At 39.7% G+C, this 128,241-nt stretch overlaps 4 protein-coding genes across 23 annotated transcripts in view; 2 read left to right on the forward strand and 2 right to left on the reverse strand.

The window, feature by feature from the left end:
* SLCO1C1 (solute carrier organic anion transporter family member 1C1) overlaps window positions 1-37,275 on the forward strand; it is a 53,030-nt gene extending 15,755 nt beyond the window's left edge. For 4 of the 9 annotated variants that reach the window (XM_042050240.1, XM_042050232.1, XM_042050233.1 and 1 more), the window contains 5 exons: window positions 96-261; window positions 697-878; window positions 4,458-4,522; window positions 5,715-5,832; window positions 6,868-7,950. In XM_042050240.1, coding sequence (XP_041906174.1) covers window positions 96-261; window positions 697-878; window positions 4,458-4,522; window positions 5,715-5,832; window positions 6,868-7,090 — 754 coding nt within the window. In that variant the 3' untranslated portion in view covers window positions 7,091-7,950. Of the gene's footprint in view, window positions 1-95; window positions 262-696; window positions 879-4,457; window positions 4,523-5,104; window positions 5,833-6,867; window positions 7,951-10,236; window positions 10,300-13,594; window positions 13,783-21,129; window positions 21,244-23,447; window positions 23,574-24,506; window positions 24,659-25,871; window positions 26,014-26,099; window positions 26,233-27,538; window positions 27,652-28,227; window positions 28,375-28,490; window positions 28,590-30,028; window positions 30,275-31,125; window positions 31,291-31,773; window positions 31,970-32,848; window positions 33,012-33,681; window positions 33,867-34,908; window positions 34,974-35,111; window positions 35,230-36,067 lie in introns of those variants that run through there. The other 5 variants (XM_042050234.1, XM_042050236.1, XM_042050235.1 and 2 more) reach the window with 5 other exon arrangements.
* A 7,940-nt stretch (window positions 37,276-45,215) lies between these two features.
* On the reverse strand, window positions 45,216-67,350 carry LOC121675136 (solute carrier organic anion transporter family member 1C1-like). 6 transcript variants are annotated; one of them, XM_042050245.1, is made up of 17 exons: window positions 66,812-67,350; window positions 65,008-65,097; window positions 64,367-64,471; window positions 62,668-62,813; window positions 61,305-61,446; window positions 61,076-61,208; window positions 60,085-60,215; window positions 59,722-59,868; window positions 57,333-57,431; window positions 56,105-56,341; window positions 54,810-54,974; window positions 53,292-53,487; window positions 50,671-50,836; window positions 49,708-49,889; window positions 48,249-48,313; window positions 46,935-47,052; window positions 45,216-46,133 (listed from the first exon to the last, which is right to left on the reverse strand). In XM_042050245.1, exons 4-17 carry the CDS (start codon window positions 62,776-62,778, stop codon window positions 45,911-45,913), a joined length of 2,115 nt encoding a protein of 704 aa, XP_041906179.1. In that variant the 5' UTR covers window positions 62,779-62,813; window positions 64,367-64,471; window positions 65,008-65,097; window positions 66,812-67,350; the 3' UTR covers window positions 45,216-45,910. The 6 variants fall into 6 exon arrangements, with proteins under 6 accessions (XP_041906179.1, XP_041906178.1, XP_041906181.1 ...); XM_042050244.1 differs by having other exon boundaries at window positions 65,008-65,196; XM_042050247.1 differs by lacking the exon at window positions 65,008-65,097.
* A 6,646-nt stretch (window positions 67,351-73,996) lies between these two features.
* LOC121675168 (solute carrier organic anion transporter family member 1A2-like) lies at window positions 73,997-121,619 on the reverse strand. 7 transcript variants are annotated; one of them, XM_042050312.1, is made up of 19 exons: window positions 121,513-121,619; window positions 121,262-121,345; window positions 108,250-108,315; window positions 106,920-107,002; window positions 105,600-105,645; window positions 91,724-91,822; window positions 90,482-90,623; window positions 88,988-89,120; window positions 88,166-88,272; window positions 86,276-86,422; window positions 85,872-85,970; window positions 85,215-85,448; window positions 83,011-83,175; window positions 81,840-82,035; window positions 80,841-81,006; window positions 80,074-80,258; window positions 79,456-79,520; window positions 78,214-78,331; window positions 73,997-77,344 (listed from the first exon to the last, which is right to left on the reverse strand). In XM_042050312.1, exons 5-19 carry the CDS (start codon window positions 105,621-105,623, stop codon window positions 77,185-77,187), a joined length of 2,040 nt encoding a protein of 679 aa, XP_041906246.1. In that variant the 5' UTR covers window positions 105,624-105,645; window positions 106,920-107,002; window positions 108,250-108,315; window positions 121,262-121,345; window positions 121,513-121,619; the 3' UTR covers window positions 73,997-77,184. The 7 variants fall into 7 exon arrangements, with proteins under 7 accessions (XP_041906246.1, XP_041906247.1, XP_041906250.1 ...); XM_042050313.1 differs by lacking the exon at window positions 106,920-107,002; XM_042050316.1 differs by lacking the exon at window positions 121,262-121,345 and having other exon boundaries at window positions 121,513-121,609.
* Window positions 107,582-112,345, forward strand: LOC121675169 (islet amyloid polypeptide). Its single transcript, XM_042050319.1, has 3 exons — window positions 107,582-107,667; window positions 107,803-107,937; window positions 110,573-112,345. The coding sequence occupies exons 1-3, from the start codon at window positions 107,588-107,590 to the stop codon at window positions 110,760-110,762; spliced, it is 405 nt and encodes a 134-aa protein (XP_041906253.1). The 5' UTR covers window positions 107,582-107,587; the 3' UTR covers window positions 110,763-112,345.
* Window positions 121,620-128,241: the final 6,622 nt, after the last annotated feature.

Consider the following 128,241-nt stretch of genomic DNA (forward strand, 5'->3'; position numbering starts at 1 on the left):
CCCAGTGCACCTGGAAGAGAGCATAACCCATGAGGTGATCATGATTTCCTCCACATCTTCTAGACAACACCTTTGCAATTTCTCTTTTTCCACAGAACTAAACCAATGACTGATTACGAGCAAGCCCTGTTTTCAGAGTGCAACTCAGGCTGCTCATGTTCCAAGAACGACTGGGACCCCATCTGTGGGGAAAACGGAGTTACCTATGTTTCCGCCTGTCTCGCTGGCTGCCAGGCATCCAACGGCAGTGGGAAAAACACCGTAAGACAATCTTTCGTTTCCATAAGAGATGCGATAATTCTTTCTGATACAACTGGGTCTGTCAGAGTAAGTGGATTAAAATTGAGCATGGCGCATCCTCTTGAGCCCTGAAATCCTCAGGGTTTTTTAGCAATCTGCCACACGCATTTAAAATTTTCTCGCTGTTGCCAGCAGAAATCACAAGCAGAGAATGTTGGAGGCTTTTCTTTTTTAGCTGTTGGCTACCAAGACTGTTGAAAAAAACTAATAACTACATTAATCAACAGTTGATACTTTATAATTTTGTCCTTCATTGAATAAGCCTTTTCCTTTTGTAAAACATTTCCCCCTTTGGATGTAAACTTTCAGCCACCCAGAAAAGCATGATAAGATATTCCTAAACATCTACTTCCCCGCCGTTTAGGTTATCATACACTTTTGCCCACTCTCTTCCAGGTATTTTTTAACTGCAGCTGCGTGGGAACCTTTGAATCTTCACAAAGCTCCTCAGCTGTGGTGGGACCATGTCAAAAAGGAAATGAGTGTCCCAGGATGTTTCTGTATTTTCTAGTAATATCAGTTATCACTTCATACACTTTGTCAGTAGGTGGCACACCCGGATACATACTGCTTCTAAGGTAAGCAATAATTTCTGCTAGCATTGCCAAATGTTTTCAAAGTGTTTTGACATGTGACTGGTACTCCCTCCCCTCCTGGTATTCCTAGTATTTTTCTCTTTGTTTTGAAGATTGGTTTAGCATGAGATTTTTTTTTTCCTGTTGTGATAAGCACAGATTTGTTGAATGCATGTCCCAGTGTATATTTAACTGCTGGAACTATTTATCTATCACTGACTGTAAGCTTTGAAGCTAATTTTAGAAAGTACAAAAGGTATTTAATACTACCAGTGCTTAATCTGGATTTTTGTCAGCTTCTTGCGATTTTTGGATTCCAAGTCCTGTTCTGCTCTGTTTTGGAAATCTTTCTTTCTCAGTTCCTTTTTCCAAATTATTTCCAGATGGGCACATTCTGCTTCTCAAACAAAACAACAGTAAATCCAGTCTAGCTAATCTTTAGTATTATAACTGTGTTTTCTTACCCCCAAATTCTCTTTGGTTTTGAATCAAATTTTCTGGACCAGGCCCTGTCTCATTGCTGGTATCTTTAAACCACATAGACAATGCCAGTGTTAGAACTGGCTGAACATAGACCATATGGAAAAACCTAAATAAAGAAATGTGACTTCAGCTACGATTCCATCACAATCCTTGAACCAGAATAAATATTCACGCAGAGACTTTCAGAAATGGTTGAGGTGAGGATCCTTCTCCACTGCCCTGCACAAACACTGCCAGTGAGGTGTATACAAGCTGCATAGCTTTCCTCACACACCTTGCAGGGTTACCACTGAGTGCTGGAAAACCACACAGCATCTCTCTCTCCCCAAGGGCTCACTCCAAGAACAATCGTACTGTAATCTATTTTAGACAATTTTTACTGAAGCTTCTGCACAGCTGAACTGTCCATGTGCCAAGATGAGGATGATTCATGAGTGGAGAGCTTGCAGAAAAGCCTTCAGGATTTACACCAGATCGCTCTCTGTGGTTGCTTCTGACATGCTGGATAAATATGGGCATAGAGCTATGCAGGGATGCAGTTCCCTTCCCCTTTCCCTCTACATGATATCTTGCTTCTATCCATAAGACATATGGTGGGAAATGTACAGATCTGGTACCACGCAGGGCCTCAAAATCATGGTAGCCATGCTCAACCTCCTGCTTTTCTTCTTGTCTCCACTGCATAAAAAGTTTGGGAGGAGATTTCATAGCTGAACACATACACGCTTAAATCACACAGAGTTGCCTTCCCTTCTCAGCCCTAAGAACTTGCTCTTAGGGTTCTTACTGCTTAATCGATTTAGTTAAAAAAGCTTAGAAAGGTTTTCAATTACGATACTAAACCACTTTGTTATATGAAATCAGCAAAACAGTTTTATTGGTTCTGCTCCAAAGCTTCTATTGCTGTTGAAAATCATTTTACTTTGAGAGACATTTAACTGAAGCTGAGAAGTTATGTGTTTTCCTGCTGGATTGAAGGCATCCACCTTTGATGTGCAACTAAATAAAACATGTTTCAGTAAGTTCAATCCTTTTTTTTTTTTTTTTCTGCACTGCAAATGACCTGTGGGCACAATTCCACTTTAAGCTCATGCTTACTTTTCTCTTTTTTGAAATCTTTCACTGACTTGACTTTCTCCAAAAATCTGGCTGAATTGGAAGTGTGCTTCTGTTACCAGAAGGAAAGTAAATTATCTTTGAATACAAGTAGTCCCAAGGTCAAATTGCAGACTTCATTATGTATTTTTTTCCAATTATGTGTTTTAAAAATCATTCAGTATTCAGTAATCTCTGTTAAGATTCCAGCACTTAAGCAAGCTGATGTTTTCAGATGAGCAGATATCGTTGCACCTGCCATGGAGCACAAATACAGCTACATCCCTAAAAGCCTGTAAGATGTAGTGACATTTACTTTGATGATTTGCGCACTGAAGTCATTGAAATATGCTTACAGCGGGTGACCAGGTCATTTGCTGAAATGCCATTTTGGTGGTATTAGTCTAATTACAGTAGCCAAGGAACTTGGGACAGCCCAGTTTTGGAGAAAAAAGCCCTGCAGTTCAGATAGCTGTTGTTCAAGCACCAGCTATTAATAGCAGGCGATTAGGCAGTGAAAAGGAAGTCTCAGATCTCCCTAAGAGGTCTGGCTATCACTCAGGATCACAAAGGACTCCTGTTTCCGTGCAAAGACAATACAAAGAATAAAACAATTTTTTTTCATCTGAAAGAGAATACTTTTTTGCAGGATATTAATCCTGTGAAACACATATTAAATATCCAGTTATTGGCTTTATTTTCCACTTTTTGCTTTCTATGCCCTCAGATGAGTTTAGGAGAACTCTAGGCTGAGGCATGCTTATGTAGCAAGTGTCTGGTAGGAGAGCAAGACTCTGTTCTTCCAACTTAAAATCATTTTACAGTCATGCCCTTGTAGATGGGAATGCTTGTATAAGCCACAATCAACAGATTGAATGATGATAATCCATGACTGGGGCATTAGAGAATAAAGTGTTGAAAACTATCACTGGTGGGGGACAATAGAGTTCATTCTGAAATGTCTTCATTATTTTTTAAAACATATTCCCAATTACATTAATTTCTGCAGAAGCAGAGGCCATCCTAGTTCAGAGCACACAGACTGTACCTCCAGAGTGCTATGTTCATCCATAGTGACAATTGAATTTCAGTCCATTTTATTTTTTCTGACTTATATTTAATGGAATGACTGTGACAAAAGTTTTATTAATTACCATATTGATATACATGTTACCCCACATACCAAAAATGTCCTTGTTTTGTCATGTGGCTGGTACTACTCACTTGCCAAAATCAAACATATACGCAGATTTGTGCTGGATTAGGGATTGTAATAGTCAGTCTGGTACATGCTGGGAGAAACAGCACATTTGAGTAGCTGGTGGGGGAGCAGGTGATTCCTGCTAATCTGAGAGGCTCCATACACACACACTGCTGATCACATGGATGGGAAAGGCAGCTGTTCTCCTGCCCACCACCTCCCCCTCCCTCAAGGAGCCAAGATGATGGTCTAAGGTGGGAGCAGGGCTCATCTGGAGCCAGAAGAACTGGATGTGTGTGTTGGACTCACCCTGCAATCTCAGAAGAGTCCAAATGCAAATGGTCTGCTCTGTCAGAGAATGGCTTGGAAGATTTACCTTTACAGGAGTTGTGATCCTGATCCTAGATAGAGTGCAATGAAAAGTGAGTGCCTAAATACCTTGTACTAGCCTGGGATTTGTCCTGAATTTAATGGAGTTTCTAACTGAATAAAACCATCCAATGGCTGCATGATTTCACTATCAATTTTCTTATCCTGTATTAGTAACACTTAAGTGCTGATATCATCTGAAAATCCACAACCACCTTAAAATGTGATGCTGAATATAGGTGTTCAGAATTCCTGGATGCCGTTCTGATTTTATCACCTTTTTTACATATTTCTGCAATTTGGTTAAGGTCTGTGACAATAAGGAGGAAAAAGTAACATTTCTTTCCTTTCTCTTGCTTTCTATTTGTGTTCTTATTATATACACCTGATGCTTTATTTCTATTTAACACCTTTTTTATTATTATTATTTTTAGATGCATTAAACCCCACTTGAAATCATTTGCACTTGGTATCTATACCCTGGCAATAAGAGTACTTGGTAAGTCTGTACTCCTGAGTCGGTTTTAATACACTCCTCACTAATCATTTCTCTTAGAATTAAGCTTTGATTGTTGGAAAGAACAATGTCTATCTGCAAATAAATATCATATGATTAAAAAAAAAGGTTGGAAAAAGGAAATTGCTTTGTACTTCATAAATCACATAACTATGTGTTAGGTATAGTTAAAATACACAAGGCCAATATTTATAGAGATGTGATCCTTTAGATGGAGCTAACATCAAAACTACATCTTGTCCCCTTACTCAGCAAAAAGCATAAAACAACAGCTATGGCTGAGAATTTGTGATTGCTTTTCAGGCATATATTCACTAGTTTCTAAGGGAATTAATCTGATTACAGGTGTGCCTGGGGGCGGGGTTCACTGCAGCCTTGTGCTACAACCACCTGAAATCAAGGGTAACATGAGATGCCAATGAACTGGAAATTCTAAAGTCCTCTAGGTCTTCATGGAAAAAAAAATAGCAAGAAGCAAGTCACCTATTTAAATGAGCTGAGTTGGATGAACTGGATGAAATTCCATCAAAACTAGCTTTTGGCTTCTTTCTTACACCTTTGCAGGCCAGAATTTTCTCTCCAGGCTTACTTTCTTCTCCAGCAACCCTGGGTGGCTTCCCAGGTGACACAGAGTCCAGGATGTTCCCATCAGCACATGAAAAAGGCTTTTCCTTTCCATCACCCCCAAGAACTGCAGCAGGTTTGCCCCTGCCACAGCAGGATCTCAAGATACTTGGAGGATTCCTGCAGCCCCACTGCAGGTTCCCAGCCCCACTGGGAACCCCCTTCTCATCCCCCACCCGACATACAGGACACTCCTACACCCAAGCTGAGCAGACTCCATGGCTCTCAAGAAAGGAGAAGTATCTCCTATTTTTTTTCCCCAGAGATGTCCCACAGGGTGAGGAAACCAAACCGTGGCCAGCACTCCAGCACTGACTTCCACAGGCTTTTTGATGTTTTGTCATGTTTTCCTGGCTTCCCACAGGGAGGAAAGGGTGGTGTGTGCCTGGGCAGCACAAGGCACGTCTTCTCAAACCAGCAAACAGGGAGGAAGTGTCATTGCTGAATAGAATATATTATTCAATGTTCTGCATGAACGTGCCTCTAGATCAGAACTGATCACCCTGGAAAGTAAATTTCTTACCTTTATTTATTTGTTAAATACACCCAGCGGGGATTCCAGCCCCAGTGTATTTCGGAGTAGCCATAGATACCACTTGCCTGAAATGGGGAAGCAAAAGATGTGGGGGAAGAGGAGCGTGCAGACTCTATGACTCCAGTGCACTCAGGTAACTGCTCTTCTCCATTCATTCTTTAACTTTTGTTCTTAAAGTAAATCTACACCTGGCACTGGTAGAAGAATTTCTATCAGAAAATTTGAGTGAAAGACTTGAAACTGAATGAAAGGCTCTGACTAACAATATTAACAATAATGCTCACCTTTCACCATTCTTTTTTGATTCAATCTCTTTTTTGGGGGAGGGGCAGATCATCTTGTTTCAGTATCAGCTGGTAATAATTGTCACTTAATAATTCACCAAAAAAAGTCGTGTTGAAACCTCAATTTTATGCTTAAAGCTTCCCTCACCTTTCAGGGTCTCTGCTGTCATTGTGTGTGTGTGTGTGTAAATAAGTTATTAAACCTCATTTTTCTCCATGTTGGAGCTGGATCAAAAAATGGAAGGCAAAGGTGCCACAAAACATGCTTGGCTTACCTAGAGGCTTAAGTGCAGAGTTGTCTTTATCAATCTATTGCTAGAAGACAGTAATTGGCTGAACTGCATTTGTGAAAGGCTTCACCAGAAATGAAGAATGGAATAACAATGGTAAGAGGAAAACGGGAGAACAGGTTGTACCTTCTCCTACCACAAGGAAAATAAACATGAGAGGAGGGTACATCTTGTTTTGAAAACTTGAAGGAAAGAGCAAAATCTCTTTTTACTAATAAAACATTATGACGTTATTGTTGCTGCTGTTGTTGCTGTCAATATGCCTGTAAAGCAAAAATGCCATCAAATGGTCTTGATACCACTGGTACTGTTTATGAGACAACCAAAAAATAGAGTAATTGCCCTAAAAATATTAGTGCTATTCTTACTGAAGCACATTGGGGTGGAGGTCAGTCAATGCCTGAGATGCTTTCTTGACCACAGACCACACTATACCTGACCTGGGTGAGCTGACAAACTCCCCTCTCCAGGGTCATCCCCTTGACTGAAGTGTCCTTAGGCAGCCTTACCCCATGAAAATATGAATGTGTCCTTGATGCCTTCTAGTCATGTGTTGCCTTTGACACAGGCTCTGATCAATCATTTCTCTCTCAGGTATGTGTACCTGGGGCTGACATTGGTGTTGGGCACGGTGTCCATTTTCTTCAGTGTTGCTGTCCTTTGGGTTCTCCGGAAAAGGTCTTCTCCACAAGATGAGACCCTCTCAGCCAACGGGGAGAGAGGCACCTGTAGAACAAAGAGCAGAAAAGATAATTTTGTCCATAGTGACCAGTTAATTCAGTCAACTTACTGGCCAGAAAAGGAGACCAGACTTTAGGAAAACTGAGATCTCCACCGTGATTTTACCCAGTGAGTGGTGTTCCAGGCAAAAATCCATCATCAGTGAAGCAGTATCTTAGTATCCACCATGAAAATGTTCACCTTCTTGCAATTTTCACTGTAAACCCCAAAAGCAAAGACCACCAATTTTTAGCATGTGAACAGCTCTAAAAACACTGCTCACCATTTTTTCTGCTGAGTGAGGGGATTTCCTATGGGAGGTGCAGTTTTTCCCTCACTGAGACACTGTTTTTGCAGCTGCCCCTCAGCTCCCTCCCTCCTCATGAAGCTGTAGGAGCTGCTGCTGCCCCTCGGTTTCCTCCCGGGTGTGAGGGGTAGTGAGGAGGCTGCCATGCAGCTCCCTCTGCCATGGGACCAGCCAAGAGGAACCAGGGCACAAAACCTGATCTGGCAACCTGGAAGGTGGAGGGATCTCGGGCATGTAGCCCGTCCTTGCAAACAGTGAGGCACAGGGCAGGAGGAAGGTGGTTTGCTGGAAGGACAAATCAGCCACAGGCTCTGGGCATCTCATGAATTCAATCCATAACACTTAGGACATCAAATGTTGTGGTTAGGAATCTGTTTTCCAGTAGCTTTGTCCAGTAGCACAACAATCAACAATAGAAGTTGTCATTACAGTCAAAGAGACCACAAGAGTATCATCCAAAGGAAACTGGAATGAAAATAGAGCTTTTTTAGATTTCCAGCAGTTTCTCGCTAGTACTCAGTGTACTAAATAATTCCATGCACTTTATGATGTAATAACAAAATGGTACAAGATACATATGATTAATATTTTAAAAAACTATGAAAAGACAGCTTGGGAAAAATAAAATTAATTAAAATTAATTAAAAGACCAGATGATTGGGGCTCTTCCTTTTAATTTATTTTATTTTCTAGCTGAAACGAAGACATTTTTGGACTTTGTTAATATTTGATATTAATTATATTTGGGGTGGGGAGTGCAAAGGAGAGCTGTTTAATATGAAAAAAAATCTCAAGAAACCTTGCACCGGAAAAGCCAGTGGCAGCACCACAAGGATATCCTTTAAAGAACTAGAATTTTTGAGCACATGATGAAAGGTAGGCTTCATCCTTCACCACAATATTGGCCAAACAAACCCATATCACATCATTTGGGTCCCAGCAGTGACTGCAGGTACCCTGCTGCCTCTCCTGTGGGGTGCATGAGGAGGGGCACATGCATAAGGGTGGGATTCATTGGGCTTTAGCAATGATCGGTGTTTACACTATGCCATTAGGGAACTACCTAATCCACTCAATAGCAACACCAAGAAGGGTGGTGCTTAGGCACCAAATATCTGCAGAAGGTAAGGCTTTGAACCCATTACTGGGGAAAATGCATTTGTCAGAGGAAGAACCAATGCCACCCAGATTTGCCACATGGGTGAGTGTTTAGACAGCAGCCTGTCTCCCTGGAATGTGGGATACCCAGCCTCCTGTCCCAGATCTTTGTCCTCCCAGGCAAGTGTCAGAGGCTATGGGCAGTGAGGTCCTGGACAGCTGTGGCTGTTCACTTGGCCTTCTATGAACAAGATATTGAACTAAACAAACATAATTAAAATAATCTGAAGGTTTATGAATACGGGACTAAGTCAAGAGTTGTGGTTGTGGTGAATCACAAATACGGGCATTCCTGTCTCAGGTCTCATTCATATTACATCACCATGAAAACAGCAAAAAATGTCAAACTGCACCAGCATCCAGGATCAAGAAAAATGCTTGGAGCTTTCCATAGCTTCCTGGGGAGGGCACTTCCCATAGAAATGAGCTGTCAGATCCAATGAGAGAAAGGAGGAACCCAGCTTAAGTACACACTGGGATAAAAAAGGAGAGATATCTGCATTTCACTCAGTGCTTGATGCTGTATGTGTGTCAAAGCAATGGGGGTGATTCCTACTTTGTGAATCAGTCCTGGCAGCAGTGAAGCTGTCACTGCGGCAGTTCTGCTCATGCCCGGCAGCAAGAGGGCCAGGAAAATTCATTGATTTCATCTGGGAGAGAGAAAATTTTCTTCTTGGCAGCTGGAAGAGTGCTGTGTTTTGGATTTAGTATGAGAATGGGGTCGATAACACACTGACGTTTTAGTTGTTGCGGAGTTGTGTTTACCCCAAGTCAAGGACTTTCCAGCTTTCCATACTCTGCCAGTGAGAAGCTGCACAAGAAGCTAGGAGGGAGCATGGCCAGGATAGCTGACCCAGACTAGCCAAAGGGATATTCCCTACCCTGGAATGCCATTTCTAGTATATAAACTGGAGGGAATTGGCCAGGAGGAACCAGTCATTGTTAAGGAACAGCCTGGATATCAGTCAGCAACTGTATTGTGCATCAAAAAGTTGTCTTTCTTGGGTTTTGTTTCTCTCTTTCTTTTTTTCCCTCCCTTTTCATTGCAATTATTATTATTCTATTATTATTCCATTTTATTTTATTCTAATTATTAAACAGTTCTTAATCCATAGGGTTTGCCTTTTTTTTTTTCCAATTCTTCTCCCCATCCCTCTGTGGGGGCAGGGTGAGCAAGCAGCTGCATGATATTTAATTGTTGGCTGAGGTTAAACCACAACAGACAAATAAAGAAATTAAGAGACATAGACATATCCTACTGTAGTTCAGAAAGAAACAGGGACAGAAAAAATCAGCTTCATCACTTATGTATGTTAACTTCATGGTTATATATGAAGCCTGTACTTAGTGATTAATTCTTTAAAATACAGGCTTTCCTTCCATAACCCATTTCCTTTACACATAGAATACTAGAAAGGAGTTGGTTTCAGTAAGTCTTATTTTCATTATGTTTTGAAAATGACCACTTTTCTCCTCTCATCCTTCAGCAGTGATAATACTGGAAGTTAGTGAGCAGATATAAGCCATTCCCACTTTGAACTATTTTCAAGTCTGCTACTTTATTTTAGTACTTTAAGATGTAACATGGATTCATGGATGAGTGTCTGACTAGAGATACATATTCTGGACTTGCTATAATATTTGAAAAAATGATGTTAGCACTAGGATATTTGGACCTGTCAGAATCTTCCTACCAGAATTCTTCATCTTAAACTATATCTGCAGTAGGTGCTGACTCATAAAGGTCAACAAATCTGGATCTTTTCTTTTCTTTTTAGAGTTAGGGATACTAAACCACAACCAAGAGACTGCAAAGAAGCAAACGCCTTTCACTGTCAAAGGTAAGATTGTTAAAAGAATTAGCTGAGGTGATTTCCCAACCTTTAATATCAGCCTTAGAGGCCAGAGTGGGACTCACACCCTTTGTTAGGAAGTCCCCATGGGCTGTATGCCATGTAAAAAGTGGGATATTACAGCAAGGTCCCCAGCTGTCACATGCAGGACGAGGGCAGGGTAACCAGGCTATGCCACATAATGGGATGTGCAATCACGCCTGCGGCACATGAGCCAAAGGCACATTTCCTCTTTTACCTCCCAGCAAAAAATGCAACTCTTAAATGACATTGCTTGTCTTAGTTATAGGCACATCATTTTTAATCATGCCTTATTCTAGCAAATAAAGGAGGCAAAAAGGCAAGGTCAGAAGACTGAGGGAACAATGCAATTTATCTATAGCTCATGCCATGCCAGCATCTGAGGGAATTGCTGAAAAACAGAGAGCAAAGGGTGTGGATGTCTCAAAAAGAATAAACAAGCTGAATAATTATAGATTGCCTCCTTGAAGTGCTCAAAATAATGAGTAAGACTGATGTATGAAACCACTATTGTAATATTTTGAAATAACAGCACAGTTGGTATAATCTGAGAGAAAACACTGACAGCAACACTCTGGCTGGTTTGACAGATGATGACACAACATCCAGCCTAATTCTGCATGACATTAAAAGAAAAACAAGTTACTAAAACTTACTTCTAGAAGCTATAAAGTGTATAGACTTGCAAGCAGCTAGGTCATATAGGTATTTTAAAAGCATTTGCAAATAAATAAACATTATTAATAATTTTTCATAATCTAGCCCAAAGGCTAGATATAGGTCTGACCCAGCCTGGTTGTCTTATTTTGTGCCCTGGACCATCACTAAACAAGTGCTGCATGAGGCACTTCTTCATTCAGTGCTAATCAACCTCTAGAAGACAAGAAGTCCATAATTGCTGTAAAAATGATGACAGCAATTTAAGTGTGGGTCTCTTTAATGGTGATTTAAAGTGCTCATTAAAAGGACCTTACTTAAGCAACATGTGGCTAATATCAGGAGGTTAGTTAACCAACAGCTCATCCCAGATTAATACAGTTCATTGAATTTTGAAAAGAGTAAATAAGGAAAGGATTTAGTGGAGAGCATGTGGAGCACATTCTCACAGCTGGATGGTGACCAGGCCAGGAAGCTCTCTCTCATGGCTGTTGAGCATAGTAAGTTTGAAGGGTTGTTGTTACGATCCAGTTTAAACCCAGAAAAGCAAAGCAAGCTAAGTCTCTGTGCATAAACTGGAAAAAAACTTAGAAGGTTCAAAATATCCCCAGAAAAAACGAGATTAAAACCAAATGAGGTTAGATGTTGTTGCCAAAAAATTGATGTATTTTATTTAATAGTAGAGATGCAAAGAGAAGGGAAGGGAAAAGAGAAAAAGAAATAGAAAAGGAAGTGTGCGTGGGGGGGTGGGGGAACAAGGAGAGGTGACAGGGGTTAGATGGAAGCATCTCACCCATCCAAGGGTCCCAGTGATGTCTCGTTGCTCCCCTCCATCTGGTCTGCTGGTGGTGAGGGTCCCCCGTCGCCGCCGTGGCCACGCCGCTATATGCTGCCACACTGCCACACGCCACGCGGCCACACGCCAGAGAGTGCAGAATCCCATGGGTTAATATACACTTTGGGCCAGGTGGGAACACCCACGTGCCTCCCTTGCAGAGGCTAGCTTGACACTGTCCCTTGCAACACTGAGGGTCTGTTGCATCATCTCTGGTGCTCTGGTGCAGGGTCTGGGGACCCCTTTGAGGGGGGCCCCTTTGATGAGCCATGTCACCCCCTTCTGCTGTGGATAAGCTTTCCCCTCCCTGGGTAAGGGCCCCACAGCTGGGCTCCTTTGCACAGTTGGAGGATGGGCAGTCACTGCACCTCTGACCAGAGGCTTTTCCAAGATACCCAGAGCCTCTCCTCCCTCCACCCCTTGGTGCAGGGGGTCTGTTCGAGACTGGCAGCTGATAGCCCTGAGGCTGTGGTCCTCATCTTGGACATGTTAAGCCTGTGCTCAGTGAATGTCCCCAGCCCTGAGTTGTTACTTTTTCCTATCTTCATCAGCAAGCCGTGTGAGGCCTCCATCAGGGCCCCATTCAGGGTGCGGTAGTCTTCTCTGCAGCTTTTGGAATACAGTTTTAAAAGTCCTTTAAGATAATGTTTAAGTCATAAACTATAATATTTCAGTCTCTGATAGTTGTACACAGTGGTATCCAGAACCCTTTTGTTGCTCCTGTGATGTTGGCACTTCTAAAGCAAAATGTGGAAAAACACAAACTTGTTTATATAAAAACCAACCTGTGATAATGTTATAAAGTCAGCAAAAATCTGTTTATTTAACTGTGCCAAGAGTTTTCCAGTGTCTGGAAATCAAACAGAACTATAATAGAAATAAGGTACTTTTTTTTTTTTCACTCTAACAACAGTCTTTGGGGTGTTTCCGACATCTGATAGATTTTTCTGTCAGGTGTAGTCTTTAAATCAAGACTCGCCCATTCCTGTCAAAGATCTGCTCTAGTGTAACGAGACAGATGAACAGTTTGTTGAAGGGGTATTTTATATAATGCCAGGTATTCACTTACATGAGCCATATTAATTATCTCAGTCATGTTACATCAGGTAATATCCCAGACCATGTGAAGGTGATGGGGGGCTTGCACTGGGCTTTCACCTGAAGTCTGCATAGTTTTTGTTGCTGTTGTTCTGTGATGCAGCACACATTTGGATTGGCTCCTACAAAGGTCTAAGCACTCTCACCTGCCAATGACTTACACTTCAATTCTGTGTCTGTAATAACAACTCCAATCCAAGCTGCTGATTAAGACTGAATGCAAAGAGAAACTGCACAAACAGCATTAATATCTACCCTTTGTATTTTAAGTAGAAAAAAAAAAAAGAAATATCATCAAAACAGCACATCATGGTCTACTTTTGCCCAGATAGATGCATGATGCAAATCAATGACAAAATTATGGAGCTCTTATGAAAGACAAATGCTCCACTGAGCAGTGGAAGGATAAATTCCCGGACATTGGCTAAGATGGAAACAACAGATCCGCCTCTCAGCATGCTTTTCTCTCTTGTTAGCTCTACAGCACCAAATTGAAACTAGACACTCTGGGACAGGAGCACCAAAGAAGCCTTTTCCATTATGATAAAGGCTTTTTTCACCCTCTCAGGATTCCTGTAGTATCCTGACATTTGCTTAGCTGTAGACTATCCCTTTTACTTAGTATGTTAACAAGGAGTTAAATTTTAAACTACATTTATTTTCTGTATCTAGGGATTAGTGTCTTGAGAATAAGGGCTCTAATCAAAGCTGCCTACTACAGTTGGCCTCTGCCTGGCCAGCAGCTCCCTGCTACTGCAGCCTGCCCCCTGCCAGTTGTGCCTTGGCAGCCTCTTCTTCTGGTGGGATCTGCTGCCACCCTCTGCCTGGAGGAGTCTGCAACCAGCTCCTGTGCTAAAGGTGACTTACTGTGGCTTACATTGTAAGGACTGCTTTTAATCTCAGCAGGAATCAGAAATTACTGATATCTCTATGTTCTTATTAAGGGGATTTTTACTATCATAATCCTTTTTTTTTTTTTTTTCCTGGAAGTGTAAGTAATATGGGGGGGAGAGTGGAAAAAGAATTACGTCTCTTTTTTTTAGGTGTGAGACCAAGTCTTCAATTTGACTTCACTAGTTTCCCATTCTGGTAGTTTCAATCAACAGTTCTTGGTTCAAGAAGTCAGCTTTGATTGTGAATGCTTCCACAGACAGTTTGGACAGCAGCAGTCTGAAGATAGAAAAATTCTTCTCAGCCATACTGAAAGCAAAGTACAAAAAATATTTTAATTCCTGGAAAGTTATAAATTAATGGTATATACAGGACTAGGAAAAAATAGGGAGAAACTGATGTGTATTCACTTGTCAGAATGATGAAAACAAAGAAATACTGTTTCCATTATATGAAAAAGAAAGTAGCGCGTTTTTGCACAGGTTCTACTACTCCCAAGTAAAAGAGCAAATTTGGCTCCATCCCTTTCCAGATGTTTAGGATTAAAAGGCCAAAAACCCACTTGGGTAGGTCTGCTAATACATCTGAAGACAATCTGAAAATGAAACCTTGGGAATGCAAAGCTTCACCATAAAACTTTGAAAACAACAGGGAATACTTATCTTGACATAGTCAGAGCCTAACAGTGGAGCTTGTGACACACCTTTGAAGTAGGATGAGGACACAGGTGGTTGTGTGTCTGCACCCTTGATGGAACACCAGCAACCACACAGATTAGCAGCATGGTGTGGTAGCCTGCAATAAAAAACAATGAACAGGGGCCAAGATGCTTGTCTTGTGACTAGAAAATGTCAGTTATGGTATAAGAAACCTGCTGGAAGAGGGTGTGTCTTGGGGTGACTTTATAATGTGTCTCTGAGAGGGGCGAGAGGAAAAAACCGAGCGAACCTTTTGAAACAGTTGTTCAAGGACACAGATACACACTCCTCTCCTGCTGCAGCAGCAAGAGTGGAGAAAGCACCCTTCTTGCTTTTTAGCCAGCTCCTGGCTCCTTTTCTCCAGAGGGAGATGGAGAGTTGAACTTTGTTTTCCTGGGACTTTGGTTTTTCCCTTCTTCTCTTCTGGACTGTTTCAACATCAGAACACATCGGGAGAATTTTTTGACCGAGGCCCTGGAGGTGGGCCCACATTGACCCAGCTCTGAGGAGGAGGAGAGAGACTACACCTACAGAAGGACTCTGAAATCTTCCCAGGTTTCTCTTCACAGCGAGAGGTTTTATTATTTAGCATTATTATCCTTTTCCTATGTGTTTGTTAAATAAATAGGTTTTATCTCTTTCACTTTCCTCCGAGGAAAAAATTTTTTTTTCCTGAACCTGGTGACGGAGGGATGGTTGTAACCTGCCTTCTATCAGAGGATATTTTCCTCCAAATTTGTCCAAACCAGCACAGATAATTAATGGTGCCCAACACATGGCTCAAAGGAAAGTGAAAAAACCTGTACTAATTACATTTTGAGTTGAATTTAATTACTTTGTGTTGGGGCAAAGTAGTCACCATGTTGGTTGAGTTTTCATAATGTCTCTCTGGCTTGATGTACTAGTGCCTTTCTGGTCCCCAGGCCTATTTGCCTATCCACAACTTGCTCCAATCTTGTCTCTGAAACGTAACTTTTGCTGAGCAGGGGCATGAATCCAGGTTTTCTCTTTTGCTGTGCTCAGTGAATGATTTATAAGAAGTTGACATAGGTACAGGAAGCTGTTCAAAGTCTGTATGATATGTGGTTTCTCTGTCCTAATCCTAGTCCTAGTTTCAGTAGCCTGTTTTGGGAATTTATTAGTAATTGTACCCAGTTTGTTGGAGGTGGAGGAGATGGGGTTTCCCAGCCTTTCATCTCCCTCCCCTTTAAATTTGATACATTATCTTTTGAGAATGTTCAGTTTCCCCTGGATGTTAAAGAGACCACCCTCCTGGTACTTTATCTAGTAAGCTTCCTCTATGTGGTTTGCAGCTTGTCTAGAATAAGAGCTCAGATTTCCAGGGTGACTGATGAGACACCTGACCCAGATGTGGAAAATCCTAAATGGTGTGGGGAATGGGAGGATATGGGCCAAACTCTGAAGAAATTCTCTGACCCAATAGCTTGGAATTTCCCCCCTGAACAAATTCAGAACCCAGCGGAGGTGGGGAAATATCTGAAAGAGAAATACAATGACAAGTCTAATGAGAAAAAGCTCATTGCAATATGTTGGGCCTTGGCATATGCCTATCACACACTGCTAGGTACTGTAGGGCAGCAGAGGTAGAGCAAAGGTAGAGGGGCAGGAAGATAAATCAGCAGACACCCCAGTCATTCAGGCTGCAGCCAAACCAGATGGAGAGCCTAAGCCATTGACAGTGGCTCCTGTCACAAGGAAAAAGCACACAACCAAAACTGATTGCCCAGTGAAAGATGATGATGATGCAGGGGAAGGAACCTCAAAGCCATCAACTGACTCAGGCACAGAAACCATTACTGAGTCCATGTCCATAAGGGACCTTCGTAGCCTAAGAAATGACTACACACAACGATCTGATTAATCCATAATAAGTTGGATGGTCCGTATTTGGGATGCTACAGGTGATGATGTAATGGTGGATGGTGCTGAAGCGAGGCATTTGGGATCCTGTCATGTAATCCAGCTATCAACCAAGCGATAATAAGGAGGGCTGAGTCTGACAGTCTCTGGACATGGGTCTTGAATGGCGCAAGGGATAGATATCCATGCAGAGATGATCTGTATATGCAGCAAACCCAGTGGAAGAGCATAGAACAAGGGATCCAGCACTTGAGAGAACTAGGGGCGGTAGAGGTTGTCTACGCTCTTGACCCAGGATTGAGGAGTCCAGACAGGGTCAGAGTTGACCCAGTGATGTGGCGAAAACTCATACGACTTGGGCCACAAGAATACGCTTCTGCTTTAGCAATGATGAAACTGGATGATGGTGGGAATGAGACTGTGCGGGATATGGTGACAAAGCTCCGAGCATATGCAGATGCCATGCATGGCCCAACACATGCAAGAATCGCATCTGTGGAAAAACATGTACAGAAATTGAAAGATAAAATGGAGAAGAATCACCAGGAACCTAAGAAGGAGATTAAAGAGGGCCTTCTCCAAATCTCAGCAGTACAGATCAGAGATTCTGCTACCAAACGCAGACGTTCCCCAGAGAAAGAGAGAAGGTACATCCCATTAAGTAAGCTGTGGTATTTCCTGTATGATAGGGGGGAAAACATGAGGAAGTGGGAGGCACAACCCACTCCTGCTCTGGCAGCATGAGTGCGTGAATTGAAGGAGCGCAAGTTTCAGAAAGGAAGTTCTATCAGAAAGGAAGTAGCTCCAGTTGCCTGTAGCCAAACTGCCAGAAATGATGGAAAAGACGGTAACATGTCTGATCCCCTTGAAGGAACCTCTAAGATGTATCCCCAGGGAAAGAAGCATAACCAGGATTAGAGGGACCCTGCCTCTAGCCAGGTAGAGGCCAGGGAAAACCGTGTTTTTTGGACTGTGTGGATTCGTTGGCCTGGTACCTCAGAACCACAAAAATATGATGCCTTGGTTGACACTGGTGCGCAGTGTACAATAATCCCATCGCAGCATGGGGGGTAGAATCTGTTTCTATTGCTATTCTATTTATATTGTTATTCTATTTGACCCTGGTGGAAGCTGAGGTGAGCCTGACTGGAACTGAGTGGAAGAAACATCTCATTGTGACTGGTCCAGAGGCCCCGTGCATTTTGGGCATAGACTTCCTCCAAAGTGGGTATTTCAGAGACCCAAAGGGACTCAAGTGGGTGTTTGGAATAGCTGCTGTGGAGACAGAGGGAATTAAGCAGTTGAACACTTTGCCTGGACTATCAGAGAACCCATCTGCAGTCGGCCTTCTGAAGGTGGAAGAACAAAGAGTACCAATTGCTACCTCGACAGTGCATCGCCGACAGTACCAGACAACTCGAGATGCTGTGATCCCCATCCACAAGATGATCCACAAGCTGGAGAGCCAAGGGGTGATCAGCAAGACCCACTCATCCTTCAACAGCCCCATCTGGCCTGTGCGCAAGTCTGAAGGGGAATGGAGATTGACTGTGGACTATCGTGCCTTGAATGAAGTGAATCCACCATTGAGCGCTGGAGTCCAAAGCAGTGAAGTGGTATGCCACTATTGACATTGCCAATGCATTTTTCTCCATTCCTCTGGCAGCAGAGTGCAGGCCTCAGTTTGCCTTCACGTGGAGGGGTGTGCAGTACACCTGGAATCAACTGCCCCAGTGGTGGAAGCACAATCCCACCATCTGCCATGGACTGATCCAGACTGCATTAGAAAAGGGTGAAGCTCCAGAACATCTGCAGTACATTGATGACATCATTGTGTGGGGGAACACCACAGCAGAAGTGTTTGAGAAAGGAGAGAAGATCATCCAGATTCTCCTGAAAGCTGGTTTCGCTATCAACAAGATCAAAGTCAAGGGACCTGCTCGAGAGATCCAGTCCCTGGGAATGAAATGGCAAGATGGACGGTGTCAGATTCCCACTGAGGTCATCAACAAGATCATTGCAGTGTCTCCACCAGCCAACAAGAAGGAGCTTTCCTAGGTCCCACACGCTTTTGGAGGATGCATATTCCTGAGTACAGCCAGATTGTGAGTCCTCTCTATCTGGTTACCCGCAAAAAGAACAATTTCCAGTGGGGTCCTGAACAGCAACAAGCCTTTGCCCAGATTAAGCAGGAGATCGCTCACGCCATAGCCCTTGGCCCAGTAAGGACAGGAGTCAAAGTGAAGAATGTGCTCTACTCTGCAGCCGGGAGCCATGGTCTGTGCTTTGGCAGAAGGTGCCTGGTGAGACTCGAGGCCAACCACTGGGATTTTGGAGCCGAAGCTACAGAGGGTCTGAAGCCAACTGCACCCCAACAGAGAAGGAAATCTTGGCAGCCTATGAAGGAGTCCAAGCTGCCTCAGAGGTAATTGGCACTGAGGCACAACTCCTCCTGGCACCCCGACTACCGGTGCTGGGGTGGATGTTCAAAGCAGCGGTTCCCTCTACCCACCACACCACCAATGCCACATGGAGCAAATGGATTGCTCTCATCACACAGCGCGCCCGTATCGGAAAATTGAATCGCCCTGGGATTTTGGAAATAATCACAAACTGGCCTGAAGGTGAAAACTTTGGTCTCGCTGATGAAGAAGAACAAGTGACATGCGCTGAAGAAGCTCCACTGTACAACCACTGCCACCAGAAGACACACGCTACGCTCTTTTCACTGACGGTTCTTGTCACATTGTAGGGATGAAACAAAAGTGGAAAGCAGCCATATGGAGCCTCACACGGCAGGTTGCAGAAGCTACTGAAGGAGAAGGTGGGCCCACGACCCAGCTCTGAAGAGGAGGAGAGAGACTACACCTACAGAAGGATTCTGAAATCTTCCCAGGTTTCTCTCCACAGCAAGAGGTTTTATTATTTAGCATTATTATCCTTTTCCTATGTGTTTGTTAAATAAATATTTTTTTATCTCTTTCACTTTCCTCCTGATGGCTTTTCTTGGTCTTAAAATCAAGAGTCAAACATGGTTAGAAGGAGAAAAGGGATTTTACCTTGGTGTTTATTTTGAGGATCCTTAGGTCCACACGTCCAGGTCAAATGCACTGAAATGCACCCCACAATGCACCCCCAAAAGATCTGATATAATATTATAGGTGTTACTAATTAGCATATCTATCAAAAATTCCCCAAAGAGAGGCTTCAATGAGCTCCCCTCCCCAAGGAACCTTCCCCTGGTTGATTCTATCTTAGTTTCTGGCGTGTGTTCTGGAGAGGACCTTGGGGTCTGGGGCACACTGATCCCTAAATACAAAGCTTCTAAAATGTTTAATCTCTCAGCTTGACAAACAAGTCTAAGAATGTAGACAGAAAGCAGTAAGAATACAGAAGTTGTAAAAAAGGTATAACAAGGGTATAAAAGAAAAGGCAAAAAATCTTCATGGCATCACTCCAAGGAAATTTTTTTTTCCCGAACCTGGTGGTGGGGGGGGTGGTTGTAACCTGCCTTCTATCAGAGGATATTTTCCTCCAAATTTGTCCAAACCAGCACAGGGTGGTCAAAGCTTTATGCCACAACAGGACTTGAAGGATCACTAATGCTGATTAAAAAGAGGCCCACATCTGTTATAGGACCACGAGTTTCCATCTCTTGCGTGTACTTGATGCTAAGTAATGCTCTGACTGTGAGGAATAGCTCTTTTAGAAAAATTGCAGTGATTGCAATGGTGGTTGTTTTTTCATTCAGGCTTAAATATAATGGATGCAGTCATCATGTAAAACCATGGATTTTCTCTGCAATGATGAATCACTCAGTCATGGAAAACTAAAACTTGTTCTGCACAAAAATTTACAACCAAAATGAATCAATAAAATAGCAGCAGAAATTTATGGAAGATTATAGACCAAGTTAAGATTGAAGCCATTATTGGACACAATGGACTGGTGATTTGGAAGAGCCAGCACAGATTTATCAAGGATAAATCAAGGTCTGACTAAGCTGGTTGATTTCTATGATGAAATGGCCAGTGATGTGATAAAAGTGGTGGCAGGGAAGGGGGCAAGAACTACCAGGAGTGGAGTATTGTGGTGTAACATCCGGGCAGACAGTATTCATACCTCACCTGCCTCAAGAATAACTTATCTTTTAAGTACAGTTACTCTCAGGAATCAGGCAGAATGCACAGCAGGGGCACAATCAAATAAATTATCTCTCAGGAAACCTGCTCTGGTTTCCTTGAACAAGGGTTGTAAATAGATAAAGGGCTGCTCCAAAGTACACATAGCCCTGCCTGTGCTGTTAATAGCACTAAACTATAAATCTGAACAGTATTCTAAGCATAAATGATTCTTGAACACCCGTTTTACTCCATATATCCAAGGTATTATATTTTCTCTTCGTGAAAGTCCTTGGCTGGCTCTAGCAGATCTGAGCTGAATGGACTTTAGCCATAGACTGTGAAAATGAAACTTCCTAACAAAATGCATTGGAAACAGGGATATTTCCAAAGCTGGGGCACCACATTTTTAAACATCAGGAAGGTGTGAACCATTATAATCTAGACAAGGTCAGGAAAAAAAAAAAGATGCTTCACAAGAATGTACAAAAGGAACACACTTGCACGTCTTCTTCCTAATTAACTTTTGACTGCTGTGGATAAACATGGATTTTGGGACCTTTAACAGAGGGCAGAACTGGGAGGAGACAAGATTAAAGCATTGGTTTGTGTTGGAAGTTAATGATTCTTCTACCAAGTACCAGCAGAGCTTTGCTTAAGGAGCGAATACTCTGACTTTTGAGCATTTATGTGATAGTATAACTGCTGTTGTTGTGGATGCAGAACCTAGGTAGGAGCCTCTTTAATATTCTTTTTGTTTGTCTTGACTTTAAAATGTTGCCATTAGTGTTTGCAGCTATTGAACACGACCTGTGTACTACCAGTTGCATTTGCTGTAGTCGGTAACACCAGTGACAGTCCTGGCGAAAGTGTCATTGCTTTAATGATGGCATTATGCACCGTATGTGACTCTGAACTGTAAGCATTGTATGTTGTGGACAATGCAAGCAGCATTGATGTCTGCACAGCTCTATGATACTCACTTTTCATATTAGGTGAACTTAAAAGGTCTTGTTGTGATTGTATTTAAAAATCAGTGAGACAATTGGATTAGCACTGCAGTTAGTGTAAATCATTACAGTTCCATAAATTACTGGAGGAAATGTGGCTCTTGATTTGCCATTTGCTCTTCTACTGGGTGATGTCACAGTCCCTGAGAGTGTAACTGTGGTGATAATCAGCCCAAAGACTTAGACTGTCTTTGCTGGATTCTTAAAGGTCCTCAAACATCACTATATTTTTCTTTTATAAGAGTCTACAAAACCGGTAGCAAACTGGTGTCTTGACCTTTGTAAACTAATTACCTGTTATTCATGCTGAAGTTTTTTAACTTATGTTCTTATTTATTATAATTTGCATATAATTAGGGGGTATAAAACAAAGCTGTTTTTTTTTTTTTATCCAGTAAGGAATAGATCTACTGAATAGGCCCAGAATTAGGCCATGGCCCCTATAAGATCATGTCCCCTGAAGCACTGAATAAATCTGCACCTGTCCTTTGCAAGGCTGGCTGTATTCACTCTGCAATTGAATTGCAAGTTGCTGAATGATTTCCCATGATGTTGTGGAAGCTGTCTGCTCCCAGCAACACAAATAATCCAAACTGATTATTAGTTAAGACCCTTGATTTTTCCACACCCAAAGTCATTCTCAGAAGAGACTGTATTGAGCATAAAATCAAGTGAATTTGTCAAATGTCCTAAAAAGTGAACTGAGTGTTAAATTTCATCTGTCTGTACCACTTAGAAGTTTTTAGTGGATTTTTTTTTCTTTTTGCTTGTTTTTTGGGAAGAGGTTTGTTTTCTTCCCCTAAGAATAAAGACAGGTTAATTTTTGTTTGGGTTGATTGACTACCTTAACAATACCAATACCTTACTTGCCTGATCTTGTCTTTCTGCAAATGCAACTTTCTCAGATCCCTATTACAGAAGAGTGGCTTGTGCAGGCAAAGAATGGTAGTTTTAGAGAACTCGTATTAGTGAAAGGGCACATTTGGTGCAGAAAGCTTCATACTTTTGCTTTCATACTTCACACTTTTAACCAGACCCTTGATTTATTAAACATGGAAGAAAATGCTAATTGAAAAAAACTAAAATAGCAACTTTATCAATACTTAAAGTTATCGGGCTCAGCAGCTACTGTATGTTGGCATCAATTGTGAATTGACCTTTCATCTTTTTTTTCTAATGCTCTTGTGGCCTGGAATTTCCCCAGCCCTCATCTCATCCATCTCCAGCTGGTATTGGTATAGGTCAGGGTCATCTGAGGGTGGGAGGAGACACTGCCAGCAGATTCTAAGTCATGCTGTACCTTTAAACCCTCAAAAAAAAAGCCACTTCTCCTGTCCTGTGACCTGAAATGATATTGCATATTATTGTAGCCATCAATGTATCATAATTACAAGGAGGTGTTTATATCTTCAGGTTACACAAAGACAGGTGAATTTCAGAGGACCAGATGCTCAAAAGTATTTGTGTACTAACTTTTCCTGAGCACCAGTAATTTTATTTCATAACATTTTTTGTTGGTAGCTGTGCACTCTTGGAGAAATCCTTTCTCTACTTCTTGTTCCTATCTATCTGAGTAGCCAAGGGGAAGGAGAAACTAATTTTTTTGGTCCTGATGCATGTGCTGACCCAGACTTACAGCACAGCCACAGAAGAGTTTGGGAAGTAGATATTAGCAGTGGGAAAGCAGATGGACCTTTTCCAGCATTGCAAAAGTTCATCCAACTTTTTTCAGCTGCATTCAAGCATATAAACCTCTCTTTGTGCGATTTGTTCCCCCTCTCTCTCTTTTTCACCCTTTTCTCAAATGAGGAGAGTATTGTGAAAGGTGAAACAAATCAGATCTTGTGAGCTGTGATTTCTGAGTTCTGACTTCAGGGCATTAATTTCAATTCTCTAATAGAATATGCAATACTCCTACTTGCAGATCTGAAGATTTGCAGATGAAGATTGCTTTTTTCAAGTGACCCATTTTTTTCCAAGGGGTTCTGCAGTGGCTTCTGGATCGTCCTTGAGAAATCTGTTCTGTTTGTAGTAGGAGTTGCACAAACAGGCAAGTGTTTTCATTCTTTAAATAAACTTTGCAAACAGATATCTAACTTCCTCAACAGCTTTTCCCTGAAGTGTATTTTTTAGCTGTTATCCATCACTCAGATACAGAGTTTTAAAAAGCTGAGGAAAAAAAAAGAAATATTGACCTATTCATTGCAATAAACCAAAACACAACTTAATAACAAAACAAGGCTTTCAGCACTAAAACATTATGATGTATCAAAGGATGTATCATTGTCTATGGCTACAGGAAGTTTCTGAGGGAACTGGAGCACTTCTGCTGAACTGCTGAGCTGCAGATCATTTCATGCATCTGGGCATATAGACAGCACTCTGCAAACAGAAAGAGATCAGGGATACCCTGCGTATTATTGCAAGAGGAAAAAAAACCATGTAATATTCTTACAGGAGGCCAGTTAGCTGAAATAATAAATTGTTTTGTCACTAAGAATTGTTTCCAACAAGCCAGTGAAAAGGAATAAATTGGATGGTACAGTGCTGCTACAGATTTTACCAAATTGACGACTGAATTCTAAGCCACATGGCCTGCAAATTTAGAGCTTCCTAGGACTCCCTGTACTTCAGCACTGATGCTTTGTTGACCCTTGTACTTTATTTTTGGACAGAGACTTTGTCTCTTACTCCTCCATCAAAACTGCCTTTTTAGCATTAAAAGACAGGACAAGGTAGAAAGGGGGGTGCTCATGTCTCTTAAAAAAAAAGGTGTCAAAACTAGACACTTCGGGATTTAAACAAATACACACTTTGAAACATACAAGTCGTTGAGTCAAATAATTTTCCATAGAAAGGTTCAGTTTCAACATCTCCGCATTTTCCTATAATTAGTTTCACCAGATTCATCAGAGAGGTCCTTAAGCAACTCTGTTTTGGCATATGTGCTTTTGTATTTATTACTGTTTTCTCTTGAGTTCAGATCACTCAGTAAAGAAATCAGTCATGACAGTGGAAACCAAACCCAGCAATGTCAGTGACTCAAATCAGGAAGCAGAACCTGACCAGCTTTTGGATGATGAAGGAAACAAAATTCCACCAGTCAAAAAGATTTCCTCTCCCACTGGATTGAAGGTTTGGTGCCATAGCAATATCACCATGAATTACCATTGTTATCTGTTAAGAAATGTTGTTCAAGATGTGACATGCCAAATTCCTTCACTCCTGCTCCCCCTATCTTTTGTGGAACTGGATACGCACTAGAGGTACAGGGGATGGTCAGATCTTATCTTTTTTCTAAAGAAAGTAAAAATTCATGATCTACCCTATTTACTCATAAGTTACTTCAAGTGGAAGACTTGAACGAGCCTCAATTAGGTGCCTACAATGCACTTGCCTGGAGGTTGCTGTCACCACCATTCTTGTAGGGTCAAAATAAGGCGAGGTGAACCATATTTCATCAAATGTTTTGTGGCTGACCTGAGGATTGCATTTTAAAACCCAAACTACCCCAGTAATTTTTGTTTGTGTTTTCATGCTTATCAGCAGTTTGTGATTGCAGCCAAACCCTCTGAGAGCACTGCTGGCATAAGGCACGAAGGGTGATTCTTGGATTTTTGCCAGTCAAGCTCAGGAAATATAGAACATGTCAGGAAAGACCCCACACTTGGAGATTTTTCTCTTCATTCCTAACAAAAAGAGAGTAAATATACCAATTTTCAAGCTTTTATTTCCCAGATTGGCTTCATTTCTTACAGTGGATAGTATTGCAATGTCTATACCTATATTTACTTTGTTTAGTTACCCAAGTTTCTGTTGTATTGGAACTCTTGCCCAGTGAGCAATAAGTCTATTTGGTTTTTAGACTATGTGGAAATAGCTGGATAATATTTAAACAAACTTAAACATTTTACCAAATAAATCTTTATTTGCAAAAGCCACAATGTGTGTTGGTGGAAGAAACAGTCAAACTACAAAGAGTATTAAGCTTTTCCTTGTGAGATATATGGTAAATAGGCAACATTTCAAAATATATCATATGACACGGAGATGAACTCAATCAGTCACTACCACATTCCTCATACTGATGTATCATAAAAACTTGCATAAAGCCTTTATTTTGATGCCATATGACTGAGCTAGAATCAGTTATGAATTGGCCTAAAATAAGGGACACGTGACCCAACCAAAAGGTAATTTGGGTTAAGATGTAACTTTGCCACTGCAATTTGAGTAACAAATATATGTAATGATGGTGATTGTTCCACACAGCTTTAAATATATTTGATCCCTCTGTGACCAGTTTTCCTGCCTCTACCTCCCATTTTCTGTCTGAATCTTTCTCCAGATATTTCTGGCTGCTCTGTCATTCAGCTACTTCAGTAAAGCTTTGTGTGGTACGATAATGAAAAGCTCCATCACTCAGATTGAACGAAGGTTTGACCTGACGTCATCTACTGCAGGTTTCATCGACGGGAGCTTTGAGATGGGTAATGGACATTCCCTAACATGCAGAAAACTGCTCAGAGAAACATGAGACAGCATCTGGCACTAATTCTGGTTCATTACCTTGCAGGTAACCTGCTGGTGATTGCATTCGTAAGCTACTTTGGAGCTAAGCTTCATAGGCCAAAAGTAATAGCTGTGGGATGCTTTACTATGGCTTTGGGATGCTTTTTGTCAGCAATGCCTCATTTCTTCATGGGATAGTAAGTACTAATCATGGTTAATTTGGGTAACCTAACATTGGAATTGCATTCTGCTTTCTGGTTTTTAAATGAAACTTGGTCTACATTTAGCCTTAGATTTCCAAAGGCCTGTAGAACCTCACTTCCATGTGCAATGAAGCACACGTGACACACACACACATTACTATTGTGATGGTGACTGTTCATTTAAGAAATACAGCTCTTCTGAAGTGAAAGTGCAACTCCTGGAAAAAATGGGACAATCACAATGCTTTAGTTTCCACTCAGGCTTGTTCAGAAAGGAGGCAAAGAAGGAAATTATGCTAGAGCCTGCAGATGGATCAGTGCTGGTAGAACTCATACTAGGTTTTTCCTGATCCAAATGCACATGCCTGGTTAAACTGATTTTCTGTATCTGGTTAATTTTTATTCATTTTCTGCAGGCTCAGAGAATTACTGCATTATACTTGTATGTGCTAATGTTTCTAGCCATAGCTTGGGCACAGGGATAGCTAATAGAGAAAGACATATTTCTGTTGATTTCTTAAATATATAGGAATATTTTTAGGTATACTAGTGCAAAAAGAAAACTGAGTAATGCTTTCTTTCATGTTAGTGGATCTTGCAGACTTTTCATCAGTTTTTCACTCTTTAAGACAGACCATGTATCATACTTGTCTATGCTAGGCAGCTCATGAACATGGGCCTGAAAATTTGTAGAACTGCTCTGCACTGTCTCTCCTGATGACTGCTCTTTGTTTCAACCTGAAAAATAAGCCTGCCTGGTCTGAGACAGGGCAGCTCCTTGAAGCAGAATGTGTGCTTTACCATGTTGTTCTGCCAAAGCTAATTGTACTTTGCCTCTCAGCAGCACTTGTTTCTGGGAAAGGGATCATGCTAAAGCAGCTGAACTGACCAAACGTATATCAAAGATGAAAAGGGGACCTTTGCTCAAACTCAAGACATTCTTCTTCTCCTTGGCTGTCAGGTCAACATGGGGAGTTTACTTGGACCTGGCCCTAAATTTAGACACCAAAAATTCAATCCCATCTGAAATACTTTCACAAGCCCTTTTGTATTTTCCAGCTTAAAATGTTATGCCTTCCAGACAGAGAATTCTAAGTCTTATTTGTTCTTCATTTTAGTATTTCAGTTTTCTAAAATGTTCTTAAATGATCTTGTTTGCTCCTTCAGTAGCACTTTGAATTGATATTTAATCAAAGATACGTTTCTCTTTAGGGAAACAGCAGCCAAATGGTTCCAGCCCTACCACACTGGTGTTTCCCCAGTGAGCACTGTTTCTAAACCTACTGTTGTGTGTTTCCAGCTACAAGTATGAGACATCACATACGGCTTCTTCAGCCAACTTAACCACCAGCATAAATCCCTGTTCCCTACATCAAGATGTGAATGACACTGTCCTGGAAGTTTCGCTATCAGGTAAGGAACTGTAAATGAAAGTACAAATACAGGAGCTTGTTTTATCCTTGGTTGCAAGGATTCAGTTACCCAGGACCTGGAGCTGGGGAGTGGAAGAAATAGGACATGAAACTGCACAGAGTTTAACAGAAATAAATGGAGATTCCTATTATTCTCCTTACAATATGGAATACAGCTGTTCTATGTGTTCCTTGTATGGGACACAGGTAGAGAATGAGCCAAGCTTTGCACCAGAAACCATCTCAAACTTCTCACATTAAAGATACATTAAATATGCCAGGTAATATATTTATGAAAATATCAATAAGTTATGTTTTTTAATGAGCATTTTTTCTGATGGGTGATACTTACCTGTATTTTTAGAAATCAAATGCAATGGAGGAAGAAGAAAGTGTTATTAAAAGATCACGAAAAGTTATAATGGGGTTGACAGCATTTCATTTATCTTCCATAAGGAAAATGTTCTTAATGCCTTGAATTCTAAGCTATAATAATTTAATGCGCTACATTTCCTGTGATGTTTCACTGTTTCCCATTCAAATGTTTTATTACAAAGGTGTTAACTCTCATCTGCAGGCTGTGAGAAGGAACCATCATCATATATGTGGATATATATCTTACTGGGAAACATGTTACGTGGGATTGGTGAGACACCAATAACACCACTGGGCATCTCTTATCTCGATGATTTTGCTAAAGAAGAGAATGTTCCTGTGTATGTAGGTAATCTCAACATGAAGTAAACTGAGAGAGTCATAGTATAACAGGTTGATCACCCTCTGCAGAAGACAACATCCAGCCATTAGAGGGTACTAGCATCTGCTTCATTGTATTTTCAGCATGTTTGCACACAATAGCCATGATGGGCCCAATGTTTGGTTTCCTGTTGGGATCTCTATGTGCGAAACTGTACGTGGATATTGGATTTGTGGATTTAGGTAAGCAAAAAGGAGGAACAGTGAAAGTAAGCTAATACTTGTTCATAAGAAGTTCATATAAACAGTTGCATATGTTCTCATTATATTAATTATATTCATATATTTTATATTTTAATTATATTTATTTAATTTTTTAAATTGTATAATTTATTAAAATTTTACTGAATTACTAAAAGCTTTTAGAGTGAAGACAGAATTAGACTGAGAGCATATTTTAGAACTGTCCTTTAAGATTAAAGGATTGTAATACACACTTAACTCTATTAGCACCAAGAACTCTCACAGAACCAAGATTTTTTTCTAAACTTGAATTTTAACAGAAAGATTCTGCTAGTGCAGTAGCTTTACAGTTTGGGGGAATTATCCACCCATTCCATTGAGTATTTTACGTTATTTACATTTCACATAGTTTTTGCAGCACATTATACACTTTTTCCCACCCCTTGCTTATTCAGATGAAGTGAAAACGTGTGTAAGTATTGACATCTGCACAATGCCAGAGGGGACACGGCAATCCCTGTAAGTGGTGGCTGTGGTCCTTCATCCTGTTCCCTTTCAGTAATCTTGTTTTTCTAGCAGGACAGAGAAGTTTTCAGATGTTCAGAATCCTGTAGTTACACAGGTGAACTATTTTGTCTTTGCCTTCTGTTAAGCCAGTGTTTGATTTTATTTAAGAGTAAAGACAGTGAGCCAATTCCAGTCATGCTAGGAAAAGTCTTGTGAAACATGCCAGAATTAACAATCATAAAAATACAACCAGCTGCTCTCATCTGCCTTGCAATCCATTTAAAGCCATGGCTAATTTCGCTGACACTACAGAGAATGTCCAGTTGCTTGTTAGTAACCTACACAATTCAGGAGAGCAGAGGATGGTCTCAGGAGAAAGGTATCAGCCTAAAAAGCACACCACACTTGAGGCCTGTCTGCCACCCCTTTGGTTTCCCACGTGTTGGGTAAGGACCTTGGTGTTGCCATGTCTGCCACAAAACATCAGTCAGTAAAAGGTGTAGAATGGCAGATAAAATAGCACTGGACAAACAGGAATGGCTTCAAACCCAAAGAGAGTAAGTTTAGATTAGATGTGAGGAAGAAATTCTTCCCTGTGAGGATGGTAGGTCACAGGAACCAGTTGTCCAGAGAAGATTTGGATGCCCCATCCCTGGAAGTGTTCAAGGACAGGTTGGATGGGTCTCAGACCAACCTGGTGTACTGGAAGGTGTTTTGGAACAAGATGAGCTTTAGGGTACCTTCCAATCCAAAACAATCTGTGATTCTATAACACCATTCAGGGTATGATTCCTGATGCTTTCACTGCATGGATCTTCCCTCATTATTGTTGGAAGTCAGACACTATAAAATGTAGCTGTCATAGCAGACAAAGGTTGGGAAGGTTCAGCTTCTTCACTGGGGTAACTTCTGCCTGTTTCCCTCATTTCTAGGGAGCATCACTATCACCCCACAGGATTCCCGCTGGGTGGGAGCATGGTGGCTTGGCTTTTTAATAGGTGGAGCAACCAGTTTCCTATCTGCTATTCCATTTTGCTTCCTGCCAAAGAGTCTGAAAAAGCCAGAGAAAGCCAGTAAGGACAAAACTTCACGTGGTCTCTTGGAAAACACAGGTTCCTCGAGGAATAAACTTTCTCCTGAAAAAACTAAGCCAAGGAAGTGGTCAGTAATGCTGAAAGGCAAGTGTTTCTCATGTTGAATAAATGTGAAAAGCAGTAGGCAAAACACACATAGGGAATGTAACAGTTCTGCAAAACATTTTGCCTCCCCTGCACTTCCATCTAAACCAGGCAGCTATCTCCAGGAAAGGAAAGATCCACCAAAAATTATTAGAAGTAAAAGGACTCTGAGGTTCTGCATGCATCACCTGCAATAAATCATCAACTGAGAGGCACCTACCTCTAAAATTTTGTGCTGGAAGAAATTTGAACAGTAGAAAAGTGTTTCTGTATTTGAATATAAAGGAAATAATAACGGCTCCTTTTGCAATATGGAAAGACAAATTATTCATCTGAGAGAGTTCATGGAAACTCTGAAGCATATTGGTACCTGATGAAAATACATCAGGCTTGAATAGCTCTGGTTGTGCAGTCCTTAGGCCACAAAAATGGTGGAAAGGTGATGGAAAGAGGTGACTTTGCTTCATTTGTCAAATTTTTTGTTTAGATCCCAGTGCAAGACACTGGATATCTCCACCAAGGCAGTTCTCACTTAGCCTTGAGCCTGTGATAATATTCATGCAAGCTGAACAAGTCTGTGCTGTGTGGAGCCCTTTAGTCTTCATGTACAATAGAGCACCCAGGCCTTAACCTATACTTCTGTCTTCTTTTAGGATTCTCTTCCTGTATCTCAACCTCTGGTGTTTTTCAAGAACCTGATTTTGCTTTCAGATACCCTCATGCAAATGAAGATCAGTACAACCTGCACTTGGACAGCTGAGAGCAGAACCTTGCCCTAAGTTTTGCGGGTTACTCACCAGTAATTATGCCATGCATCTTTCAATGCCCACTCATATGTCCCTTTCTTTCAGGTTTCTATACCTCCCTGAAAAAAGTATTGGGTAATCGAATGTACTTTACGTTTTTGTGTTGCTCACTGTTACAGTTCAGTGGTTTTATTGGTTTCTTCACTTACAAACCAAAGTATATGGAACAGCAGTATGGACAATCTACATCCAAATCCAACTTTCTAATAGGTGAGTTACACCGTGCAAGGACTGCTTGTGCTGTAAGGAGTGCATGAGGAAAGGTTCTCGTGTGTTTTATCTGGAGCTGAATTCCTTGCAGAACAGGTTGAAGTAAATGGTGGTGTGACCTGAACCTGAATTATAAAAAACACAGGTTGTGTGCTTATGGGACCATAAGAAATTTTAAAATTATATTAACATTACATTGCATTGATACTATATTTATAGCAAGGGCACCCCAAATATGCAATGAGTGCTGTGGGGAAGTTTTAGTTGCTGAAGCATCTAACAAGTTCCTTGCAATGGAAGTGGGTTTGGAGGGTTAGGCACTTCAAAAACAGCATATGCAACCCAGGGGTTGGACTGAACACAAACCTTCCTGAAGTCATAACAGACCATGAAGCTGCCAGGGACAAACTAAGGACAGACTTTGGCTCTTAAGACCATAACAATTCTTTAATTCTAACATTCCTCTTCTATAATCTCTTTCAGGAGTGACATCCTTACCTCCTGTGAGTCTTGGAATTTTCCTAGGAGGACTTATAATGAAAAAGTACAAAATGGGCATCATTAGTGCAACAAAGTTTTCATTTACCATGTCATTTTTGGCCTATGCCATCAGTTTATTGCACTTTTTTGTTGGCTGTGATAACTATGTGGTGGCAGGGATGACAGTGTCCTATGAAGGGTGAGTATAAAATAGAAAAGATTGTGGTTTTCTCCATAGTTCTCAAAAAATGTACTGTGACATCAAGGCTAAAAGAGAAACATGCTTTTGCAATACTTGAGAGAAAGTGAACACTGCCACATGTCATTGGGGTAGTTTTGTTGGTCAGCAGAGTGTCAGCGTGACAAAGCCCAATGCTGGTTAAAGATGAATTAGGAATTGCATCATTAGCAATGTAGGTTGTTTTGCTGGGGAAGGGTGGGGGTATTGCTGTGCAGTGTTTTCACTAAGAATGTAAATGGTGGACCAGGGAATATGCTTAGGGAGCACTGAGATGAAAAAATGGCAAGCTCATAAGCTTAACTTACCTAGAAAGGAGAAGATGAGGGAAGACATCCCTTTTTGCTCAATACACAAAGGAGGTCTGAAAGCAAAAGAGAATACTGCATTCTTCATATCCTCCATGAAAAGTTAGGCTAGGCTTTAACAGAGGAGTATTTTTTAACTACAGCGATCAGGAGATCTGGTTTCTGTCTCTGGTGCATTTTTACCCACAGATAAAGATATTGTTGATAGGACTGTGGTAACTGTTGCTAGCTCTAAGTTCAATTAATTGACCTCTCCCTCCTTTCTCTTTTCTGTCTACACCTGTCAGTAAAATCAGTAGAAATGCTTTTATTTGTTTTAAAATTCTCTATAATCTAGTAATCACTTTAATATCAGTGCAAGTAGGATGGAATCTCAAACAGACCAATAGAGATGTAGATACTCAGCTGTGAAAACATGGCCTGGGCATATGAAGTGGGTTTCAGGACAGCAACGCTGTCACAGAGAGGGGACTTTGCTGACTTCAACACTGAATTAAAAATTTCTTACACTTGTCTGAACTTAACTTCCAAGCAACCCCATTCCATACCACAAAAATTCCTTGTTTTCTGAGTGCAACTCTCACTGCAAATGTGCCTCCAATGTGTGGGATCCTGTGTGTGGAGCCAATGGAATCACCTATGTTTCGGCGTGTCTGGCTGGGTGCAAGACTTCCGAGGGACATGGAAAGAGCACAGTAAGACCCTGCTTTGGTTTCAGAGGTTTTCTACCAGCTTATTTTCCATGTAACATCAGGGACTAAGTAGGATAAAAAAACCAAAGTCAGTAAGGTATTTTTGATTTCTGGTTACAGAGAGCACAGAAAAGAGAGATGTCTCTGAGTTATTGCACATTAAGCAAAAAGTCCTACCTCCTTGTTGTAGATATTAACTTTAATCTTCTGTAGGTTGAAGACAAGAGGTAGAAACACACAAATCAGATAGGTTTCATGTTGCCTGAAGGTTGTCCATGCTTTGCCTTTCATAAAGCTCATTTTGGCTGCCATAAGGTTTTACCCAGCAGTAGAAGTACACTAAGATGGAGTAGAATCTTCCCTGATACTGATCATTAATGTTTAAGTATGAAAAATGGGTTAAGGAAAGGCAGCTTGTTTCCTCCATGTGAGACTCTGGGATGTCAGGATACTGCTTGTTTTTCTGGGTGAGTGATTTTTGCTTGCCATGGAATGCTGGAGGTAATGCCCATAGTCCCAGAGACAAAGCTCCAGTCATTGGGCTGTGCCATTTGCATGTTTCCTGATGCCAGGTGACCACTCCAGAACAGAAATGGTCTGGAGCTATCTCTTTACTCTGTTTTCTCTCCAACAGAATCCCCATTTCGTGAGACACCTGCTTTGTGTCTTCCAGGTCTTCCATAACTGCAGATGTCTTGAAATCAACAGTTCATGGACAGGAAACAATTCTGCCACCTTGGGGCAATGTCCAAAAAGTGATGATTGTTCAATGAAGTTCATTTATTACACAGTAATACAAGTCATAGGTGGCTTTTGTTATGCACTGGGAGCCACTCCTTCGTACATGATTATGTTCAGGTGAGTACAGCTGGCTGTGTACCAAAGGTGGAGGCTTTCTAGTGAGACTTTCAAAGTCATGTTTTTTTCTTCACATTAGGGAAAAAAGGACTTTCTTGCTCATCAGGAACTGTAGTGGTATGACAAGGAGTAATGGGTTCAAACTGAAAGAGAGAAAGTTTAGGTTAGAAGAAAGTCTTCCATGTGAGGGTGGTGAGGCCCCGGCACAGGTTGCCCAGAGAAGCTGTGGCTGTCCCGTCCCTGGAAGTGTTCAAGGCCAGCTTGGATGGGGCTCTGAGCAACCTGTTCTAGTGGAAGGTGTCCCTGCCCACAGCAGGATGGTTTTGGAGTAAGATGATCTTTAAGGTCCATTCCAAACCAAACCATTCTGTGGTTCTATGGTGGTGTAATCAGGTTTTCCAGAACATGTCCCTTTTTTCTGCTTGGATTTTTAAAGTGCCGTGCATTTGTCAGGATTTCTGGATGTGCAAGGAGATGGCAGAGGCTGGATATATAATGAATTCAAGATCAATGCCCATTTCTGATGCCTGGAGTGCAGTTCCCCACGAAACAGAGGAGCATATTGCCAGGAGGCTTTGTGCTGTCCAAGATGTGTCTTTGTACAGAGGAATTCTATTCAAGCACGCAAAGATGCTGCACTAACCCTGCTACCTGCAACTCTTTTGTCTTAGGGCAATAGGATATTTCCCATTAAGTATTCCATCAAGTGAGGGAAATGTATGCCTGAGTGTGAAGGCAGTTGGAGAGCTTGTTTCAATAAGGTCGGGATAGACTCTGATTATGACTTGAAAACTTCACTTCCTTAATTATGCTTAGTGAATGGACTTGCCAGGAGCTTTTCGATGGAAATCAGTAGATTAATTCACCTTTTTCATACCACTTAACACACTTCAGCAGATGAAGGAAGCACTCTTCTTCCAAATCTTGGCTTTCCATCAACAAGAGTATTAAGTTCAGGTTATTTAATAGCAGTTTAATAGGCATGTCTAAGCTCTAAAGAGGCCAACACTTCTTACTTATCCATCTTTTTCCTTTTTTTCAGATGTGTTCAGCCAGAGCTCAAAGCTCTCGCAGTTGGTCTATACACACTCATTATGAGAATGCTGGGTAAGAGAAATCATTGCAGAGTCCAATCCACCTAGAGCCGCTCTTGCAGCTCGTAATCACCACTAAGAAAATATAAAGCTGATTTCTAAGAAGATGTCTTTCCTGTGAAATCTTGTCACATTTTTGCTTGCCTCCCAGGTGGGATTCCAGCACCAGTTTATTTCGGTGCAGTGATCGACAAGACGTGCTTGAAATGGGGAAACACCAGCTGTGGGAAGCGAGGGGCTTGCAGGCTCTATGACTCCAATGCAAACAGGTGAAGCAAATTAGGGCACAAAACCCTCACTGTGGAAAGACATGCTTTGTTCTCTTACACTGTAGTGTGTGATCCACACAGAAACGCTGTGACTAACTCTGGGCTCAGCTTTAAGTCAGTCCAGAATTCCTGAAATTGAAAAATCTTAACATCAAATGTTAAGCTCTCAGTTTTTAGTCAGTTTCTATGTTGTGCAAAAGAAATTTAATATCCAGGACAGAGATGTCTGGAATGAGTTGTAATTTTTAATGTACTTAAAGCAAATTAAAAATACCTTGGACTTCAGGAGTTACCATAAACAGGAAAGTTACCCAAATTTACCTTATTTGCAGGTAGTTTGTTCACACTGATGAGAATGCTAACTTTGGGCATTGGCCACTTTTGAGAGAAAAGTCCATGCAAGAATATTGTACTGAGTAGCTGTAGGTGTTGGTGAAACCCAAACACTATCAGTCTCTTGGGGTAATGTTCCATAGATTTTTCTCAGTTTCACTCAAACGTCACCACTTCTGATGTGTTTTTTATTTTTACATACCTCAATATATTTCAAGCCCTAAAGAGCCTAAAGCCTTGAAGTGACCAAAAATCTTCCAAAAAGAAAGGGGGGGCCGGAGGGGGGGGGGGGGGAGGAGGAGAGAGATGATGGAATTTCACTTTGCAATTATCTTTCTGCAAGTAAAAATGTCCAGTTTGTGGTATCCTGCACAAAGAATGAGTTTTAATATCTTCCCCTAAGCTTTTTTTTTGTATATACTAGGACCTTAGCAGCCATTAAATTGATTTTCTTCAGTGTTTTTGAAAAATTCAATGGCCCAATCCTCTATGCTCTGTCCCACAGGTATGTCTTCCTTGGTTTAGCAGCAATTTTAAGAGGTCCTTCCTACTTGATTGGAATAATTTTTTATATATTGGTAAAGAAACACTTTCAAAATAAGAACTCCAGGCCTCTAGAGAATGGACAAGAAGATGCTGCTATGAATAAAGAAGACAATTGCAAGATCAAAGAACGTTTGCCAGGTTCTTCTGATGTGGAGAATGAATCCTCTATTTAGAAAGCAATTTAGACCAGTGGCATGTGAATCAGGTCAACTTCTTTCAGAAACACTATTCACAATGCTGTGAGTAACTAAATAATAAATAATAACACTGTAGAGAGAGTATAACTAATAGCAGAACTGCAAACAACAGCAATAAACACTAACAAACAAGTATGAAAGTGCCTTATGTGTACCTGATTACCAGTAACAGAATGAGTTCCACAAACTGAACCAAATTCTCAACAGACAAAGAAAAACCTCCCTTGGCAGTTCTGACAGAGCCAGTCTGCTGTTTTTAGTGGGGTCAGGTGCTGCCAGAACATCCACATGCCAAAGGCCCACAAAAAGTGATCCTGATCCTGTATGGAGATCCACGCAGTGGACTGACACAGGAGAGAGAAGCTCAAGGCTAAGAGCAGCTTTCTGATTCTATCAAATTCAATCAGAATTCACAGTAAGCCAAAGCATTTAGCCAAATACCTCATCTAATTGCATCATTGCAACTGGTTTTCATCTCAAAATTAGCAAAAGCTGTATTTTTGCAAGAAGAATTTTATCTTACCTGAGCTGAAAAGGTTATGCCTGCTTAAAAATACAGAAATTTTTTCATGAAAACAATTAAAAAAAAAAAAAAAGCCTTATAGTGGGGGAATTTTATTTAAAAATACTTTTTTTTCTAGTTAAGTGATTCTGAAACACAAGACTTACCCGTGGCTGTGTTGCGATGCCACGCAATGTCCGGCAGAGGGCACTCAAACGACGGCGTTTCCCCCAATGACTGCCGCAGCTATCGATTCGTTTTTCACACTCAGTTTTGGTTATTCCGGGACAAGTTCATCATCAGGCAGGAAAAACACTCATCCGTGTTTCCACACACCTTAAAATTCCCTCGGCGTGAGCCTTTAGCTCATATACTCAAAGCTGCTTTTGTTGGTTTTCTTTCACTGTACTCGCGTCACTTGGAGCTTGACAACTTGTTATTACTTTAAATAAAAAGATGAGCACTTGAGTAGCATTTCACAACAGGACGGCTGATACTTTAAAATAGATGCTCAGGGCTCAGTGGGATATGGTTAACAGGCATATTAGATAAAAAAAAAACCCCAACATACATTGAGCAAAATGCTGAATTGTTCTGAAGTAAATGTTGTCTGTTATGACAGTCACTTAGCAGTGATTGCAGGAGCTGAACGGAGAAGAATGGGACTTTTTTTTCCAAATGAAGTGATATTTGCTGAAGGCAGAGATTCTCCATCCATCAAACTAGAGAAGTTCTTTATTCTTCTTTAGCCTGGAGAAAATGAGGCTCAGGGGAACCTTGTGGCTCTCTACAACTCCCCGACAGGAGGGTGTAGCCAGGGGGGTCAGGCTCTTCTCCCAGTAACCAGCAAGAGGACAAGGGAAAATGGCCTCAAGCTGTGCCAGGGGAGGTTCAGGTTGGACACTAGGAATAATTTCTTCACAGAAATGGTCAGAATAGATGGCCCAGAGAAGTGGTGGAGTCACCACTCCTAAAAGAAGCACAGCAAAGGTGAGATGCTGTAAACTGCAAAATAAATTTACATTGTTCAGACCTTGCGCTATGGGTGAGAAAAAAACATAGGAAAAAAAAAAGTCTTCTCCTAACTTGCTACTTTCTGTGCCTAAAGCAGGCGAGGGAATTATTCTTGTCTTTTCTATTAGTGCACAGAAAAACAACTGTGTGGAATCTTTCCCACATTTCAAGGAGTGGCTGATGTCCAAAATCAATACAGAAACAATTTTTGAGCTAAGTATGCTTTGCTTAAGGTGTTTCCCTTTTTTTTAGTATCTCCTCTTCAAGACAAAGCTGGAACACATTAAAAAAAAAAAAAGAAGTGGTTTTCTAAGTCTTTCTAAGCAGTCCCATGAGCTTTACGTCTGAATCAATGCAAAACATGAGAAAGGCTCATTGTTTTTTTATGTGGTGCTACAACCCCATGGATGTTGCCACAGTTTTATTCTGGAGTATAATCTACAGGCAATAAAATACATCAGAGGCATATGACACAGAGACAAAAAAAAAATCTGTCAGTTTTGTTTTGGTGACAAGGCATCTACTGATGCAAATCCATCAGGTGTGAATAATTTGACTTTGTCCAAGCTGGGAGGTGAACTCATTAACTGTCATCTAAAGCAGTGTTAAATATTATAGCTATTCTTTTTTTAAATTTCAGAATTTATCAGACGGATTTTTTGGCAAAATGCTCATCTGCCAAGCTTTATATCCAGTGCAGCAGAACAACAGAACTGACTTTAGTTGCAAACAAATATATGCATTTTCCTCTCTAATAAAACTCTTGGAATTTAAAAGATAACATAAATTTAATGCATCAGTGTGAAATATGAAAACATAAGGGACAGCCTAGAGTTCTGTGCAAGCCCACCCTGAGTGCCCCGTGGGATGTCACAACCTGACCCTGTTGTGTTCAACTCACTTCAATTATAAGTGTCTTATATGCAGTGAGATCTCTCAAGTCTTTCAAAATGTCAAATTGTTTGCTGCATTCACCTGAAATCCTAGCAGTTATCAATTATTTTTAAAAGATACCTGCAATAATAGCACTAATTATTTTTCTTAGTGCTCCTTCTCATGCATGCTTTCTGGAATTCCTTACTTACACTAAGTACCTGCAAGTATTTACTTGCAAAAGCTCCTTGGTTTCCAATTATTCATACTATTCTTCCCCCCCCCCCGCCCTTCTTGAAAACAGATTTTGAAGGAGAATTCAATAGCTGACTCATTTCTGAATCATCATTAATTTCAGCCCACTAGTCTTTTTTTTTAATCCTCATTTTAATACACAGGATTTAAAGTTGTTTGTTGTTTTCCTTGACTTCAGGAATGCATCGAGTTGGTTAAAAAGAAGCATTATGGAGGGTAAGAAACGCTTTTGCCATCCAGGTCTCACAAATGCCCTGTTTGACAAATCCTCCAGGGATATAGGAAATTCAACAGCTAGTTTTTAAGGTCATCCAAGCATTAGAAGGTCTGGAAGATGTGTCATTGGGTCAGTTGTCATTATCTCTATATTGATGACACCACTGGAGAAGGGATGCACTTTGCAGTCAATTTGAACTTGGAAAAAATGTCAGTATTGGCATGCAAAGAAACAGCAGGCAGTGTATTGAACAAATACGCTCCTGCTGATCCTTAAAAGGTTTGAGAGGACTGAACATTTCAACAAACATAGAACTGCAGAACAAAACTGATGTAGCAGCAGGTACTTAAGGAAGGATGGATGGGCCAAACTCAGAATAAAAATGTGTCAAATTGATGTATTACCTAAATTGTTCTATCTCTGAGAACAGATGAATTGGTGAAAACAGTTACCTAAACTCAGTGCAGAGAGCACACATGGGCAGTCTCTGCAAGACATCAGCTCTTAGGTGTTACACTGAAAGCTGAATTAAGAGAGCAAAAAAAGGACATGGAAATACAAGGAGAAGAACTGATTACAGTAACGAGACTAAATTGGTCCAACATTTGGTATTAACAATGAAAATCTGCAGATAATCCAGCCCAGTTAATACAAAAAAAGGGGACCTCTGGATAGGGACTGCACGCAGGGCTAGGATTGTTTGTATTGATGCTGGAGTGAGTTCCTGCACTGTGCAGCTTAAAATCCTGTTAAGAAATTACTCCCCTACTTGTAATCACCTCTTTCTAAGTTGATGCAACTTACCCTCTGCAGTGAGAGCTCAATGATCAGCATGCACTAGTTTTGTTCCTTTCTGCTGCTCCTCAGTTTTTCTCTCTGAAGATGTCTTCTGGGATCTACAGAAAAAAATGGAAATCATGGTATTTCCACCAAACTCTCCATTTGTATCTTCAGCTCTTAGGTCAGTCTCTGTCAACATTATGGAGTCAGAGAACAGAGAAAAACAGACCTGGATATAACTATTATATATTACACATAAACATTTGAATGATCTGTCATGAGAAGAAGTGTTCTTTATCCGCCAAAACTTTGCTTGGAGCATCTGCTACCCTCAAGGTAGACATTTTTTGACACTGTTCAACACTGAAGTTGAACAGACTACCTGGGCATTTGAGATGTTCACATTCACTCCCTTACTCTGTTACAGTCTTACTTCTTCAGTCAAGAATGCAAGCTAGGTAAAATAACATTTTCCAAAGCACTTATAAAGCAGATTTGTAAGTCAAACTCCTAACTTAAAATTTGTCTTTCTGGTTTTCTTTATAATGGCATCCCAATCATTGCAGGTTCCAAAAAGGTTAACTCACATTCAATAATGAAACAGGACCGTGTCAGTGCTTTGAAAACTTCCATTTGTATGACTTAGATGACAGTAAACATACAAGAAAGTGAGTGCTTCAAGAAATACTTCCTACTTCAAAGAGATACAGCTTCAAAAATCAGGATGCTATATTATTTATTAACAGTTATTGAGATGTTCCCTCATTCTGGATGAGCTTTGCATGTCTGAAAAATGATATTATATATAGCTTATAAGTATTTTGGAAACATTATTTTATCTGAAGTTCCCACCCTTTCATTTCTTGACTCAGGAGTAATTTTTGCCTGGAGACAACAGTTCTGGAAGTTTAGCTTTAATTCATTTAGTCTCAAATGACAGTAGTTATGAACATGCCTTTGCCTTTCAGTTTCCAGCACAGGGCTTTGGCTTTCTGTCCCATCACTTTCCCAGAATCTGTAGCAGGTGCCTTTTTCAGCACTTTAACAGGTGGCAGCTGGATTCAGTAGTTTAAGCTCACTCAGGTGTGATCATACCTTTGGCTGCAATATGAATCTCCTCTTGTTTTGTATATTGTTCTATAACTTTATGATCTAGCCATTTTTCCAATCGAAACAAGGTCAGGTATTTGCAGGCTAAAGCAAATACGAGATTGGAACTGTCAGGGATTGTCAAACATTCATGATCTTAGAAGGGTTGAACCTGTTTGTGTGCTTGCTCTGAAATGACACTTAAAAAACCCCTGAAAATTAAAAGTTAAAATGTTTTTGAGGTGTCCTGATTTTTTTTTGGTAAAGAAATGCTTTATTCAGTGAGCCTGCTGGTAGATTTTTTCAGACTTCTGAATACTAATGATTTTAAACTCAAAATTGTGACCCAAATTACCTAAAGTAGGACACACAAAAATGAAATTCTTCCTCCAAACTTATTATCATATTTTTAATATGCAGATCCATACTTATAAGCATTGGTGGGAAACTTTTTCATAGTCTCCTACAGCAAATTCTTCTCTTCATTTGTAATTTTATTCATGTGCTGACGTGTTCCACTCTGCAAACCAGGTATCCTGATGAGCCATCCTCCAAATGATATAATATTGGATTTGGCCATTATAATCTTGTGTGATTCATACCTTCTACTGGCTGTGAAGAATAAAATTCTATGTAGAAATCTATCTACATGTTATGTTTAGAAGATGGTTTTCTGACCTGTGCACCTGCAGCTTTAAAAAAAAATGTTGAAGCAATCAATACAGAAAACCTGACAGGACCTCTGAGATATTTCAGATCATATTACTGTTACTAATATTACTACTATAACCTGTTATTAGTGCTGGAGTAATATTTCAGGTTTCATTGGTCTTGTCAGTTAAGCCAGGACTCAGCACAAAGTCTGTGATTATGTGACCTAGTGTAATACTAATTTTAGAGGTAATAATATGTGACATCAGTGTTCCATTGATAAGATGATATTAAAATAAAGACGCATTCAAATATGATTAAGTCATTTATGGGTTTTGCAGATAAGAGCACTCATTCATTTGTGCAGCAATATCTCCTACTGAGAAACATGAAACTCTTCTGATGATTTCCTACCTGGTGATCTTAGAGAAGAAAATGCTGCATTTTATATAAATGCCTTATAGTGCAACACAGATGAGGAGATGAATTATTTAGGTTTGACAGTCACTGACTCAGAATGTCTCTGGTTTAAGAGGCAGATCTGTTATAAGAATTTTAGCAATACTTCCTAGTGTTTTTTTTCCTGCAACCTGTAATTCTTTTTCTGACCAAATCTCAAGGATTCCATCAGAATATTGTGTTACCACCTGTATTTCTCTTGTAACAGTTACTGTATTGCCCCTCATTTAAGTTCATTCCACTGATACACAGAAATCTGATGACCTGTTGCTTCCTCATAATCACTCAAGACTTTCGCTAAAAGTGGTAATCACATTACAGCATGTTTAGATCACCTAGCTAAAAAACCAGCATTTCAGTCCCATTGGAAAACAATCCCCAACTTGAACTGTGAATTAGTTATGTTTATGGAGTTCAGAATAAACACATTAATTAATTAGAAAGTACCACTGGAGAAAAAAACCCCTTGTGATTCAGACCTATATTAACAGTTTCAGCTAGAAAAAACTTTGACCATATTTCAAACTAGAGGAAGGCAAAATGACAACATACTCCACAGTGAAAACTGGTAGACTAAATCTAATGTTACCTCTCTCCTATGTTATAAAAAAATTTTGAGTGCTTTACATTTAAGTTGACAGCCTGAGGTATTTTCTGTTTACTCTGCAACAAGTAGTACTTTATTCCTAACTTATTTTTGTGCCAGGATAGACAGGAGTTGTTGATAATGGGGACACAAAAGCAATAGGAGGGCTTGATTTTTATAGGGTACGTGATCCTAATGCACACAGAAAACTGTGGGTTTAGGGCTGCTGGGGCTTTTTTTTCTATTTCTTTGATAAACAACTAGAAAACATCATAAAAACAGGTAGTCATAGGTCATTATGTCTGCTCAATTGTATATCTAAACACAGAGAAATGCCAAGTAACTGGGCTGTCTTCTGTCTTCTGTAGTTATTCTGACAGAAGGACTTTGAAAATGCCATTAAAGAGCTTTTTGATATCCTCAAAGAAGAGTTGGGTAAATACAAGGCTTATGCCCTTAAACCTCCCCCACTCTGATGAAAACTCACTGTTTTTTCTATTTGTCCATTGATTTCAGTGGCGTTACCATGATTTATGGCCCAGAAAGCTGTCTATAGTGGTCCCTAAACTACACGGTCTGTAGTCGGTATTTGAAAGCATGCCATGCAAATTTGTTGCAAATTTGCCTTCAAAATAGCTTTCTTGGTTAACAATTTCTCTCATGAACTCAGAAGGCAACACGTTTTTCTTCCTTCCTGGAGGATTTTCCCAGTGATTGGGGTCAAAGACGTCACTGCTCTCACACAGGACAAGGATAACAGTTCTGATCCTAGAGTCAGTAATGTGATTTTGCAATCAAACCAGAGTCCCAGGAGCCCCTCTGCCTCTCAGTATGGTGAAGCCTTGCCTTTGGAGCACGAGGAATTAGAAGGGAGAATGTCTTTACTTCTCTATTGTGAGAAGCAAGGAGATGAAAAGCTTTAGGAAAATGCCACTTGGTTGACCACCTATTTAATTTTCTGTATATTCTGTACTAGTTGATTGTTGAAGTACAAGTTGTTCCCTTGAAGAAACTTCTACGTTCTGCTCACAGGAGAGTGCTTAGATTTGCACTCAAAAAACAGTACATGTTGGAAGCACAGGGAAATGAGAGCCTTGGAGTTGTCAGAATACTGAGCAAGAGGCTCATTTGATACTACCTGCAGCAGGGTTTGTGCTATTATCGATTTAGGACTGTTATGAAGAATGATGTTAATTCTTATTTGTTTGGAAAACCTCGCTTCACTAAGTTTCACCTGGGGTAAATATCTGGACATGCATCATCAGATCTGACCAGAATCTCATTTACACTCTGACATCAATTATCAACGCACCTTTGGTAAAACATTACCTCCTGGGAAAATCAAGATGCTCCAGTCACAAAAACCCTATAATGTAAAAAAACATTGTACAGAAATAAGTACCCAAACAACAGAAGTAAAAGGGTAATGATGTTAGTATGAGTAACCTGACTGACTCTATGCCTGGCACAGATCACGAGTGTTTCTAGAGCTGCCAAGGTATTTATTCAATGATAAAATACTGCTTGCAGAAGGAGAATGACACACCATGATTGTCTCTGTGTACAGTTCCTAAGGTTTCCGGAACTTGGATTTTTCTTTAATAATTTCCAGACCTAGATGCAATTTCAGTCTCTTCTAAGTGCTTTTCCTTTCATCTCTTATAATAGACACATCTTGCCCATATCTGCTGGCAGTTTACAATCAGAGCTGTGAATGTAAAAAACAATGTCTAAATGTGCTGGTCATTGTCTTTAAGCAATAAAATGCAAACAACTCCAGCCCCAAAGGCCAGGATATGAGGAACTTCCTTTCAGTGAGTATCAAACCAACCCTTTTCCCATCCCTGTTATTGCACTGACATGGGGCAGATGGTAGAAGAAAGGTCAGAAAATAATTTAATATGGAGAGTCCCTCTCTTTAGCCCTCTGATCTGCTACTTTCTCAGATAAAGTGTGGTAGATTTTCTCTATGTCTCTATTTTCTCTATTGTCTCTATTCCAAATCCTAAGGAGGTTTAAAATTAGGAAAGAAATTTTGTTTCCCAGTTTTAGGTTTCTGCACAGCACTGCAGGGAGAAGAGATACCCTCCAGAAAATAAAGCAAAATGCCTGTAGTGATGGAGACAAAATCTGCAGTGATCTTACTAAGTAGATTTGGTCCTTTGCAAACGTACATCCTGAGGGCTGTCAAAAAAATATCACACTAATAATATTTTTAGAGACTTCTTTCCTCTTTTAATAACTGTTGGGATCTTCCTCCAACAAAGCCTCTCCCTAGACAAGGCTGCCTGTGAAAAGCTGTGAATTTTCAAGTATTCAGTTATGTATTTCAAGGTTTACTGGAGGTCCCTTAAACAATGAAAGAAATTTATATATATATATATATATATATATATATATATATATATGGTACTAATACAGTGGTCCTTAGGATAAAAATGCCCTCCCTTCCCTCCACACAAACACAAAAAACCAAATCAAAGATACTTAAACACCTATCACTTTATTGCATCAGTTCAGAGTAATCTTTCTCAAACCCATTACTGAGATGTGCTGCAAAATTAACACACCACTTTCTTCATTTGCTTTCCACTTTGACTGTTTAACACTTTCAAGCCAAACCCCAGAGCTGTAGTGCAGTTTGAGTTCAGAGGGTGCTCTGAACAGCCCTGGGGGTCTCACCTGGCCATGGCACATGGGACTGAATCTGGAACAATGAACTCTGGCCATGAACCCCACAGCAAAGGCCATCAGAGAAGCCCAAGTGAAACTTGATTGGCCATGTAGAGCTGTAGGACTAAATACAGAGCAAGAGGACTCAAAATAAACTCAGTGAAAAATGTCAAAGCAGCTTGTTGTGGATTTCTTCTTCTTAATTTTTCAATCATAATCAAATTTATGACACTTGAAAAATTTTGGCTTGTCCTACGGTTGGTCTAGAAAGGGACTGAGAGCAAGAGGATGAGAGAATGCCCCAAAATTTTGAACACCTTTTCCCCTTATTGTTGTTTCAGATGAGAAAAGGAAGACAATTGGGTAAAGCAAATATAAAGCCAATGTTTCAAGGATATTTTTTGAACTCCCAAAATGTAAAATAGTTGTTGAAGTCAGTAATTAGACTCCTTTTGTGCTCAGAAAAACTGAAGCATAGGCAAAGTTACAAAAGACCTTGTTTCTTTTTACATATAAGTTTCCTCACTCTCCTCTGAGGTTCTTAAACCAGGAAGAATTTCTCTTTTGTTGGCAGTATCTAGTTCTTTGCTGGTTGATCTTTCTGCATTTTTAGTATCTGTCATCTCTTTGCCATCTGGTTTGAAGTGTTTCATAATTAAAACAGAGAGCACTATGTACAAGAGACAGCATCCTGCCCGTAGTCCTGCAATGAGGCCAAGATAGACATTCCTAGGGAAAAAAAGGGACAAAATACATTTATATTACTAAAACTTTTCAATTCTGTATGGAACCAAGTAAGACATGAACAGCGTTTTGACAAAACCATCTATTCTCAGCCAGGTATTGCTTCACATTTTAAAATAAGAAATAACAGGCAGAAAGCAAATGACCTCGTGATATTTAGCCCCAGACAAGCTCTAATCAGGTCTTAGACATACAGCAGAAATGTCTGGAGTGTGCTGCCATTCAGCAGACTCTATTTTAGGGCTGAAAAAAGAGGAGCTGCACCAGCTGGAGCTTTTTGCCTATTGTCCCTGTCCTTCCCCAGCTCCTCACTGGCACACTCAGTGCTCCTGGCCACAGTTCTCCAGTCATTTGAGTCCCCTCTCCAAGTGGATTTTGTGAGGTGTCATACAATAGGAAGCAAATAAATGAGGGATGAGGGATGAGGGATGAGGGATGAGGGATGAGGGATGAGGGATGAGGGATGAGGGAGAGAATCTGCAGAGCTACACGTACTCCACTGTTTTTCAGCATCCCACAAAGCCAAAGTGTCACAGTGCGCTTATTTTATTATTCAGTGCAGGCTACAACAAAAGAACTAATTCTGGTGACTTAAGGCAATGTCCTGCAATTTGAGATGTCAGATTGAATGAAAATTATTTGGCTTATTTACCTTTTAAGGTCTAGTCAAAGTAAGGAGCTGTGTGCTGTTAGTACCCTAATCAGTCTATAAATAATTGACATGAGGAAAGTCCACCTTGGTCCTTGCTGCCCAGATTCCCAAACCTTAATGAGGATGCAGCTTACCTGAATTCTTTTGTGTCATACACTCGGCAAGATCCAGATCCCCCACAGCTTTTTGTCCCCCATTTTAAGCAGGTCTCGTCTATCAAGGCACCAAAATAAATAGGGGCTGGCAGTCCTCCTGCAAAGAAATTCTCATTACATGATCTCAGGCATGGAGATTTCATCATTTAATGCCATGTAAAGAAATGAGGAAGTGAATCTCAAGGTTTTCGAATTCTGCCTGCATAAAATGGGACTAAACATCCAGCTCCAGCTTTGAGATTCCAAGATTTATGAAACTATTTAAGCAAGTACTTAAAGGGAGATGAAAAGATGGACAATTACAGCTTAATAATATCCAGCAAGGGAAATGTTAGCAATTCCCTTTGATGGTATTTTTATTAGAAGTTTAACTTCCGTTGTTTAAAGAAATAATATAACCAACATTTCTTTTGCAATCCCTGGTGTGGAATTACATGCCATGACATATTAATATTTATGTATAGTCATATATATATTCAGGTATTTCACAACAATTTGCCATGAAAAGGTGATTAGTGCAGTGCAAAGGGATGAAATTAAGCACTTGCTCCAAAGAAACCAGGTAATAAGTATTATTTATTTATTTATGTGATACAGAAAGAATTTCTTTTAGACAGACAATGATGTTTTAGTATCATCAGTAAGCTGTTTGAGTGAGAGTGTGCAATTTTGTGAAGTAAACTCTTTAAAAAGCAGAAGACTGATTCTCTGCAGTGTTCAGCTAAAACACAGAGACTGGAAAAGAGATCCAAATGACTATTTGGGTTTGTCTGCAAGGCAGAGATTTCAAAATCAGCAAACAAGGGAAGATGAGGCAAGGTTTGCTTGAGGCAGGGTAGACTGTGTGTCTGATTACTTAAATGACTATTTATTGCAGATGAACTCAAGAAACAAAATAATAGGCAAAATGCATGGGAGCTTTAAGTGAATAATGGTCAGCAAAGGGGAGCATAGGTGTTAAGGATATGCAGACTGATCAAGCTCAGGTGGTTGTATCCACAGTTTTAAAAAATATGAAACTCAAAAGTAAAATGAAATTTCATTCCTTTGCCTAATTTATTTTCTGTGTAGAAAAAAAATCTGAAGAGATTATCATAATTTGTAAATACATACCATGAAATATGTAGCAATTTCCTCCAAGTATTTTGAAATGTATAGTCTGCTTACAGAGAAAATTTTGGGAAATTTCTTTTGTTCTTCTCTGGAGCAAGGGCATTGCACTGGCTAATTTTGGTTTACCTCTTTGGCTTCTTTGACTACCCACTTGAAAACCACAGAGAAATTAAGTCTTACCTAGTACTCTACCACCCAAAGTTTCTATCCCTACAGCAAAGGATTTCAGGTCTGGTGAAACAGATCTGGAAAGGAAACAAAAACAGTGCATTGAGGAACAGAGTAATGAAGCTACAGTCCTGCTGTGTACATCTGCACATGCCCCATCACAGGAGTACTGTGGCTTACTCAGCATAGCCCACTCAGTCCCTGACTGAAAACATCCACCACAGTTAAAGTTCAGATGTAGAGTCTCCTTCCACAGAAGAACACTCATTGAAATAAACAGAAGCATCTACAGAAACTCATCTTGAACCAAAGGAAAACCGGTTGTAAATACTTTTGGGAGACAACGCACAGGCACATTAAACTAAGCCAACCAAGACGGTTCATGCCCACAATGTAAGCTCCAAGAAGCTGCCTTGCTTTATAAGGGGCTGCACTGTGCAGTGACGACCAGAAGGAACAAGGGTGTGTAGTCCTTGTTAGATCAAACCCCCCTCTGCCTCTAGCATTTAACACCGAGACAGCAAATGTGAGTTACCTGGCTATAAAAGCCCCTCATTCCTACCAGTGGAAAGCAGCCCGTGTCCATCAGGTGAGCTGCAAGAACTGACCAAAAGCAGAGGGGAGTACTGAGCTGGCACAGGGGCAGGAGGGCACCTTGCTGTGCACAGCCTGCTCCCTGGACTGGAGTTTATACACCAGTATGTTGTCACTTCAGCATCAACATCAAAGGGTTCTCATTATACATATTAGGGTTCTGAAAACCAGCCAGCAAAGTGAGCCTTGTCCATAACCCAGGTGTGCACTACACTTAGAAATACTGCAGGAAATCAGCAGCTTAGCCAAGTTATTTAGTCATGTGCACTGACCACTGGGATCGTGATTCACCCATGAGCAGGAGGAGAAAGACATTTGCACGTGACAGGCACAGAACATTGCCTTTTCTTCTGAACGTGAAACAGTGGTGCTGCTTTCCAACTGAAGGAATGAAAATTTTAAAGATATTCCTGCTGTAATTCTCGTTCCATCAGCTGACTAAAAAAATGGGAGTATCAGACTTCTCCCAACACAGAAGACATTGTGAGGCCACAAGGCTTAACAAAGGTACCTGTTTTTCTCTGAATAATGTGAACAGCATTGGCTATGGCTTAGCACCGCATCTTATTTCAAGACCTTATTTACCAATCTCTGGTAAAAACATCCCTATAACTGGAAATGAAACCCAGCATTCAGGATCAGCATAATGCCCCTGCCTTCATCACCAATGTATCTACTCAGTATCAAATTAGAATTAAATTTCTGGGCAGATATTTTGCTCTGCCTCTGAAAGAGCTGGATTTCAGAGTACAAGCAAATCCTCAGGGGCACAATTTGATCCACATGCCATTCCTCATAGCAGGAATGAAATAGTAGATATCATTTTCTGTTTCTCTTTCCCCAAGCTTTATAGTCAAGGTAAGGTAAAGTATTTCACCTAAACATAATCATGTATGTAGGAGTGCCTCCTAAGGCTAAAATAAATGCACACGCAGTCTGTAATGCTAAAAAATAGGGAAAGGCTTTGGTACAGCTTTCTCTTTGGCATTGTCCCAAAACTGCAGATGAATTGCCAGGCCCGAGCCCTTGTCCTTCCACACAGCTGCAATTGTGAAACACCTGAAAGTAGAAGATGAGAAGAAGAATTTATTTATTCAGAATTCAGTGGCACTAAACAGCTATTTCACCAGCTGGATTTTTCACTCCCCATACCAGCCAGGCTGTTGCTCATGATGAAAAAACTTCTGTAATCATCTCTGCAGACTGATGGCCAGGTTCATTGGTATGCTCCAGCATCTCTGAGCTGCTCCAGAGACACAAAGCAACTGGAATTCTAGTTTCAGCCATGCCATTGCTAGAACAGAAGGTGCTCTGTGTGTGTTTAAAATGGGTCAAAGCTAACAAAATCAGATGTGAACTGCTATTCAGCCATTTTGCTCAGGCATCCCATGAAGAAGATGAGTAACAACAAAAAAAATAGAGGTGTGGACCCAAATATGCTATCATGCATATCTATCATTATATGCCTAAGGACCATTTGGTGCTGGATTGAGAGTGGGCTTTGAAGTTAGCAGGAGACAGGGGTTTGAAGGCAAATTTTCCTGAAGTGAAGCTTGATGGCATGTATAAATACAAGCCTGATAATGCTGCTTGTCTTTTTTTTGGTATTGTTACATGAAGACAATTCTGCTCCTGCCAGAAGATAGAACCATTTGCACACCCCTCTGCAAACATAGTGTTTCTAACGGTCTTGCTCAGGTAGGATTATCTGAAGTCCTGGAAATGGCTTTTCTGCTGATAAAAATGTCTTCCCTATATCTAGTCTAAAGCTACCCTCTTTTAAATTAAAATCATTGTTCCTTGTCCTATTGCACAATCATCTACCCCCCTGGATATTTACCATGTTCCTTCCCGTGCCAGATGATGATTTGCATCCCGCAAAGCAGGCTGTCGTGTATGTGATCCCATTATCCCCACAGACGGGGTCCCACTGATCCACCTTGCAGCCGCACTCAGCATTGCAACTGGCCATGTAGATGTGCTTGCTGGAGGAAAGGTGCTTTGTTCTGGAGAACAGAAAGAAATTAAGGAATTATTTAGTGGAATTATATAGTTAATAAAAAAATATATATTAGGGGTAGCCAGGAAAAACATGGAGAAAATAAAGCAATCAAAATGGACAGATACCTGCTACCACCCAAGGCACTGGGAAGTTGTCATATGGACACTAAGGTGATTTCAGCTAAAACTAAGTTCTCTTGGGATTTTTCATCAAGCATTAACATTTTTATGGATTGTTACTGAAAAGACATGTGTAGGTTACGGGCGGGTTCGGTCGGGACGGAGACGGCCGGACGGATGGAGACGGATGGAGAGATCTCTATAGGCAGGTCTTGGGACACAGTCGGTTTATTGTAAAGGCGTGGGTATAGGGGCACTGCTCAGAGCTGCCTGACTCAGCTCTGAGCAGGCCCAAGAGAGTAAGCAGGTGAGAGAGTGAACGGGTGAGAGAGAGAGTGTAAGAGCAAGAGTAGAAGTGGAAGAGAGGAATGAAGTGAATAGAAGAGAGAATGTCTGAAGTCCTGGTTACAATACAATAAATCATCTTCTGTACTGAATATTCTAATTGTCACTAACCAATCTAATACAAGATACAAATCCTATAGCATTTACATACAGCCTATAAGAGTTCTTATATTACCATAGAGTGTTACATCTTAACTTCTAAAAACTACTCTTTGGACCCCTTCTGCTGAGCTAGTAGGGTCTGCTCTGACCCTTGGACCTGCCTGCAAGCAGAGGGTATTGTTCAATCAAGAGGGGATTATCTTCAGTGGCCATACCATTGTTTTCTAGTTGTTCAGTAACTAAGACCTGGTATTTCAAAAGTGGCTTTCATTTCGATGTTGCCTGTAGTTTTCATATTCCCAAAATCTTTTGTCAGGCAATCATATTTCCAAGGTTTTCCTGTTTCATCCTCCCCAACAGACATGGAACTGAAAAAGCTGGGTGGGAATATCTGGCATTACTTTTGCATTCGAAGTCTCACCCCAAGAAAAAGAAAAAGAAAATCATACCTAGAATTTATCACAGAGACATGGCCTAAGAAAAGACCAGGAGCAGGATATTACACCATATCCAGGTCATAGAGGTAGGGATGTAAAACTACATAAAACCAAAACAGCAAGATGTATTTGACATTTTTTTCCCCTGGATCCAGGTCACTGTATCAGGGCACTCTGAGCACATATTAGCAGTTCTCAGTTTCCAGAAACTGTTAGGAGGCCACCAGCTACAAACCATCCTTGCTGTGAAGTCAATCACAATGTAAGGTAAAAGTGCTCAAAATCTTCCTTTTCTTCCTCCTTCTTCCTTCCCTCAATCAAAAGCACACATTAAGTGGGCTGCACTTCACCTAAGTCTCTTAGAAAGGAAGATAAGTGAGGGATTTAGCCCTCATTAGGTTGTTGCTTTTCTTCAAAACGTAAATTGTTAAATAGGTAAAACATGAAATGAGTCGCTAAACCAGAAACAACCCTAGTATGTGCTAAATTCTCCAGACTCAGTTCTCCTGGAGAAACTGTAATTCAGTATAAGCTCTCTTGTTGTTTATGCTTATTTTTAATTCACTCTGCAGTCTCAGATGTTGCACTCCAGATAACCAGTTATCTCCACTGCACAAACCTCTGACACATTTTTATGTCAAAAACTAAGCTCAAAGTTGAACTGGACATCAGGTTTGCCAAGATAACTTAGATATTTCCCCGAGAACAGGCTTAGTTCAAAAAACACAGGGCTGAGTTCCTGTCTGAACTGAAAATGTAGCAAGTCCTGCTGGATTCAGTTAAATCCTTTAAAATCCCTTGAAATTTGGACCAGACTGAGCTAAATTTAAACAGTAGGCAATTGTGGCAGGCTGCTAGAGTCTGGAAAATGTTCTCAAGGAAGCGTGACCCATGGTCCTGGTAAGGGAGGGGGAACCTCTCTTTGCAGCACACGATCCATGACCACTTTCCACCTCCCAGATGAGAAGTGGGTCAGAAGCAACTCCAGGTACCACAGGGGGCTGGCAATCCCCCATGTGGGTTCATAACTACTGATCTAGTGATGGTCCCTTCTGGAGGCAGTGCCTATGGGAAAGCCATTTTCAACACTTCTTTTGCATCCCACTCCCTACATGACAAAAGAAGGCTGGCTTTTAATTAAAGCTTTGAAATAGAATATAGAAATTTAGTTTGCCTGTAATAAATGTCATCTTTTTTAGCAATTTGCCAGAATATATAGCTATACTGTCAGTAACAGAGAATTTAGGAAAAAGAAATAGAGAATTTAGAAAAAATAAATGTCCAGTTTAAACAAAATTCGAAAAATAAAATAGGTATATTTTCCCATGCCCAGCATTAGGTATGATTTCAGACTGACAAGTCTGTTTCAAAACCTAGGATTTTCTTCTGTGCATCACTCCCAAAAAAGCAGCTGTGACAAATGACACAATCACCCCAAACCTGAGGGGATACAAACCCAGAGTAGGGCGCTGTCAGACCAGCCACCTGGAGCACCTCACAGTTGCACGTGAAGTACAGGAGGTTTAGCAGATACGCCACTATAAAGGTGATGCATGCAAACTTGGCCATTTCAGTTATGTGAAGCTTGAATTTCTTGATCAGGAAGCCTCCTAGAAACATCCCTAGGATTGTGATAGGTAAAAGTATCACACCTGCAATTAGAAGGTAAGAAAAATGTTAGCTGCTCTCACTTGCATTAACCCTTTTAGAATGAATATCTGGTTCTAGTATTTTCAAAGTATCAGATACCTATTTTTGGGCTGATTCTTTGAGGTTCTGAGATTTGTATTACCTTCTAGTAATTTCACTTCCCCATTTTCTTTTTCAAATCATATTATGACTAACAAGCTCAATTCCTCAATATTTGCTGCATCTTTACTATATTGTTGTTTGTATGTGTATATATATATATATATATGTATATATACAGGTGCCTGTTAGAAACTGGAGTAAATGGCAATGTCTTAGCTCATAGGCACTTCACATTAAATAAAACATAAAAATTTAAGAAAGCTACAAAAAAGTCTCTAAAATGGAATATAAAAGGAAGCTGCATCTGGCTCTTCACTGGATTCCATTTTGATCTGAGAGTGAATAATGACATGATTTTCATTTAGATTTAATCTGTTCAGTATTCCACAAACACCAGCCCTTACATTTACTTGCTGAACAGAGAGGTTTTACAAGGTGTTATTGGGAGGGGTTTGCCTTTCTCTGCTTTTTCGGTAGGTTGGTTTTCTTGGTCATTTCTGTAAAATTTTCTCTGCATTCGGAAAAAAAAGATTGAAAAAAGAAAGTTCTTCCCACATTTGTACCTGACCAAGGCATTGTGTCTTCAGATTAAAGTAATGCAATACCAGTTCTGCAATGACCTCACATAGCCTGGTTTTCCTGCCAGATTATGAGACCATATTAATTACTGTATGATTAATAAAATTTCAGCATTCTTTTTTTTTGTAGAACACTATGAAAAACTTATTTTTGAAAGAACTGGTAAATAGAAAAAGAGCTTTGAAATTAATGAAGTGACTCAAAATACTACATTTTGGTTCCTTATTGCTTATAAAATTTGCATTTGTAATCAAAATGAAATAACATTTATACCAATATGTTATTCTGAAAAAAAAAATTACACATTTCACTGAATATTTAATTCTTTTTCTAGTAGTTTTTACTTAGTTGCAGTTCATGCGTGGTTTTTACTCGCAAAAAGACACATAACTCAAATCTCACTATGAAAAAGCTTCCACCCAGTTTTAATAATCCTCTATCTCACTGAATTAGGAGCACCAGGAAAATTAACACTAAAATTAACATCCATTTTCAAAATATAGTAAGAAAATTAAGAAACCACTACATGCTTTCTTTTTAACCAAAAAAAAGTTCACACAAGCTCTTTCTGAAAAGGAAGGCAAAATAACAAATAAAAGCTTCCTTTTTGACACTGGAATTTGAAAAGAAGTCAAGTACCTACCAATTAGAAAGATGGCTTTTGCCACTGATACATTAAATTGCTGCTCCATAAACTTTGTCTCATAGGTTATCATCCCAACAAGGGAATTGTACTGCAGAATAGTGAGGAAGATGAACACCACGAAAATTGAATTTCCAAACAGCTTCCTGAGTGCTGGCAAGAAATCTGCAATGGAGAGGTATATGCTGTACACCCTGCTAAACACAGAGAAGAGTTGTTTTGGCATCCTTTAGATAGTAAAATTAACTTTGATGTAATGACTGGCTGCGTTGCAGGTTATAATTCTGTGCCTATCAAAACACATGCTTGCTCAAGTGAAAGTTTTCCTCATTGCCAACACGTGCCTTACAGGAGAAGCAAGGCCAAATGGCAACAGTGGGTGCTGAGATGGGGATCAGGGATCCCAGATTATCTTGTTAGGGCACAGGGCTCCTCCCCGGGACTGCTCAGGCTTGCAACACAACTTCTCAATGTGTGTACAGAGCATTTAGACCCACTGCCAAGTATAAAATCTGGTTCCTAAAGCAGAAGCCTTCACCAACCACACAAGAACCCCATATAAGGGTGATATTTAGGGAACAGAAGCACCTGCCCCAGAAAAAGGCTGGAATCATTTCTGGGACCCTTGATTAGAATACCGAAGTCCATTAAAATAAAGTGAACATAAACACCTGCATTTAGACTGTAGACTGGCTCTTGGCACAGCTGCCTAAAATGTGGGAGTTCAAAACACATCTGCTGTAGAGGTGCACATCCATACAAACAAAACCCTGGGTCTAATAATAAAAATATAAAAGTAAAAGCAATGGCTGGTTGGATCTGGTATTGCCTGCATGAAATTAATTCAGCATCCCTGCGCTCATACACAAATCCAGTGAAGTCCCTCCAACATCTGATGTAGTCATAATGAGCTCCATGTTTCCTTCCCAAACATTTGCCTCAGTGAAACAGTAGCCTGCCAGCTATGGATTAGCCATTAATGAGGGATGGGATGTTTTCCCCACTCTCTTCATTGTCGTAGGATCATAGCTGTAATACATCATCTCACAACTATGAACTGAGGATCTCTGGAGCTCAGAGGAACAGCACGAGTTTCTTCCAGCTGTCTGACATCAGGAGAGGACTGAAACTCGCCCTTAGCATGTAATTATAATAGCACAAATTAAAGTCGTTTTTGTCCATCATTTGCACTGCAGAAACATGCATTTCTCTGAAGGTTGTGTGAGTTCATGCTCAGCTCAGAATGAATCCATGAGACAGAATTCATATGCAAACATCTGGGCAATAATTTTCACCTTTTACTGCCTCTGAGAACTTTAACTGTGGCTGAGCTGGGGGGTCTGTTTTACAGTGATCTCCTTGAACAGACAAGTGACTAATCTTCAAGTTTTCATTCTCTTCTTCCTTTGGTAAGGAATAGGGCAAAAACCAGAAAGGCAATGAAGCAATGAAGTTGACTGCTCCACAGATAAGCAATCCAAGCCACCAGGCACCAACCCAACGGGTATCCTTAGGATTTATGCTAATGGCATCTATAAAATACAGAAAGACAGGAAAATAGGTTAAATATTAAGCAGAACAATTATTATAGATTACTATAAATTACTGCATATCCTCATATATACTATTTTAAAAACAGAACAGAGGTGATCTATGTTCCATATGAAGAACTAAAATGCAGCTTGTTTCAAATCATAGAATCATAGAATAGTTTCTAAGGTTGGAAGGGACCTTTAAGATCATCTCACTCCAACCCCCTGCCATGGGCAGGGACACCTTCCACTAGACCAGGTTGCTCAGAGCCCCATCCAACCTGGCCTTGAACTCTTCCAGGGATGGGGCAGCCACTGCTTCCCTGGGTAAGTTGTGAATGACCCGTCCCTGGAAGTGACTCAGTCCTATGCAGTCAAAAATAGAGGTGTCCATTTAGGCCCATGGTGGCATTTCCTTGCCCCAGTCTTCCAATACTCTCTGGGGAATGAGTGACAGCAAAAGGACCCTTTACCACCAAAAAAAACCCCCTTCCCTTTCTCAGTTTCTCAGAGTCTTCCTTCTCCATCCTCAAACTCTACAGTTTTTCCCCAAATTTCCTCAAATTTTCCCTGGGATTAGAGACTTTTAAGTGATTTGAACAACGACATGAGTTTTGAGATGAATCTTTGCTGCATGCTTTTCACGAGAACACACTTTTTGCTAAGTGTTGAAAGTGTCCATGAGCCTATCACTGCATGGGGATGGGCCTTTCATTCAATCATTTGTACTCAGCTGCACAGCAAGGGTGTAACAAGTGTGTGTGCAAGCATAAAAGAGGTGCAGTGGGGGTAGGGGTCTTTTTGAAGTGCTATTCCAACCACACTGCAACACATGATTTTAAAATGTCAATTTTTGAGCAGCTCTTGAGCAGGAAAAATTCTCTAGAGAGCCCCTGGTTTTGGGGCAGTGAGCTGGGAAGGTGCTTCTTGGCATGGAGGTTCCTACACCCAGACACCTTCTCGCTTCAGGTGCCACCCCATGGTCCCTTACCAGTGTTCACGATGCCGATGTCAACCCAGAGACTGGCACAGAACGAGCCAAGCAGGAAGCCCAGGGTCGGCCCAAACATGCCCGAGGATCTCACCAGGCCTGGAAGAGAAAGGAGACTGAGCAAAACACTGCATGTACAAGGCAAGCCTTCCTCTCTGAGAGCAAGGACATGAGAGAGGAGGGAGGAGACAGGAGAGGGGCACAGGCTGTTATGGAATGTCTCATGGGAGGCTCCTGAGCAGCGAGAATATAAGGTGTAAGCTGCCCTAACCATAGCTGTGGTGTAGATCAGAAGAAGGTGGGATGCCCCTAGGAGCAAATGAATAAGCTGTGAAGGCTACCAGAAACCTGGGAAGCTACACTGCATTTTGCTGACTGGATGTCTAAATACAGCAGAATTTGATTTTGGTGACCACTACTGGCAATCAACATAAAATAAAACAAAATATCTTCAAAATAATTCAAGCATAGCTTCTCACATTCCCTTGCCACTTGTGTTGTTCTGTTGAAGTTTAGTTGTGAGGAGGTAGCAGCATCAAAATACAGCTCAGTAATTCGGATTTGTGAACTCTAGCACAGAACTGACACCTTGAAGTTGCAGAAGGCTTCATTCTATTAGAAAAGAAGGAATTCTTTACCAAATGCCTTTTAGTTCTTGCCCACATCCAGAACTATGCTTTGTAAATCCTGTTGTGTTCTACTGCAGAGATTTTCCTCCTGAGAAAGAGCTGGTTTTGCAAATTCTCTTCTGAATATAGTGATTGCTCAGCTTACCACCCAGAACTTCTGTAATAAATCATTACATCTTAACAAGTATGCTACATTTTCTGTGCCTTCCTATTGCAACTCTGGTATTATTGCGGTCACCACAACCCTACCAAAATGATTTTAATTCATTCTATTACGAAAATGCTGTCTCTGCCTCAAAATAACTTGTGTTCTTGCTCAACAAAATACCAAAGGACAAAAGAAAAAGGAGTGACAGGAAGCTGAGACTTTTTTTCAGGGTCAAATAACAAGATTAATGCTCAGAATTCATCAGCAAGACTTGACTGACTTTTTTCATTATAGGAAAATATTTTTTTGTATGTTTGTATTTTACAAAAACATTGATTATAAATTGATTTAGCCAGATGATAAAAAATAAGATATAGAAAAGAAATAAAGTTAGACAAGAAAAGAAATTTCTGCTCTATGGAAAAGACTGTTTCAATATTCACATTTTTTGCCAAGTGGTTCAGTCCACCAAAATGGAATAAGTGAATGAAAATTGCTATTCTGAATGTAAAAGTGAAATATTTTAATACATTGTAAATTAAATACTTTATTTCTTTTATACAACCCAGTTTTCATTTTGGCTGACTTCATGCTATTCTCCATGTTTACTTTATATTTTTAATCTCACTTGCCCAGTAGTCCCAACCTGTCTCAATCTCTCCCAGATTAGATTCTGACAAGAAAAAAATCAACTAAACTTTTTAAAATACCTTTAATCTGAAGCTCAGAGGTGATTACAAATATTTTGGATAACTGCTGAGTGGAGCACTTGTTCTTGACAGCTACCTCCCCGATACTTCCATTTTCTTCAACCTGAAGATTTTCTCATTCCCAAATTAAGACATTTGTTATGGCCTTTCCCTGTAGTATTACATACTGAGCTCCTGCTGAAACTGTGTCCTACTATCTTTCTGACCAGCTCAATTTCACCAAATTTACTTCAGGTCACAGTTCTTGAGCTCCCTCAGCCACACAAACACCCCATGCTATTAAATCAGTTTGCCAACAAATTAATTAGCTTGGGTGTAAGTCTCTCTGTCTTGGGCAATAGGTTATGTGCTGTCAAAACAAGAATAAAATCCCAAGTAGAAAGGATTTGTTACAACACCCTGGGCAAGGTGTTGTTTTTCTTCCAGTAAATAGTGACTTTAAAAAGCTTTCAACTGGAAGTGTGCTGCATGTAAAATTCAAAAAGTCGGGTAAGAGCTCCTGGAACATGTTTACATTACCGTAATTAATTGTGACTACATTACAGATCCTCACATTAAGGATCATTCCCTTTTCTGTGAAATAGTAATTAGGAAGAATTTGGTCCTCTGAAGCTGTGGTACTGAAGATGATATGCCAGAAAAGACAGATATGACTTTGCACTTTGGGGAAATGAGCATTTGATTATTCTTCTCTTCATCACAGAAGCTACTCAGGGAAAGCAAAAAGACCATCCTGGAATGATCCCTAGAAAATAAATATGAGACGTCCTTTGCACTATTTGGGGTTTTTTTTGTCTCTGTACAACTCAAAATTATCCAGATAGATTTTTTGGTGAGTATTTGCTTGACTATAGAAATGTTAAAGAACAGAATGTTTAGCATAAAAATCATTTGTACATTACCTATGTAAAACGCTGAGTTTTCTTCTTTAGAAAAATCATCGATATATGAAACTCCCAGTGGCATAATTGGTGCTTCCCCAATTCCACGTAAAAGGTTCCCCACCAACACAAAGAGCCACAGATAGGAATTTGTTGTTTTTTCACATCCTGCAGGCCATAAACATTTGTATTTCTGTGAACATAATTCTGACAATACTTTACAGCAACAGTAAAATAACATAAAATATGGGTTTTAACAATCATTATAGGGTAGGTTTGTATATATCATGGTTTCTAGCCAGGGTTTTACTGCTTTCAAGAAAAAAAGGGTGTACAGTGGGGACAAGCAGAAGAAGGGAATCCAGCATCAGAGCTTTATCTTACCAACATTTATCATTGTGCTGGGTGTTTCTGTAGCATCTGTGACTGGAAGGCCCTCAGATGACACTGGGGAGCAAGCTGACACACTTGTGGAGGAGTTGTCCACACTAACAGTTATCCTTTCATAATTGTAACTGGAAAACAACTATGTGAAATACAACTGACACACGAAGGACTTTGCTTTGCAGGAAGTGTGTCTGAGCCTTGTGTTCACATATGTTCATTCCCGTTTCATACAAAGTGGAGGGGAGGCCCATTTCCAGTGTTTTGCTTAAAAAAAATAGGTATCTTCATACAATTTTCAAGTGTTCTGATGATTCTAACCCCAATATTTTCCTGAGCTAAAGAGTGACAAAGCTGCTTCCAGAGATCATTCTTTAGACAGCAGGAGAGAGGCAGAGTTCATCCACATCTGTCTACACAAAACAGAGCTGATGTTTTCCCATAATGGCACCTCTTTCTTACCTTTGTGGCAGATGCAAGGATGCCAAATGATTGGAAAGGTATGACCTGCTTCTGACAATTATGTGTTATAGCTTAAATGTGAAAATTTAGATATTTAATTCTCCCCAAGTTTAGATAAAAGTCTTCAGCATTTTAAAGAGCTTATCATGAGTAACCACCATGGAGAAAGAAACCTTTTCCATCAAGATCTAATTGCATTTCACTTAAGTATAAAAAAGGCAACACAATTAAAAAAATATACATATCTATGTATATATATTCATCCCAGGTGAAAAATTTAACCCACTTTATCCTTAATTATGTATAAATTCTGTAGAAACCTGGGGTTTCTCTCTTGCTTACCTGTAGCAAGAGGTAAGCTTTCAGAGAGGAAATCAGAAAGTCAATACTAAAAAATCCACCCATTTTCCTGTTGGAATAGCTGGAAGAAACTCCTACTGGCAAGCTTTTAACCCAGATGTGTGCTTTAAAAAACACTTCATATGATCAAGTTCAATTAGTGCATAATGTGAAAACTCTCCATATTTACCGTCCCGTTAGGAACTGAGGCATCACCGACAAAAAGGCTCCTACAGACATGATGAGACACCCAACAGCAATTATTTTTGGCCGATGAACTCTTGGTCCAAGGTAACTCACCAACACCATCACCATTAAGTTACCTGCATCAACAGGAGAGAGAACCAGTACAAAGAATAGATTTATGTTGGGGGTGAAAATGTACTAAGAAGCACTTATCCACTTTCAAAGAAATATACCTATCTCAAAGCTGCCATCAATAATGCCAAAAATCGATGATGAGATTTCAAATCTCCTTTCAATTTGACTGGACATGCTCTTCATGTAGCTTCCAGAAAATCCTTTGGCAAAAAAGGAAAAAGCTAGAGCTCCAAGAAATATCTGAAGAGAGAAAATAATTGAGTTTGCAAAGTAACAATTTTTGCTTTATGGCTGGATGCCAGAGCAACCCACTCAAGAAGCACAAAAATCATATGCTTTGCTTTCTAATTCTCTGTGAGAAGAATCTTCCCATCGTTATCATTAAAACAGATCTTACTTTCTTTTTCAGGGCGGCATCCAAAAACTCTGCTACTGCAAGGAAAAGGAAAATTTACATTGATGGTATGCACCTTCTAACTTTCTAGTACATATTGGTTTAGCTGTTTCCTTCCTTAAGAAAAACTTGTAGCATAACATTGTTCATTTCTGGTACTTATTATCACAGTATATCTTATTAGTTCTCCTTCTGTTCTTAAAAACACGAATAAAAAGATGTATCTGCAACTACCACTGTGACTATAGCACACCTCTAAATGAATTTTTTGTAAAATATGACCTCATTTTTTAACTTCTGAGCACATTTATTGACTTCTGTGTGCTTGGAATCACAACCATAGAATCAGAATCATTTGGGTTGGAAGGGACCTTAAAGATCATCTTGTTCCAACTCCCCCACCATGGGCAGGGACATCTTCCACTATCCCAGATTGCTCGGAGCCCCATCCAGCCCAGCCTTGGACACTTCCAGGGATTCAGGGACATCCATCACTTCTCTGGGCAACCTGTGCCAGAGCCTCACCACCCTCACAGGAAAGAATGTCTTCTTAATATCCAATCTAAACCTACTCTCTGTCAGTTTGAAGACATTTCCCCCTGTCTTGTCACTCCAGGCCCTTGGAAATAGTTTCTCTCAGTCTTTCTTGTTGGCTCCTTCAGGTGCTGGAAGGCTGCATTTAGGTAACCCCAAAGCCTGCCCTTCTCCAGGCTGAACAATCCCATTTCTCTCAGCCTTTCCTCATAGCAGAGCTGCTCCATCCCCCTGACCATCTTGGTGGCCTCATCTGGACTCACTGCAGCAGCTCCATGTCCTTCCTGTGTTGGGACACCAGAGCTGGAGGCAGCTCTGCAGGTGGAGTCTCAGCAGAGCAGAGCAGAGAGGCAGAATCCCCTCCCTCCCCTGCTGTCCAAATCCCTTCCATCCCCCTATGGATGCAGCCCAGATCATTGTTTCCAAAACATATAGTGCCAAACAGTGCCATACATAACTAACTGAATTTTGATAGGACTTCAAATGGCAATTCAGTGATCCAGAGAAAATATGTGGTCAGGGCTCTTCCATACCTTTAGCTTTGAACAATTATGGCACATAGTCTTGGCAGGAACTGCACTGCCATCACTGTCCTGGAACAGTGATTTTTCTTTAAGCTGGCCAGCAGCGATTGGTCTGTCCATGGTTTTCCTTCTCCAGGTCTGATAGACAGGTCTTCCTGTTTGAAAAATATTGGTATGTTTAACTATTATTTGCATAAGAATTGCATGTTCCAATGTTTTTCAGACATACTCAGTGGCAAGACACTGCTTGAGATATCTGCACATTGAAATTTTTCCTCAGGAAAGACATTAAAGAGTGTTCAAAGTAACTACCGTAACTAGTCAAGGACTAGTGCACCTGATTTGTGACATCTGCTTTCTAAAAGACTCCAGGACTTTCTTGGATACATGGAAAAGCTATTGGTAACTTTCTGACAGTTTTTAGAAGTCTTTGTGGAAAAGGAAAGTCCCCAGGCAGCTGGAGGTTAGGAGAGCTTGTCAGAAAAACATCTTCCCCACACTTGAACCAACTTTTTCTGACTTATCCATTTTTGATCACTGTTCCAAACTAAATGGACCTTTGGTGTGATCCAGTAGGCTTCTGCTATTATATTTCTGATGATTTTCTTAGTGAACACTACCATTCTGTCAGCATTTGGATGAGTAACATTTTTAATTGGGTAAATGTTTGTAGAATCAGACCACAAATGATGACAGAGGAGAAAATAGGGTAAGAATATGATAAGTAAAGACATATTAAGGTAAAAGAGAGCACTGATTAGAAGAAACAAATAATGACTATCTGTAAGTCTGCAAGCTTTCACAAGTTCCCTGCAGGACAGATGATAAATGTAGATATTTTAGTAAGACTGATAAATTTTTTTGTTTAAAAGTTGGCTCTGATTTAAGGAGTCACCTTAGCTATGTTGGCTAGTGCAGATTAAGCTGAGCAGGGGAAAACAGCTAATAATGAGACATCTGGAATGATAATAAGTAAAACAAACCATTGCCAAGTTTGTCTGTTTGAAAACTGGTGCAAGAGTACCAAAATCAACCAGTTAGCTCTGATATACATTTGCACATATATTAAAGGAGCATAGAGGAACATATGTCAAGAAATTGGCCTGTGATATTTTCCCCCCAAGACACTGGAATCTTAAATATGCCACGCTGTTTAAGTCATATGGGAACTTTCAAGGTTTCCCTCCTGCAGGCCTCTGAGGCCAACTGACCCATGAGTGTTGTGGGAGGTTTTTGACACCAGGGTTGTGGGGATGTGGCAAGGTCCCAGGCTAACCCACAAACATCACTTGGTTCCTCTGTAGAGTTCAGTTCTCCCAAGCAAGATGCCCAGGATTACCTGGATTCCGAGAGAAATGTCCACCAACGCCCAGAAAGGACAACACTCTTAGAAACCCAACAGTCCCCTAAAAGTTACTCCTAGCAACCGAAAATAGGCACTAATGTCTCATAAAGAGATATAAAGCCTCATAAGAACTCTAACTTGAATTTTGCAGATTTTAGTTCCAAATCCTACTCCAGTAAGAGGGGACTATGAAAGCAAACACATGTATATTTCAGACTAAACCACATATGAAATTTCTAAAGGGACCTAAACTTCCTTAGGCTATGTTCAGCAGCTACTAAATAAAAAAACAAAAAAAAAAAAACAAAAAAAAAAGTCAAAAGTAAGCTATAGATAATTAAAGTATGGTGAAGACAGACTTACCCCAATCTTGACAGGATAGGAGCTGAAAGACAGAGTTCTCTAAAGCAAATACATTCTGTATTGATTTGTATTTTGCTGATGATTAACTCTGTGAAACATCTGACTCTGTGAAATAAGCAGTATCTAAATGAGTGACATGATTTTCTTTCCAATACATTTAATTTTAAATATAAAATTTGATTTATGGTGCCAGACTAATAATCTACCTTAAACTCAAATGTTAAACTGTAGAACCACTTCTCTTACACCTAATCGAGCAATCACATTTTCCATAACCATTCTATGAGAATCTGAACTTTGGCAAACCAGTGAATCATTAACACCAGTGGTATTTAAAATTAAATGAAGCAAGAAAAATAATAAAAGATTTAATTTATGAATTAGGGGTAATGGATAGCTTTTCTACAGAGGGATAAAAAGTCCTGCTCCAAACAGTGCTTATCCTTTAAAAAAAAATATTGAATCTGCAGAATTGTACCTTTGCACTTTACATGAATTCTTTCAAGTTTAGTGGCAAAGAGATGTGCAGAAAGGCTGCACTGGCACCTCACAACTAAACAAACAAACCGACTAACTAACAAATGGAAAGAAGCAGGGAGGGAGGCTGTGGAGAGACAGTGAGAGGCAGAGAGAGCACTTACTTTGTGTCAGAGCGGTGTCAGGCTGTTTCTTTCCCGTGCCCGAGGGCTTCCAGGCTTGGAGCCAGTGCAACATCACAGCCAAAGCGCTGCCTGCTCCGAGAAGTGGAGCACTTCACCACATGTTTTTTAAACCTTGGATTTCCTTCTTACGGTGATTGCAAAACTTTCCCACAATCACCGATACAAAAGCTGTGCAGAAGAAGGCAGGTTTCTTGTGCTGCCACTGCTTTGGCAGGCTACCTGCCAGTGGTGCCAGCCTCTCCCGGGTAGAACAACTTGTTTTCTTCACTCTTTTTTTTTTCCCCTAAAGTCTAAACATTGCAGCTGCATGAAGCACCTCTCAAAAGGAACTCCCTACCATCCACCCAACAACCATGGAGTGGGCTCGGCTCAGGCATAAGAGCCCTGAGAGCACAGGCTCAGCTTTTCCAAGCATCTACAGCCTCCTAGCTTTCACTTCTTGGTGCTTTGGAGGAGGGTCAGCAGAGACACCAAGGGATGGCTTAGCTCCTGAAAGGGCATGAACTGCTTTTTGAGATCTGAGCCCTCTGTGTCACAACCCCAGTGCAGAGGTTTGCATGAAAAGCCTTGATTATCTTCTTCTGTATAAAAATACATTAAGGGATTTGATAAAGGCTAAATTAACTCGATTAAATACATGGAATTATAACATTTAGTCAAAACTAAAAAAAAAATTATGAAAGCTGAAAGAAATTATAAACTTGCTAAGTACATAAATATGCAAGCTCTCATTATCCCCTGAAGCTTGCAGGTTAACTGCAGACAATCATTTTATCTGCCATATTTGCACTTGTTATTGGATTTTGCTTGATAGAATTTTACACATTTTACTGTGATCATTATATATTTATTGAGTTATTACAGGTCTTAATTTAAAGTTTCAATTTTTCTGTTCTACCAGCAGGACTATATACTCTCTATACTAGATACTCAGTGAACAAATAAAACACAGCTTTTTTCTACTATTTAGTAAGAATATTTGCAACAGAAAAAAGGGGGTTTTTCTATGATAATTTTAATGCAGTGTTCCTGCATTACTCTTTAAATGCTGACTTCTTGTTTAATTAATTTTGTTTTAATGCAAGGGAACAATGTACATGTTGAAACTCACTTTCTCTTAAAAGAGTTCAGAATATGGGAAATTCATCAAACCTATTCTTCAGATAAATTGATTCTCATTTGCATGCTTTTACTTAGGTGAAGGACAGTTATCTTTGCTTATTTCTTAATGCCTTAATTATTTTAATTATTTTTAAAATCTTTAAAAAGCTTAGATTTATTTACCAGAATATCATTAGAATGAAGCAAATTTTCCATCACCTGACAATGCCAAATTTACATGTACTGAAACCTGTATTTGGACTGCTTTTAACTATTACAATGTTGCAAAGTTAGAAGGAAAAAAATGTATGAACATTAGCAATGGATTCCCTCCTTATTCTTGCTGTCAGTCTGCAACCAGGTGGAAAAACTGAAGTCTGTTGAAAGGTCGCTGCAAGCCCATTGTCTGTTTGGGGAGCAGGCTCTTAAACACAGTTCTCAAGATGAGACATGCACAAGAAATGTATTTTAAAGTTGTATTTTGGAAGTTTATCTATAGAGGACATGACACTTCTTGTGATCCTTGCATACAGATGCTAATATCCACTCACAAGGCAGCACCACATGGATTCAGTGCAGACACTTCCAGATGAGCCACTCAATCTGCTTCACCTTATCGTCAGAGGAGGAAACAGAAGTATTTTCAAAGGCATAGGTTCTTTGTTCTATTCTAGATACTTACTTTAGGCAGGAGATGGAATGAACAGCAGACATGGCTGTGAAAAGCTAGACAGCCAAGATCAGCTTTTGACAACAGAAAGTCAGAAGAGATGAATCCCACCATAAAAGACTTCAGCACAACCATAAAAACAGTCTTCTGCAGCTTTTTCAAACTGAGCTCCAGTGTCTGTGACAGCATTTGCCACCATGCCTTGTCCAAATCAGTTGTGATATGGTAGCTGCTGGCAGGTGAGGAAAAGGGCCCTTGCTACAGAAGGGCAGTCCTGGAGAGGCAAGGCACATCTGCCAGAGCCTGGCCAGCCCACTGGCACATGCTGGCAGAGCACAGCACCAGCAGCACACACAGAGCCTCTCCACAAGCCACACTGTGGCCTGTTGCGTCAGCCACCAGCCTGACAACTGCCTGGGAACCTGTTCTGCAAGGCCCATGGTAGCATAGAAACTCAAAAACAGGAGAGAAGGTTACCAGTGAGGAAGTGTTTGTCATTGCTGCTGAAGGGTTGCTGCTTCCAGTGTGACCCAGGGCTGGCTTTGATGGGCTGGCAGTGGTGTGCAGCAGGAGGTGGGTGCAAGAGCCCCTTGCAAACGGCCCCGGGAGCAGCTCCAGTGGGAGGAGCTGCCTCTTCCCAGCCTGGCTCCCAGCACCACCATCCACGTTCCCAAAGCAGGATGTGGTATCCCTGATGGGACGTGCCTGGCTGGCTGCACAGCAACCCTCATGTGTGATAAACCACATCAAAAGGGTGCAAGATGCTCCACGGCCAGGGCACGTAAGGACACTCAGAGAGAGAGTGCTCAGCCACCTCCTTCCTCCAAGAGGTTATTTGGTGTGGCAGTCACTTAAGAAACTGCAGAATTTTTAGCCCTGGCCTCCTGCCACACTGAGGTGAAGCAGATGGCAGCTTCCATTCAGGAGCTGCCTCTTGTTCATTGGTGGAAAAAGCTCTGCACGAGGGGGACCCGCTTGTCACCGCTTTAGTTATGCTCAGTTGCACTGATTAAGCTTTCCTGCCAAACAGAGCCCCAGCCTGGAGCAGCACAATCCCAAGTGCCAAGCTGGCAGCCAGGAGACAATGTGAGCTGATGGGGCTGCAAGGGCAACGTTCAGGGAGCTCAGTCTGCAAGTCACATCATGAGTTTCCTGAGTCACAGAGGGAGGAGGGACATGAATTCTGATAGATTACACCCTACTGCTGCTGAAACATTGAAGGACAACATGTGCAAAATGAGGGGAGAAAAACAGTTAATCCTCTGCTTTAATAGCAAAAGAGTTCTTAGAGGAATGACTTCTACATAAGTTGTTCAGTCTTTTTCTTGGCACCACTTTTTCACCTCTGGAAAAGCACACAGAGGATTTGGGGTTGCTAAGGCAAGCAATCACTTGATCTTATTTTACTAATTCCAGCTTCTTTAGGTCCCAAAGAAAACTCACAAAAGACAAAGATACAAGTGGCAAAAATAATTTCAAAGTGGTCTCCTATGAGAATTTTCTCCTGTAAAACTTAATTTGGCAGCTCTTCACAGGCATCATGCAAAATTGGTGCCATCTAACTCTGCAGTAAGGGAATTTTCTCCCCAGTGATGGGAGCCTACTGAGTACTCCTGTGTAAAAACCTCAAACAATATTAGTGGTAAATGAGGAGTGTTATGATCTCTTCAAACTGTAAGACAGGTATTACATGTGTGCTTATATGGGAAACAATACCATCAACCTTAGAGAAATAGACATTAAAAATTAATCCAACTCATAACACTTCTTAGTCAGTTGCACCTTTGCATTTAGATATAATTTGTGCTTGAACTAATTAGGCTTCTGAAAAAGAAAAGGATATCTGAAAAAATCAAGTTTTTGTCAGAGTTAATGCAAGATTTCCAGTCTGAATCTCCAGCACATGCTGGAACAATGCTTTAACCTGAATAAAGGAATTATTGTTTAGATACACCCTACTCTTACAAATAAAACGTTACAAGATTTGAACAGCCCAAACTGGGGATGCTTTCAAAGCTGAAAAGGAGAAGTTTAACTGACAACCTTTGGAAAAAGGATGCTCACTTCAATGTATGCCACTGGAAATCACCTTTCACAAGTGTCTTATGCACAAGCTGAATTAAACACGAACCTAACAAACTGATGGAGAAATTTAGCTTCTAAAAATCACAGCCCTTTTGTGCCACAGAAACTTTGTATCAAAAGAAAGTAAACAAGCAAGTCTATAGTGGAATACAACCCAAAGGAAATCATCTTCAAATATGTTATTATTGATTTTTTTTCCTCAGGCCAAGATCTCTGATGGCCTCTCTAACCTCCAGCTCAGAGTGGGACCTGCCCATTGCCTGTGCCAGCCCTGTGAGAACGCAGAAGGTGCCTGAGCTGGGGTAAAAGGAGCAGGGAGCTGGCTCACAAAGTGTGCTAGTGCCTTCATGAGCAGAGCAGCAGTGGAGAGAAGCCCTCCACTTGTAAATAGCTACCTCTGGGCACTTCCAGTAGCATATCTGTGCAAGGAGTACACTTTCAATCTTATCTCCCCGTGGGTGGTAACAGGAGAAATTCCCTGCCGCGAGAAGAGTGCAAATCCCCTGGATTCCAGTAAATTTGACCAAAGTCATAGGAAGAACTCTTGTGAGCATTATGATGGGCCTACACAGCTATGGCTTATCAAAGTAGTGGTTGTTTAAGGGCTAGCCAGCTCTTGTATTCAAAAGTACGATAATAACAACTTATTAAATAATTCTTAAAAAGTATTCATTTTGTCCTTGGTGGAAAATGTAGAAGGAACATCTCAATACAAATTTGTTTGTATATTTGGATATTATAAACTTACCTTCACTTTTTTAAAATATGAAGAAATCTTAAAGTACTTTTATATGCAAGACTATTATTACTTATGAAACCTAGAGCTGTTTTTCTACTAAAGGGTGTTTCAAAAGTCATTAAAGAAAACTTAAAACTTTGTACTTTCGCTTAAAAAGAGAGGGATGTGGGAAGCTTCAAGGAAAATATTTCCTAAATTATCTCAGATCCGTACTTCCCTTTGCAGTTCCAAAGAAGGCTGCTTTTCTTACAGTCAGTTTTTGAAAAAATATTTTACGTAGAGTTTTGTTTTTCAATAAAACCATTCGTTAGAATAGTTTTAACATTACTTAAGAATTTTTTAAGCATTAGTTTCAGTAATTGGTTTTGAGCAAGCTGGGTTTTTACATGAGAACTAACTAAAGCAAACATATTGTGAACTATCATTAACATTGTTGTACAGCATAAACTTAGGCAAACATCCCACGGGAATTTCTTTCTTCTACTGAGGAATGTAAAGATATCACCCTCTATGATCTGGAAGAAAAGTCATAGGTATCACTGACACAGCTAGAGCTCTAATCACTGTTTTGGTATTCCACTGCAGGAAGCAGCATGGTTCTTTTTCACCCATGTTTCTTTGTTTTTTTCTTTGTTCTTTACAGAAGTTCTGTAAAGCAAAAACAGGAGTCCCTGAGACAAGTTTCTGACACTCAGCTACATAGGACCAATGACAATCCAATTTGCAAAAAATAGTTCTTTGCTTTTTGTTTTGTTAATGTCCCAAATTATTGAAAAATCTCAAAGGTAAAAAATTCACCCAGTATCTAAATGTTAAAGCAATATACAATAAGCCATTTTTCAAGGAAGCAAAACAAAAGGCCACCAAGAAGCAGTTTTCAGAGCAATAGGATATGGAGCATGACACAAATTTCATGCATTCTTGAGACAAATCATAATGTACCTAGTACACACAGAGAATTTACAGCCTTACTTTAGGGAGATTGGCACTTGTAAATACCTGAAGAATGTAAAAATATCAAAGAGAAAAAAAATAAAGTTAAATTGGATGGGAAACTCTATATTAAAATAAAAAATTAACATTACAGGGTGCTTGTGACACACTGGGAAAGGTTCCAAGAGAACAAAATTAACAGAGTATAAAACAATCTCCAGAGAAGTAATAGAAGTCATGCCACCTATATTTTAAAATTTGACTTGGCAAACATCAATAAATATGTGCCAAGAAATAATACTTTACTGATGGTAAGGAATGTAATTTATTTACTGTACTCGATTTATAAAGTCAAAAGTGTTAAACCAACTTGGTCAGTACAAGAATTAGAGGCCTGGGACACTAAATTGTTGCCCTCTGTTCCTTACCATCCCTGCCTGCATTCTCCAGCATGAGCACTATAAAGGGACAGGAGTTTAAATCCGCTTTGACAGCCCCAGAGCTCCCATTTGCAGCTTGCAGTGCAATTGTTATACCCGAAGCAGATGCACCAGATGTTTTCTCTCCTGCTGTAGTGTCAGTGCCAGGGATGTCAGCCACAGCACCCTCTGCTTATTGCCCTCCCTTTCCAGTGACCACAGGCAACACCTTTTATCCCAGAGAATTATCTGCCAGCCCAAAACTCTGGGGAAGCAGTTTTTCTTCACTGCGCACCAGGGAGTTATCTGGATCCCTTTCCATGCAAACACAAGCTAAATGGTACCTCTCTTGGTACCTCTTGGTACCTCTTCTCCTACCTGTTTACTTTTTTTAAACTAAAGGTATATTCAGACTAACCTGAATCTTGGTACTCTCTCTTCCTGTCTCTTTATTTAAAACTGTTATTGTGAGTTTGTGATTTTAAAAATGCAAATTAGCATTGAGAGTTCAGCTGTCATTTAGGGCACTCAGGCCTTTGAATTTCACAGAGTAATTCCCTATCAGTGATCTCTGCACCTGGAGGACTGAACTGCAGCCCTGTATAGGCTCCTCTCTCCTTGGTGTTACACACACTGTGAAAAATTCACACAGCAGAGAAGTGAGGTTGGTACCAATTACACCACCTACACTGAATGACTGCAATAGATCACCCTCAGAACCAGAAGGGCTTCTGTGTAATACGGGTTTCTCTGCTATTTATCAGCCTGCAGTACCAAAGGAAAACAGCTCTCCCACACTTACCACCCTTCATGTCCCCAGGTATTTACTGAAGTTGTAATTCTTTTTCTTAACAATACCACTGTCTGACTCTGTGTGTGTATAGTATCAAGTTCCTGATGTTCATACAGAAGTAAGATTTGGAGAAATACCAGCTCTTCTCTTCTCTACATTGACTTGTCTAATTAACAAAGGAAAATATTATACTGGATCTCAAGGTCTCTGTGAGGACAGCTTATAGCTGAACCCAGCCTCTGCTGCTCAGGCCTTTCTGACCTGAAAACATAGCATGATAAATTAACAGAGGAACTTGGAAACAATGAATAGTTTTGTCTTTCCTATATTTGAACTTAGAAATAACTTCTCTAGCACCCAAGACAGGATTTCAGATGCCAGGCTTCTACAGGAAAGGAAGGAAAATGAAAAGGGAAGTCCTTTATTAGACTCCATCTGTTAAATTGTAATGCTGGAAAATTGAAGGACAGCATAAAAAGGCTGTCTCTGTCTGAAACAAGTCTGTTTGGGTCTGCGTGCATATATAGATATATATACACACACACACACAGACACAAATATATATATATATATATATATATATATATATATATATATATATAAAAACACATCTGAAAGGAATGTTCCTGCAAAATCCCAGTCATGGAAGTAGAACTGTCAAAGTAGCAGCAGCAACATTGCAAATCCTGCTATCCTATTATACAGACTCACCAGGAAGAACATTCAGAGCTACAATGTGAGGTAGAAAGCTACATCACCACCACCACCAAAAGCAAAACAAAACAAAACAAAACAAGCAAACAAACAAACCCCACGAGTCTTGTGCCCTCTTGGCAATTTTTTCTAAATTCTGAAAATTTCTGCAGAACCTTAAGCTCGTTTTATATATGATTCTGTCTTTATATCAGAAAGTTTTCTTGCAAAGAAGGAAAAACCATGGTGTACCAGCCAGCATGCAGCTGCCTGCACTCTGGCCATCTGCTTTGAAACAATAGTAACAGCAAAGGTACAGCATGAACTGGCCCTCTCTGTGTCTCATTAACCTCAAATGAGAAGTTTGTTTTTTCCAAAGCTGGTTTTGGAACCATTTAAATGATAACCTCACAAAGCCAGGCAGCCTTTTGACCAATGCAGGGAGCCGAGGCATTTTAGAAAGCAAAACCTCTGGAATGAACTATTTCTTTTAAACCACCATTTCCCACCTGTAATGGGGCTTTCTGCCCTCCATGTAAGGGCCTTCCTCTTGCTCTGCCCAGGCTGTAAGGATCCAGCAAGTTGCCAGCCTTGGTCACACACATGAGCAAAAGCCCTGAGCACAGTGTGCTTGTATCCCCTGAGCACCTCTGCTGGAAATTAATAGGCACACTTCTGGCCTGGAGCTACCAAATGGTCTCTTCTAGAAGGGAAGTCAGGCATTGCAACACCTAAGATTTCGCCTTCCAAAGGGATCCTCTGTTTTGTCCTGTGATTTAGTCTGCTGTGATTTAAGAAATGTATGTCCTTGATTCCCTGGACAAAGCAAGAGAGGGGCAATTACCAAGTAATTTTCTACATTCTCAGAGAAAGTCCTAAACAAAGGAAGTTCAAAATCCCAACCATCGTTACTGGGAACACTTTATGCCTTGTTAAGAAAGGAAAAGACTAACAACAATTCTGTGTGAAAAAAAAAACCAGCAGTAGCCCAGAACTTGTTGCTGGATATAGCCAGTTTGTATCATGTGACCAGACTTACATAAACTAAAAAGTGATCTGGCTTCTTTGCACGCCAAATCCCATCCCAGCTATTCTCAGGGTGCTCCTCTCCACAGCCACAGGCTGAATTAGCTGCTGGTACCATGATTTGCTTTGATGAGAAGAGTCTGTAGGGAAGAGTCAGCTGCTAAACTCCACTTGAGATAGAAAGATTAGAAAAACAGCCCGCTGTTCACCATAGATGAAACTACAGAAAAAGAAAGTAAACTTAAGCTGTCAGTAATACTTACCCAAAATTGTAATCCTCATGTGTTCACAGACTACACGTGTTAATATATGTTTGTATCACAAACACAAAGCCAGCATCATATCACAATCAGACTTGACCTCAACCAAATTATAGTGTAAGGATGCAGCTTTGGTCATCACACCTCCCTTCTGTCCACTAATTAAAATCAGCTTGCCAGGTAACATATTTTCCTCCCAAATGAGTAATTTCCTGTCAAGAAAAAAAACAATCATGATCATAGCTTGGGCAATATGCATATCCAGAAATGTTTAATTGTAAAGGTTTCAATTCTTAAAAGTTGGAAGCAGCAGGGCTGCAATGAAGGTTATACCAGACACAGTATTTTTTAGGATACAGGTTAGACTAAAATAATGAGAGACTTGGCAATTAAAAGCTGATGAAATTAAAATACAGACAAAATAAAAATAATGAAAACAAATTATAAAACACATAGCCTGCTCATGCACAGAGATGTGCATTTTACAAAGCACTGACATTTTTCAGTGAGACTGAAGACTTGTTCTTTCTTTGAAAATGATGGCTCAACAGCTGATCACAGTCAAAAAACACCCCAATGGAACATCAAGGGTCATTACAAAAGACCTTGAGTACAAAATGCTAGATGAATACATGTTAAAATGCTAGATAAACACTTGTGTGCACAGTTTGTGTAACATTGCCTTTTAAATACCTCCAAGATCATCACATTGCCTGAAAAACTTCAAGTTTTTGTTTCTCAGTGTTTGAGAGCATCCGTATCCAGGCATCAACACCCAGCCTTCCACTTGGTAGGCTCAAGGATCAAAATTCAGCTCTTGAGTGCTCTTTCCTGGGTTGAAACTTTAGTGACAAAGATGTAGTTGGTTGTACTGTGTTGGCTGTCTGCTGGGCTCTCAGGCACTCAGAAACCTGACACTCATTTTTATAATTTCATATTGGACTTCATCAACCCAGATATTCGTATGTTGTTGCTTAATAAACTTTAGAGCACTGTTACTTCTACTGCCATTATTCCCATTTGTGACTTGTGCTACCCACAGTGCTGACACAGGTCTTGGTGCTTGAAACATCAGACCAGGACCAGACCAAACATTCAAGCACAATGAATGCCCTCTGAGTACCTTCTGTAACCCACCTCTGTTCAAATGGGGGTCACAACTGTGTCTGTTTGGGGTTCAGTCTCAAAATATCCAACAGCACTTATTTAAACAATAAACATCAATAAGGCCAATCACTTTAAAGCACGTGTTTAAACAGTTTTGCTGAATCACAGTCAGCTTGTTAAAACTTGAAGGAAGCCAGTCTAAAGCTTGGCTTTACATTTGAAGGACTAGCTTTAAGAGTAATTTTCTGACCTCACAACCCAATCCTAGGAGTGTCTGTTGTACCAGGCATGGCATATCATACCGGATTCATGAGGATCACCTTGGCACAACCTGCACTCTCTGTTTCCTGGTTTTGCTCTGGAGATGCAATGTTCCCACCACAGGTTTATGCCCAGAAGCTTCTCTAAGGAGGCATCACCCATCCAGCACTGCCTACCTGGATGCACAGTCTGGGCAGCAGAGCCCCTGGGGAACCTGGCCTTTTTCACTGCTACGCTCTCAGGCAGATGAACCAGAGCAATTAAACACAACATTAATATATCTACTGAAATGCTAAATTCAAGACTTGGAAATGTTCCTGCTGAAATGCTAATTTTAAAACTTGGAAACGTTCCTATCTGCTTCCTTCCACTTCAAAACACAGTGAGTTAACTAGGTCTGACCCTTTGGCAGTGCTCTATTTATGTGGCACAGATTTGCCTGCTTAACAAAGTCCTTTTGTTTCCCACGGCTGTGAAATTCTGGTGCTCTGTAACTTTTCATGTTTCCCAGGTTACCTTGGCACCAAGCTGTGACTAAATGTCTGTAAAGGATTTTTAACTCCAGCTTTGGAAGAATATAACCACAAGGAAGAATGATGGCTTTCAGTGAGTACCCCATGCTAGCAAGAGCAATGCTCAAAATCAGCTTCAGATGTCCGCAAAGCTTCTGGGAGATCTGTGGTTAAATAGGGAGCTGAATTATCTGTTCTGCTCTGTTCCTGACTGCATCATGTTTATCTTTCTTCCATTCCCCTTCCCCATGTTATACCTGTTCAGGGAGACAGGGGCTATGACATCTTTTCAAAAGAATTAGTTTTAAGGATCACTTTTATTTGAAGAAACTTCAAATTATGAAGCTGATTTCCTGCTCTGTGGGAGGAAATGGATCTTTTCTCACTGATTCCACAAGGACAGGAAGCAATTCCAAGCACACACACATATGGTATCAATAAGACACCTTGAAGCAAAGAGATTGTAACTGAACTAATGAACTACTGTGGCAAAATACCCTTCCCTTTTTTTGGTGGCTGCAGAAGGCCCCAGGTGGTTTGAATGGGAGCAGGTCTGTGCCATATAGAATAAATAAGTAGGAAATATTTGCAGGTACTGGAGCATTGGTCTGTGGTCATTCCACAAACTCCCTCCATGCCTTATCCAGTAGGGAATAATAACCAGGACCTGTAATAAAAAGCCTCAGGAAGTCATTGCATGGACACTGGCAGACAGACCTAAGGGTTCTTTGCACTGGGGCCAAATAAGAGGCAGTGCCAAATCAGATGCTAAACATGGATGCACTAAACCACAGAGACACCTTGTATGACTTTTATTAGCAGGGTTTCCTTTACTTTTTTTTTACCTGAGACATTTAGGGTTTCTTCCTTAAATATTTAAGACATCCCAGGGCAGCAGGTAACGGAAGTAACGAATCCTGATGACCTTTCCTTGTCAATGCTCTACGCAAATCTTGAAACATCACCATAACACGGCATTTTTTAAAAATGTAATTTTTAAATTTATTATTATTGCCAAAACACCCAGACATGTCATAAACCAGGTTTCCAGTATTTTAACCACCTGTACTATGCAGAATAACAAATAATCCCTGCCTGAAAGGACGAATAATATCATTAAATAATATGGAAAATGGGGCCTGAAGAAGCCACAAATCCTGTCTACAGTCAAAGAGAGAGACTCTGACAGAAACCGTGGGAGAATTCCAAGATGAAATCTGGCATCACCTGGAGTCAAACACAAAACTCTCTCTATTTTCAGTGAACCAGGTCTGAATGCATATGTTTCTGCTTCATAGCCCTTTGCTCAGAGAACTCAAACCTGGCATTTCATAAGTTTTCTTATTTCTAGTCCTTTTTCTTTTGTACCAAACACATTTTTTCCCATGCCTTGTGTTTACAAACTGATACTTTTATAATATAATTAGGATAAAACTACGTGTAATTCTATTAATCTCTGTCCAAGTGTTCGTTAGTTAAAGTACAAAATTCTTCACAAGGATATATCCAATATTTACAGTGCAATGTTTTTTCCCCAACATGTCCTTCTGTGAAATGCTATTTCACTGCTTCTTGCTCTTTATCCTGCATTTCTATTGGTGCATTCAATAAGATTGGCTTTTCAGATTTCAGTTTCTTCTTTAGAAGGAGGAGAATTAGTGTACTTGGGATGTAGGACACTCCACGTAACACTGCTGGCAGGCCAAGATAGAGCCACCTGAAATAAATCATGAGTTTCATTAAATATATGCATTTGTAAAAAAGTACAAAACTATTCAGCAAACACTGTTTTGTGAAAATTACACAGCCAGTCTAAAGCTTGTGCCCTGATCCTTTTGGATCTCACAGAGGATGAGAATAGGAGAACAGAGAATATGTCAGTCAGCGAAATGGCCTTTTACATCTCCCAGTTTCAGGCAAACAATTTAGCCAGTGAAGTCAGGCACCTGGTACTCTTATGGCTTTATCCATAGGGAAAAGAGAGAGTCCTGAAAGGGATCAGACTACCTGGTTAAAATTTCTAGATATTCATAGGAATATTCTTCCAAATCAACCTCAACACATTATTAAAAGGAATTAGTATGAGGCCACAAGTTCAACTAGATTTTTCTTTAAAAATCCCACAACAATCCTTGAAGGACTATAAAAACATGAGGTGAGGTATTCTGGGCCAATTTCCAACTTGAGTTACTGTATCTTCTCTAGAAACTTCTTCTCTTTTTAAATTCAAGTAGTCTTTCAACCATTTTCTGTTCAAAGAATTTGCAGTCACCCATTAAAACTTTTTCCCACGTAAGCTTGCTGCTTTTCAGTAACTTTATCATAATTCAGTGTTTTTAAGGCTTGTTCTCATGAAAGGTTATTATTGAATATTATGGCACCAGCACATTGCTGTTCGAAGGTTTTTCCAATGTCTGTGTCAAAGGTGGCACTTGACAAATAAAGCCAATGCCAAAGAAAATTATGTCACGTCTCTAACACAGGAGCAGTTTGTCTACTAGGAAGACATAAAGTGCATAAAATTACATCTCTATGCGTGCAATAATAGAGTAAGAAGGAGAAATTAAAATAAAGTAGAAAATATACCTGTATGTGACAATATCATACATCCTACATGCTCCTTCTCTGCCACAAGTCATAGTACCCCACTTCAAGCAAGTGGTATCTATCAAAGCTCCAAAATAAATGGGAGATGGAATTCCAGCTAAAAAGGATATTAGCAACATTTCTGTGAATAGCAGTTTTCTTCTGGTTATCAGCTACGCTACAGAGCCTATGCTGTTTGTCAGCTACTTCATCTGTACTGTCCTCTTGCAGCATGAGCCACGTTCTCTATATATCTTATGCTCTCTCTTCTTCCTCATCCACCTACCCTCAACCAAAGATTTTCTTCCCTGTGGCCTGTTAAACAATATCCACATGCTACAGTATGGACAGTGTTTCCTATTCAGAACTCAACATTTTCTCTAATCACTGAGAGACAATGCTGCCTTCAATAAACATAAACAATAAGCAAGAATGAAGGAATGCCACATGGCATTCCAACAAGCAGCAGATGTAGTCCCATGTCCTGGTTTCTGCTGGAATACAGTTAATTTTCTTCTAAGCAGCGGGTGCAGTGCTGTGTTTTGGATTTAATAGGAGAATAATGCTAATAACACAGTGATGTTCTAGTTGCTGCTCAGGAGTGCTTACATCAAGGAGTTTTTTGTGTCTCATGTTTTGTTAGTGAGGAGCTGCGCAGGAAACCATGGGGGGGAACAGCCAGGACAGCTGACCCAAACTGGCCAAAGGGATATTCCATAATCTGGAATGTCGTGCTTAGTATACAGACTGGACAGAAGTGGCAAGGAGGGACCAACTGCTGCTTGGGGATGGGATGGGTATTGGTCAACAGATCACACACAATTTTATTCTGCATCACTTTTTTTTCTTTTGTTTTATTCCTCTATTTTTCCTATTATTATTTTATTTTTCTTTATTTCCATTACTAAACTGTTCTTCTCTTAACCTGCGTGTTCTACCGTTTTTCCAACTCTCCTCCCTATTCCATGTGGGAGGAGAGTAAGTGGATGCATAGTGCTTAGATTCTGACTGGGGTCATACCAAGGTACCAGCCTATTACCCAGTATAAAAAAAATGCAAACTGCAAGCTGTTCTACTTTGCCATGCTGCTGAGATCTGTAAAAAAATCCTAAATTCTTCCCAATCAAAGGCACTCCATAGAAGCAATGACTCCTGTGCCATGCCCATAGCCCTGATGTGACCCTTCTCTAACTCTAGGTCAGCTCTAGCTGCTCTTCTGAAGTGTGTTAGGTATTTTCTTACCAAATACTCTTGAAGCCAGTCCATGGATACCCACTCCAAATGATTTCTCTTCAGGCTTTAGAGACCTGTATGATAATTGCATTTTACACTTATTAGTAGAGGTGACATTAATAAGAGCTATTTAACCCTTTTTTTAAATCAAGTTCTTCATCACATTAAGCCCAAACCATTCTAGTAAGAGCAGTCGTTGAAAGAGTTACGTTCATTAGGCGATTGCTGAAAAGTTCCTTATCTAGAACTGCCAAATCACAAAAGGAAAAGCTTCTGTCAAGGCACCCTCCACTTGTACCAAGGCCAACACAAAGTGCCAGGTAGCTGTGCCTTAATCAACATCACGTTCCTGTGATTGATAAACACATGGGTATCACACACCACTCAATGTCCCAGTGCCCTGATTCAGTGGTCCTGCATTAATTCAGGATAAAGCTGATAGCCAGAAGCAACATCAGATTATAAAGCTGACATGACACTAAAGCTTAGCAGCACAGAAATGACATAAGATTTCTCTCCTCTTCCTCCTTCCATAAGCAAACTAAGCAACTTTTAATTCCCTGGAGAATTAAAACCTCAAAATAAAAAGTCCAGTAGATTTCTTAAGGCAAGGAAATTTTACCGTACCTTATTAAGACCATGTATCCAGGCATGGCTGCTAAGGAAAAAATGAAGCTGCAGACTAATGTCAATATTAAAAAATAATGGAGCATCTTGTCACAGTTTTCATGTCCATCACACTGGCCCAGAGTTGCAGAGATGTTTTGAGATGAAAACCCTGAGGCTGCGACACAGGTGCAGTTTTCAAATACCTGTCATAAGAGTGTTTTAATCACACAGATTGTCCAAACTCACACACTGAGTGGCAAACCCACACTCTGCTGGCACCCAGCTCACTGTCTCCTGCACTTGAGATCGTCACTCATGAGCAGCACTGCACTGTGGCCTCTCTCCCAGACTGCCAGGCACAGGTCCAGCCATCCCCTGTATGTGGGGATAGAAGCTCTGAAATACCTGGTTACTTGTTTAAATCTACAGGGTAAAAGAGATTATTAAGTCCATGCTATAGACTATCATTTTGGCTGAAATGTTCTTGGGCACTCAGGTTCCCAACTGGCAATACCTTCAGAATAATTTCTCACTCCATGTTAAGCATTTAAGATTCCTTTAATTCTTAGTAGAGAAGCACTCTTCTTCATTATATTTTTTAATTTAAACTTAAACTAGTTTTCATATTCATTTTGAAATTTCTGGTGCTACTCAATGAATTTGTTCAAATCTCTCACCTTATATATTCAATCAAATGTGCATGGATATTCCCCACCATATATTGGTATAATTATTTGTCACTTACTATAGTTCATAGCTACGGTACAATAAAATGTATGCTTTACCACACTTCTTCCAGTTCCTCTTGAGGATTTACACCCAGCAAGACAAGGTGACACATAAGTGATTCCATTGTTCCCACAAACAGGGTCCCATATTTTAAGTGGGCAATCACAATCCATGTTGCATCCAGCCAGTAGAGTATTTTCAGCATATGAAACTTGTTCTATTCTGAAACACATTTAGAAGATGAATAAATATTTCAATAATGAAATAGCCACAGTAACCTTCTGCAATGCTTGAGATTCTATTCTAGCTCAAGTGTCGAATCAGGACCCAGTCCTACATGCTCCTATCCTGAAGTCATGCCTTTCTACCTTTCTATAGGACAGTAAGTCGTATTATATTACATTCATATTATAAATTAATGTGTACCCTACAGCATTTTTCTCATCTATGGCATGTATGTCCTTGATTGTCCATAAGAGTTCCATCTACACCTCCATGTCCATTTTACAGACACACAACCCAACCTGGTCTAATGGAAGGTGTCCCTGCCCATGCCAGGGAGGTTGGAAACAGAAGATCTTTAAGGTACCTTCCAGCCCAAACCCTTCTATGATTCCCGGTGATTAATGAATGGCAGGCTTCAAATCAAGAAACTGCAGATAAAATATCCTCTGATAACTTGACAGTAATGAAATTCGAGTAAACCGGTGTAAGATTAAGAAGGGGATCTTTTCCTCTCTTATTCTGAAATTGCACTCATGTATGCCTGGTTTGACCAACAATTTTTATTTTCACCTGCAATTACATGATTTTACTAATTGTATTCGTAAAAGAATTAATATGGACATGCAATTGTCTTTACATGGATATCCATTTTAATGCACTTTTATTGTTTGAAACAGAGATAACAGAAAACAGACCTACTGCCTCATGCAAGCAAAAAGTCTTGAGAATTTAGAATAGGAAAATAAAATGGAGCCCCTGGCAGATTCTTGACCAGAAATATCATCCTGGTGTCTTAAGACTGAAGTCCTCTTGAGTCTCAAAGAACATACCCTTGATAGGAAACTGTTAGACCAGCAACTGGTGAGGTGTCACAGACAGTCCAATAGGCAGCAAAGTAGAGAAGGTATTCCAGTAAAGATACCCAAAACGCTATGTTCGCAGCCTGATAGATATTTATCTTGAATTTCTTCATGAATAAGCCTCCGGAAAAATACCCAACGCATAGAACTGGTAAGTTGTAAACACCTATTTAAACAAGTGAAACTTCCATGTTAAAATAAAGGAGACCATCAAAGCTGCTCTACTATAAGGTAGATAAAGAAGTAGCTACTGCAGCTGCTGTTAGAGAAGGTTGTGTTTGGCAAAGAATCAAAGAGTGCCTGTGACTGAATAACTTAACTACAGTCAGAAATGGGTCCCTGCTAATTTCCTTTCACACCCAAAACCTCTGCCAAAGTCAACAGCAGGTGAGAACTGCTTGGGGAGTGAGCTACAGGGTAGGACTGAAATTATTAATTGGAAAATTGCAATCTAGAGTTGAACTCTAGGTCCAACTCAAAAAAAAAAAACAAGAAAAAAATTATATGGTTTCAGTCCAGCCTCTCCAGCTGACTGAGAAATTCAACAGAAAGATAATCTAGTGCACATCTTAAGGTACATCTTAATGCACCCTGAGCATCACAGAAAGGAGGAACAGACTTTCAGTTTTGAGATGAGATTACTCAATGTGCTCTCGCATTTCTTTGCTGATTGATACTTTAATGAAACAAATTTTGACTGAAAGACATGTTGGAAGTGTTTTTACACAAATATCACATGGCTTAGTTTCATATCAGCTGAATTTTCTGAGCCAATTCAAAAGATGCGAATTAGATTATAAAATTCTGCACAAAAAATTAGATGTTTAGCAGAAAATGCATTGAGATTCTATTCTAGCTCAAGTGTTGAATCAGGACCCAGTCCTACATGCTCCTATCCTGGAGTCATGCCTTTCTACCTTTCTATAGGACAATAAATTATTACATAAATATTATAAATTAATGTGTACCCTACAGCATTTAAAAGTGCTTTGTAGCGTGATATCCCTCGCATGTAGAAGCATTTAACCTTAGTATGTACATGTAAATACACATGAACATAGGTATATATGTAAAAATATAGATAATTTGAATAGAGACATCACTAATTGATAGAACAGAGCAAAGAAAAATTCAAACATACCAATTAAAAAGATGGCATCTGATGCAGATTTTCCAAACTGCTGTTCCAGATATTTGGGCATGAAGGATATCATGCCATCGAAGGCACTGAACTGTAACACAGTTATGCATATAAATAACATATACACGGGGTTGTGAAACAGAGCCTTGAGGAAGGGGATGAAATCTGGAATGACATAATGCCATGAGTTAGTGTGATGCTTTATGAAAAGAATGACCCATTGCTCAGCGTGGCTGTGGGGGAAAGAGGGGAACAGAACTGGTCCTGAATGGGATCAGGCTAAATCTTGTGCTTTGCCAGACACCACAGGCCAAAGATTACTTGCTTAGCCCAGGGTACCCTAACATTTCTCCTCTACCCAAAGATACCCTCACACTTAAAAAATCTGTGCTTATAAAAAAATAATAAATCACAGCAGCAGCAGCTACTGCCCCATCTTTCCTCCCTTTTCTCTCATCTCATGCCTCAGAGCATTCATCAAAACCCCTGTCCTGCACCCGGCATTTGGCACAAAGGGGTGCAGATGTACTATAGATCTGTGACAAGGTCTCTGCCCCCAGAGACCTGAACACTGATTTTGGGTTTTGCTGCTGGGGAAGAAGAGGCCTGAAGAGAGCTGTGACCATCCTCTCAAAACCTGTATCATCCAACCTTCAGCCAAGGAAGCATCTGAGAAACTAATTTACAGAGGTCTTTTCTCTGCTTAATGCCCATTAAGTCAGGATTTGAACCATAAAAAAAGCCCCACAATTCCCCTTTGTCTAGTGTTCTCTGTTAATTAATGTGCTGAGCTATTGTCAAGAAACTCTGCAGATAAATATAAGCATCTACAAAACAATGACTGGGCCTCACTGAAAGTGGGCACCACTTAGGATGGGTGTATATCTTTCAGAGGTAAGCAAGTACCTCATTAGAAGAAGATCTGTATGCAAATCTTGCAAAAATTAGTCAGTTAGAAACACTATAAATAGGCTGCATTATTTACACAGGCAGTGACACTTTTAATCAGGGCTTCTTGAGGAAATTTTATTATTATTCAATTAATCTTATTTTGGGTTATTTTTAACTATAAAAGCATCAAGTTTCAACTTGAAATCCCTGGTGATTAAAAGTTGTCTGAATATGTCCTGGTCAATAGGCAGTAAGTGGTTGAACAGAGGTTGGACCAGGTCAGCTCCAGAAGTCCCTTGCAACCTCAACTATTCTGTGAAATGAAAAGGTTCTACATTCAAGATATTCAGGGACAGTGAACATTCACAGAAACACGGGGAGGGAATAATCAGGAAAACATAAGCTTGGAAAGGACCCTGGAGTAGTAAGGACCCACATCTGAGTTAGGAACCTTTCCTCACTAGAACAGTATTTTATTCATGGATTCATTTAAGGCTACGTGACAGCAGAAAGAGATGCTTCATTTTGATAAACATCAAAATGAAGTTTCAACATCAGCCAAGATCTAAGTACTCACTCTGAGTATGGTGAATTTTCAGGGCTCAGTTGGAAGCAGGATGGAGAGGGAGCTGCCACATGGCACTTACTTTCTGAAAATGAGGGCCCTGAGCAGGACAGGATCAGGAGACTACTCTGAAGATGATAGTCTTTGACATGTTTTATTCACTTACATTTCCAACCAGCAACAAATAAAGAAGGAAAAAATAACCTCCTACAGATATATAGATTTGAAAGGCCACAGATGTGCAAGCTGCTAATGGTAACATTAATAAATGTGAGTCGAATACATCTTTGTTCAACAGTAATTAATTTTTTTGAGACACTTAAGCACCTGTCAATTCCCTTTTAGGGCTTTCAGTTGGATTCAAGAAAGACACAAGTTATGTGTTGGTTTTCTGCTTTTCTGCACAGTGAATGTGGGGTACAAGAAACTAATATCTGCAACTTATCCACAGCTCACTGAGTTGTAATATTCCTAACCAGATTTCAGTCCCCCTCTCATGGGAAGAAAAGATCTACATACACCTGAAATGCAGGAGGGGAAAAGGAAGGAGTCCAGATCCTGGATCTATGAAATCAGCTTTATTCCTCTGCAAGGAGCCATTTTAAATCCCTGCACAAATCCTTTGAGCTACAGAGACATGAAAACAGAGTAGGCATTGCATATCCTGGACCCATCTTTAATTACACAAATACACACAGTTCACACCTTAGGACTAAAGTAAGAAGGAAATAAATCCAATATAACTTGCCTTTAGCAATTTCATACATGGTCTGTTTGGTTCCATTTTTATCATTTTCTTGCAATGGTGTTACTCTTTTTTCACTTGTCTCCTCAGGTTCATTGGTTTCACCTTCCTTCACAAGTGACTTGGGCAAAAACCAAAATGGTATTCCCACGAGAAGATTCAGCAGTGCACAAATCAAAATGCCCAGCCACCATGCTCCAACCCAGCGGGCATCAGTAGCTGTTATAGTTATCTCATCTATAACAAAACACAAAACCAGACATCTTGGATCAGTTCAGAAACATTCTTTGCTGTCATCTTGTTTTTCCTAGTCACCTCTGACGTAAAAGCATTTCAATGATTCTTAAAATGAGGCTCATGAAGGAGAATATTCTCCAGTCTTCTTTTCTAATGTTGCTAATTTTCTGGGAAATTTCAGTGGTTTGTATTAAATTAATTCTAGTCCTTTCCTATGTTAAGCCAGATGACACAATTTTTCATCGAATAATTTATAAGCATATTGATTTGTGAATTGAATATTATACACAGACCTTCCATTCTAAAAGAAACACCAACAAACTCAGGTAGGACTATCACATATTAGCAAAGAAACATCTTTTGGCTCTGATAAATACACCAACTGTAGACTTAAAAATAAGTTTTTATATATTCACCCATTACCTGCACCTACTGATCCAATGTCAACAAACAGCTCTGCACAGAATGAAGCCAACAGTAAACCAAGGAAGGGGCCGACTACAGTTGCTGTATGCAGACATGCTAGAGTAGGAAAGAGAGAAAACATCCTGAATTAGAACCCAGACATAATTATCTTCTTGGAATTGTTACATGTGGTTAGGGCAGCTCTACTGAAAAGGCATTTGCACCTAAAAATGGCCTGGTTCCAAAAAGTTTCTCTCCGGTTAAATTACAAGTTCTACAATATTGTTATTTTGATAAGGCACTAATCACTGTTTTCTGTCTTCCTTTATTGGACTGAAGGGCATAATAATAATCCTTTCTTTTGCTTTTGTTTATGTGTGTGTGTCTGGGGGAGGGTAGTTATCACAATAGCATAGATTTACCCAGGTAGAAAGGTGAATTCTCTGCTTTGGCAAAATCCTCCAAATAGGAAATGCCCAAAGGCATGATGGGAGTTTCACCCATTCCTCGTACTATGTTTCCAACCATCACAAATATCCACAGCAAGGACCCAGGCTCTTTTTCACATTCTGTGAGCAAAACAAGAAGTCAGAATCAATGTCTTAATCCCAACTATTAATGAAAATCTAGAGATAAAGAATTGACCAATAGCTTAAACTTTGGGTAGCCTGTTCTATTAAAAAAAAAAAAAGAGAAAAAACGGGTCACAATACGCTTTTACTTCCTTTCTCTCCTTGAACTGGGATTTCTTCATCCCATAGTCTGCTTCAGATTCCACTGCTCTCTCCCACTTTTTCATGCTGAGATTTCTCAGTGCAAATTCATTATCAAATAAAAACCAGCTTTGTTAGCAGCAACTGCTGTCTTTCTGAGTGGATGCATTACTGACCACAGATGAAACCTGGATCTCCCGTTTCAAAGTCAGATTGCTGTCAGCAAACACAGGTGAAGCAATCTACACACAGATGTGGTCAAATTCAGTCCAGCTTTCGCTTCACACAGGAAATGGACTCATATATATGAACATCACAGTCTTGCTTGTCCATAAACTAATAGAGAAACAATCACCTTACCCAACTGCATGCATAGGCTTGAGGATGTGTGGGTTCTAATGTGCATATTGAGTGGCTGTAAATCATTTAGATGAAAATTATTTGCCTTTCTATACCTTTATTTTTACATTTATAAAATGGGAAAATACAGTATCTGAAATCTTCGAGCGAAAGGTTAATTCCAAGCGCTGTTAGGTGTGCCCATTTCACAACTTCTTGCGCAGATGCAAAAATGAATAGTTTAACTGACATGTAGTCTTGGAAAGCTTGGAAGCTCCATCCATTACTAAATGGAGACACAGGAAACTGCAGCACAACACTAAGGTTTGATGCCACTTCATTCAGACAGTATTACAGCAGTGTGATTCAGCTTTAGCACACCCTGATGGAACTCCATCACTAAGTTTAACAATAAACTGTGGGGTTCGGGTCACCTAACTTTTACCATCCACCAATCACCTAAGTTTCCAGCAGTCAGAAGGCAGACCCAAGAGGTAATCTGATCCACCCTAAAGTACGGAGCATGAATGTCCTTACAGCAAGAGACAAGCTCTGCAAGAGCTCTGTAGTCTCCTTTGTCCAGCTACCAAGGGAGTCTAAAGGAATGGTTCTGATTCAATGCTTACATTTGAGGTAGCTAAAGACCCAGGAGATTAATCCTACCCTCAGCATGAGAATTTTGTGTGTGATTATTTAATGATTTCCTCTGAGCCCTTTGACTTCCCAGTAGTTCCTTTACATGCACATTGCTACTGCACATACATGTTTCAGTCTCACAGATAAGTTTTAGCCTAGTTTAAACTATTTTCTCTAAAGGGAATTGAGGTCTATATTTTAGTTCTAGCTCTATTTCTCAGACTTTTATTTCCTATGTGGTACAACAAAAAAGCATCCTTATGCCTCTTACCCATTTTTGAAATATGATTCCAACCTCCTCGTGGTATCATAGGATTTCAAGTCAAAAAGAGGAACACTTGTGAGAACAACCTGGTGTTATACTATCCCAAAGTGGACTACCAGGGATGTTAATTGAATTGCCTGGATACTGTGAAAACTGCATGAATGAAATGTTTTAGCTCTGGAGTCACAGACCAAAGAAACACAAAGGCCAGGAAATTTCCTGACCTCTAGTTTCTAGGCTTTCAAACAGTACTGATCAACAGCAGAACCCTGAAGTGATTGCTAATGAAAATAAAAACCTATTTACTTAGACACTATAGACACAGAAAAAAATATTAATAGGCATAGGAAAAGCCATACCTGTTGATGGTTCCTCTGTAGGCAAAGAGGACAAGCTTTGATTGACAAGGCATAGGGGCATCACTGAAAAATTTTCCCGTTGTGAAATGCTGCTTTCAATACGATACCTGTTGGAATCAAAGGAAAGCATGCACAGGTCAAGAAGATATTAATGAGAACCATCTCATGTGTCTGTACTGTAGTACTGGAGCTACCTATAAGAAGAGTGTGTAGCTGTAGGAAGAAGGGAATCCATGTCAAAAGTTAACTGAAGAGAGGGTGCCACCAAGGCTGTCAGAGCCATTCCACACTTGACACAACAAGACTGAAGGATCAAAAAACACCTTTCTGATTGAAACCTACACAAGCCTACATTATTAATTTTTTAAGCCAAGCAAAAATCATTTAAAAGTAGTTGATGAATCATTATGGTCAGTGCAGGCCTTGCCAACACAGTGACCAGGTGGTCTGTCATCCAGGTTCCAAACCAAGAGACCTTTAAAAATCACCTTCTCTTGCCCATCCAAGCAGATAAGAGCTAGTAGTGTAAAGTGACAGTATAACAGCACACTGTTTCTTGGGAGAGCCCACACAAGGGGGAGCAAAATGATGAAGGCAAAGGCAAGGGAAGGTGCCCACCAGAGGGGAGACTCTTCTCAGGAAGTGATGACTGACTTTTGAAGCCATCTCGGAAGCAAAACAAAAGAAACTGCTCTGCAATGATCATATTGAATCCATGCTCAGCAATGTCTCTCTCAATAAACAACACACTCAGTGGAAGGATGTATGGATTCATGCAAGTAAGGATCACAGAAGCTGATGTGAGCTAAGCAAAACACTCACCTTCCAAACAGAAAATGAGGAACTGATATCAAAAGACATCCCAGTGACAGAATTGTGCAGCCCAAAGCAATTATTCTGGGTCTGTGAAGCTTTGCACCAAAGTAACTCACAAATGCTATCAGCAGCAAGTTACCTGCAAAGAGAACCTAGTTCACAATTCACAAACCAAGGCATCCCATGATCTTTGAAAGTGCAACACAAATGTGAGTATTTCTTGTAAGCTCAGCTGCTGGTTCTTTTCTTGTCTTGTAAAAAGTGTCACCAGACAGGGAACTGCCTACATGGTGCAATAATTCCCTGCTATGTATGATCTTTTTTTGGAAGAGTTACATCACATGAAAAGAACATGAGAATAAAAGGCAGAGTGGAAAAGAGATCACAGTGAGAAAGATTTTTGAGTGCACCTTTACAGAGAAGAAATTTCCCACTACTTTGCACAGAGATCAGGCCCAGGGACTGCAGAATAATAGCTGGTTTAGGAAGTTATTCCCCTAGGATTCTTTGTTTTGTAATGTGTAGGGAAATACGGAAGTGTATCTCCTAGTGTTTTTGTAGTGAAAATAATAAACACAAGATGACAATCATATTAAAAAAATGGAATAATAATTTAATATTAATTTCAGTAAATTTTTAAGAATAAAAAATACAGGTTTTTATACCCAGGACCATTCAAAAAAAAAAAGTGCTAAAAATCTTCATTTTCCTCTCCTCCACTTTCACTTCAGAATCAGTTGATTTTCTCCATTTATTGCTATGCAACTAAGAAAAGAATCAAGCTTCATATTATGAATCAGGCCCTATAAAAATAGCAATTTAGTAATTGTACACCTACTAATTTTATGATCTTTTTGTCAGAAGAACAAAATCATGTCTCTGAGTGATGAGAGTCATGCTCTGAAAGAAGACAATGCCTTTTTTATGTATAATTTCTAAACAGACCATATTGAACCAGTGGCTTGAATGACACTTAAAGATGTGCATTTGAATTTATCACTGGGCAATAAAACTTACTGACAGGCAAGGCAACAGGCACTAAAAGTAGAACTGGAAACTTTCTTTGCAGGTACAGCTGTACAGATACAAAAGCTTGAAATAGTATTGAGTTCAGGTAAGGATTCACAATCCACTCCAACCAAATTTAATGAAAGGAACTATAAAATGCTAAATATGGCCTTAAATTCAAACAAAGCTTACACAGTTGTTTTTTTTGTTTTCTTCAAGAAGATTCAATACAAAGCTCGTAAATTAGTTCTCTTTTGTTAATTTCTCTGCCATATCTTATGGTAGTGCATAAATTAGCTGAACCAGTTTTTAAACCTAAACTTCCCCATTTAAGTGGTCCTATTAGTTTCCAAGACATGAAATTGTTACATATCAGCTCAAATGGAATGACAGAGCTGGCCACTATTGTCACATACAGTAATTGAGAGCTAATGAGAGTCAGACCACATATTACATTTTCAAAGAATCAGAAATATTCAAATGAGAGATTACCAATTTCAAAGCTTCCATTAATGATGCCCACCAAAGAAGCTGGGATATTAAATTGTTTCTCTATCTGTGTGTACATGCTGTTCATGTAAGCACCAGACATAGTTTTCCCAAGGAATGCAAGTGACAGTGCCAGCAGAAATACCTGGAAGGGAAGAGAAGAATGCATAAAGAATTCAAAGTAACATATTTATGAATATTCCATGGTTATTGCCTTCACTGAAGGTGTGCTTCCAGTCAAAAAAGTGAGCAGTTCTGTTTCACTGACGTGTGCAAATCCCATCATCTATTCTTTTCTAGAGTTATGGCTTCACTAAACAAACAAACAAACAACAACAAAAACACACACACCAAAAAAAAAGAAAAAAAAAATAGAAAACTTTGTTCTTCACCATCTCTAATTGACCAAGACTGTCTTCAGAAATCCCAAGTCCCATTTACCCAGCCAAGGCAGTCGTGTGCCTGCTGCAAGGTTGCCATCTGCAGGACCTTCCCACCCTCTGTTCATCTGAATGACAAATTGCTTGCAGAACTAGGATCGTTTCCTTTGGCTGAATTACTTGACCCAGGATCTGCTCTCCCATCTCAGCAGAGGTCATAAGCCCAGAACAAGTAATTTCAACCAGAAGGAGTATATAACATGTCCTTTTTACAAGACAATTAGTAGCAACTGACAGTTAAAAAGTTAAAATGAATGAGTGCAGTAGTTTTCAAATTCTTTTAACATCAGGCTTCTTTATAAAGAGAATTTATGAAATGAAATCAATATTATTTTTAGATACATCTGCTGCAAAATCTAAAAGGCAAAAGAAATGTATTTGGGGTTTTAATTACTATGAAAAATAAGGTAATTTACAAGATTTACTAGCATTTCTCAACAACTTGAATTACTATTCAATATCAACAGCCAGTTTTTAGTGCCACATCCCAGTCAGTAAGGCTCATTTCACAGCTTTAAGAAGGAAGGGTAAACACGTTAGACTGGGGGGATTACACAAAGTCAGTGGTGGAGCTCCAAAGCAGCAATCAACAAATACCTCCAACACATCACAGCAGGTAAAGTTCAGGGAGAGCAAAAGCCAGCCCCATTGTTCACAAACTTGTTTTACCTTGGTTAGGACATTAAGGGTAGAAAAGAACAGCTTATCCATTCATTTAGTCTGGGCTGTAACTTCTACCAAAATACTGTATATGCAAGTAATAAGAGTTGTGTGTTCCATCAAAATTGCTAAAATATTGCTGTACCTTCAGCTTGGAAATGCAGCAGATTTTGTCCTCAGCATGTGGCTTCTCAGGGTCCTTCATGTTGCCTTTTTCAATTGATACTGATGTCTGTTTCTGAGTCTGTCAGTCATCCCATCACAGTGTTGAAAAAGATGAGAGAAAAGAACAAAATTTTTTGTCCCATGTTCACAAAAATATTAGATTCCTTCTAAAAGATTTGATATATTAGCATTTTCCTTAAATAATTGCAAACTGGATTCCAATTAAAAATACAAGTCAACAGACTTTATTTTAAAAGAAGCAACTTGATTAGAATACACACATTAATCTCTTGGCATTAAAATTAGAGGAAAATAAAATAAAACAAAACCACCAGACCAACTCAAGTTCAAAACAGACTCCACTCTCCTTCTCATCCCAAGATTTTCAAAAATATTCCTCTTTATTTGTCTGCCTACTTTTACTTATCTCCATTTCAACTTGATGATTAGTGTGCCTCGTAGTGCTAAGCCACCTGCTTTCTTAACATTTTACATATATTCCAAAAATGTGTTCAAAGAAGGAGCAATATATCCCAGGGACTTGGCTATACTTACCTGTAAAAGTGCTGACACATCTGAGGGTTTGCACAATGAGTTAAACAGATCTCATTCTAAGGACTCCTACAAAGACTCTGCTAAATAAAGTTATGCAATACAGTTCCTTACTGCCTGATGGAGTAAGCTGAAGAAAGCCAGGGCAAGTCAGAGCCCTACCTTATAGTGAGGATGGATACAGGTTAATTTCCTCTTTTTTTGTCTTGGATACACTTTCTAAGTGTGATCCTGCAGCACCTGCTCTTCTCTGTGTTTTCCACGTCATGGATCCAGGGCTGGGGAGCAAGCTTGACAAGTCCACCAATAGGACTCAATTGTGTTTCAAATTCTTCAGCTCAGCACCCTCCTGGTCAAGCTCTTCAAACATTAATTTCTACAACAATGTTAATCCTCTCAAATGTGTTTCCTAAGTAACTTGATTCCTAGTAAATTCACAAGCATTAACTCCTTCTATAGCTACCTTCTCACTTCCAGTTTTTAAAAAGATAATGCACCATTACAGCATTCCTGGAAATACTTTACAATTAATTGTAGGTGGTCAGCACTCAGACAATTAGCTATGATGGATACGTAGTTTTTATTTCTGCTCTGCTCACAGATTCCTGCACAAACTGTGTTCAATCACAGGACTGTGCTCGTACAGCTTTGTACTTTTTTTTGCAATTTGGAATAAAAGTTTATATCCCAGGGGATTGTTTACACCTTATCTAAATACTGCTTTTCCCTGAAGCCCACCAGCACCGCCAAAACATCACAGCCATCCCCTATGTCTGTCCTCTTCTAGGAGCTGGCAAAGGGATTCTTTCCCATACTGTACCAGTCTCTGCATTTCACTATCACACACAGGGAACATCATCTGGCTAATTGCAGGTTTTCTCTTCTCTTGTGCTACGAGATACCAGACAGCCTGTTACCATTTGACTTGGGGAATCAGATGCATCACACTGCTCCTCATGCAATTAGAGAAGACAAAACACCATTGTTTGCATTTAATTATTCATACCTTCCCTCAGAGCATAAATTATGATAGGGGAAAAAAAGCATTTCAATCAGTTTTTTACTGGGAAGATTATTAAGATTATTAATTGAATAACAAAGTAGACAGAACTATTATTTCCAGCTATGATTCTGAAATTACTTTCCCCAGCTTTATAATATTTTGTGGTCACACTTCATCAAGTGTTACTGAAGCCAACACAGACTAACAGCCTAAATTATCAGAAAGACACAGTTGCATACAGCACTCAGCTCGGGTGCATTCACGCCACACTTTAAGTCTCGGTTAAAATTTAAATTACTATTTCTGTGCCTAAAGATGAACCAAGAGTGCTCCCACTCCCTTCTCCCATCTACCTGCTCTCCATTGCACATTCCTCTGGCGTACCTTGTTTACACTCTCAGGCTCTTCTGACTCATCTGCAAACCTCTTTAACTCATTAAACAGGCAGAAATACAGCTATATTAAAATATAGTTATATTAAAATATAGTTATGCAAAAGTTTGTCCTCGGGTTCTTGCTGACCCACCAGCTGTCATGTAAACACCTGAACCTGAATCCCACTCATAAGTCTGCAACGTTCTCTGAAATTTCAGGGAAGAGGGCAGTAAAATCCCTCCTTCCACTTCTGCACTGAGTTGGTGACATATTAATGGCAGGATAAGAAGTTGGCAGTGACACCACAACTGCCTGTTCCACTCATCTCCACTGTCTGACTAAATCTCCATGGGCAACCAGAAAGACAGACAAGTGATCAGAAGACACCCACTCTGCACAGTGCACAAAGATTTATCTCACAGTGTGAACAGTCCAAAGCAGCCATAGGACACTCAGCATCCGAGGTAACCTGGGCTGAACAAGGCTGGCTTAAAACCAAAGCAGATGCTTCCTCTGTAGACTGAAACAGGCTTGTTTGGTGCAGCTGACAACAGCAGGCAGGCAAGCATTGAGACATCACTTTGGACCCATTTGTCCCACACAAACCCAGCAGTACATTTTATAGTTCTAAATCACATTTCACTCTAGCTAACTGATAAAAAGGACAAAGGCACCCAAATATATGGATTAAAAAGTTGATGATGCAATGTTTTGCAAGTTGCCTTGTCTAATTCCCAAGAGGACATCCTAGTACCAATGTAAAATCCATTTTCCATTTAGCTCAGCTTAGTCATATAGATAAACTGCTACATCTTTGTTTTGTTTACAAACAGGGTTAAAAATCACAAAACGCAGTGATTCAGAGAGCAATTATGGTGTCAGAATTTTTAACTAATTTATTTTTCTGGTTGCAAAAAGCTTTTTGAAATCTTGTTTTCTAGGTACAGTTCAAACTGTTACTCAAATGCAATTACACTAATGTTAGACTGAGACAAAGGAAATTATTCTCATGGCAAAACAATTAGGTACTTACAGTTTTGAAAAGGTTTCTGCAAGAAATCACGGATATGGCACACTTGAACTTTGAATTTTAATCTACATTGTTAAAAATGGGACCAAACTTGGTTTTTTGCCAAATTGTTTCAGCTGTGCATTTTAGAGTACTCACTCAGATGTGACAGACATGGGCTGAGTTCTTAGAAGGAAAATTAAGCCCATCTCTTTCTCTTCCCTGCAAAAAAAAAGTCCAAGGGCTACATCTGTGTCAGATCTCTGAGCATGAAGTGCAGACACTCCTGCCCACTGAAGACATCCAGAGAGCACTCAAAGGAGAGAAAAGAACTTTAAGAGTGCACATAATGTGTGAATTTACAGGCTGGGTGGAGTTCAAGAAAAGGGTGACACAGGGTCAGAAGGGAAGAAGGGAATGAGATTATGTTACTGATTACTGGACATTACAATATCAGAGAGTAGTTTGACTAAGCATAAATAGTTCTGGTTAACATGACAAGAAGAGATAATTTGACTTGGATTAAGTCCATTAGACATCACATTTAAGAATCAGTAGATACACCTTCAAGTATTGGTGCTCAGACAGGTTTCATTTGTGACCTAAAGTCTCTTGCTGACACTTGTGTTTGTCCCCCTCCCAGAAAGAAGTGCCAATGCACACCAAAATCCTAAATGCCATGTGTAAAACGTGTGGTGAGGGTGGGACTGGGACTGATGAAAGCCTGAATTTCTGATATGGTAACTTCTCAGTTCTCACACATGAGAAAAACTCTCAAGTAAAAAGATCTTTACATGGTTCTAATATGTGAAAAGCCTCATTTTCCTCAGAAAATATGCATTTTGTTAGAGCTGTAGCACTGCTTTCTGTTTTCTCTTCCTAATAGTCTCCAAATCAAACCTGATGGCTGCCTGTACTGGGATTTGGTTTATACATCTTAACCAGAAACAGAAAACATGTTTCCACCTTTGATCCTCTAACAAAAATCTGAGGTAAATTCTTATTTCCCCCTAATGTATTTCAACAGTTTTCTTGCATTTTATAATTTCCTCGCTTACCCACTGCCACGTTTGGGAAATTAAAAAATCCTCTGACAAAATAATAAGACAAAAACCTATGATCTGAGCTGTGAGGACACTGCCCACTGAAATAAGCAAAATGGGCAGATAAAAGCCATTGTCTTGGAGTTCAATAAATTATTAAATAAATAACCATGAAATAAACTTCATTGAGATTAAAAAATCATAGTAACATCACATACAGGACTGTGTAATTCTACAGTCTCTGCAATATTATTTTGTTCAACAATAACTTCAGCTCAGGACAAGTAAGGTTGAAGATTCAGACCCAACAAAGGAATCACAAAAAATGAAAATCAAAATTTCCAGTCAAGTAAACACCACCTTGTAGCAGGCACTTAAAATTTCCTTTAAATACTTATCTCCATGGCAGAAAAATTAACCCAGAGGTTATTTTAACAGGTAGTTTAAGTGATTTATAATTGGCAACAGGTACAAATTAAACAGCTCTCCAAGAAGAGAGGAGTAGATATATGAAGCTATCATATGTTCATAAATGCACAGTTTACTATTCAGTAAATTTATGTAAAATTCAACACATAGGGAATTCAGCATTGTTCTTGATTCTGATTAATTCATGGGTAATAAAGCATTACAGAGAGCCTATGATGTCTTAGCATACAGAATTCCCTTCTTCTCCATGGGATTTCTGCTAAAGGCCATATTCTCACTAAGCTCATATTTCCTGCATTATCAACCTTGTGTTTGAGAAACTGAGACCACATGTATCTTTTCCTGTCTGGATAGGTTTTGTTTCAGGGGTAGCTCTAATCATTCAACTGCTTCATTACAAGGAATAAACCTTAAGAACATCAAGTATTTGTACAGAATCAGGTATAAACTATTCTTAGCAAGGAGTTGTGTTGAAGATCCTCATCCAGAGCCTCACAATAGGAATTAGAGTCAGGTATTTCCAGACAGTAATTTATCCCATTTCGAGACAGCTGTCTAAAGCAAGTAGGAGGAAGAACCTCTTTGGAGGTGCTTTTTTCTTCCCGTTGATTTGGAAGTCTCAAGAGCTTAGCTTAGTCTGGATAACTAATTTTTAGACAGATAAAAATCAGGTCAGCTGATACCTGTCCTGGTTATCTCTCTTTATGTCATTCTAGATCTACTCATCTTGGCCAAGGAACAAAAATCCTGTCAGCCAGCATCTCCCAGCCTAAGGTCAGGACCCACTTACAGCTGCTTGTGCAAACTCACAGGAAATTCAAATGGATAAACAGTGTTCTTATGGAAAGCAGTAAAAGTTCTCAGTGAAAAATGCAGAGTATAATTATTGGTCCTAGTCTAAATGTTGTATGTCATGATGATTTACCTACCAAAAATACAGAAGACATTTCTGCCCTCACATATTATTTTGAAACCACTAAGGACCAAGTAGCTCTTTCCCAACACAGCAGTTGTAAGCAACCACTTCTAATGCATGAAAAGCTGGGCATATGAACTGCATCTCCACAGAGCCACAGCAACCGAGGGTCGGACATCCCATAGGACATGGCATGGCAAAACAGATAAGGATATCATGACACAGAGTAGGTTCACCATCATTCACCCCGTCAGTTCAGAGCTGAATTCAGAGCAATGTTTAAAACCATTTTATTTCTCAGAAGTGTCTGCTGAGACCTGCTTCTCTGGCAGTGCAGAGCTGTGATAGCTGAATAGCCACGTACCTCCCAGTCAAATGGAGGTTAACAGGGAGAATTTCTTACAAGGACAACACAGAATTGGCTTCTCAGGGTTGTGTCCTATTCTGGATACACACTCCAAAAGCTCCACTGCAAATTTCAACCTTTGAACAGACCAGCAGAACTGAGCATAGGAACCTCACAACAAAGACTCTTTCACAACATTTTCACTTGTTTCACCTGCTCATTGGCGTTCCAGCATCTGCATAAATGAAAAAAAACCCTGCTCAAGATACTTTGTGAACCTACTTTCTCAAAAGAAAGAGAAGCAGGATGCAAAATAAAGAAAGATATAATAATTTAATTGATTCTCTATTAATCAAAAATGTATTTATTTAGGCAGTGTTTATACCAAACTAAGGTAAATCATGAGGAGCCACAAGGCCTCATTGTAGTGACCTGTGAATAAACTCATAGGTAAAACCTTGGTCTACTCAAACCAGGTAGAAAAGTATCCACCTGCATCTAATAAAAAAGTAGGGTGATGTTTACCCCTGTATGTGCAGAAATACAGACAGGCACAAAACTTTCTGCCTATTTTGAGTCTGAATTCAGATTTACTTTGACCATCCAGTAAGATTTCCTTCCCTCTCACCTCAACAGAGTTCATGTCAGCTACAGGCTAAATGAAAATTCAGATCTATCTTCCATCCTCAACCCTGCCATCAACTCTACTCATCCCCTTCAACTCATGATTGCCTCAATTTTTACACAAGAACAATAAATAGACTTTTCTAGAAAGTGTTCAGACCCTACCTTGAAGATAATACTGCATATGTGCAAAATATTATTGCGGTCTGGTTTCATAACTAGTTATTTATTTAAACCAGTCATAACAGTTTCTCCCTTAAGAAAGCAGTTTAGCACATTGATTTGCACTTGTATGGATTTGGGGACTTCGCTTTTGTTTTAGCAAAGCATATTCATGCTTTCTAGCCTTGCAGAAAATTTATGAAGAAGTAAAATTCTCTATTTTTCATAAAATTTGCTGCAAGTCTAGAAGACATTCTGTTGTACAAACTTCCACTATTAAATGTTAGAAAACATAAATGTTTCAATTGTCGAAACAGCTTTTCAGGATGTTGAAAGCCTAATTATATACTTTTGGGCAGTACCTCCTAGTTGAAGTACAAAGGGATTTGTTGTGTAATCAGGTCGTCAGCTTTCCACTAACGAGGCAAATTGTCTCAAGTATGAACTTTGAGAAAAGTTATAGGAACGAATGCACTGCAGGTTGACTGGAAGTTCAAAGCTTCAAAGTCTCTCTGGTGTTGCGGTTGCTGAGTCCACTTTACACCCCCCAAGTTGCCCTAGAAGTGGTCTCTCCTTACAACACTCTGCCAGAAAGTTCTCCCTTTGTCCAGCTTCTGCTGGTCACTGGCCCTCTCCCCCCTCCCATCCCTTTTTCCATTGGCTCCTGTTATGTCATTCAACCTTGCCTCTGCCCCCTAGCCCTCAGACTATTGGTTTTGGATGCTCTGCCCGCCTTTGGGATTTTTTGGGATAAAATTGGCCTGGGCTTTCGGTTTTGTTTCTTCTTGCCTCTGCCCCCTTTGAGTGTGTTGCCATTAAACACCTCGGAATTGCATGCAAAGAACCCATCTCACTTTTTTGTCTCCTGTTTGTGCACAGACTGTGTGTGTGAGTGGCTGTTTGTAACTACCTGCGAAGGTGAGATTGTGTGCACGCGTAGGTGCTGGGAGAGTTCTGCCTAAGTGTCTCCACAAGGGACCCAGTAGGAATAAACACAGCATCCATCCACCAAAGCTCTCATTCAATACTCTGGAGTCTTTTCCTCTGAAAAAATGACATTACCTATGATTCATCAATCAGTGGTTTATGTAACCTGATAACATTTCACTTTCACTATCCATCAAGTCCACAAGGTTTTTGGTGTGTGATAACATGCTTTGTGTGCAGAGATATCATCAGGCTAGATGATTAAAGATGATACTCCTGGCCTTTCTAGGCACACTTTACTTAGGTCAGTCCTAAAAGGTGTGAAACATCTGAGTGGAAGATCCAGGACCTTTTGGGAGTCAGACACATAGCTTGGCATGCACCTGTGAGCACGGCTTTCTAGCTGCAAACATCTCATTTTAAAACATGGGAAATTTTCATAGGATCCCCTGAAGCAGATACTCTTTCTCAGAAGGGTTAAAGTTGCATGAAATATACATTGTCTTTTGGCAGTGAAAGTTAAAATACTAACTTCAAATAACAGTGTAGCTTTAAGACTTTCTAATAAAAAATACCTCACCTCTACGGTGATAACTTCTATGGTTCTTTCAACAGTGGCTTTTTCAACTTCTATGAACTGTTATGAGTATTATAGAAGGCAGCAGGATGATATATGACTTAAAGCAGTGAGCTGTAGTGATCCACAAAACCATGAAGATTATGCCTTCATCTTAATGCTTATGACATCATAACACTTATGACTTAATGCTTATGCTTATGACATCATCTTAAAAAAGTTTGAGAATGTGTTAAACCCTCATTTACATGAAGTGGTATGAAATGTTCTGTTGACATGAAATCATTGCCAACATTGCTCATTTTTTAACACAACTAAGCATGAACACAACTCCAATAGGTATGTGGCAAAGTCATAGCTCTCTAAAGTGAAATGAGCCATTTGCAGCCCGTGGGAACTCCGTGAAAACTAACAAAAGCAAGCCTACAGTCATGAGAATCATGGTCACTAGCTGGAGTGGAAACATGTAGGAATCCTGCAAATCAAGAAAAATAGTAATAATAAAAAAGACTACCTATGTAGACAATAATTTATGCAACAGAAAATACTCTGAAATCAAAAGCAGAGTTTAAGATACCCACTCTAAATATACAGTAGGTATTCAACAACTACGGATTTTAAAGACGCTTGTCCTGAAGTCTGTGCCTCTCTGCTGCTCTGCACAAGGCTCTTTTCTGAATCAAATGTTTTCGTAAGGTGACTTTTTAACTTTGTCCCATTGAAATTTTATCATTCGTTAGCACAGTATGTGTTAATATGAAATTGTTTCAATATGTTAATGACTGAAATGTTCCAGAGCCTCATTTGTTTTCCCCTCACAATGATGCAGTCCTTTCAATTTTCACTGGGTATTTGGCTCAATAACAATTTATTGAAAAGAAACAGCACCTTTTGAACTAGCCATGTCCCTTGTAGCTCCCACATTATTTGTGAGAGCTCACATTTAAGTACTGACTTTTTCACACCATTCCTGATTTCTGGTATCAAGGATGAGCTCAGCCAAAAGTGGATTTGCTGCTAAATGGAAGGAAACAGCAATATCTGGTATAAAAGACACTACCATAACAGACCAAAAATCCACTAGATGTTTTCAGATGCATATGCTGAACTTCTAATGAATTGTTAATGACTTTTTACAGTAGAAAGATGATGTCATGTACTGATTCACGTTCCTTGTGCTTGTCTAAGTCTTTTCCCATCTCCAAGCAGAATGAAAAGGTCAGGTCTTACACTCACACATACAATGATTCAAGCACACTGTAAATTCAGCCCTACTGCACTTCTTTTTGAAGCAAGGCTATCTTATCTTGCAGCTACGTGTGATGACATACCATAAATAAGTTAATTAATGTTTCATGGTATTGTCAACGTAAATTCTCCTACGTAAGCTCATAGACTGCATCTGCCCCTAGTGAAAAATTATTGCGAACATGACTGATTCTCAGTTCATCACAAGTCTCCTTTTTAAACAGCAGGGAAAATGCCACTATTAATAGCAGAGCTGTCAAGACAGCATCATCTAAAAGACTCAGAGTGTTTCAAGACAAAGCCAGATTGTCATTCTCTTGCAGTAGTTTGCCAAGAAAAAAAAAAGTGATTTTTTAAAAGTGAGATAGTTTAAAAGAAAACTTAGTTAGAAGTTATGCACTGCATCAGGGGTGAAGGGCTGACATGAATCTGTGTAGAATTCTTATGAAAACCAGCAGTTTCTCAGAGAGGTGACTGATTTCATTTGCTTCATACTTGCCAGTGATTCACCTGCAGTGCAGTAAGTCTGGGGAGCATGGAGGGTGGTTCCTGGTCTCACTGCATCTTCTACAGATGTCTGTGCTCTTTATGTAAGATGCTGGGGTGGGGAGGAAGGGGTGGAGAATTCTCACAGTTACACTTAGTAAATCAGAAACAGCACTTCTACACATGCTTAATTCCTCTCTTTTCTCCCTAACAGGATCATTTAGAGAGACTTCAGTCTGTCATTCAATAGCTTAGGGGTGGCCTAATTTAGGCCTTCCAGTGCCTGAAGGGATCCTACAGGAAAGATGGAGAGAGACTATTCATAAAAGTATGGAATGACAGGACAGGGGGGAATGGCTTCAAGCTGAAAGAGTATGTTAAGGTGGGATATTAGGACGAAATTCTTCCCTGTGAGGGTGGTGAGGTCCTGGCACAGGTTGCCCACAGAAACTGTGGCTGCCCAATCCCTGGAAATGTCCAAGGCCAGGTTGGATGGGGCTTGGAGCAACCTGGGATAATGGAAGGTGTCCCTGCCCATGGCAGGGGGTTGGAACTGAATGATCTTTAAGGTCCCTTCCAACCCAGGCCATTCTGTGATTCTGTAATTCGATATAGTCACCCTGCCCTTCCTTTTAGCAAGGCTTTTTGTTCTGCTTTGAAGTACACATGAATACAACACGTGTTAGAGAACTCCCTATACTATTGTAGTAGTGGCATGTATACATTCCAGCAGTATCTTTGAAACCTGAATACCTTTTTAGATATTAATTGCTATGTAAGTGACTGATAGGAATTAGCATAGCAGGAAGCAATGGATGGCTTAGGCTACGAGAAAGAAAAAACAGTATTTCTATTCCATACTCATATTTACCATTAGCACTGTCTAGAGCCCTTGAGAGTGACACTGCTAACCAAATGGAGTCCTGCTTTTGCTTTTAACTGCTGGAAACAGGTTGCAGGAGAGACAGGGGAAAAGAAAATCAAAAAGTTAAAACTTTTGTTGTATTCAAAGGTAAATCATTGGATGCAATTAAAACTCTATAAACTGTACATAAGAATGGCACTTGGAACTATAACTCACCAACCACTGAGCTGTCAATTCTGACTTTTCTCATCTAAACATGGAGTTTATTTCTCTTGCTTGAGGGATTCCCAGCTATAGGCACCGATTCAGCACAAACTGCTGAGCTCATTCTCAGAGCAATCATTAGCAATAGTCCTGTGAGGCTACATCATTGTTCTGTGAGCTGAGTAACAAAGTGCATCATAAAAGTTGGTTTAAAACACTGTTAACTACCCAAATTACTTCTTTCCATTTGCTTGTCAATTCCATGGATGGACACCACTCATTTCTGACTCATCTTTTTTTTCCACTGGAGGAGAAATGATTAACTTTCCACCTCTTACTTCTCAGCTGCTTCTTACATATTTCTTCCTCAGGTTTAACATCAGTTTTGGGATCAACAAGAACAGCTCTTTGTATTTTATCAGCACTGAAATGGCCCACATGAAACAGGAGTAACAAAGAAAGTTGTGCTAGCAAAAGCATATTTGATAAAACACTACTTGATCAAAGCAGTTCGCACAGCTTAAGTGCTAACAGTAGAAAATTACCACTCCACGCACCAGAAAGTACAGACATTGCAGTATTCAACAACACAGCACCAAGCAAGAAATACTGGGAAGAGAGCATTATAGCCAAAATTTTCAGACTTTGCCATCCAAATGTAAAAATTTAGGGAACAATCAAGGTCCCTACTCATAATCGTGTAGTGTGATTTTACGCTCCCTCTGATGGTCCGCATAGATTTAGTTGTTTCAATAGTGTTCTGATAGCCAGGTTCATGAACGGCAATCCTGGATATTTTAGGACATATAAAATGACAGCAGAAATCTTCTGATTTCACATTTGGCCATGTAGGCTACTTTGACTTTTTCAGATGTGCCGAGACTGTCAATGAAACCTCTTTTTTATGCTTTACTTCTGGTTTGCAGCTTAATTTAAAAGGAATGAAAGGCTACTAAAATTGCTATGAACATGAAATAATTGCATTAAACATTGTGCTCAACTCAGGTAACAGCTGCAAGCTGTGACACCTGCACCATTCTGTGTCATTACTGGTAGTATTTACACTGATGTGTATTAATGCTGCTGCTGTTCTGATTGCTAGTTTACTCAAAAAAGTGAAATAAACCCATTGCAAGGTAATGCCTAAACCTTACTTATTTCTGTTTTGATACAACAGGCCAACTAGTCCATGAGTTATTCACACACTTCTAGTTCCTGGTAACTGAGCAACAGCATAATTTACCAGAGACATCTGCCTCACACAGCTGTACAGCAGCTGGGGAAGTGCCCACAACAGGTAATATGGCTCTGACACTCACAAATGGGACAGATACATCCACATCCATTACAAAGAGTCTTAACATGTCTTATTAACATTATTAAGCAAATGTAGAGCTCAGACATTGAAAAGTAGCCATTAAAAGTGGGAACCAGCTGCCCAGCAGGTGCCAAGAATAGCCTAAGAAAAAGGTAAATGTGAGAATGAGGGAGACAACCTTAAACCTCAAGCACTGAGAACATAAGAGAGTTGAAGCATCCCTGATGAAATTAATTTTATTTGCATCTAGACACCCACAGTGTAAACATCTGCACCTGAGCAAGTCACCCAAGGCTGCTTTTGTAGGCAAAAAGGAGAAACAGGCACAAATCACCTAAGCTGTTTTAGACCTCTGCATTAGAAACAGGCACTAGAATGGCCTCCCTATTCATCTCACATTTAGTCATTCAAATCCCACTGCTCAGGATATAAAAGTAGCAGACACTTGAGACAAGGCTGGTTCCCTGTTCTTCTGATGCCAGTACATCCCAGTGCAGAGCATGATCAGCATTTTGCAATTCCAGACATTGTGTAGGTAGTTTCCAGAAGGAGCCAGGGCATTGGGAAAATATGTCTTCTGGATTGTTTTTAAACCTCAGCTATGGTGTCACCTAGCCCTCTTATAGGCACAATTTTTTAGACAAATCTTTGCACAGAGACTTAAACACTAGTATAAATATCTAAAATTACCATGTAACTACTCAGAATCGAATTGATCACAGATTTCTTCAATGAGAACACTTGATTTTCTTTTTCCTTATGCTGATAACAGTTGTCATGCACAGTAATAAAAGGTTTTTCCTAAGATCAGGGTTAAGGAACTTTGGTAAAAATAGCTTTCCAACCACTCACTGAATGGCACCAACTGCATAGTATTCAGTGCCAGCATCTTAAAATCTGAGTTATGAATTGTTCTGCTGTCAAAGAGATTCCACAATTTCATATTCCATTCCTGTTTGTGTAGGAAAACACTACTGCTGCTCAAGAAAACTTGCAAGAGAAGCTGCAATACCTTAATTTTGTTAACTTTACATGCGACTAATTGCTGGATAGACTTCTTGCTGACTCTGCCAAGAGGCTGTGTGGCCCAGGAGGCTGGCAATGCTCCTGGGACATCATGAGCCTACTTTCATTTCTACAATGCACTCAAGAAGCAGCCTTTCTCTTCTTCTCTCAAAGCATTAGTGGCTCCCCCCAGTCCACTTGCAGGACAGCTGCAGTTAGAATTTGGGATCAATATTTATTTGAAAATTGGTGTTTCATTTTATTTCTCTCAACCCGTAGCTTGATTAAATTTTGATACAGAAACCACTCACTTAGATGCCTTAAAACAGAAGAGATTCTGAGTATTCAGTTCAGTCTTTTGAAATCTTAAACACAAAATGATCTATCCATTGCTTTCCAGGACTTGAAACAACATCTCTCACATAGGCTGAGCATAAAGACCACTGCTGAGTGTCAGTGGCACACAGATCTCTTTCCACCCAGGAAAAAGCACACCAAGGCATTTTCAAGTCCAATAGCCAAGCAGTGAATATTGGTGTCAATCCCCAGCCAAATATCTGTATAATTGCTTTTCAGCACAATTCTATCTCTGTAAAATGGGTTTTATCATGCCTTCATTTCAGAGGAGTGAAATTGCTAAAGTGAAAGTAACACCAGAATATTATTTCATCATAGTCAAATTCTACAGTGAGTCTTAGGAGAGATAAACTTGTTTCAGATGTTGCACGAAACTTACTGTCATGGTGAAGATAAAGAACCGTACTTACTTCTCTCACACTGGGACTGTCCATCCAGAGAGGGGATAACAGGAACCTGGTGAAAAGAAGTATATGATCATATCAAAAACAGAGAGCAATATCCAGCAGTGGCACCCCCTTAAAAAAAAATAACCACAACTACACACAAAAACCCCAAAGCAACATGTACAACAATCAACAAAGCGTTTTGTCACTTTCTAGAGTCTTATTTGCAGACTGTTGTAATCAAGTTAAGAGGCTACTACCCCAGCTAAATATTCCTTCTGTATTCACCTCAAGTAGCACAGATGCCTGAAGCGAGCCAACACTAGAACTTGAGCCATTGCAATGAAAGTCTGGTACTACAGACTAAACCAACAAAGAAGGGGGTTTCCAGTTAAGGCAATGGACTTGGCACTGAAGCAACTAATTCCTGTTCTTGGGCATAGAAAAGATGTACATGGTAACTTCTTATCACTGAGAACTTTTGCTCAGCTTTTGTGCCAGAACCTTGACCTCTATAAATAATTAAAAGACCTGTTTTCCAAAGGTATTGGGGTACCTAGCAGAAACTAAGGAGACACAGGCCAGGGAAAAAAAAAAGGGATTTGCCTAATTTCCACTGAAATCAGAGGAAAATGGTTCTAGTTGTATCCTTGGAAATCTGCAGTCAGATTCATTAACACTGGATTTAGTCTATTAAAAACTGTACATTTTCCCCTGAACCATACTCCATGATACTAGAGAAATAAATTTGCACAGGTAGTTTTATATTGACATTTCCTGGCTTTTTAATCCTAGTCTTTGCTTTCTGAAAAGTATTAATTGAGCCAATTTTCTCGCATGACAAAGAATCCACCAGTGTTAGTAAAACATGAGATTTTACTTTAATAGTGACAGAATTTTCATTCACATTTAGACTTGACTGAAAAATGTACATGATTTCTACTGTGTTACCCTGAATGAAAACTCTATCTGTCAATTTAAATAACTTTCACTCTTTTCTTATTCGTCATACAGCTTTTATCCCTTCAGACACCTTCTCTTTTTGATCTATATTCTACAACAAACCTCCCCAGCTTTAACTTTTCCATCTTTTCGAGATATGTTTTCTTGTATTTCGATTACCAGTGGCCTGGTGTTTCATTTGCTCTGGCTTTCTTTGTAACTTTTGTTACCTTATTTAGCCCTCGAAAACACCCACAGGGAATATTATCTCAGCAGCTTATCAGAGCTGTAAAATTGAGGCTACATTCCTGATGTGCAATATGCTGTTGCAGTACCTTCATGAGGGCATTCTGCATACACCAGGTGAATATTTACTGATGTACTAGTGCAATAATGACCCACCTGCCTCTGCTCCTCTCTGGGGCACTTTCTGTCTATAGGGATCAGAATTAACGACAGTCTCTCTGTGCTGCCTGATGTCAGAGCTGAGAAAGGTGTCAAGGATATATAAGAGCCGTATTACTTGCCAGAAAGGAAGAGGGAAAAGGATACTCCAGAGCTAGATGCAAGCGTGGAATCGTTGCATGCACACTTCTTGCTAACCAAGAGGGCTTGCTGGCTTCTCCAGTCAGATCCGTGACCACAAAAAGGTAAATAATTTCCCCTTTTTCTTACTTTACCTGCAGTGCAACAGATGTGCTTTAGAAAAGCACAATATTCCCTATTATTAATCGAGAGCATTTTTCAGGAAAAGGCTAAGACAACTTCAGAGTAAACTGCACTGGGGACCACAATTTGAAACTGGGATATGACTGGGCAATGCAACCCAGAGAGAAGGGATAGGATTGAAACTACTGTCTGGAAAACAAGCATTTACTGCTGAGAGCTGTATTTCTGAAACTGAATTGTGTCACTAAACTTGAGGGGATCATTTTTCTCACTCTAGCCTGTGAAAAAACCTGCTCTTGATTTAGGACAGAATGGGCATCAATGATAGGACATACTGAAGAGTATTTGGGTTTGCTTTCAGTTTTGAATCATTGTTCTTTTCAGAAAGTTTGGAAGGAAAGATGTGCAACCTAAAGCTGTCAGTTTTCTTCATTGCACTTTCTGTCACTCTGAGCTGTTTGGAAGCTACACCTATTGAGAAGTGAGTAATAAATAATCATGTTCATTTCTTTTTAGGGGAAAAGATCGGATTATTGCATGAGTTGCTTTTGCTTTCATGTCTCAAATAATACAAAAATAGAGTTTTTCAAGCTCACTATTTTATTGTTGTTCAAAGATTACTGTCTGTGGCTGATGATCTATCTGATAGTACTTCCAAGAGACAAGGATGGATGTTGCCTGTAATGTCACAGCATACACTCTCAGGACTTAGTGAGGAAATGCCAGAACAACCAGCAGCAAAGACAAAAAGGTATTGATTTTCCTTGTTTCTTCCAGTCATATCAGATTGAATCATGAAGCAAACTTTGTTCCAGTGATATACTGCCACTTGAGACTCTGCTTCTGCTGTTATTCCTCAAAAAAAAAAAAAAAAAAAAAGAGATTAAAATATCCTTCTACTAAATAGAGCTTTCCTGTAAGCATAAAGATCAGCTTTTCTGTAACATAAAGATCAAAGCATTCAGGGTAGAAAGTGAAATCCAGGGACAAAGTTGCAAATCATTTAATCACTTTACAATTATAACACTTTCATAAATTACAAAGGCTGCAAATACTACATTACCTTGAGAAGAACGGTGTATTTTGAAAGTTCCTTCTTTTTTTTAAAACTTTGTCAGATTTCCAAGCCCTGAAGGGAAAAAAAAAGAAAACATAGCCTTCTTAACAATACTACTGTTCTGCTAGAATGGAGTTATTTTATAGTACAAATGCTTTCGGTAAGTAAGCAATTTTTTAATCACAGAATTAAATATGAATTTAATCATGGGAAGAAGGAAAATAAGAAATTGGTTCTGATAGAATTTAACTTGTCTGAAATACATTCTCATTTATAAATTCATAAATTCAATTTCAGGCAACTTTTTAATGAATAAAAAACATTTCAAGATGTATTTGCAATTTGTACTAAAAGATAAGCAGCACTGAACTATTCTACTTTTCACAGAATCATCAAGGTTGGCAGAGACCTTCAAGTTCATCTAGTTTTGTCAGGTTCTTGAGTGAATGTCTTTCAATGACAATTCTGTTATGGATAAATTCAGTAAATACATATGTATATATAGTTGCCTGTTCTTCTCTCTCTGAATATATATATTAAAAATAATATTATATGACAATTTTTGTACCTTCCAATGTATTTTTATAATAGAGATGAAGTTCTCACATTTTTACAGCTATCACTTTAAAAACAAATACAAAACCCCCAAAATAACTGCAATGCTCAAACACAAGGCATCACTTTCATGAGTGTGGTGTGCCTTATCTGCCTTTCTGGGGCTGAGAACCGTGTCTCACCGGGTGAATTTTCTCCTGGCAGCATATATTTATTTAAAGGCTACAGACCACACAGCTAAAAGAGTTGGTGGGTTCAGCCAGGCCAGACACGAGATAGAAACCCAGCAGCTTCTTGTAAGGGCTGGAGTTTTGAACTTGGGGTGTCAGGCCCTGATTTTGTAGCTTTAAGGAAATAGAGAATTCTGCCTCCACAAACAAAGCAGGATCTCCATGAGAACCAGTTGCTGTTTGAACCTCGTATGTTAAGGAATTGATTAAAATCAATAGAAAGATGCATGAACATCAATGAGAGGTTATATCAAGCCCTATCCAACCATTTTCTTTTAATGCAATTACACATTTAATATATTAATTGCTTAAAAATTGCTGCCCATCTGCTAATGAAGAACCAGTATAATACAGACATTCCTTTCACAGCTGCTGTTCCATTTGGATTCTTACATCAATACAAATAACTTCAAATATGACATTTTAGATTACAGATTTAGTAATCAATAAGCAAAGGAACATATTGGTAACTGCTCAGAGTTTGAAACTGGGAAATTGTTGCTCTTCACAGTAAATTTTAGCCACTGTCTAATATCTAACTCATGCTATATCAGCATGAAGACATCCAAGAAAATCAGCAATAACTCAGTAGGCAATCTCAGCAAGCCAGTATTTCTGTCTGAAGGAACAACACAGCAGTCTAAGAAACAAATTTGAAAACCCAAGCTCTCTCAAGCTAACCATTTTATTGTGATTAAAAAAAACTCCTCATGCTACATAAGTTTTACATGTGGTTCTGTAAATGGTCTGTTGGTTCAGATGATAAAATGTTCTTTTTAGATATGGATTCTTCCATGGACGCTCTTTAAAGTATCATTCAGCAAATGATTCTCTCCCACCACAACAGAACTTTCAAGCTGCTGGTGTTTCAAAAAAGATGGGGCAGATTTTCAGTAGATGAAATCTCTGTTTAGTCAGAGCTGTGGTAGAGGGACAGAGCTAAAGACCATCCTAAGTCGTAATGAAGTTGGCAGAAGCTGGCAATGCCTGCTACCTCTCATGATACGTGGTGCAGTTGGGAGAAAGAGTCTTTGGGTTTAATCCACTTGATGTGGACTGGAATATTACCACTCACTTCAGTGAGAGAGGGATATGATTCTGTGGGAACAAGAGAACTAAATAAATGTTAGTGATTATCATTATGTTAGTAATCCTCATGATATCAGCAAGAGCTCTAAATAGATTTAGAAGTTCAGCTGAAAGTTAAACATTTAGTCATTGCTTTCACTTAGTGTCTTACCTATACTATCATTACAGGTTTTCTAGATGTCATAAACTGCTGTGCAGGATATCAATAAAAATGACATATGACTGTTCAGGTCTCTGCATTTCAATAACCCCCATCATTAAAACTGATAATAACACCCAGCACAAGGATTTTTTTCAGGCACAAAGTAGGTGGTGGGAAGATTGTAATGTTCTTGTATTTGTGCACATATTAAAAGAACTCCCACATTAGCAGAGCTCAAGTGACTATGAGAAGTGGCACACACGATTGCTCATCATTTGACTTCATCTTGGCTCTCTTTGTTTCATCTTGGCAGTCACCAGCTGGAGAAGAGGAAATGCAACACTGCCACATGTGTGACACAGCGCTTGGCCGACTTCCTGGTCCGCTCCAGCAACAGCATCGGCGCGGTTTATTCACCTACAAACGTGGGCTCCAACACATATGGAAAGAGGGACACAGCAGGGCTATTAAGCAGAGAACCCCAAAACCATGCACAGCTTTAGGGTGTTTAGATGGCTGCTGACACAGTTTTCATTAGAATCTCGGTTTTCAATGTATCAACAACCTCTTGGTCATTTATTACTTGTACAGTCTTACCAGTGCCTTGTTTTCTGTCTGTGTGTGGGTATGTGATTTATGTTCACCATTCCACTATGCATGTACAACAACATGCATAGGCTATTCTTTCAACTCCATTAAGAACTCCAAAAATCTGTGCTTATTAAATTCCTTTGTAAAAATCTATCATGATAATAAATGGAAAAGTAATTGCAACAGGGTTTTTAATCATTATTATTACTATTATTATTATTATTATTATTAAAAGGACTAAAAAGATAATCCATTATGTGTATGTCTTTATAGTCACAGTTTGGTAAGAGAAAGAAATCATCTTAATTAAAGAACAACAAATATCAGAATGCTAGCAAAAGTTATGTCCTAATGAAAGTACAACAGAAGAATCTTTTGGTTTTGAAACATCTACAGCATCTTGTTTTGTACAACTGAAGGAACAGCTAGATGAGAAAAGATGCTGCATTGTGCACCATAATCATACAATTGTGCAGTTAACTGACTGGTCTGTTTCCACTACAACATACATCAATCAAGGAAAAGTGGTGTTGCAGCACAGACCTCTGTGCCTACTGAGCAGGGGATTTTAAGGATTTGCAGTTCCTACTTTAAGATGGTATCAGTGAAATGTAAGCATAATGAGCATAAGTGCTTTTAAATATGAATGAGATAAAGCTCTGATAACAACCTAGCAGAAACTCCAGTCCTTGGGTATTCCTTTCCTTGAACTAAAATAACGAAGGGAAGAGAAAAAAACAATGAGTAGTTCAAGAACCAAAATGTATCATAGAAACTGGGTAATTTTTTGCACTGGCATACTTACATTCCTACCAAAATCCAGGGAAACTATTTTACAGATGGGCAGACCTTAATGAGAATCTGACAATGTTATTTTCTCCTGTCTCAGCCCAGAATCAGTGCAGGCTTAAAAAATATGTTTTTTCTTTTCAATTGTTAAGGAAATTTTCATAAAGGTGACATCTTATATCACAGGAACGGCTGTTTTGTCCACACTTTCTCAGGGAAGGGTTCACTATTGTCTGAAAAACATTATTGTCCAATTATGAAAAACATTCAGCAGAACCTTAGTTCTGGAGAAGCAAATTAAAGTTTAATAACTGCCTTCAGTTGGTTTCTTTCTGCTATAAAGTATACTTAGGAAATAGAAACATTTTTGCTAAGTTCAAGGTTAAATGGCATATTCACTTCATTTCACAAAAAATACAGGGGAAAAAACATTACTGCACAGAATTCCTACTGTAAAAGAGTTACTAAGTACTCTCTTTATTGAGGAAAGTTTCAACCTTTATTAATGTTCTAATGGATATTAATTCTGAATTTTATTGAGAAAACCATTTATATGGTATTAAACCTGTCTAATATTTCTGCCAGCTTGAAATGCTTTTAATTCCAGTTACTTTTGAGTTTTGTTGCACATTCATCGTATGCTTAATTTGTTTTTCAATTAGAATATTTGTGTTTCAGAAAATAAATGAGAAAGTGAGAGGATGTCTTTGAAGTGTCACTGTGACATTGTTTGTACAGAGGATTAACCAAATGGAGTCGTTCCCTGGGGGTGGATGGTGATCTCTAGGCTGATCCCAACCTGGAATATGAGCAATGCTTTATGCACCAGATTTTGTTTTTTCAGCTACCATTTGACAAACCCCAACAAAGCACAGGTTTCCCATGCACAGGATCAGTGGAACTGGGTACATCGATTTTTGCCTTATGCACTCTTGAATCTGGTGGATTTGACACTAGCATGGTCAAACTATTTGGCAAATACTGAAAAATGTAACTCATATCCTAAATCAGTGAAACCAGGGAGAGAGAGAAGAGGGGGACCGTCTCACCTGTCTTCAGCTCCTCTTTGTCTAACCAGTTGTCAGTGCTCTCCTGCTATTTGGTGGAGGAAGACAGCTACTTCCAATTCATCCCATCTTAGACATCTATTTTAGGATGGGATTAATCACTCCTGAAGTGCCTCTATTTTTTCATTGATGATATAGAGTGTCTAGACAATTAGCGGAAAATGAGCACTTAACTTTAAGATAACTAGAGTTAGGTGACAGGAATCTCATCTGCATTTGGTATGAACTGTTCAAACTAAAATAAAAGAGAGAAAATTTGGTAAAAACCCCACACCTCCAACATCTCAGACTCCAAATCAACTCTTTTTCTGAGCTATGTTAGTTAATTCATCAGTCAGATCATCTTGAGAAACTTCCTTCAGTGAGACTTGTTTCCCCACATATTCCCTTGAGAACACAACTCTGCTCCCCTGCCTCCTGCTGTTAACTGCACTGAGGCCTCTTAGAGCAGAAGGATCAAGCTGTAGTAAGTCTGGATACAAGCACAATCCTGAGCGAATGAGCCAGGAAAAGAGTGGATTGAAAAGGAAAAAAGAAAATAAATAAATAAATAAGTCAATCAATAATAAGCATTTAAGCATTACTTCATCAGCTCCACAAGCAGCATAACCAGAATTTTCAGAATATGAAGGAGAAAATAAGTGTCTCTGTGCATTTCTGTAAATCCCAGTATGTATTGCTCTGCCTCTTCAGGGATGTAAATATTACTTGAGAATCAAGTTTTACATAGCTTGAGTTCTTTTTCAATTCATCTGGATTTCCTACATCTTTCAGAGAACATGCAAGCAAACAAAAAATACAAAAGAGGAAAATTAAGAATACAGACAATGTGATAAACATGGCTATATTCCCTTTAAAAAACTAAAAATACCAAATCTCTGGTTTTTACTGTGTTCTATTAAGTTGTGTTTTTAAAAAAAGCAGAAAAAGGACATAATATTGAATTTCACAAAATGAGAAGGGGAAGAATAAAAGTCATCAAACAAGCAAAAGGAATGTGAAAAAAAAAATATTGTAGGAACATGAAGGATGTTTTAAATGGAGTAGTGGGCCCTAGGGTCTAATATTTCTTAGGAACTATGACAGCTCCATAAAAGACAGGATTTATATTTTTTCATGATGAATAGAGTTGAGGAAAGAAATTTATTTCACTTGTAAAAGCTTAGGCTAAAACTAAGAAAGCACACAATGTTCATGGAAAATAAAATGTATTTTACTGAATAGTAAATTTGGAATTAATAGTTTCAATTTCTATTAAACAAATTAGCTATTTTTCAAATAAATAGGTTTCTTGATGAGAGTTCTAAAACACTAGGTTGACAGAGCTTCCATTCACTTTCAATGGGATTAGTTATTAGAAAATCTGGATTTTACTGAATGGCTTTCTAAACTATTTGAAAGGTAATATATTGATAACCTGAATAAAACCCTTTTCCTGTAATGCACTACTGAATATCTTCAGTAGCTGCCATCTACACTCTCTAGATTTATGCTGGGTTTGAGTCAACAAGCTCATTTGCAAATACAGTTTGACAGGTGTGGTAGACTTTTTGTTCCGAGCTCCAAGGGTAAGTAATTTTGTTGTCTTGGTTCATTATCATATAGAAAAGGGACAGCTCTGCACTGCTCTAGCAATGCAATGAGCAAAAAGCTGTGGTTAGGAATGACACATCTCCTTGCTCTATACAGAATAATGGTTGAAGTCACATGAAACAGAATCTTTCTATGGGATGTGGCAACTTCTGTTCGAATCATCCTACTGTTATCTCTGTTTTTCCACACTCAGAAAAAATCCCACACTGAAAACCAAAATATTTTTGTGGAGCTGTGTAAGGCTCCAGAACCAGACTCAAACTCAGACCTGAAATCCACCATTTAAACTAAGCTTTGGTTTAGGAACAAAAATCTGGATTCTCGAGTTTTCCTGAAAACTTTAGACAGATTGGTTTCCAGCTACAATTGCTACAAAAACTATTTATACTTAATTAGATTCAGTTAAAACTTTTTTCTCTAAAACCTATCTTAAAATCAAAATGCTAACAAAGACGTCTCAAACTAGGAATCATACATGCCATGAAAAGCTAAAAGTCATGTTATCAAAAGCTCACTAAAGAATGAGACAGTGATGATAAAACAATAGTTAAATCTGCTGTTCATTGTGCAAGAAATTGTCTCCCTGAATGCTAAAACACCTGAATATAAAGAACAAATTCAAATGCATTCTAATCCTAACAATAGTGCTGACTTGAGTAACAATCATGCCATAAAGTCCCTATTTCCTAGAAATGTTTTTAAAAATACAAAATAGGTTTAATTATTCAAATTAAGAATCTTAGACCTGCCCCTACTATAACTTTTTTCCTTTCCACCTTAAAAGACTCTTTTGGATCCTGAGTTAGAGACAATGAAACTGTTTCTTACAGGCTCTTTTACAATATCTTTAATATAAATAATGATAGCACAGGTAACCTGAGATCTGCTGCATAACAGCTAGTGACATTTATTATTTTGCTTTTCAAAAGGAATTAATATACTGGGATGTATCAAAATAATTGGAGTTGTAATAAATAAACCATTACACATGTGAATTTAAACTGTTGGAATCCATTTTAAATGAAGTGCTACTCAATATGATTAAAATAGCACTAAAGCCAGAACCAGCTTATTATTATTTACACTCTCAACAGAGGCAGATCACTTTTTTTCAAACAGAATCAGTCCTTATTCATTAAGCAGTCCCTTTGGAAGGAGTCAGAGTGGGACTTGCTTCCACTGGGGAATTGTGCTAAAATTTAAGCAGCCTGTGATAGATTGTCAGTCCAGCACTGAGGAAGCTGAGCTACTTAGCCCTCAGAATATGGGGCATTTTTAAATGTCATTCTTGAATGAGCTCACTACCTGTGTTGCATGTCAAACTAGCCATACAACAGAGAAAGGGTTTTTTTTGTAATTTATTTGTTTGTTTTACAGAAGGAAGAAAGAAATAAAGGGGTCATAAAACTGGAGGAGGGGATAAATAATGTTAAGGTTGCAAAATACATAAATCCGTTTTCCAGGATCAGTAAGCAACTGGCAGCCATTTTTTAACTTCTAAGTTGTCTGCTATGCTGTGGTACAGGAAGGAGAGAGGAAAAACTAAGATTGTGGGGCAGAATATTCTTTTTCTCAGAAAAAATACAAATCTGAGGCAGCCTGAGACAGTGGAAGATGGTCGAATGGACCTCAGAGGAAAGATTATCTCACTGCTCCAAGTACTGGCTCTGACTTCAGAAGGATCACAGTGATATTAGAATCACAGAGACATTTAGGTTGGAAAGGACTAAGATTATCAAGTCCAACTATTAATCCAGCAAGTCCCTAAATGTCACTTCCACATGTTTTTTGAGCACTTCCAGGGATGATGACTCCACCACTTCCCCTGGGCAGCCTGTTACAGGGCTTGATAACCCTTTTGCTGAAGACATTATTCCTAATATCCAGGACGTCTAAACTTCCTCTGGTGCAACTTGAGGCCATTTCCTCTTGCCCTATTACTTGTTACTTAGGAGGAGTCTGATGATCACCTGGCTACAACCTCCTTTCAGGGAGTTGTAGACAGCAATGAGGTCCTCCTTGAGCCTCCTTTTCTCCAGTTTAAACACCCCCAGCTCCCTCAGCCTCTCCTCACAGGACTTGTGCTCCAGACCCTCCCCCAGCTCCATGCCCTTCCCTGGACATGCTCCAGCCCCTCAGTGTCCTTCTTGCAGTGAGGGGCCTGGAACCAAACACAGCACTCAAGGTGCAGCCTCACTGAATACAGTGGGACAATCCCTGCCCTAGTCCTGCTGGCCACAATATTGCATATCCAAGCCAGGATGCCACTGGCCTCCTTGGCAACACACCTTGTGGCCAACCTCATTCTGTTGTTCTCAGCCCATCAACCCAGCCTGTCCAGGACTTACTGAGGGAGGATTTACTAAAAACATTATTCTTGAGTCCACAGTTACTTGCTGTTAATTATATTTTTTTTTAACAGGAGACCTTTTCCCAAATCAAAAAGCAAATATTGCTGAAAATTCTTCCTACAATTTTTTTCCCCAGTATTGCAGTAGCCCTTTTCCAAGGCCTGATGAATACATTCTGCCTGCTAACGTGCAGCTTACACAATGGGAACAAAGCCAGACCAGATATCAGTGTGTTTGGAAAAGACCTAATGGAAGTGTTTTTAGATTAATCCAGAGAATGTAAAAACTAAAGAAACCTAACTCAGTGCTATAAATTTATTTCTGGGAGAAAAACAGGTTGCTTTTCTCTTTGTTCATTCAGTGTTTTCCCAGCTCAAATCCAGGCAGATGAAGCACGGCCCTGATGGAATCAGTACCAGTTCTATAAACACACTAAGCGAGCCTAACGCACAGCACAGAACTACTAAACCATGGTGTCTGGAATTGAACGACTGCAGAATAAGTCTCTGCTTCATCCTAGTATTCTTCCTTTTCATTCCACACCTTAGCAAATATAACTTCTGTGAATCACCACTCACAGCTGTGAACAAAAGTAATTTTAACCCCAAATTTTTCCACCTTTTTTACATTAAACAATTGGCACTGGAGATGAATGATTTCTACCAAGTACACCCTAAGCATCAAAGAATCATAGAATTTCCTGAGTTGGCAGGGACCCATGAGAATCATCAAAATCCTCCTCCTGGCTCTGCAGAGAACAGCCCCAAGAATCCCACCATGTGCCTGAATGCATTGTCCAAATGCTTCTTGAGCTCTATAAGGCTTGGTGCTGTGACCACCTCCCTGCGGAGCCTGTTCCAGTGCCCAGCCACCCTCTGGGTGAAGAGCCTTTTCCTAATATCCAACCTAAACCTCTCCTTACACAGCTTCATATGTACCACTTTCAGCTGGTCAGCCTTAATGTCTGAAAGGAAGCTGTGCTCTGGAAGATAGTTAAGACAGGGTTTTTTCCAGAACAGTGTGCTGCAAAAAAAGACATCCCTGTGTCCCTAGAAGGGGTATACATGAGTTCCGGCCTCAATCCAGCAGACACAGTAAAAAAAAAAAAAAGACACAGATGACAGGTGGGCACAGGGGCCCACCTGTCATCTTCCAGCACTTCCCAAATTTCATCATCATTTTGCACCCCAGAATCCTCAGCAAAGATATGCCCACAGATCATCCTAAATAGGGACTTTGCTACAGAACTTTCCAATCGTTTTTCCAGAAAGATCACTCCCATCAGGAGGGATGTTTCCCCTCTCACTGCAGAGCACAGCACAAGAGAACCTGAACTTCAGATGCCTTCCTCCGTACTGTTGGAGGTTACAGGCTGCCTCTAGGAAGTGCTGCTCGAACTGGTGGTCCTGTAACAGGTAAATCTCTTCCTTTTTAAGGCATTATGACTTTCCAGCCTGGCTTTTTCTCCTTTTTTCTTTCCCCTTCTTGTTTTGGGAAAGTTTGAAGGGAGGAAAGAATCAGTGAACTCAACGTTGCTTTGAAAACAGCACAGCACAGATAGGAAAAGCGGCCAGGGGAAAGGATAACAGAATGTTTTCCAAATCTGCAGACAGACACAGCTTCACACAGACTCCCAGTCACAAGGACAGCCTGGCTTGAATGTACAACTCAAGCAGCCATGCAGAAACAACATGGATTCATCCAGTGACCACATCAGGCAACATGGTACAAAAGAGTTTTCCAACACTGAGGTCAAAACCAAAATTTTGAAAAAGAGGGTGAATACATTTTTGTTGCTTAAAAAAATATTTTGGCCAAAAGTCACAGACACTTTCACAGACTTGTATCAAAGTTTTCAACCTTAACAAACCTGTAGTCTCCTTCAAAAACATTCTACCACACATTAGGTAGGTATTTCATAATTCATTTAACAAACTAGAGGGCACATATATTTCTGATGTGATTTTTCAGAAAAGTAACAATTATGTTAAGATCACTATCAAGTACAAAACATAGAATCATGGGATATCCTGAGCTGGAAGGGACCCACAAGGATCACTGAAGTCCAACTTCTGGACCTGCACAGGACAGCTCCAAGAATCCCACCATGTGCCCGAGAGCATTTTCCAAATGCTTCTTTCTACAAAACCTGGCTAGGAGAAGAAACACTTGCAAACCAGGAAATAACTTCTGAGTCAATTTAAAACCCCAAAACAATGTTGTTTCAGATCACTTGGATCACTAATAAGAGCAAACCTGAGATTTGTGAGAGTTCTGCAGCACGGCAGCAGCAAAACAGCCTTGGCATTCAGGCCATTTCATTCACACACTGCGTATATCTGTGTGCATGCACACGAGTAAACATAGCACAAGAAAAATTCTGCAGCTTCAGATAAATAGGAATTTCCTCTTTGCTTTTCATTTGTGGCAAAACACACTGAAGTTCCCAGTTTCTGCTGGGAGTCAGCTGAATAACCCAACATTTTATAATTTATAATAGTACTGCCAGAACTAATATCAAAATTTATTTTTATCTTTTTTGACAAATTCTTTTTGTCAAAATTTTCTATGAGGAGTGCCAAAATAATAAGAATATCAAAAGAGTTTTAAATCAGGACACATGTTATTACCTGGTTTGGGAGACAGGGAGGAGTGAGATAAGAAGCATAATTTATTAATATTGTGATCATCAGCCTTGCAGGTAAAGTAGGAAAAAATGAAGGATAGCATGATGCAATGCAGGAGGCACCTAATCAGCATCCTGGAAAACATCCCAGAGATGTAAGTGAATATAGAGAACAGCTAAGGTAAAGGGAACTCTATAGGTGTTAGAGCTAACTTCGGCATTTTTGAGACCAAAATGCATCTTAGGGACTCAACAGCACAAGAAATAACACTTTTGTCTGACTCTCAGAACTCAAAGAAGATCATATGCTTTGGACTGGTTTTCTACACAGGAATTAGCTTCATTCTAGAGGTGAAAATCTCAGTTTCTTCATTTAATCATCATATTAGGTAACAAGTTTGAGTAAAGGCTGCAGGATTTAGCCTACTGCTAGTACATGTCTATGGAAAGAATCAAGACTGTGCATGTTTTAAGAAATTGTTTTCTTTACCCTCTATTCAGCATCACACGCAAGAGACACAAGTGACATCAATCAATGGTCATAAATTTTACTTTTTGTGCATTACACTGTATTTATTTATATATCCTGAAAGGGACTGGAGATTGGGTAGATGACTAATGCTTAGGTTATAAATTGCTCAGAGGAGAAAACTAAACATAACTGTGAACTTCCTCCTCATACAAATACATCCATCACATTCTAATAATATGAAGTGCAGTTCTAATCAAAACTGATCTGAACATTTTTTTCAATCCAGGTATCTGCATCCAATGCATATTCACTCACAAAGTAAGACTCTTGAGTTTGTTGGGTTGTATTACTACAGAATTAAAGACCTAGAGAACTAGCATAAATCTCTGTGGCATCAACTTTTCTTGTGTCTTCCATATCCCATAAAATCTCTGTTTCCCCTTCAAAGTTTGCATAATATCTGATCACTGAAACCAAAATATTCATCAATTGAGTTGCTACAGACTGTGAACTTGTTATTTTACGTGCTGGGTGCCACTCTGTGTCTCACAATCTCTCTTTGAAATATCTGTTTAAAAAATGCCTGGCGTTTCAAACTGAAAAAGATAAGGTGGAGACAAGACCTAAAGAAATTGCGTGCCTGTCTCATCGTTTCCCATGGTGTTTCACACTCAAACCTATTAAACACTGCTCATAAATAAACACTGTTAAATATTTCACTGTAAGCAGGCAAGGATGTAGACATACAAATTACAATGGTGGTGTGACAATCTGCTTATAAAGCCATTTTCTTTGGGCAATGTGTTTTGCTATGACTGTCAGAGTACTGCGGAATTCTTCTTTGCAAACCAGCAAGTTTGATAGTGAAATCCACGTAAGTCTTCAGACTTTCCAAAGCAAAACTGAGTAACAAAGTCACACACATCACATATCAGGCAATGTTTAAATACAAAGCCAGTTCAAAAAAAAAGCCCAAGTGCACAAGCACACGATAAAGCAGGAATATTTTGTCTAGGGATATATCACCCATTATCATTCTGTTTAACCTCTTACTGCATCTACTTGCATTAGTCACTTACACACTCTTTAAACCTGTGTCCTTTTCCCCCCCTTTCTATATAATGCTTTTACTTTTCAATGCATAAAGGCTATTGTTGCAGCCAGAGAACACTCCCATTGCACTCATCTATGCCCAATATGCAACAAATAGTAATAAGACAAACTTCTCCAGTTGATATGACCCCTGCTCTCCTGTCCCTGCAGCCTCTTGTCCCCAAACCCTTGTAGAGACTCACGGCAGCTATCCTGCTATGCTGAGTTTTAGCACAAATACGTTACTTGAAATATATAAATCAGTGCCACCTGCAATAGGATTCAGCAGCGATCAGTTGCTACTGTCCAAGGAATCAAAAGGAAACAGAAGTGGCCAGACTGGCTGCACACTTGAATACAATTACACAGCTGAAGTCATACACAAGTATAATTGTTATACCCCAAAGGAAAGAAAAAATACCAGTTTTCCAGTGAAGCACAGAACAGCGTCAATTTCCACAAATGAGGCTTAGCCTTAACTGGACAGGGAATGATTGCTCTGAGCCTGTGATATGACAAGAACATGAAAGTCACTTCTGATGGCAAGGCAGAAGGGACCCAGTGCCCTCATCACCTCCCCATTACCAAAACCGACCCCTTCCTCCCTTCTACCTCCACATCACCAGTTCCTCACTGGCAAGCCATGGGGTACTGATGGCCACCCACACTCACCCTTGCTCCAGGCTGCACCTGACAGATGGCTTAGAACTGACTAAGAGCTGCAGCCCCACACTGCCTGGAGAGTTCTTCACTCCTCCCACACCCAGGTCCACTCTCTCCAGCAGAGCAGCAACGTCCAAACTCAGTGTTCCAACTGCTCATCTCTCTTTCAAAGAAAACTTAAGAATAAAAGCAGCTGTGAGTCAGGAAGACAGCCAAGTTTGTTTGCCCTTGAAAGGAGGTGGTCACACACAGTGAAAGACAAAATGAGCAGAGAACTCCTAAGGAAATACATCCACCCTAATATCTCCTCCAGGTATCAGTCAAAAGCTCCACAAGCTGGGCAGTAAGACACCATTGTCACAACTGAGGTAAATTTCGTTTGTGCTTTTTCAACACAAATAAAGGGAGCCCCAACCTAAGGGCAAACACATTGCCAAGGTGGAAACACCTTACCAATGTGCCGAGGTTCCCTCTCACTGTGTGTAGGGTCAAGTAGTTCCTTTACTTAGTGCCAGAAACCTCCTCAGAATATAGAGGCAATTTCTATAAGCAGCAGGGCCAGCAAAGAAGGCTTAAAATGCTTAAAACAAGTTTCAGAGACAGAAACTGAGATCATACACATATGTGTACATTTGCAATAAAACCCATAGCTGACTCCTGCAAGTCAGCAGAAGGCATTTCCACAGAATAAAACTTTTGGAAAACAGAGAAGACAAGGGCTAAATACTTGGAGAGCAGGAAAAATGTTTTCTTCCTGAGGTCACCCCTAAAATGTGAAAAATTGAGTCAGAGAAGCCTGGTTACCCCCCACTTTCTCTTGAAAATTTCAGATGCTGCAGCTGTTGTAGGCTATAAAGAGAGTGAAAGACAGGGACACCTTCACACTGTGAACCCTCTGGCCAGAAATAACTTCCAGGTAGATAACAGTGCAGAGAGTAAAGCACACTTTAATTCTCAGCATGCATGTGGCTCATCCACCAGGGCCCAAGCATCCCCACATTCCTTTGCCACCTTCCTTCTACCATGAGAGCAGTTTGGAACTGTCCTTGCTGCTTCTGCAGACATAGTCCATGGGAGTCAGCAACAGGGCTGAGGTTCACCCTCTTGCTCTCAGTGAGCGACTGACTGGGGTCACCAGTTTCAGTCCATGGTTGTCATTCAACACCTTTGTCATGGAAAAGGGAAAGACAATCTCAAGGATCCTGAAGCAACACTCGGGCTGCCTGGAAATCTGAAAGTCCTCATCTTCCCTGCTTCTGCCATCAAGGCTGACAAGATAAAAGAAATACAGACATATGGAAAGGCATTTAGTGAATTCATAGATACACATGAGCTCATTCCTTTCTTACAGGTGTCCCTGATCTTGCACTGAACTCCTATTTTCTCCATTAGCCACTATCTCAACAACCAACGTGCACTGCTCAGGCCATCAAGGAAGTGATGCTACCCAGTAGGGAACTACTAAGATGGTTGTGAATGTGGAAAAGCCCTTCTTTATTATCACTGTGGGTCTGTTCTTCAGAGATACTCTTCCAAGCCTTCGACTTTTGTTTAATCAGACTGAATCATAAAGTTTTCTTACTGAACTAAAAATCCAGTAATAACAAATTTGCTACAGATTAACAAACTCACTCCCTGTACGAAATATCAGCAATGAGAATCAACATAACTGATTAATAAAAGTCAAGCTGTATCCAATGCAAGGCAAACAATAACTCTATCGATTTTTGTATCTTATGGCTACAGGTTTCAGAAGAGCACAGTCCAGCACAATTAGTGGAAAGGCTCAGGTGGGGGAGAGGAGGTAGGAAATAATCAAAACACTATCAAAACACAAATAAAAGCCTCGGTTAATGTAATTAAACAGTAGGAAGGGCTAAAGGGTCCTCAAGACTGTGATCATTTTTGGGGGATGTGAAGAATTAAAATAACTCCTAATATTATTTAGCTTCAGAGCTTACATTACAGGCATAGCAAAAGAAAGCAAAGAAAAAGAAAAAGCACTAGGCAATGAAATGTTAATAGAAGTTATATATAGCTCTTAATAAAAAGAAAACAATGATATGAAAAGTAGGTGAGCTAGAGAAAGGAGCAGTTAATATAGGGGGGAAAAAGAAATTTGAAAACAGGCTGAAATTGAGAATAGTAATATAATTCTTCAGCACACAGCCTGGAGAACAGAAAGATACCCCAGAGGCTGTTTTTATACCCTGAATACCCACAGTAAAGGCAAGAAAAGTTAAACTGGAGGAGATATTCAAAGGATATAGAAAGTGATGAATATAGAATCAGAAAGCTCATGAGCAATTAACTAAGGCAAAAGAAAATCCATTCACACTAAGCTCTGGAAACAAACAAACAAAAAAAATGGAACAAGTAGCACTCCAGTCAGACAGGGTTTTGAAATAATTTCTACCATGCCCCAGCATACACAAACAGAAATGATGGGAGCTAAAGGGCTCTGTGCTAGCAGGAACATGATTCTGAATAGGATGTCTCTTATATTGGGGAAAAGAACAGAAAAAACCTGCAAAGAGCCTAAGAAAAGGCAAAAAGTTCCTTCACTACACTGCCTAAGGCAATTGTAAGGGAACAAAGCTGTTCCATAAATCTAAAATACTCACATCCCACATGCTGAGGTATGTATTTCTTCTAAAAGGGATTTACATTACAAGAATGTCAGCAGAGTTTTATCTGAGGACTCAGGCCATTTGAGTGAAAATTTAGTCAATTATTATTGACACAAGTAGCTCCATACTTTTTGGGATATGTTTGTTTCAGGGACTCATTTGGTTCACTATGGAAATTTAACGAGCAACACTAACTTCCAGAAGAAAAACAAAATTAAAAATGTGCAGCATCTCTCCTAGTTCATGATGGAATCTGTTAAAGTCTTGGGAGCTTAATGGTCTTTTTCAAATTGAGGCATTTACAAAGTGAATTCTATCTGGCTTTTCTCCCAGCACCTAGTGCTTCTGCTCAGATAAAGAAATAGCATCTGTCACTTTGCTGATGAGAATTCTGTATTTTTCCCCGTTCATTCTGCATTCAGTTCTGCTCAGCTACAGCCCTGCTCTCACTGGTGCTCCTTGTCCTTCCTCACCTCCATGCTCCACACAGTTCTCCCACACCTGTTGAATTCTGCATATGATTCACTCTTTTTCCTTTTTAGCCAGTTAAGAGACAAAGTGCACAGAATAACTGCTAATTTTTTATCTTCCACACCCTTTCTAGACTGCAGCCTTTTTAGGGGGAGGTAGGAATAATGGCACAATCCTTCAGCATCATATTGAAGTGCTCTAGGCTCCTCTCTGCTCCAGAAGAGAAGAAAGTGAAGCAGTTTACAAATACTGCAGAGGTTTTTTTAGACCAGCTTAGAATTTATTAGCAGGCAGGAATTTCCTTCCTGCTGATAAGATGGCTCCAACCTTGAACAAACTTTTGTGTCATGTGGCAGAAAAGAGAAGACATCTTATCCCACCAAGAATGTCCTGAAGGGCTACTGAGATCAAAAACTGGTGCCTAACACTCAAAACTCTTTTATGTCAGGTGAGATACACGATACCTGGCATTTTGTATGTGTAATTTTGATTTTATATCAATTACTTTACTTTTCTTTTTCTAAACACACAATACATTTCATTCAAGCAACATATGTTTGATAGCTTTTGCTGACACATCTGAATATAAGTAGCTTTCTCCATACTCACGTGCATTTGGACACTCAGACACAGGCAAGGATTGAGAACACTTTTAAAATTATTTCTATAGCTTGTTAACTGACTGAATTTGCTGGAAAAGACAAGAAAATGCTAGCCACAATGAAATTCTGGAACTGAACAGCCATACAGTGAAAGTTAATACAATCTCCAAACAAATCTAGCAATAATACCATCAGCATTAGCTAGCCCTGACACCAGTTCTCCCAATTAACAAGTGATAGGACTAAAGGAAATTGCCCCAAGGGAGGTTTATATCGGATATTAGGACAATTTTCTTCACCAAAAGGGTTATCAAGCATGGGACCAGGCTGCCCAGGGAAGTGTTTGAGTCACCATCCTGGAAGTGTTTGAAAGATGTGTCACGTAAAGACATGGTTTAGTGGTGGATTTGTTAGTGCTGAGTTAACAGCTGGACTCAATGGTTTTAAAGGTCTATTCAAACCTAATTGATTCTATGTTTCTGTTACTCCTGGGGAATTCTTTCAACAGTTGGGTTTATACTCACATTGCCCCAGTTTTCTCCAGTTATAAGTTAAGCAACCAACATGGAAGATATCAACACAAACACACATCTGCCCTCTTACTAACCCCACTTAAACAACAGCAGCTCCAGCTGAACTTTGCCCCTGCTATGGATTTCTCTACATGATTGTTGCTAGTAGGAACTTTACTGGACTGCTTTAAAAATGAGGGCGGAGGGCTTATTTAGCCCGTGAGAAGAGATCATGAAGAAAAGCTAAAAGCAACAAAAAATTGAGGACATTTTACTTCAACTCTTCCTTGACAGTAAATTCTGCTTTACAGAATCATAGAATGCTTTGGGTTGGAAGACACCTTAAAGATCGTCCTGTTCCAACCCCCTGCCATGGGCAGAAACATCTTCCACTATCCCAGGTTCCTCCAAGCCCTGTCCAACTTGGCCTTGAACACTTTCAGGCATGGGGCATCCACAGCTTCTGTGGCAGCCTGTGCCAGGGCCTCACCACCCTCACAGGGAAGAATTTCTTCCTAATATCCAATCTAAACCCACTCTCTGTCAGTTTGAAGCCGTTCCCTCTTGTCCTGTCACTCCATTGGCCCTTGTCAATAAGTCTTTCTCCATCTTTCCTGATGGAGAAAGATACTGGAATACTGGAAGGCTGCATTTAGGTCACCCCAAAGCCTTCTGCAGGCTGAACAATCCCAATTCTCTCAGCCTTTCCTAATAGGAGGAGTGCTCTATCCCTCTGACTATCTTGGTGCCTCCTCTGGACTTGCCCCTACTTCAGCAGGTGTGCCTTCCTCTTTCTCTCACGAAAAAAATGAAAAATCTACATGATGCATCAGCACTCCAGCAACCTGTCGTTCTGACAGTCTGCTGTCACTAACTGCAACACATACTCTTTCCTGCCTGAGATCTGGAGCAGGATTCAGGCAGCCAAATGGGCTGCATGACAGTAAGAAAATTTTCATCACTGAATGTATTATTATAATGATAACATAGTTTATTATTTATTATGATGTTTGATCTTCAGTTACCTTTGAGTAGCCTTTTTTCAGCAGAGATACACCTGGAATTGTAACGCTCCAGTCCATACAGTCAGCAGTAAGCAATCATTGGACTTACACGGATTTTCTAATACTTTTCTGATGTTCAGAAAGAGTCTCAATGTATTTCATTTATCAGCAGTACTTTCTGGCAATACAGCTTATTTTCTGACACAAACTATTTCAAAAATATTTCTGTGAATGTATGCTGTGGTAAATCACATTTCTAAATGGACCTATATTTTACATATTAATATAATGTAATGTAACTTTTATAAAATGTGGATACTTCTTCCTCTGAAAAATGTGTTTATTAAGAAAGGGCCTTAGGGTGCCCAACAAAGTCAACGACTGTTTTGCTTTTGCTTTAAACCACACAATTCTCTTATTATTCTCTACACTGAAAAGGACACTGTTTGCTGTGTCAACATAGCAAATGCCCAACAGGAAATACTGGAGTATATGAAATAGCATATTTATTTGTCAAAATACTTTTGAGCAGAAAGGTTTGTTTGTGAATGTGAAAAGACCAAGGGACAGTTTCCAGTTTCTCACTGCTTTTTTGAGGTAACTTTAAAGGGTACTACCTAAATAAGGTAAATACTCTCAGAATCAGGTTGCAAAAGATGTGCTATTTAACACCCTTGCATTTTTTAAAAAAACCATATATTGAAAAGGAAGGAAAATTACAGATCATTTTAAAGCAGAAATCAGTTCCTTGACTTTGTAAACTAAGGTGGCTTGCAGTCAGAAGAACTGTGCTGACTTACATTCCTGACTCAGTCCTCCATTTTGTCACCAGTAAGTTCACAGGCATTCTGTATTTACTAAAGAATATTTTCCAAAACTGACAAAAAACAAATGCAAAAGTTGGCTATAACTTGAAAGAGGTTTTCTAAATGTGGATTTTTCAAAGGTAATGTCCATTTTATTCATACTTACATAAGCTCCCATTTTCAGATCCCAACAAGGTGATTGTTAAGGTCATGCTTTTTCTGTCAAACAAGATTTTGATTTTAAAACTAGACCAACATATTTATAATTTTATGAATTCTGCCCAGAAGATAGGGTCATGCTGACCTTTTCAGAGAAATTATATAACAAAGGAGAAAGTGATCCTGATAGCATCCTGCTATTAGAAAAAAATTCATGTTCCAAAAACTTCGATCAAGTTGAACCTCTGATGCACCAGCAGAGTTAAATGACAGCATCTGCGTGAAAATGAATCATCAAAAGGGACTAATGAAAAAAACATTGCAGAAGAGTTTCTCCCCCTGCAAATGATTCGGAAGGAAGGAAGGAAGGAAGGAAGGAAGGAAGGAAGGAAGGAAGGAAGGAAAAAGAAAAGAAAGAAAGGAAAAGAAAGAAAGAAAGAAAGAAAGAAAGAAAGAAAGAAAGAAAGAAAGAAAGAAAGAAAGAAAGAAAGAAAGAAAGAAAGAGAGAGAAAGAAAGAAAGAAAGAAAGAAAGAAAGAAAGAAAGAAAGAAAGA

This window comes from Corvus kubaryi, unplaced genomic scaffold (assembly GCF_017639235.1).
Source record: "Corvus kubaryi isolate FWS band 111438036 unplaced genomic scaffold, C.kubaryi_AGA036_p1.0 72, whole genome shotgun sequence".
NCBI lineage: Eukaryota > Metazoa > Chordata > Aves > Passeriformes > Corvidae > Corvus > Corvus kubaryi.

Excerpts from the sequence above, each read along its gene's own strand:
- LOC121675136 (XM_042050247.1), bottom strand. The coding sequence starts at position 62,778 with ATGGACAGACCAATCGCTGCTGGCCAGCTTAAAGAAAAATCACTGTTC. Across the intron at positions 61,209-61,304 it reads TGATGGCAGCTTTGAGATAG|GTAACTTAATGGTGATGGTG; the intron begins GTATATTTCTTT and ends CTGTTGATGCAG. Across the intron at positions 47,053-48,248 it reads TTTGGGTGGTAGAGTACTAG|GAGGACTGCCAGCCCCTATT; the intron begins GTAAGACTTAAT and ends ATTTCTTTGCAG.
- LOC121675168 (XM_042050311.1), bottom strand. The coding sequence starts at position 105,913 with ATGGCTCAAGTTCTAGTGTTGGCTCGCTTCAGGCATCTGTGCTACTTG. Across the intron at positions 91,823-105,599 it reads ACAGTCCCAGTGTGAGAGAA|ACTCAGAAACAGACATCAGT; the intron begins GTAAGTACGGTT and ends GATGACTGACAG. Across the intron at positions 90,624-91,723 it reads GCTGCATTTCCAAGCTGAAG|GTATTTCTGCTGGCACTGTC; the intron begins GTACAGCAATAT and ends CTTCCCTTCCAG.
- LOC121675169 (XM_042050319.1), top strand. The coding sequence starts at position 107,588 with ATGTGCAACCTAAAGCTGTCAGTTTTCTTCATTGCACTTTCTGTCACT. Across the intron at positions 107,668-107,802 it reads GAAGCTACACCTATTGAGAA|ATTACTGTCTGTGGCTGATG; the intron begins GTGAGTAATAAA and ends TGTTGTTCAAAG. Across the intron at positions 107,938-110,572 it reads CCAGCAGCAAAGACAAAAAG|TCACCAGCTGGAGAAGAGGA; the intron begins GTATTGATTTTC and ends TCATCTTGGCAG.